The sequence below is a fragment of the Sus scrofa genome, chromosome 5 (genome assembly GCF_000003025.6).
Source record: "Sus scrofa isolate TJ Tabasco breed Duroc chromosome 5, Sscrofa11.1, whole genome shotgun sequence".
NCBI classification, from domain to species: Eukaryota; Metazoa; Chordata; class Mammalia; order Artiodactyla; family Suidae; genus Sus; species Sus scrofa.
In genome coordinates this window covers 81,353,710-81,497,888 of record NC_010447.5, presented here as the reverse complement: position 1 = coordinate 81,497,888, position 144,179 = coordinate 81,353,710, and the positions used below count along the sequence as shown (strand labels likewise).

Genomic DNA, 144,179 nt, shown 5'->3' with positions numbered 1-144,179 from the left:
AAAGCTTCATAGCAACAAAACAAGAGTTGGAACTTTAGTTTAAAAGTTGACAAAGCAACTTCTGGAAAATGTCTCTGGAATCAGAACAGACATGGAATTGGGAAGATAAATAGTTTCCTGGGGTCCCCACAGTTTGTTGGGTATGTGCCTCTGGCCAGTGGATTCTGAGAAACAGCCAGAAGGAAAAGGTGAAGTCACCAGCTGGAGCTACAGAAGCGATAAGGCTCAGGTTCTTAAAACCAGCCCTGAGTCAGAAGGCTGCCCTTACCTCACATCCATGGGTCTCTCCATCCTCGCGTCTCACCACCTCTAATCCCAATGCTGAGTAATTGCCGCATTCGGTTCTCCTAAAACACCCAGCCGGTCTCTCTCGAATGTGACCTCAGTAGCTGGATTCTCTGGGCTCACGTGCTAGGTCTGTTCTTTGTTAGCTGTGTAACCTTGAGCAAGTTATCTGATCTCTCTGTGCCTTTGTTTCCTCATCTACTAAATGGGAATAACAACAGTGGTTGCCTAATAGGGTTGTTCAGAGGCTCTGTGAGCTAATGCATGGCAGGTGTTGAGGACACAGCCTATGACCTCTAGGGACTTGCACATGCTGTTCCTTCAGTCTGGAACATCTTCATGCCACTTGGGTAGGAAAGTGACTTTCACTGACTCTCCTCACCTTGTCTATTCCCATACGAGGCTAGGTTGCATTTCCTGCCTCTGGGTTTCCATAAAGCCTACACTACTATAGAGTATTTTGTCTGCTTGTCTGATTCTCCATTAGACGGAGTTCTCCAGAGTAGGAATTTGGTCTTAGGCCCCTCAGTGTCAGGCACAGTGTCCAGCACAGACTCTTTCCCAAGAGCCTAGCTTTTAAATGAATGCATGATTGAATGAACTATGAATAACTCAGTAAGGACACACATGAAAAGCTAATTTCTTTCTCATATCTTCCGTCTATCTGGAACCTAGTTTGTGTCCATGTCAACCACTCACGCTCCAGCTTCGAGTGAATGAGAGAAAAAAAAAAAAAAAAAGTCCCTTTCTCAAGTAATACCACTTCTAGCTCTCAGAAAATTGTCAGAATTCACTGATTTGGGGGGGAACAAGATATTTTACTGTTCTCTTCCAGAAAGTTTTCATGCCGAATGTATACGTCCACAGTGCCTAATCATGGGACCGGTCCCACCTGGGTTGTGCAGTGTCCAACGTACACGAAGGTGGCGACCCTGACTGTGCTTCCTAAGGCAGGAAGCCAAACCGATATATTTAGGAAGGAGTGTTTAGCCACCTCTAATACTCAGAAATCAGACCATCCTGTGAGCCAGCCACTTGCTCTTCTTCTTAGATGGGTATTTTTTTGTGAAAGACGGCAAGTCTGTCTGATGCCACATAGGGACCCACCACGGCCTTAGTCCTTTTACCCAGTTCATCCATCCTCCTTAGTCATCATTTTTCTGAAACTTCTGTGAGCTTTTCCTCCCAGCCGTGACAGATGCAGTTTTAAAAGGCATAAACCGAAAGCCAAGAGACTTAGGTTTTGTTTCCATCTCTACAGCTGTCCTCAGTTGGGTGGTCCTGGGCAGATCTCTTAACTGATGTGAGTCTCAGTTCCCTCTTTAGAAAATAAATCATAAAATGGTTCAGAGACCACAAGGCTCCCTGCAAAGGTAAAGTGCTATCTCATCATCATCAGCAGCATCATTAATACCTGTGATTGTTGCTAAACAATAATAATAGCATTATTTAGTAATAATAAGAATAACAGTACTACTAATAAATCTAGTCTGAATGCCACGCTTTAAGTTGATTTAAATATTTCACAAATCAGGTGGAAGTGCACATTCATTCAGTGTTAACAGGGATTTGATTATCTGATAGTGATCCTCATCTTAGGACAGAGAGCATTAGCCTAAAAAGAAGTGATGTTTGAAACATACTCATCAGTGAGAAGGAGATGAGGAACATGTGATGCCCCCCATACCGGAAGAGTTTGAAGTGGGGAAGTAGGAAAGCATGAGATGCTTCAAAAGAAGTGGGGAACCTTGTCCTCTCTTGTGTCAAAACCTTGTCTCAAAGTTGGCACAAGGATTGCTCTGAACACGGGATTCAGAGCCCCAGGGTGGTTTCCAATGAGTAACTCACAGTGATACCATGTACTGTAATTTACACACTTGTTATGAACCAAACACTATAGTGACCCCATTGGCCTCAAATAGTCAGGTCTAACTCTGGTTAAGGAAGGGAGGGTCAGGTGGGACTTGTCTAGACAGAACTTTTCTCTTTAAGATAGAAAGTTTCAGATTGTAGTGAAACTGTGGTGGGGTTTGGGATAGTGTTGCAATCTTATAATTAAGATGCTTTGATGTCAAGATATTGGAATGTCAGGACTGAGAACACAGATAATGCAGCCCAACAGCATTCCCCCTGGAGATGAGGAAACTGAGGTAACTTGTCCAAAGCCAAGCATCAAAGCAATGTAAGAGGCAAAATTCCAAGTTCCCCTGAAGCTACAAGTATCAACAAGACAGGTTTCTCCAAATTCCTACACCACAAGGCAGTACCAATAAATGTTCCTGATGGCCGTCTGCAGGCTCCACCAATGGAAGCTTTCTGGAAGCTAATAGCGATTTGTTCCACCACAGGTCCCGAGGGCCACCAATTTCCCCGAGATTTGTCACTACACACATGTAGTACGGTATTATAAAGTGACATGCATGGGGGGGGTGCAGAAAAACAAAGGCAATGGACATGATGTATGATATTGGAAACACTCCTGTGTCATGGTCTCTAGAACGGCTGCCATGGCTGGGACCAGGTACAAAATTCCAAAATTCCAGTGCTGGCCCTCTTGCCCATACCTCATCCTCACTTGTTATTTGGGAGAAGCACATACCACTGATCAGATGTCCCCTCTACTATGTAGGTTTGCACCTGCGCATATAAACAGCTCATCCCACTGCTAAATATGATTTATCATTTGCCAGTGAGGTGGACTGGCAGGTGTGGAAGGTGGAAGAGAGATGGAAGCCATCATTTTCTTCTGGAAGGATCAGCATGTGATACTAAGCACAGGAGGTTTTGTAGTGGTCTCCTGATAACTTACCTGACTCGGGTCTATGGAAGGAACTGGTTTCCAAGCTCTGGACAGTTTCAAAAGTTCTATGGCTATTAGAAGCACAGCTTAAAAGCTAGTGAGAGTCCTCCTGACTCTTGCCCTTTTAGCTTTTCCAATTTTGGCAGGGGAGGGTGTGCTTTTTAGGGCCACACCTGCGGCATATGAAAGTTCCCAGGCTAGGGTTTGAATCAGAGCTGCTGCTGCCAGCCTACACCACAGCCATAGCAATGCAGGATCTGAGCCTTGTCTGCAACCTACACCGCTACTCATAGCAACGCCGGATCCTTAACCCACTGAGCAAGGCCAGGGATCGAGCCCGCAACCTCATGGTTCCTAGTCAGATTCTTAATCCTCTGAGCCACAACAGGAACTGCCTCCATTTATTTTGTAAGTATTTATTTCCCTGTGTTAAACCCCTTTTGTTTGACAAACCTAAGGTGATTTTATTTTCTTGGCTGAATTCTGCCTGTTAAAATGAGCCTATCACTCTCCCTTGCATGATTTTGGAAAAATGACTTGCACATTCTGGGCTTCAGACTCCACTCTATAAGATGGCTGAGTCTCCTTTTAGGGTTAATGTCAGTGAAACTCCGTGAAACTTCAAGTTCTCTTTCATGGGTTTGTGAACATGCAGGGAGGAGGAAGGAGGGGGAGTGTGTCTTTTAAGAATGTATATACATCCTATAGCTGAGGCCGGGTCCTCTGAGCAGCCGCAGAGTTTCTCTGGATGCTCAGGTGTGTCCAGGTGCGCTCTACATGCATGGGTTTGATGGCTGCTGCTTCGTTCTGATCTCGCCTGTAAAGAATAGTGGCTGCATTGTAAGTATCTTACAAAAGCAGAATCCCAAGAAAAGCTTGGGTATCTGCCTGTGTATCTATCTGCCATATTTAGGCAGAGACTTATCTGCCCCTTTCCCCACCAAGTCTCAACTTCCTCTCTCCTCTTCCAGCCTGAATAAGAGAGGCATCCATTGTATTTGGACATTATCCCATTCAAGCTTTTCTTTAGAAAGTCAGGTCCCTCTAGGAGGGTATTTGTGGTGGATGTAACCAACCATTTCAGCCTTTGCGTCAAGGTGGCCACTGCGGTCAGTAGCCTACCTGCCTTCCTTCAGCTTTACGGCTTCAGTGTGGCCCCAGTACTTCTGCCTGTAGACACTGGCACTGCTTTGTCTGAGTGCACTCTCCAAAGCCAAGGAAGGCTGGTCTGCTCACATTCAAGGAAGCCTGGAAGGGCCAGAGAATAAACACCTCTCAGCCAGCAGCCAACAAGATAGTGAGTAAATGCCACACCCTCTTGCTTCCGAGGAGGATAATTTGTAGTGAAGTGACATGTTTCCTGCACCGTTTTTCAGAGTTTTCACATAGGACTAAAGTCCAGTTGTCCATGGTGGTAACGTGCTTGATAATGCATCCTTCACTGGCTGTGTTTTCTTCCAGCCTCTCCTGCCAAAGAAACCACCTGAACTTGAATCCTTGCCTCAGGCTCTGCTTCTGAGGGAACTCAACTGAGGCACCTTGTTTCCTAAATGCCTTGCTTTATGCCGGCTGGTTCTACCCAGGGGACTGAGACAGCAGCCGTTTTCCTAGGTAGACAGGGAGACTATATTCTGGAGTTAGCGCTGAAGGGCAGCCTGTGTCGGGGCAAGATCAAGCAGCATGGAAGCCCTGAGGGACCAAGGAGGAGCCAGTAAGAGCAGGAAGCGGGTTGAAGAACATGGAAGACTCCTTCAGGGTCCTCACCTGGAAAGCTCGGGCAGGTGATGAGGGCTCACAAGTGTCTGTAGTCTTCGTATCTTCATTTTCTTGGGTCCTGGCCCTGGGGATCCAGTGCTTGTGTTGGGCGAGGGACTGTGCTTGGTACTAGAATAGAAAGATGAATAGGGCACAGCCCCTGCCTTTAAGATGCTTCTGGTCAAAATGCTGTCAAAGGAAGCCCCTGCTAGAACCAAGGATACCTCCCATTCAGACGCGCTTGGCTGGATCCTTTGTAAAAAGGTCTTTACTTGGCTCTGGAAGAGGTGGGCTGCACACTATTTTGCTCATTCAAGACAAACAAGCAATAATGTAATGGCAGGAAGCCTCATAAAATGGTTATTTCTATTCCCGGACTGCTCCGGGATTCCATCTAATTTATAAACATTGTTTTATGAAAAATTGAGATCATTCTTGGAAGTGACCAGAGAGAGTGACCTTTGCTTGTTTTGGTGCAGTGTTTGTGTGTGAGTGTGTGCATGGCTGTTGTTGCTAGGGAGGCGGTGGCCAGCCTGGGGTAATGGCTGTCTTTCCGCTCTGCATGTTCCCTTAGTCAGGGAGAGTGTAACGGGCACCCCCTCCACACCCAGTTCTCCCCAGAAAGAAGGCAGTGGAGGCAGCAGCCCATCTGAGTGCCTGGAGAGGCTGACCTCTCACAGCACAGTGAAGGCAGATTCCATCGGTACCTCCAGATGCTTCAGACCCAGATGTCTTTGGGCACCGGCTTTGGCTGGTTTCTGGGAGATTGTTCATCGAACCGTTTTGGGGAGTCAGGCGTCCATCTCTAGGGATTTACCAATACCAAGCTCTGTCTCCAGGGATTTACATCACATTCTGTAACTGGGAGCTGGGAGAAGCTGAGGGTAGTGTGCTTTATGGGGGAGGGACTCCGGTGAAGGGTTTAGGACCGGCTAATCCCAGGGACAATTAAGCCTAGGGAGGAAGAGCACTGAAGGAGGTCACCTTCCAGCTCTGGCACTTAACTGGCTGTGTGGCCGGGGACTCATTGCTTAACCTCTCTGAACCTCAGTTTTCTTAATGTTGGTAGGAATACCTGCCTCGTACTTTATGAACGAATTCAGCAAATGTTTATAAGGCGTGTAAATTACACGGCAGCTTCTGCCAGATACTCGGTTAGGTGTGGACTGTCCCTTCTCAGATGTCTGCCTCTGGATCATCCCCCCCGCTTCAGGTTTCCACTCAAATGTCACCTCAGTCAAGAAGGCTTGCTTTCCTCCCCCTGCTCCAGAAAAAAAAAAAGCAGTCTCTCCTCTCTTTTATTTCCTACGCCCTCCCTATTTCCCTTTTCTTCACAGCACTCATCACTACCAGAAATTCTGTCACAGGTACCTTCTCGTTAACTAGCTTGTTTTTATTTTCTGTCTCCCCTAACGAGAACCTATGTGCCATGTAGGCAAAGACTGCTCTGTTCATTGTTGTATCCCCCGTACCCACAACAACGCCAACCACACAGCGGTGGCTCAACACATGCTAGTTAAATCAGCAGCGATTATGCACTATTATCTCTCCAGGTAGATACCCCAGAATGTGTATTCTGGACTGACTCATTAGTGGGGCAGCCCAGATTAAATCTAAATGTTCAGAAAAAATCCCCCCCCCCAAATTTGCCAATTTCCTTAGGCTGGTAATTAGAAGAATGCCTCTTTCCCTTAACAGCCACAAATGTCATGGTTTTTCTGTAGTGTCATTCTAGCTCCTTCTTCCCAGCAGTCTGCCACCACAGTTTGTTTTAGCCCTGAGGCTGTTTTGGAAGGCAGTCTTTGGACTCTGAGATCATTTTCTTTTTCTTTTTATGGACCAGTGGCACTACAGAGGGGAAGCTTCCTGCAGCTACTCCTCTGAAAGCCTTTGCAGGAGTTTGCCGCGGCTCCACAGCTCCCTGGGGGCTTTGCTGGAGCATCACATCCATGAGGTAATGGATGTGACCCTCTCACAAAGCCAGAGCACATACGAGCTAATTCAGAGAGCAAATTTCGAGAAAGGGTGATGTAATTGGCCCCAGGGGTCCCCGGGTGGAGCCTTGTGGAGAGGACAGCCATTTCACTGGTCTGGCATGGTCTAGCGATGAGTTAGACAAGAGTTGACTGGTAGGAAGACAGAGGCACAAGCAGCAGTGAAAGGTCAGTGTCAGGGAGGCCCGCACTAAGGCCACTGAGGCTTCCTAGAGGGGCTGTGCTGAACCAGAGGTTACAATAAGAAAATGGAAATCCAGAGAGGTGAAGCAGCTTACCCAAGGTCACACAGCTTATTCATGGCAGCATTGGAATTAAATATTTGTTTGCCCTGTTCCGAGCTAGACTGCCCGCAAATTGAAGTCAAGGACTGTGTCTGACTTGCTCATCATGGATTCCTCAGCACCTAGGACAGTGCCTGGTACGCAGCATATTTGGAACATGCCATGCAACGGTACATTCACTGTTTTGAGCTGATGTGTTTAGGGACAAAAAAAAGTCAAGCAGGTGAGAGACCGAAAGGGTGAGTGGCTTATCCCTGAGCCATCCAGCATTTTCATCTGTGCCCCCAGCTCCTTTCCGTCGCAGTCGTCCCTTGGTGTTTTTACCAGCAGGTGCAAGGTTCTTCTTCCAAGAGAGCTTTGAAGTGCTTGATCTAATGTCACAGTTGAGGAAAAAAACCTAAGCATTATCGTTTCTCCATTTTAGGGTTGTTTTAAAAAGTCGGCAGTACACCACCAGGTTGACTAAGTCCAGGTTATCAACTCATTGGAAGCATATTGGCTCAGTGAACTGCCCAGATCCGGTTAGCTAAATAGCTGTGTTCCTGGAAATATAAAGTGGTAGGAAGCATCGTGTGGGACAAAATGCAGATTCCTGGGTTTGAACCTTATGAATGTGTATTTTAGCAAATGTCCCAATGACTCAGATGTGGATGATGTTGGATGAAAAAGCCTTCATGCAGGACTCAAGAGATGAACGTCCTAGTTGGGGACATGCCTCTAGGTGCTATGGGAACTTGTCCAATTCCCTCGGTCTCCGTAGACATGACTCTCTTGTCTGGACAACAAGCATATAATTCAAGGCTTGCAGATGGGCAACTTGGTGAATCAGTATGACAGTCATAAAGGTTAGGCATTGCCATTTCCCCCCACCCCTGAGTTGTAGGTTTTCTTACTCTTTTATGCCTATCAAATCTAGTGAGCATGTTAAAAATGAACCACAATCCACATAAATGCAACTTAAATTAGCTACAGAATAAACTGAAGTTTTTTGGTTGGTATGTTACACTTTGCAGGCATCTAGTTAAATTTTTATTTTATTTTATTTTATTTTATGTTTGTCTTTTTAGGCTGCACCTGCGGCATATGGACGTTCCCAAGCTAGGGGTCCAATTGGAGCTGCAGCTGCTGCAAGGCCTACACCACAGCCACAGCAACACCAGATCCAAGCCGCATCTGCGACCTACTCCATAGCTACCTACAACGCTGGATCCTTAACCCACTGAGCGAAGCCAGGGATTGAACCCGCAACCTCAGGGTTCCTAGTTGGATTCATTAACCACTGAGCCATGACGGGAACTCCCCAACAGAGTATTTTAACAGGCAACAAAACTAGCCAGGAGCTACCTTGAGCGGAACACGAGTAGTAAGTCTCAGAGGTCCTAGGCACTGTCTGTGTTATACTTTGGTATTGCCTGTCTAGCCCTGGCGTTGTTACGCACTATCTTTCAGGAGAAAATTTTTAAGATGACCCAACTCTTACTATTTTATAAATTGTAACTTCCCTGCCTATGAAGCATAGGTCTTGTACATCAAATTGGCTAGTATATCTGAGGTGTACAGTTGGCTCTGGTCTATCGCTTATCCATTTGTGATACAGAACACATATTGGCTAAATCCAAGCCTTAACTTCTCTATTCACTTGCTTAAAAATGCCAGGGCAATTGACTTATAGAGTACAAGTTCTCTAAGCCTGCATTCAGAGCCATCAAAAAATTGTACAAAGAATAGAAGTTCGCATTGTCGTTCAACAGGTTAAGGACCCAGCATAGTCTCTGTGAGGATGCAGGTTCGATCCCTGGCCTCACTCAGTGGGTTAAGGATCTAGCATTGCTGCAAGCTGTGGCATAGGTGGCAGGTGTGGCTCAGATCCTGCATGGCTGCAGCTGTGGTGTAGGCCAGCAGCTGCAGCTCCAATTCATCCTCTGGCCTGGAAACTTTCATAGCTTCAGGAGTGCCATAAAAAGAAAAGGAAAAAAAAAAAATTCATGATGATTTTAGAAACTCTCGTCACAACATATAAAGCCAATATGTATAAATCAATGAAGAGAGAGAGAAGAATGAAAGAAAAGGAGGAAGGAAGGGAAGAGAGAGAGTAAAGGAAGGAGGAAGGAGGGAGGGAGAGAAGGAAGGAAGGAGGAAAGGAAGGACACAAAGAAAAGAAAGAAATGGGATATGTTCACCCAGTTGAGATCTTCTGAGATGTGTCATTTACTCCTGGAAGGGATTATCACTTGAAAAGTCGGGAAAAAGAGGAACACATTTTGTAAATAGATTCTCACCTTGTGGTTTCCTCCCACACGGATACTAGAGTTAATCGTACATGTCTAAGGAGTTCTAGGCACCTTAGTTTCTGAAATATCTGGTCAGTTCTCTGACAGGATTTCTCACTGATAAAGCTTAATGACACCACCAAGCCTCGCCAGCTAGGATCTAAGTTCCAGGAAAGCAGGAACCATTTCTCTCTGGTTTGGTACTGCATCTTCAGGATCTTGCAAAGATAGGCTTGCATATAAGTATTTATCCAACGAATGAACTCCAGTAGCTTTTGCAAATTTATGCTACTACCACGTGGCAACAAAGAATATTGAGTGTATGCCTCCTAGAAAAATCTGAAAATAAACATTACCATGAGAGACAGGTGTGGGATGACTAAATCAGGTTAGCATTTGTTCGGGGGTCCAGAAAGAAATAATGAAAAAAGTACTGATTATTCAGGTTAATTTTTGGTTATGCCATTATATAATTTGTATGTGACTATCACTGCTCATCCTTTAGGCACGAGCTGTGCCACACTATGCCAATTCCACTTCAGTAGCTGCCTGGTACTTGTGCAGATGTTGAACTTGTCCATCAGCATAGAAGGCTGTGTTGGATAGTATTGCTATAGGGAATGTCTTTTGTTTCTATCAAAAAATCTGATGGCCCCATATTTTATTGGAGCAGGTTTAATTATCTGTATCTCAGTTTCTATTTCAAATACCAATGTGGAAGAATGTTTGGAGCCATGATTAATGTATGGCTAGCTGAAATGTTGTCTAATAAAGTGAGCTTTGTAGTATATCAACATATATTATACTTGTTAGAAGCAAAAGGTGAGTTTTTAATAATTCAAAATTGGAGAGTTCCCTTCGTGGCTCAGCAGTTAATGAACCTGACTAGGATCCAGGAGGGTGTGGGTTCGATCCCTGGCCTCACTCAGTGGGTTAAGGGTCTGGCATTGCCGTGAGCTGTGGTGTAGGTGGCAGACGTAGCTCAGATCCCAAGTTGCTGTGGCTGTGGCTGTGGCGTAGGCCGGCAGCTGTAGCTCTGATTAGCTCTGATTTGACCCCTAGCCTGGGAACTTCCGTATGTCTCAGGTGCTGCCCTGAAAAGCAAAAAAAAATTCAAAACTGATTTCTACAAATCCGATAAATCTAACTTTAACATAAAGCTGCAGTATAGATGGTCGTAAATAAAATATCCCATATAATAAAACATTGTTTTGGTTTGACAGTTTATATCCAGTATATTTGATGTTTTCATTGCAGCTATTAGAACTAAGAAAAAGATAGTCTATTTATGAAAGTAGACAATCTATTTATTCAACCACCGTATTAAAATATAAGCAAAAGAACAACTAGTATTTTTAGGACAACCTTAGAAAAGAATTTAAAGTTGTACCTCAAAGTAGAAATAGATATGCTGTATCTCTCACCAATAGTCTTATTCTTTAATTTTTTTTAACCTTTTAAAACCCAGTCTCAATTCTACCTTTTTCTATTTTCACACCACTGGCAGGTTGCCATCCTTTAGAAAAGCATTTCCAAAAAAGAGTACACATATCACTTTAGATGGGACACAGACAATTATTTGTTTTTAAATTTACATATTAGAAAAAAATATAATTATTCCTTCAAAACCATAAATTCTCAGACATTAAGATTTTTCCAAAAAATAATTCATACAAAAGTGTAAGAAAATGTATGGACAATACTGGCTAAATAATGGTAGTGGTATCCTCATGGGAAGAAAAATCATGCACTTAGTATATATGTAAATGACCAAGATTTAGAAAATACTGCTTAAACTAACCACCAGTCCTATCTGGTAGATCATCTAAGTATTGGAAGATGGGTTGACTAAAAGAAAAACAGCACAGCCTAAGAGCTGTGGGTTTCATTTTTATTTGAGAACAATAGCCTGGGAGACAGCCTCTCAGTAGCTCCGAGAGGACTGTCCCCAAGAGATTGGAGGAGAAACCAGAATATATATGATTTTTAGCTAGGGAATACATGCAGTCAGGCACACATCTGGGTAAAAGATTCCTGCTACTCACGAAGAACAGGGGTCTCGGTGAATGATTTTCGAGTGTTTCTGTGTATGAGAAGATGTAAGACTCTGAGTTCATCAAGATTCTTCCTGGGATACACATCTTTCTCTCTAAGGGGACTCTTTCACCAAAGCACAGAGTGCCTCATCCTTTTTTTTTGCCTGAATTCCCTTCCAGGTATACTCTCGGCCTGCGACTGCAGTGGCTAATAACTTAATCTTTGCACAACAGGATGATGGGACACATTTTACAGTTCTCCCTTTTGGTCATACATTCAGCCAAGGTTTTGAAGGCGTTTCACGACCAGTTCGTCCCACGGTGCTAGGAAGGCTAATTGCTAAGTCAAACAAGGTTTGCAGTGAGTGACCTCTCAATGCGCCTTGACTGAGCGGGGCCATGTTGACAGCAGCCATAAAAGTCTCAGGACCACTTGTCTTACTAGTCTGTTATGGTCCAGGAAATGATTCTCCTTTGCTCCTTCTTCCAGTATTTAGAGTTACACTATTATAATCATTTTAATCTTATATAGAACTATATATTTGGCTAACCATTTTGAGTCGCTTAGTCATTATTTTTGTTGGAGACTCAGTTACACATTAGGTAATACAAGAAACAACAATCTTATAAAAACAGGCAGAATACAAGTAATATAGCTAGTAACATTAGTGAGGTCATAAGTAAGAATTTAAGCCAAGAACTTCCATTAGATGTGGTCCAGTATCTCCCCAGTTGTCTGATCCAGTATGTTCTGTACCAACTGCTATTTTAAGGGTAATGATATATTGGCATTTTTTTCATAAGGCATTCAGCCTAATTTCCCAGTGTTATTAGCTTGATTATCTTTAGTATTATTTAATTGTTCCCACCACAAGGGGACCTTTAAACTTAAATAACCCATATAAATCCATCCCATAACTAAAGGAGAGTCCCTCATAGTAAGTAGGTGGTTATGGTTATGGTATGAAATTTAGCTCATTGCTCTGATTGAGCTTGAGTTAGGGAAACTTGTAGGGAAAATTTATGTTATAGCCAGAGTCAGAGCAAGTATACTTGATTGGCCAAGTAAGGGGATCCCATCTAGAATATCAATAGTGGCCCAAACAGAACTGTAACTTATTTCTTCTAAAATTTTTCTAAGAATTACCTAATTGGAACATTGGAGAGGAAAAATCTAAAATCTACCAAGGTAAACAGAAGTACTAGATGTAGGTAATTGACCACTGACCCAACAATTGGATTAATTTTTAGGCGCTGCATAAGATTGTGCCCATGATAGAAAAACATTTGATTCATATGCAAAAAGTCCAGGAATTCAAGAAAATACTGTAAATAATCCTATGGTTCAAGTCCAGCATCTTGGGATAGCTGTCTACTTCTGGCATAGTTGTCATTTCTCCTCTGTTTGAGCATTGTTTTGAGGTGCATTTGAGGTCAGCAGCCCTCTCTATGGAGCAGTTCAGTGCATGGTCCCTTTTTAAGTGAGATGTATAAATCCAAGAATTAGTTTCCTTCAGGGTTTTTATTTTGTTTTGTTACATGTGAGCTACTTAAGAGTACCTGGTGGGGGCCCTTCCGTCTAGGTTGGAGAAAGTCACTTAAATAATGTCTTTTCTGGAGTTCCTGTCATGGCTCAGTGGTTAACCAATCTGATTAGGAACCATGAGGTTGTGGGTTCAATTCCTGGCCTTTCTCAGTGGGTTAAGGATCCAGCGTTGCCATGACCTGTGGTGTAGATCGCAGACGCGGCTCGGGCCCCGTGTTGCTGTGGCTGTGGCATAGGCCGGCGGCTGCAGCTCTGATTCAACCCCTAGCCGGGGAACCTCCATATGCCGTGGGAGCAGCCCCAAAATAAATAAATAATGTCTTTTCTATTATATATATTCTCCTGGTTGTAGGTCATGGGGCATCCAATCTTCATCCAATTTACATTATTTTTAAAAAATGTAGATAAGCTTCAAAAACAAGCTTAGAATGTCCTTTCACTAATTCAGTTTACAATAATGCAGCACAGTTACACGAGCACTTAGGAAGTGAGTCTTAAGCAATAAATACCAAAACTCAAAGACAATTAAAAGACAATTAACATTAGAAATTAATATACACTGAAACATTTTTTTCTCTAAAATTAACCCTCATTTGTACCAGATATAGCCACATTAATTTGTTTGCAAAATAGGTCTGGTTTCAATAAACTTGGTCTGATTATTTACATAAGTATAATTTATCATGTAGGTTCTTTTAAATTGGCTTTGCTGTAACTTTTCATATGGAATGTCAGATTGAACTTTAGAAGGCCTTTCAAGGCCAGGAAAGCCACTCTGGGTACTTGCCATCAGATTTTGCCTGCAATACCTACAAATTTGGGTGAACAAACTCATCCTCTCATCTTGAGGTCCCCCAAATATCTTAAACTTTTTGCATTTGACAAGAAGTGACCTTCCTTACTCACCTTGTAAGGCTGCTTGGAACCCTAAGTAAGATACCAGATTGTTTTTCCAAGGGGCTTTATGGCTCCAAAAGTCCACCTTAGTTCTTTAAAGATGTTTGGTCATATTTGATTTCATGTATATTTGCAAATATACCATCCTAATCAAAGCCATGGTAATATAACCAATGTTTTCAGTGTTTTTCTGAGAACATATTCTTATTGAACTTATGCAAATAACTATATTGCTATCAAAATAAGAATGCTCACTAAAAGTCTCCAATTTTGGAGGGATGAGATATGAAAAGATAAATGTTTCCATTATACTTATAAAGATCTAATTTACCAAATTGTCATAAGCTAAAATTAGCTTAAGGAGAAAGATTTCTTTATATCTGGAAAACAAAGATTAAAAGGCAGTAATATTTCAGACAGAAAGTCATAAAAATTATCATTCGGTCCTATGCAACTCATTCTTGTTGCTCTTCTGTTAGCAGTTTTGCGAATCTGTAACGTTCCCATTAAAATTCTATAATTTCTCACCCAATTCAATGGTATAATCTGAAAGTTATCAGAGACCTGTACTTGTTACAAAAAACTTTCTAAGATTCTTCTAGAAGATGAGGCATTTTATTAAAATAATAACTCCCTATAAATGACAAAAGACTTTCTCAGTGTCTTTCAACTGGTAAGTCAGGTACCTCTTTATCTGCTACAGAATAAGATTTAGGCTTACCAACCAAGATGGGAGATCTGAGAACAGGAGAGACTTACCCAGTCATGTGGACTTGCTGAGGAGGCAGGTGGGCATAAGGGACCCTTGCTGGTACCATGGCTCCAGATCCTCCGACAGTTCAGGATGAGAGAGGTCTGCTCTGGGTCCCTTTATGGTCACCAAAAACTGTCCACTGAAAGAAAAATGCACAACATAAGAGTTGTGGGTTTTGGCTTTATTCAGGACCTTACTGTGGATTATAGCCTGGAAAATAGCTCCTCAGTAATTCTGGGGGAACTGCCCCCTAGAGGCAAGGGAAGAAGCCAGTATATATAGGATTTTCCCTTGGGAATACAGGCAGTCAGGCACATATCTTCGTAAAAAATTACTGCTAGTCACAAGGAACAGATATCTCAGTTAATGTTTTTAGTGCTTTTCTGTATATGGGAAGATGCAAAAATCTAGGATCATTGAATTCGTCCTGAGATGTACATCAGCTGTCTAATGGGTCCTGTTTTTCCAAAGCACAGAGTGCCTCATCCTGTTTTTTGTCCTGAATCCCTTTCAGGGTGCACTATGGGCCAGTAACCGTTGTAGCTAATGACTTGATCCTTATAAAATTGGATGGTGAGCAACTTTTTTTATTTCACAGATGTTTTAACTTGATTCTAAAAAGGCCTTCTGTTGGTCAGAAATACCACTCTTCTTCCAGCCCTAATTCTCCAACATTATTTAGAATCTCAGTTTTATTTTTGGATTCTCATGAAGAGGTGAGCATTTCCTCATTTTGCCAGAACATTCCACACTGTATTTATCCTATAAATAGGAAACTATATTTAGCTTCCCTGCTGAACTCTGTAGCTTCCTAGTTTTACCTCTATACTTTTTTTTTTTCCCCTTCCCGAGAAAAATCAGTTCTGACTGGTAGTTGACATACTTTAAATGCATACTTTAGTCTTGCTTTAGTAGCCTTAGCTTTGAGAACAGACATTAACGTGACAGGAGCCTTCTCATCAAATTGGCATTCAACTGAATGCTAACCATTCAATGACTTTATAATAGGCCCATGGATTTGTATTGAAATTAAATTTTAAAAAGGGATGGCATTTTGTCATCCCATTATGGAAGTACTTCTCACAGTGTGTCCTATTAAACACTAGTCCTCTTTGTCGACCCTAGAAAAGAATTCCAAACCCAGACAAATTTAGGAAATTGCGAGTATTGAATTCCTCCTCTTGAAGTCTCACCTTGCAGACATTATAGGAGGATGGTCACATGTGCAGCTTCTGTAGCTACATGGCCTGTGTTTGAAACTCAGCTACCACTTAGAAGCTCTGTGCCTCTTTGTTCATTTGTAAAGTGGAGAATTGCATCGGTGCCCACTCCTGGGTGGTGGGGAGGATTAACCAGGTCAGTGTAGGTAAAGCATGCACTGCACGTGCCAGGCACACTGTGAGCATGCCCGAGTGTTCATTTTGTACCACAAAACCTGTTAAAGTTTCTGAAAGGTCTTTCAGGCAAGACACCTTTTAGCTTTGCTTAAATCAGTTACCTAACCTTATTTGAAAGGGTGTGGAACCCTGTCTTCAAATACAATTCTTCAGAGTAAATATTTATTGGGTCAGTCATTTGGGAAACACTGCTTGAAAGGCTTATGTTTGAAAGCCAGGAGCCCAGAAAGCCAGTTGTCTCCTTTAAGGTGCTTTTCTACATAAGGATATGCTGCCCCCAGGCGGACAGAAAGGTTTGGGCCAAAAACTTGGAATCTAAAGAGCCAGGCTTGCCACAGGTGCTGTTAAGAGGAAGTGAAACACACAAACAAATGGTTTTCCGGTTAGGACATATTTTAAAATAATTTGGGGAAGAGCTCTTTATTAAAATACTAATATAAAAATAGATATTACCAGGCAGAGGGATGACTAGGAAGTGAGGCTCTAAGTTGCCTCCTGTGAAAAGACATTGTCTTTTCATTGTTATATAACCCGATTGGAGCACGCCAGCCAGGTACAACATAGGTGATCAACAGACACTTGCAGAACAAATGACTGGCTGTATGCTTTTTCTCAAGGAGGGGAGAAAATCCAACTTAGTTGTGTCTCTTCAATCTGATCTTTAGGGAACTCAAGCAACTGCGGCAGATAGAAAATTCCAGATAAAATGGCTTAGAATCCTTTCCCTGAGATAATTCACTACTGACCAAGAAAGGAAAGTAAGCTAATAGCATTTGCACAAAGGTATCAACTAGAACTAAAATTCCAAGGTGCTAAACAGTTAAGCAGCAAATTTAATTTACCAGAATAGCCAACTCTATAGAAATTACAACCCAGAGAGGGTTCTCGTTGTGGCTCAGCAAGTTAAGCATCAGATATAACGTCCTTGAGGATGTGGGCTTGATCCCTGGCTCGCTCAGTGAGTTAAGGATCTGGTGTTACCGCAAGCCTTGTTATAAATGTGGCGTAAGCTGCAGGTGCAGCTCTGATTCGACCCCTAGCCCAGGAACTGCCTGTCCTTTTTCAGTTTCTTTACACCTTTTTCCCACCCTATCTAGTGTATCCAGTCCCAGGACGAAACTCTTCCCAATTTGAGTGTCTCCTCTGTTTCTTGCTAGAACCTGATGGATACCAGGGATCTACCATGGAATCCATCAGGCAATTACTTAGCCTCTCTGGTCTATAGTTTCCTCAGCTGGAAGCTTGGACCAGTGGCTTCACAGAGTTGTGGTGGGGCTTAAATGTGTTCAATGGGTTGGCACATAAAAACCTCAATAAAATTAGGCTATTATTATTATTTTGTTTTTACAGTGAAGTGTGTGTGTGTGATTTAAAATGTTACCTAAGAATTTTCACATACGCCCTTTTCAAAATTAGGAAAAATTCATGTGTGGCCAAGTGTCCCCACTTGGGGCAGGGCAAAGTGGGATCACAGTGGCTCTGGTGCCCTGCCCAGTTGTAGGTAAGTAGCAGATTCTCAGTGGTTATGCCTTGATTCATTTTAAAATCTTAGAGATGGGCTGTGAGCAGCTCTTCTGCCCACTGATGACCTCTACTGCTGAACTTCATGAGAGTGGGTCTTCAGAAGAGCACCCACAGCAGACACTGCCCCTTCTTCTCCGTGGAGCCACACGACCTGCTGGCCATCCTACAGGATAAAAAACATTCCCATGAGGAAAAGACTGCTCTTTCCCGGGAGCGTTATGGAGCCAGGAATACTGTCTGAGTGGCTCGCTTACTCTCTGTAGCCCAAAGCCATAATATCTGCTCTTAAATGCTGTATTCCAGATCTGTGTAGCTCTAGAAGGAAGATGCTAGCTGGAATGCATCCCTGGAACATGGTTCCATTCATTCAGCAAGGATTTTTCCCTCTCGGAGAAGTTACAGCCGTCCTACTGCTGAGGAGTGTCATTCAAGATAGGCAGCATGGCCCAGTGGAAAAAGCATGAGCTACAAAGCCAGAGAGCCCTGAGTTCAGTCCTAATTCAGTAAGTCACCAGTAGGTGATCTTGAGAAAGTTATTCACCCTCCCTGGACCAGAGGAGCCTCATCAACACAGTGGGGGATACTGTCTATTTTTGTAGGATTCTTGTTAGGATTAAGTGAGAAAAGATGTAAAGCACCTCAGTGGTGCCTGGCACACTCGGTAAATAGTGACTACTAGTGGCTGGAACAATAGTCATTTTCCACTTGTTAAGTGCTAATGTCCTTGCCTTTCATGCAGTGACCCCAAAGCAACTCAGAGATCCTCACGCTCCGTTGGAAGGGACCAAAGGATCCAGCTACTTGAGCACCCCCCACACCTCCCCAAACCCTTGCTGGAGAGAACTCTGTAAAGCCAACTGGGCAGAATGTACAGAAGCTTCTGAGCCATCCAGCTGGCTTAGATCTAGACACATAGTATTAGTTTGCATTTACTGAGAGCCACTCTGTGCCAGGCACTGCACTAAGACCTTCATAAGCAATGAAGTCCATTCTAAATTAATCCTCAAAATGATCTGTGTTGTAATTGCCCCCCCCATTTTACAGGTTATGAAACTAAGGTTCAAAGGGTTAAGCGACTTTCTCAAAGGCATATAAGCCCATAGGTGGACTCAGAATTTGACCCAGGCAGCCTGATCTCAGAGCCCCCACTCTTCTATTGTATGGCCTCAATATCTGGCGGGAAGACACAGCAAGGCAGAGCCACATTCCGGGATAGCTATTTGGATTGAACTGATGCGTTCATCAGCGAAGCAAGGCTTAGGGTTAGGGTTCTGGTTGACTTGGGCATGCTGCCTCTACCAGAGATATAAGTATCCTATAGACCAGAGGTTCTCAACCCTGGAAGAATATTATGCTCATTTAGGGAGGTTTTCAAAAAGTACCAATTCCTGGACCTCACTGAAAGATTCTTATTTAACTGCTCTAGGGCAGAGTCTGGGTGTAGAAAAAATTTAAAGCTCCCCAAGTAGTTCGAACGGGCAGCCAGTGTTGAGTGTGGCCTCTCCTTGTTCTTGATGGGCACTTGATGTTGCCTCTTGGTCACAGAGCTTCTTGGAGTCCCTCAGGGATTGGATTTGTTCCTCTTGACATTTTAGTTCAGAATTAATTAGCTGACCCTCATACATTAGGCAATAATACATTGTGTAAATTCTGACTTAGGATACCGCTTTGCATAGAAATCTGAGACTTCCCAAGGAGAACATTTTTCTCTATTACTAAGTGTAGTCAAGTTTCCTCTGGAAAATGGCAACATCCAAATCCTTTCCTACGAATCATGTATTACAAAAAAAAAAAATTGCTTTGAAACATTGCAAGGCAGCCAACATCATTCAGTAAATTACACCATGTAACTGGCTGAGACCTCATGAGACTTGCCCTCTTTGGCTTTATCAAGGGAACAGCCACTTCTCTCTGCAATCCCTTATGGGAATGGATTTCTTCACTTTTCTCTGAAAGGTCAGCTCGCCCCCCCTTTCCTGTATCCCTCATCAAGTGGTGGCAGCTCAACCTTTTGTTATCTTCCTGTGCAGCTCCCTTGGGGATGCGTTTTACTTGCAAATAAGAGATGCCTGCAATTTTAGATAATCTATATTTGAAAAAGAAAAAGAACAGTTTTATTTTGAACAAGGATATTTAGCATGAATTCCATTAGATATCTATGCTGTATTTCCTTTGCTCTTTCTCCCAGGACCCCGTCTTGTTTGGGTTCTCTTCAGTCCCCTGCACAGTCTGAGCGTGTTCAACGTTCCCTTGTGCACACTATTCCGTTTGCTCCTCCAAGTGCATCTTTATTCTCCTCCTTCTGACCTGGAGCCTGGATGCCTGGCCTGGGGATGGGTGTGCATTGATGGCATTAATGGTTCCTGGCCCTGTGGCTTTTGGCCAGTGGTAGAAGAGTGAAGTTGGGCTCTGTATTCTGTGGGCTTTCTCCGTGGCTGAGTAGTTGCAGGTAGACTGTGTTTTTATGAATGGACAAAGATCGTCCTCGATAGCCCTCTCCATCCGATGCTCTGTGCATCTGTTATAATGAAAGCTCCCTGTTTCTCAAGCTGGGGAGCACTAGTGGCTCCCTGTCATTGCTAGCCCCTGGGCACTGCACCAACCCTGGCTGAGTTCCTTCAGCTTTGCCCACAACTTCATGGTCACTTTATTAAACTTCCCTCCTTGGATCCGTTCTAATAATGTCATCTACTTTCTGCTGAGACCATAAGGCATCATGCAATTCCCTTCTTCAATTTCAGGGGCCGGATCTTGCTTGGTCTGATGTAGTCCCAGGATCCCATCTGCTGGTCATCAGTTCAGACACCCAGGATTAAGGCCATCAGAGCATGGTCTTCCCTGAACAAGGCTTTTTGATCCAGGGATGGGCACTTGACTTGAGTAGCCCAATTAGATGGAAGGTGTTTCTTATTCTGCCCAAGCCGCTCTAAGAAAACACTACAGACTGGGTGACTTAGAAATAACAGAAATTTATTTCTCGGCGTTCTGGATGCTGGGAAGTCCAAGATAAAGGCCCCAGAGTTCTGGTGAGAGGGTTCTGGTGAAAGCCCTCTTTTTGGTTCATAGCTGGCCCTTTCCAGTTCTCTCTTCACATAGTGCAAGGGGAGAAGCTATCTCTGGGGTCTCCTGTATGGGAACACTAACCCATTCATGAAGGCGACAGTCTCTGAACCCAAGCACCTCCACGGACCCCACCTCCAGGAACTGTTATCTTTGGCGGTGAGGATTTCAACGTTTGAATTTTGCAGGGACAGACCACTGCTGAAGGGAAGTAACCACGCTGTGAGCATGAGGAATGCCATTGTAAAGACACAGACAGCACACTCAGGGCAGAGCCAGCGCAATGGCATTGGAGCTGTGATTGCCACATTTGGGGACTTAACTGCTGTAATAAATCCCCTTACAGGTTAAGCAAGTTTTAGTCTTTTGGTTTTGTTTTGTAATTTGATGCCACAGCCAATGTGGTTTTAGCAGTATTTCTTTTATTTGTGTAGCAGCCATAGGGCTCAAAGTATCTCCCATTCGTTGTCCCATTTGATTTTCTCAATAGACATGTGAATGATTATAAGTAACAGTAATAGCTAAGTTAATAAAAAATGATAATAGTTATATTCCAGGGATTATTCAGAGCACTTTATCTGTTAATACTGATTTGACTAATGATCAAAACAACTCCATTAGGTAGGTACTATTATTGATCCTATTTATGGTTATTATTAGATGACAGACAGAAGGCACAGGGGTATAAAAACCATGCATCAGGTCGGTCAACCAGCTGGTAAGTGGTAAAGCTGAATCTGAACCCAGGCAGTTGCATCCTAGGGTCAGTGTTCTTTGTCGCTATATTCTACCACACTGTGGCTCAAGGAGGCATGTTTTTATGCCCTTATTTCAAATGAGGAAACTGTGATACAGAGAGCCAAAGAGCCAGTTAGGAGAAGACTGCAGACTCACATTAGATCTAGTGCTGTTTCCAGAATGCCACATATCCCTCCCAGTGACCTTTCCATCCAGGGCTTTTCTAATAATTTATGGAGCAATCAATGCACATAAGAATTCTCCACCCTTCCAAATTGTCCTTGAAGTGGAACTGAGAAAAGACTCCCTCTAGGGGCCACTAAATATAATGCAGCCTATGGATGTAAAGCCTTTATTTCCTACACTCTCTAAAAGAATTTTGTAAAACCATATACTCTGTATATGATTCAAGTTATTATTTTATCATACTTTGCAAAGAATTTAATTCCTGATGTATTAACATATTGACATTTAAAATAAAACTGTAGAGCATACTTCTATAAGTTTCCGATGAAATCCGAATTCCATTGCAATTTGTTATTCCTCATAATCCATTCAAAATATGTGAATAAACATTTTTTTTCCCACTGTACAGCAAGGGGTGAATAAACATTTTAATAGTAGTGCGAAATTTTTATATCTTCCCTTTTAAACAATCCTATTTCCATTATATATTGCACATATAATTTTAACTCCATGCAGTATACTTCATTTCTTATAGTATTTTATTGATCTTTGCAACAAAAATATGAATATAAATTAAAAGCAAATACACTTTTTAAAAAATTTCCTAGGATTATAAGCTCCTAAGGGTTAAACATTTCTTCTGGATTGAATAAAATGTACAAATATTATTGGTACACAATTTAAAAGTAGTTAAAACCCACAAAAGTTCACTTTAATTGGAAATGCATTTATTAAGTAGAAACATGTTTTTTTCTATTCTGTAAAGTTGTAGTGAAGTATAGTTTATTTACAAGGTTGTGATCATTTCTGCTGTACAGCAAAGTGATTTTGTTATACACATACACACATCCATTCTCTTTCAGATTCTTCTCCCACATAGATTATCGAGAAAAGTGGGAATTTTTTTTTTACCTTGATTAGTTCATATAGAATTTACTCATGGCTAGAATTAATCAGGAACAAGTATTGACTGTCTTGGGTATTTTAAAATTTTTCTGTAATCCTAAGCACTGAGAAACCTTACTGACATACACGGGCAAATGAGAATATAAGGTTTATTAGCGCAGTGTCCTTCCGTTATCTGAACACCCTCAGATTATTTGCTGAAAGGATATAGTGATTTATCATCAGAAATTATTTTCACGAACAATCGGACGTTTAATTTCTTCATAGCCCTTATCACGCAAAATAATTACACTCTTTATTTATGTCTTCCCTCCTGCCTCAGGATGCAAACTCCACAGAAGCGGGAAACTTGCTTATCTTCTTTGGAAGCGTGTCTGGCACATAATAGATAATTAACAAATCTCTGTTGGGCAGATAACTAAGGCAGTCTGCTCCCTTGAGGGGAGGCCATCCTAGTGATTCTGTTAGAACAGGCCATGAGGACAGGTTGGATGTAGGTGACCAGGTTCTCCATGAGCCCAGTTATTGAAGCCTCCTCATCCTCCGTGAATAGGGAGAGGTACTCTTTGAGGTGCACTGTTATTTCAGTACGATAGAGAGTCTCCTCCCATCCTCCAGTGGGCAGCAGAGGCAACTCTCTGATTCTGGAACCTTGGCAGCCATCCCCTGTCCTTGCCTCAGTTGATCCTCTTAACCTCTCCCAGTAGGTAGACTGAATGGCCATCCGCGGTGTACTTGAGTAACTTTAGTGTATTTGGTGTGTCCACCAATCTTTGTTCATTTCCCAGCTGTGTAACACTTAGGGGAGAGTATCTAGAAGGCGCCAGTGGTACCTTAATTTATATTTCCATGCCGTCTGAAGGTCTTCAATTTGTACCGTCGTAATTGATTTTTATTCTTACCCGGGCTTTGGGAGGTGGGTGGGACAGATATTTTATCCCTTAATGACGAGGATACTGAGGCCCAGGGAGGTAGAGAAACATGCTCAATATCACATCTTCAGCAGATGGCTGAGTATGGGTTTGAATGCCACTCTAAAAGTGGTAGATTTGAATTGAAATCCAGCCTGCTTTAGCTGTTATTAGGAAAGTGACTTGGCTTCTCTGAACCTCAGTTGTGGAAATTAATGTATTTGTGGCTCTGCCACTCACCAGTACATTGCCTTCCCTGACACAAGAGGCGTTATTATTACCCCCATTTTAAAACTGAAAAAACCCTGAGGCACAGCATAGCAGAATAGCATAGCCTCCAAGAGTGTGGGCTTTGGAGTCAAGCTACCTGAGCTCAAGTCTTGTCTCCTTACTCATTAGCTAAGTGACCTTGGGCCAGTTAAAATACTTGCCCAGCACAGGTAGAAATCACTATGTGTCCACAAATATTATCAGGCAATTTCTCCAGGACCGCAAACAAACAGTAGCAGTGCTATTGTTCAAAGGTAATCAATCTGATCCCAGAAACTCTGCTTTGATCCATGTCACTAGGTTGTCTTTAGAGCCAGAAAGTCAGGAGATAGGAAGGCAGATAGGAAAGAGCAAAAGGAGAGCAATTGGAGTATCAGGGTGTTTTTCTGTAAGGAAAGAGGAAGAATTTCCTTTAGGCACCCTTTCCAAGGATGCCAGTAAGGAATTAAATTGCTCAACCATGCTTCTTTACCACGGCGCTGATGTTTTCGTTAGAAGCAGTACTGTGATAAGATAGGCTGTAAGGCAGTACAGCTTTATTTGGGTTAAATTTCGGACAGAATTCCAGCAGTTCACTCTGATTAAGGTCGCCAGCATGGGGCTTTGGCGATAAGGGGCAGACGTTTCTAGGGCAAATGCCACTGTGCATCCCACCAGCAGCAATGGGGCCTGCATAGTATGGATACTCATTCTATGCTGGGAACTGATCATCTGGCCAACTAAGATATTTACCTGGTGGGCGTGTCTAGTCAGAAGCCACGCTCCTTCTCTGTTCCTGTGTGCTCCTGTTTCAGTGCCACACTGAGAAGCCCACTTTTCCCTCTGGAAAACTGCACCCAGGGAGTCCCTCCTTCCTTTCCAAGATAGAACATTCTTTGTGCCCACATTCTTGGCCTGGAGAAGAGAGATGGTTTGCTTTTTTTCAGCTGGTGTTAGGTGTTGCGTGTGGTCACCTGCTGGGTGAAAATGAATGGGCTCAGCGCTGACCTGTATGTAGCCTTGATGTCTTCCAGCACCTAGCTCTCCTCTTTGCCTGTAGTTCCAACAGCAACACCAGCACCAACAAGCATAACTAACAGGTGCTGAACAATGACTTCATTTGCTTGCTGAAGTCAGTTGTGTGCCCTGTAGAATGTCACCTCCCCTTTCCTCAGTCAGAGGATCGCTGTGCTGCTCGATGTGTATCGTCTCCGTGCAGTGTCCAGATTCTATGAATCCGTTGCCTTCTATGTGGTCCTTTGTGGCTCCTCTACGAGATGTTGTTGTTATTATTATTAATAGTTAAAATGAGGGCTGACATTTCTTAGACACCGTATGCCATTGTGTTGAGTACTTAATATGTATTAGCATATTTAATTGCTAAAATAAAAACCCCGCAAGGTGTGTATATATGGTCATCCTCAGTTTGCAAATGAGGCAAACCACAGTTCAGCAAGATTCAATACATTTGTCAAGATTACACAGCTAGTTGTGAACGACCTGGGATAAAATCCCAGCCTGACTTCAGGCTACCAGCTCTACTGTGTGGAATTGTTCCTTGCAAAGTTCATAAACAAGAGCTCAGTCTACCTTTGTCTGTATTCTGAGGTTAGAGTTTGTGCAGTACATACACTTTGGCCTAAGTCCGTGTTCGTGTTTCCAGTCATATTGATAAGGAAAGGATGATAAGGTTGATAAGAAAGACAAGCCTGTCAGATTCCCACATGACAATGACCTTTGATGGTGTTTATCGTCAGTGCAGAATCCTGCCTGGAGGCTTATATTGGAAATTTGGAGAGTAGAAATTGTAAGTTATGGAATGGATTTCACACCAACAGGGTGATAGTAGTCCATCACCAGGTGGTTGCTGTTGTCAAGATCTCATATGTTCCCTGGAATCCAGGCAACATTAAGAAAGAGAAATGAAGATATCTGAGTTAAGAGAGAGCAGTTACGGAGTTCCCTTGTGGCACAGTGGGTTAAGGATCTGGCATTATCGCGGCAGTGGCTTGGGTCGCTGCTGTGGGGTGGGTTTGATCCTTTGCCCCAGAATTTCCACATGCCATGGGTGTGTCTAAAAATAAGAATAATAAAATCAAATAATTTTTTAAAAGGAGGGAGCAGTTATGTCATAGAATAAGGTTTACGAATGGCAATCATGGAAGCAAATAATGTAGAAGCTTGTATGACCAACATATGCTGCCATCATAATCACCACTGAAACACTATGTCCTTCTGTCTTACTTTGGGTTCTCCCAGAAACAGAACCTGAGAAAAGAATTCTAGTGCAAATATGTATATTTATAAATTGAAAATAGTAAATTAAAAAAGTGAGACAGGAAGAAAAAGGCAATAATTAAAGGCAGTGTCATCAAGCAGCTCTTATTGTGAGCAGTTGAGCTTAGTCTCACTGAGGAAACCCTGGGAGTTTATATGTAATCCGGAAATATATATATAATCCTCTAGAAGGCCGATGGGGGATTATTAATTTCTAGGCACTTTTGTTCTACTATAAGGGCAGTAAGTGTTTTAGAATCCAGATAAAACTTTTAGGAAGAGACGTGCAGGAGCTGGCTGCTGGCAGTCAGCCATCCTGCACTGACGTGGAAAGGACGGGGGTTATGGATGGCCAACTAGATATTTACCTGGTGGGTGTGTCTAGTCAGAAGCCATGCTCCTTCTCTGTTCCTATGTACTCCTACCTCAGTGCCACACTGAGGAAACCCACTGATAGCATCTGAGCAATTTTGTTTTTAGAGGGCAAGAGACATAGAGTAGCTAACAACGCATGGATTCACTTAATTTTCACAGCCACTATATAAAGTAGGTGTTATTACTGTTGTCATTTTGTAGTTAACAAAAAGTACATGGAGGTAACAGAATTGCTTATATGCAAATAGCTGACAAATGGCAAAGCCAGGAATTGAATCCAGGGGTTCCAACTCTAAAACCCATTATCTTGTTCCATCTATTTTTTTTTTTTTTTTTTTTTTTTGTCTTTTTGCTATTTCTTCGGGCCGCTCCTGCGGCATATGGAGGTTCCCAGGCTAGGGGTCTAATCGGAGCTGCAGCCACTGGCCTACCCCAGAGCCACAGCAACTCGGGATCCGAGCTGCGTCTGCAACCTACACCACAGCTCACGGCAACGCCGGATCGTTAACCCACTGAGCAAGTGCAGGGACCGAACCTGAAACCTCATGGTTCCTAGTCGGACTCGTTAACCACTGCGCCACGATGGGAACTCCCATCTTGTTCCATCTAAATAAGCAGTCTGTAAGAGTGCCTCTTGTGGCTCAGGAGATTAAGAACTCTACTAGTAGCCATGAGGATGTGGGTTTGATCCCTGGCTTCAAAGGGGATCCCAGTGTTGCCTAGTTTCCGTGAGCTATGCGGGAGATCACAGATGCAGCTCAGATCCTGTGGTGCTGTGGCTGTGGAGCAGGCCAGCAGCTGTAGCTCCAGTTCAGCCCCTAGCCTGGGAACTTACATATGCTGCAGGTGTGGTCTAAAGAGCAAAAAAGACAAAAAAAACAAAAACAACAGACTGTAGCTTCAGGCTCCTTAATTCTCATTTCCCTAGCTTCATACCTCTTGGCTATGTGTTTTTTTTTTATCCAGAAAAAAAAATCCAAGTTGCTTCTAGCAGGTTTTCATTGCCCCATGATGAGAATTTTTCTAGGCAGTGTTATTGATAATTACTGCTGACACTTAGCCTGCTCCTAAGCTCTTTATAGGCTTATCTTTTCAAACCAATGAGGCATTTACTATAGTACTCCCATCTTACTGATGAGGGAGCACTTACTTACAGGAGCACTGGGTGGTAATAATTTGCTTGGGACCATGTATTCAGTGAATGAGAAAACTGGAAGTTCGGTCTGACTTCAACTCCCTTACTTTTATTTACATGTATTCTTTTTCTCACATTATCCTGCATCATAATTCATCACAAGTGACTATATATAGTTCCCAATGCTATACAGCAGGATCTCATTTCTTATCCACTCCAAATGCAGTAGTTTGCATCTATTAACCCCAGACTCCCAGTCCATCCCATTCCCTTCCCCTCATCCTTGGCAACCACAGTCTGTTCTCCAAGTCCATGAGTTTCTTTTCTGTGGAAAGGTTCCTTTGTGCCATATATTAGATTCCAGATATAAGTGATATCATATGGTATTTGTCTTTCTTTCTAACTTCACGTAGTATGAGAGTCTCTAGTTCCATCCATGTTGCTGCAAATGGCATTAATTTTTATGGCTGAGTAGTATTCCATTATGTATATATGCCACATCTTCTTAATCCATTCACCTGTTGATGGGCCAAACTTTCATTGAAAAAGATACATGCGCTTGTACGTTCATTGCAGCACCATTCAGAATAGCCAAAACATGGAAACAACCTAAATGTCCATCAATTCCCTTACTTGATCACTATGTTCTGCTGTCTTCTTAATTGGAAAGATTTACAAAAACAAAGTTGTTTGTAGACTGGGCCCTTGGGAATTCCAGGAACTACCTTTAACATGAGACAAAGTCAGTGAGCATAGCCAATCCAGGGAAATGGCATCTCTACTCAGTTTTGATTCAGAAAGTATAAATAGGGAAACATGACGATATAACTCTGGGTGAACATTTGTATTTCTGAGCTCTTGATTAAAGTTGTCGCTAGATGGACACTGGACTTAGAAGTGTCACATTCATGTAAGTTTCCAGCTGAGTCAACGTGCTCTTAGCTTTGGGAGCAAGTTTGGATTCTAGACAGTGGATCTTTGTTTCAAAGCACTAAAAGGGAGAGATATATCAGTAGTCAACATCTTCACGTACTTGTTTTTTTCTCGGTGGTCTTTGTTTATTACAGAAAATATTGAAATAAATTAAAAAGAACAGAAAAAGTTGAAATTAATCACATCATTTGTCTTCTCTTAAAACCAGCAGATTCAGGCCCCCATCCCAGCCCCAGTAGGAACCACTCTCAACATTCTGGTGCTCCACAGCCTTTTTTTTTTCCTCTAGGATCATAAAAATATACCTATAGGCTAAATGCATAGATCTATACCATTGACAGCTTTAAAAAAAAAAAAATGTGATCATGCTTTTTTCACTTACCCATACCTCCTAGACTTCCTCAATAGTATTTACAGTTACTTCATTCTACCTTGAGCCCCTGCACAGTATCCCAGTATATAGATTATAATTTATCTAAATAAGCTCTTATTGATGGCCATTTGGCTTGTTTCAAAATATTCGTTAATACAAAACGTGCTACAGAAATCTTTTTTATTTATTTATTTATTTATTTATTTTTGCTGCCAACTTCATGTCTTTTTAGAGCATTTAGCACCTGCCTGAAGGTGTCAGATGGTTGTGACTTTCCGTCCTTGAACCACCCAGATAAAGCAGAACAGAATATTTATTTTTGAGAATCCTAGACTCCCTTCCACAAATACTTCTTTCTTCTGACTCTTGTTTAGATGCCCACAACCAGTAGCAGTCATTTAAATTATAAATCCCTACGGGCAGTAATGTGTCTGCATTCCCATTCTGATACCCAACCAGGAAGAAACCCCAGTGGGCATCGTCCCTCCTCCATCGTCTCTCCTCCCACCCCCACCTCATCATAGGTCCAGCCTTCTCCCCTGGCCGCTGTCTCCTGGACCAGCCCTGAGTCCTTTGGGGGTTCACAGAGCCTTAAACCTTAGAAGGTGTTGCTCAGCAGAACTGAAATATGCCTCCATGCCTCCTGCCACTCACCAGCCACGCACACACCAAAAAAGCTCCAGCTCCTCCAACAACGGCTTTATCTCTGGAAAGCTTCTTCAATCTTGGAGGGACAGGAAGACTTTTTCTCCTCTTCGAGCTCTGCCTCTACACTTAGCATGGAAGCCAGCAGAGAAGACCCATCTGAAGCAGACGGATCTCACTTTCCCTTCTCACCTTCCAGCAAAAGGCAGGAACCCCCAGACCTCAACCCCCAGCCTTCCTCTCAGCTCTTTCTTCAGGACCTGGGGATTGTGGCATCTGGAAAGAGAGGAACTGGGGAGTGTGGAGACTACCCGATTGGGATCCTGAGATGGGAGACCGGGGGTGAAGGAATTCCACATCTGGCCACCCCACCCCGAGAGCTAAGAGGGGCAGGAAACTTGTGTGGAGGGGAAAACAGAGATACTGAGCTTACCGTCCTGGGACATCTCAGCTCCACTGTGCAGAGAGGCTTCTAACACATCTCTCTCCCTTCCCTCACCTAGAAGGGAAGGGGTACCTTGCCAAAGGGGTACTTTGTCCAGCTGCCCTGGGGAGAAAAGCAGGATCACCTTCGCCCTGCTGTCTCCTGGGTCCTGCCGCCGCCTTCTCCCCTCTGTCATCTCCCTGGGTGCTGCCTCTCTGGTGCTGAAGCTGAGCTCCCAGCGCTGCAGACCTCTGTACTTACGGGGCTCCCCTTTCTTGGCTCTCGGCTTTGACTCTTCATAGGGCTCTTAGCTCAAGGCCAGACTCCAGGCTCCCAGAAGTCACCCCGGGGATGGGTGGGGAGGGAGCAGAGCAAGAGGAGGCAGATTCCATTCGGCAGCCACAGTCCTCAGGGTGGAAATGGAACAGCCCGGGGCGAAGGACAGAAGGACCTGGGGTGGCAGCTCTCCGTGGTCCTGGCCGACGCCAATGCGTGGATGTTTAAGGCCAACAGCCGCCCGCCCATATTCTGTTAAAACGGATGAAGGAGTCAGGGCCTGTGGTACCAGAATTGGTTTTAATTAACCCGCTCGCAGTCTGGCTAATTAAAGTCTGAGTGCCCTGTTTCCACACTCCCCTGCCCCCCGCCCCCCAATCGTGTGTCAGTTGCCTGGGCGATCTCAAGGTTTCTTTTCACTTCTCAGGGCTCTCTCCCCGGTGTGAACTGAAAAGGCTTTGACTGTGTTTCTGCTTCCCACCCCCTCATCTTGCCTCCTCCCCATCAGTTCCCCCTCCAGCGGCCTTCTCTGCCCCATCTCTTGGTCTGGGCAGAAAAGCGGGAGTGAGGCAGCTCTAGCCACTTGATGGTTTCCTGCTTTACTCGCGCTCCCCCAGCTGCCAGATTGGTCCTGGAAATCGGAGTCTGGGGTTGGCTTAAAACCCACTGCCCTCGTCTATAGGTCCAGGGGATGCGATTTTAATTTCATCAAGTAGAAACAGGATCTTTGGATGGGTGAGGTTTGAACCGCTTAAAAATGGAGCCTGTGTTTGCGGTTCCATCTGAGCTGAATCTGAGGCAAGGCTGAAATATGGAAAGCACTTCCTTATAGTTTGGAGAACTCCTGGGAGGGAAGAGAAAGGAGGTTAGGAATTGGGGTGGTGCGGAGGTGGAAACATATCAGCTGAACTAATTCCATGCTGAAGGGCCACAGAGGCGGGAGCTGCATAGCCCTCACAGTATAATCATTTTAATGTGCCTGGTCCCAGGCTGAGCAGAAAGTAGACAATCAAATGATTGCTTGTTAAGTTAAACCTGAAAAGTGCAATGAATTGCATTTTTAAGCTTTGTGTTTTGGCTGATTCTCTCTTCCCTCTGTTAAAGTATACAGTCGGTGGCAGATTTTGGAGACATTTATTTTACAGTCTTTTAATGAGTGGAGATGGAGGAATACTCTTAGAGGAACAGGATGCTTTCTTGTAACATCCACGTCGTTGAGAGACTCTTTCCACTTGGCCTTCTATGTTGGCTATACTTCCTCAGTCAGCTTTGGAGCAAAATGTTCAGAGGGAGAAATGGCTTGACCAGAGTACCAACTATTTTTATTTTTAAAATTGATTTCTACTTCCTGCCCTTGGAAAGAACAACAACAACAACAACAACAACAAAAAAAAAAACCCAAAAAACAAATAAACAAAAAAAACCCTGCCAACTCTCACGTCCCAAGGCGACCTTAAAATTGGGCAGCAAAGTGAAGCTGTTTTCTTGTGTTGGTTCCTCCATAAAACAACATAGCTAGAGCAAGATGATTTTCAGGTCAATTTCCTTTATGTTAACAATTTTGTAGAACTGGCACAACATGATAATCCCTGTGGAAAGAAGTGTCATTAGCAGCAGATGACTGCTGGCTCTTTGAGGTTACGATTTAAAACTGTGCTGGAAATCCCATAGCTCCAGCGGGAAAAAGAGAACATGCAGTGGTGAGGGGATATCAGAAATAGGGTGAAAGGAGAGCAAATCTATTGCCTTGAGCTTCAAATAGGAAAATTTCCACCTCCACAGTTATTTTTTTTCAAGATATAATTTAAAATTTGATGTACATCTCATTGTTTTATTGCTCATGACTTTAATGTATACGTATATAGATTTGGACTGTGTTGAAAAGCTGCAGTTCTGTTTTAGTCAAACTCTTTTCTCATGTGTAAACCAGAGATTCTTCACGTAGGGTGCCTCCGCAGCTGTCCATCTTTTTGGGAAAACGGGTCAATTGGGGCCATGTTTCTGGACCAAAACAACCATAATAATAACCAATCTTATGGGAGTTCATTTGTGCTTTATGCCAGCATGACAAACATTTAAAATTGTTAGAATTCAACTGAAAGTGATTGAGAGGTATCTATACACACAACATGCTATTTGATTTTTGTGACAATCTCATAAGGTAGGCATGCCTCTTCCTCATTTTGCAAAGGAAGAAACTGATACTTAGGGAGATTAAGAGTCTGTCCAAGTAGGTTCAACTTGATGGAAAATCTGACATTTGAATTGGGAGTCTTCGGAGCAGTGCTACTGAAAGATGCTACATCTTCTGATCTCAAATAGCATCATGTGGGAGTGCATCACTCACCAAAACAGAGCACCTGTCATCTGTATAAGGCACAAAACACTGGGTGTTATTGCCAAGCAGACCCCGTCACGCTTGTCCATGTTGTCTTTCCTTTACTCAGCCAGATGTGTTAAAAGTCTGTAGTTAGCAGGACAATTGTCAGAGTCATGCCTCTTGACCTTTGTACTAACTTTTTCTTGACTCTTCTCTCTCCTGACTTTTGCTGAGTAAAAGGATGGGCTTCTGGCCTTTCCATCCTCTTCCAAGCCTGTGGTCCCCTTTCTGGGTATGGGTGCTGTCCGAGGTGCTGAGAAACTGTCATGGGAGGCGAGGCTGGTCCAGTCCTCCCTCCCCCTGCTCCAGCCTCAGGCAGGCTCTTGCTCTCTTACCTGGCACTAAGCCTTCATAAAACCGCCGCTTTGTAATCTGAGATTGTCCTCTGCTCGGGCAAGTGATTTTTTTCCCCAAGAGTGACTCTGCAAGGAGCCTCTTGTCCCTCTCTCTTTCCCAAGGACATTCTGGGAATGGAAAGTTTGGAAAAGGGTCGGCTTCCTCCTTCCTTGCTCTGAAATTTATTTATTTATTAAAGTATAGTTGGCTTACAATGTTGTGACAATTTCTACTGTACATAAAAGTGACTCAGTCTCATGTATATGTATGTATGTGTGTATATATATATATATACACACATACATATACATATATATGTATATACACATTCTTTTGAAATTTTAGGGCTATGGACTGTGAAGAGTATCTGGATGCTAGAGGAGCTTGAAAGCCTTCTGAGGCCAACAATTAACCTTTGCTGCTGTTCTAGGCTGATTTTCTACTTCTGGGTGGTGCCAGTGGTTGTAGGCTCTCTAAGAAACAGATTTAAAATGTTCTCCCCCACATATGTTCTCTGTGCCTTTGCTGAAAGAGTCCTTAACTCAGCCCCAGCTCATCTTGTTCAAGGTCTCTTAGAGGTCAAGGGAATGATGTGTGTGTGTGTGTGAGAGAGAGAGAGGGAGAGAAAGAGACTTTTCAAAAAAACTCAAGGGGCCACACTTTTGAAAAGAGAGACATAAGAGAGAAACTCAAAAACACACAAAGGAGTGTACTACATTCCTGATTGCTTCGTTCTAGGCCCAAATTCCACTCTCCCCTGAGAAAACGCACAAGGACTGGTGGCAACCGGCCCTTCGCCGCCACCGTCTCCGTTTGAGAGGTGATCGCAGAAGAGGGCAGGATGCCGCTGACCTTTCTTTGAGAAACTTTAGGAATAAAGGGGGCTCCGAAAGGACTAGACTTAATTTTTATTCTTTATTAGATATTCCCTAATTCCTGATTTGCTTCTGGGAAGAATAAACATGAGCATCCCCAGTATGTGTTGATTTTAATAATCTCCATGAAGGAGCCTGATTTACTTACTCTCTTTGGGCATCACCTGCGTCCTAAGATTGATCTGAGGAAAAATAAGACTGTGGTTCAAGCTAATTGCCATTCATCTTTTATCCATTGAGACAAACCTGAAAATAAGCCGGTATCAAGCTTCCTGCAGAAACACCTCCTTCTTCTGGGAGACTTACGTCCATCTCTCAGAGAAGCTCAGTCTCTTTTTATTTTTCATGCTCTATTACTTAGAGATTGTTGTCATAAAAGGTACAGTGTGTAGGAAACATAGAACAGCCATTGTTAAAGAGTAATCCTGACCACTTATGAATAATCTTTTAGAGGAGAGTTGTTTTTACCTTGCAGGGTGAGAGTCAGTCTTCTCTGCACGTGCTCACCACTCTGAGCTTATTCTTTAAAGGAACTGTGCTCACTACAGATGAGAAGGGAAATTGTGCCTGGAAGCTACTAGCAAAGTGGAAAGATTATAAACGAGGAGAAATTTCAACACAGAAACTACTAGACTCATTTCAAATCTACTATTGTTTATAGTTTTTGAAAATGAACAGGAAAGCTCATAAAAGGCAGTGACCATGTGTGTTCGTGTGTGTGTGTGTGTGTGTGTGTGTGTGTGTGTGTGTGTGTGTGTGTGTGTAGGCGTACAGTCCGCTGGGAAGAGAGCAGTTTTCTCTTTCTTTTGCCAGGTCCATTTTTTAATTAGCCTTTTTATTTTGTCACCTCTGTGGTTTTTTGCAGTTATTAGGCAAGTCACTCATTGCGTTCTGACCATTTCAGCCTCACTGTGGGTAACTGAGATGTTTCATTGATGTGGTTTTGTCCCTTTTATTAAGTGACAAACATTTATTAAGCACTTACATATGTTAGTTGTTGAAGCAGTGTAAATACAACCTATCTAGCCATAATCTAGCCTAAACAAGAGATAATGTCTTTCTTTTAAAAAATCATAAGGGAGTTCCTGTTGTGCCTCAGTGGACTCAGGTTCAATCCCTGGCCTCGCTCAGTAGGTTAAGGATCTGGTGTTGCCTTGAGCTGTGATGTAGATCAAAAGACGTGGCTTGGATCTGGCGCTGACGTGGCTGTGGCTGCCGCGTGGGCCAGCAGTGTAGCTCCCATTCAACCCCTAACCTGTGAACTTGCATATGCCGTGGGTGTGGCCCTAAAAGGACAAAAGCAAACAAAGTCAAATGGCTTAGACTAAGGTGCAAAGTTTTAGTTATTTTAAAAATAAAATTGCAAGTTTATTTGTTTCTCAGGTTTTTTTTTTTTCCCTTGCAAAATAGTTTGTGAGGGACAATCTTCACTATTCCCTGTGATTCAACTCAAAGAAACTTTTAAAGATTGCTGAATACCTACCATGTGCTACATGTTCAGCCTTTCGGAGGTGAAAAAGATAGCCAAGGCTCCTGTTTTTATGAAGCTGATAATTTAGTGGTAGAGTCGCTGAAGCACAACTGAATGACTGAGTTAGAGTTTAGCTTTCTCCTTTTAGAAACCTATTGAATGCTAATACTACACAGTTTTAATATTCTTACATATATTCCTTTTGTTTGGAAGTAGCAAGGTTAGCTGTCATTAAAACATTACTGTTGTTCCTTTTTAAAAAACCTGCTCATTTAATATATATTAAATGGATAATAATACTAACACATGGACATGTACTGAATCCTGTTGCCGTAGCTTTTATATCCAGGTAAAAAGTGCTAAGTACTGAGGAACACATGAAAACTTCAGATACTCTTTTCCATTCAGTATGTAATTTTCTCCTGCCAAAATTACAACCTCAACCTTAGCTTTGACTTTGAGCATACTCATTCATATTCAGTAGAACTAAAAAAAATCCCTATAAAATAAAATATCCAGTCTAAAATACTATATAATACTTCTGTTCCAAAATCAAGAAAGTCTCTAGTTTACATTTAATGTGAAGTAAAGGAACATTCATCAAAATAGTCCTTTTGGGAGTTCCTGTTGTGGTGGCGCAGCAATGAATCCGACTAGTATCCATGAGGATGTGGGCTTGATCCCTGGCCTCTCTCAGTGCGTCGGGGATCCGGCACTGCCATAAGCTGTGGTGCGGGTCACAGATGCTGCTTGCATCCCGAGTCACTGTGGCTGTAGCTCTGATTTGACCCCTAGCCTGGGAACTTGCATATGCCGTGGGTGCGGCCGTAAAAAGAAAAGAAAAACAAAGTCCCTTTGCAGGTGTTTGGGCACTAGAGGAGCACCGAAGGAAAAGTCCACTTCCACTTGTAGAATCAGCGCTTGTCAATGAGCTCTTCAAAGTCATGAGGAAATAGATAAAGACAAGACAATCCCAGCTTCAAAGCAATGAATCTGCAGACACATTTAGACCAAATTACTCTTTGCACCCAGCTGGCATACGAAGGCGAAGGCGGGTTTTATTACTTCCTATTAATGGACTAGGGACAGCTCTTTGAAGACACATGTTAGCATTTGAATTGTATTTCGAGGCTGGAAGGAATCTTTGTTCATCCAGTTTAACTCCTTCATGATTAAAGGAAAACCAAGGCCCAAAGAGGGGATGTGGCTTCTACAAGACGACATAACTGGCAAGCGGCAGAACTGACTGCTGCGAGTCAGGTTTTCTCAAACTCGCTGTACCTAGTAAATGTGGCTGGGCGCAAGAGAATCACCTGGGGCACGTAAAACACAGGTCCCTGTGCCCAACCTCAGATACCCTAGTTGCGTAGAGCCGGGATGGTGCCTGGGATTCGTTGTTGATGATGAGACAGCTGGTCTGAGAATTGCACTTGAAGAAGTACTACAAAAATCCTTTAAGCTTTAACTGTTTTCAAAATAAAATGGTATAGTAGTATGAGCAAAGCTTTTAAGGAGTTTCCACTGTGGCGCAGCGGGTTAAGAACCTGACTAGTATCCATGAGGATGTGGGTTCGATCCCAGGGCTTGCTCAGTGGGTGAAGGATCTGGCATTGCTGCAAGCTGCTGCATAGGTCATGGATGTGGCTGTGGTGTGGGAACTTCCATATGCCTTGGTGCAGCCCTAAAAAGACAAAAAAAAAAAAAAAAAAAAAAAAAAGCAAAGCTTTTGAGACATTGTTATCCTCCCCACTGTCCCTCAGCTATGCCCGTATTCCTGTAAAGTGCACGACCAACAAAAGTCGGTCAACTGCCCAGACTTGGCTCAGATGATCACAATGAGCCCCCACAAAGTGTGGGAAGACTGAGATCCTGATCATTCTTTTTGTCACAAGTTGATCCAGCTAATGTATTTGTAAGGCCATGAGAGGAATATTTCATTCCAAGGAGCACTGGAAACGGCACCATTTTGTAACCAGTTAAGTTTTTTTTAACATAATTAAATTTCCATTTAAAACTGTCTTCCCTTATTCTTGCAAGAGTATTTACTGAGTATCTACCAGCCGGGCTTTTAATGAGCATCCACTGCATATTAAGTGTCTTCAAAATGTCTCCCCAAACAGACCTGACAATCAATCGGAAAATGATAGTGCAAGGTTTGGGAGTCAGGTGGAGAGTTCTATCCCTTTCCACAGCAGTATTTATGATTACAATAAAACTTACAGAAATATTTTGATATTATGCTTTGAACTTTAATATTTATAACTATTTCAATAGGCTCCTGAATGAAAGAAAATCTACACAGGCAAAATAACAAAGCAGTAATTAGAATCACAGTCCCCTGCCATAGAAAATGACCTTTATAGGTTAAGATTTATATTAAGCCCCGAACTTCAATTCCAATAGATTCATTCATGTTTCCCATTCAGTGACCCATATACTCCTTTAGGAATTCTTAGAGCAAATACAGAAGTATTTAGGAAGGTTGAATGAGGCAGGTCCCAAATTTTAATTAAGTCTGATGAAATGTGACAGGTTATTGATTTTTAACTCAATTAAGAGGATGCGATTATCATCTCTAAATCAAAGATGAGCCCCCAAAGATCCACCCTTATATTTTGGAGCTGTATATTAATATGCTGTCATTTCTAATTATTTTGATTTACTTGTTGATCCTCCATCTTGTTCTAAAAAGGATTTAAGGCTGTCATTTCAAATAAAGGTTTGCTTTTCAGATTTTTTCAGATGAAAGAAGTAGCTGGATTTCCATCAATAGCTTCTTAAGCTGACAGATGAGGTTCTGCCCGTGGCTTCACTTTAATTTCTGGAGGGCATTGCAAAGGATTCCAACTTCACCTACAAAGAAAAACAAATGAGCCACTCATATCATGAACACACATCCTTCAAGTGTCCACTATGTATGAAACACGAGAGGCTCGGTAGGGTTCCTGGATGCACGATGGACCACCCCACCCTTCAAGATGCTGACAGCTGAATTTGGGCTGTTAAGGCCTGGGCGACTCCAAGTTGTGGGCAGTGCTAGAGCTCTGACTGTAATTAGCTTACTCTTTCCAGGGGCTGTTTCTCAGGGAAGGAGGTCATAGTTTTCTCCCGCGGGAAATCACTAGCTCTTCTGTTTCTCTTTTATATGCCCATCCATAGATGCTTGCAAGGAGCTAAGCCACAGGACCTAAAAGTGTGGTTCACACAAACCAGAATCACCCTGGGGTCCTATTACGGATGAGCCTTGCTACAAATTCGGTGAATTTAGTCAGGAAACATGACCCAGGACTGCTGATTTTTAAGTAGCTTGCTAAGCAGTTCTGTGCACACTAGGTTTGAGAAGCCATGGTCTAAGCAGATCACTCAGCCTAGGTTGCCAGACCGCCGCACTTGGTACGGTATGATGGAGCTGCTTCCATTCATGCCATGTTCTCACATGCCAGGGGGCCACGGGGACACAGACTCTTCATAGACGTGGAAGAGGCTTTGGAGACAGACCAAGCCTCACCCTTTCCTAGATCCGAGGAAACAAACGTATAGAGAAGCGATGGGGCCTTATGTAAGGTCACATAGCTCCGAGGTCCTTCCGGTTCTTAAATTTGTCATTCTGAGATTTTAAAACATCCCCTATAGACAACAGCTGATAGAGTGATTTTTGCCTCCCCGGAGGCAAAGAGAAAGAGAAAACAGCTATGGCCTAACCCTCCTATCTTACATCGCAGCCTCCAGAGCCCTTTGCCAAGCCTCTCTGGTGAGCAGATCTAGTCCAGCTGAATATCCAAGATGCCATCTGGGGGGGTGAATGAGCCCTGGGCTTTTGCAAAGTGGCTGACTGCAGGAGGCCGTGCCTCATTGGGACTGACTCTAAGGGGCCAGCTCTACGTATTAGAAATGGCCCCAGGCTGCGCAGAGGGGTATTAGATACATGAAGCCCGCCTGCCCTTTTGGCCTTTGCCAGTATTATTTCGGACAAAAACTCCCACTTGGCCGAGAGCTCCTCCCTTTAGGTTTGCAGATGGTTTTGTCCATTCATTCTCTAGCTCTCGAGAACCTCATATCCTTTTTAGGACGAGGACTAAGGGCTGAGGATTTGAAAGCCTGTTGGAGACGGCCGAACCTGCGGAATTCTGCAGTAAACAAATTGGGTGCACATGCAAAAACACAGCCACAAAGAGAGCTTTATCAGTACCTGCACCTGATTTTGCTCCTTAACCTATGTCACCTTCCCTAATAAAAGTCATGTGGGCTAAAGCCTAGGGGCATTTGTTCTGCGAAACAGAGTGCCTCCTGGTCCCCCCCTTTCTGGATGTAAGAGAGTCTTGTGTGTTTTGTTACACCGCGCCTGCCCTCTTCCAGGATCTCCCGTTGCCGTGCAGCGCGGCCGTGGCTGAGTGGTGCCCAACGTGGGGCTGGAGGAGAAGGTCTGCCATGAGTAGGAAAAGGTGAAACTACAGACAGCAGAAACGGTAGGCTTGCACTCGATGGAGTCGAGACTGTGGGTGGCAAGTGGCGCAGGGGGAAAAGAATCTGCCCAGGAACCATGAGGTTGCAGGTTCAATCCCTGGCCTCCCTCAGCGGGTTAAGGATCCGGTGTCCCGTGCTGCTGTGGCCGTGGTGTAGGCTGGCAGCTGTAGCTCTGACTAGACCCCTAGCCTGGGAACTGCCATATGCCACAGGTGCGGCCCTTTCAACCAGGATAACAATGGGGAAGAATCAATCACAAGAAACTAAACCTTATATTCAGTTACTTAATTGTATGATAAAACAGTCAGGGGTTCGGGTAACAGAGTCTAACTGAGATAGAGGAATTGTTAGAAGCCGTGATCAAATATAAGCCTTGGTTTCCAGGCGAGGCTACTGTGGACCCAGAGTGGTGACATTCTGTAGGAGAAAGTTTAAAGTGTGCCCGTCAGCCTGGGGCCTCTCTCTCCGTTTGTTTTTTCCACATGGGATGTTATGTAGTAAGGCCTGTTTTGGAACCCTTGTGGGAGCATACATTTGAATCCAGTCTCTCTTGGAACTGACAGGTTTTACACAGATGTACCTTATTCATGGCTAAAACTTCCAAATGGGAAATACGAGGTCTCTGTTTGGCTTGTTTGTGTTGTGCATGCATGGCATTGCCAAAATTAATTCATGAAAGAGTTCTGCTTAATTGGCTTAAAGGAAATCAAGTGCTTCCATAAATTCTCAAAATACCTAAAGTAAATTAATTTTTGGTTCACGTGAACTGCAAAAAATTCAGTATTTGCTATTATTAGATGTTAATATTAAAGTTTGTTGATCTAATAGAGACAGGCTTTAGAGTCATCAGCATTAAGCATAATACCTTACTGTACCTGGGTTTAATGGAGGAATGTACCTGCATTTTATTAAGAGAAAAGAGCCTGTCTTAGAGCTTGTTGTTTTGAATGGGAAGATGGGGGACAGAGTAATAGGGGTACAGAAAGTGATGGAAGGTTTGTGGGAAGTGGACAATGAGAAAAGAATTTTGTGCATGATTGGGGCTAAGTTTAAAATTTCAGTAAACTAATTTTAAAAGTAAGCTAGTGCAAAATGTGAATTTGGATTCGGTCTCTGTTAAGCTTTTCATAAGTCAGGGCTATGGGAAATCCAAGACGGCTGCTTGGCTCTTCCCGGCTCCCTGGCAATCCCAGTAATGAAAAAGGAATGGTTAGAAAATGTGTTTTCCATTTGGGGAAGACTTTCTACAGCCCTAATTTGGCTATATTTGGTAAAAATGAGGGTAATTTTAAAGAAAAAGTGCTTTGATTCATATTCTAGTTTCACGTATTGAGCTTAGTGTTTACTGTCTAAAATTCACCTCCCAAAGAGTTCTTTGCTGCTATGTTACATTATTATAAACTTTAACTGCATTATTAAGAAAAATAATCTGTGCTTTTTCTGAAGCTGATTGCTGTAATTGTCTCTGGGTGAATATCAGATTCCCAGGATCACCAGGGAACTATATATATATATATATATATATATATACACATTCTGGAAAAGTATCCTTTAAAGGGTTGTCTTCAGCCTAACATGTTTCTTATCAGGAATTAAGGGCCATAGGCACTAAGAGAGTGAAGAAAATTAACTCCTAAATTTATACTTCTCACTTCAGAAGGGCCTCTACATTGGACTGGTCCATAGAGTGACTTCAAACTCACCCTAAAACAAGGCTCTACTAAGAAAAAGACAACTTCCTGGACAAAAAGAAGACAACACCAGAAGTAGGACTACCACCCCAAGATTGTCACACCTGAAGGTATGGTTATTTGTTTTACTTCTGATTTAGCCCGATGGATTTCTCCCCTCCAAGGCTCTTATCATTGATGTTACTCGGTGGGATCCCTCACCTGGCCAGTTAATACCTGCTCTGACCCAGGCCACAAATATGTTTTCTTCTAATGTTACTCAAGATCAGTTAGCAACAAGTGAGACTTTAGCCAAGGGCTCTAACTTTGCCAGGCTATAGTATTTAAATCTAAAGATTCCTTTATGTTGGGAACAATTAAACCATCTAGGGATAACCAACCTAATAGCACTAGGAAATTGGGCTGGATGGACAAAGCTGGTATATAATTTCCCTTAAAGATAAGAAGACTAAGCCAGCTGAACAGGGTGAAAGCTCTTAACTTAAACTCTTGTTTATGACTTTACTAATAGTGCTATATTTTTATTAACTGTTTTCAAAAAATTGCAATTTCTTGCATTGCCAAATTTGTAACTGAGTCTCTGATAAAATGATAAACAGTTCCATATGAGGTCAGTGATCTCTGGATATGGGCAGATGCAACAAGTGGGAATGTTTTCCTGGACCATAGCAGACCAGAAAGATAGGTGGTCCAGAGACTTTTGGCTCCTGTTCATAAGGCCTCATCTAGTAATTACAACACACGGAGTCGCCTATCAGTGAAATCTTTGCCAGATCTAGGAATGTTCCTGCCTAGCACTGTGGGACGAGATGATGATGATACGCCTCCCAAAACTATGGTGGATTTATGACCATGGGGGAGCCCTGTGAACTGAAGTTTGGCACTTGCCATCAGCCTCTACATGGGGTAAAGCATGGGCCACTGTGGCTGCCGGCCCACAGCACCCCCTGAGCAGAGCTCAGCGTGGAGACCAGGAGTGGGGCACTCTGTGCTCTGGGAAAACGGACAGAACAGGCCTTCAGTTAGATTTCAGGTGAGGATTTTTATGAGTCCAAATTCTTGCATCTTCTCCTTTCTAGAAAAACGGAAATCATTTACAGTGGCATCTGCATCGGGCATTAGAGAGAAAAGGCAGAATAGAGTAGGTGTGGGTCAGGCAGCCAAGGTGATGCTAGGAAATATGATGGGAGTGATTTTAGACTAGTCTTTCTATTGCTGAAAACTTAAGGTTTATGTGCCCTGTCAGACTTGATGCCACCAGCTGGTCTCACAGCAGCATCAGCTGGCAGCTCAACCTCACATCTTCAAGGCCTCCTCTTAAAACAACAGACAGGAGACAACATGATAAGGACCGAGAGCTCCTGTTATTTAGGTACTAATACCGCATCAAACATTAAGACCTACTTAGATAAAACCGCACTCCTCCTTCAACAGTACCGGTATCAACCTAAACTCCAAACCTCTGTTGAATCTTATTTTTCTTTTCTTCCCAGTCTCTATAGGAGGAACCTACCATGTCCAGCCACCCAGTACTCGTCGCCCCAGCCAGCAGGAAGGAGCTACAGAAGAGAGCACTGTCGCCCTGTCCCATGTGACCGAAGGCTGGGGTGATAGGTTCCCAGGAGGATGGAGACAGACCCCCGCCCCCCGAATGTGACTGTTCCCCTTGGAGACCTGCTGCGGACATGGTCTGCAGAATCGGAGTGATCCATAGAAACCAGGTGAACGCTCTGCAATCAAAATGTGCTAAGACTGTTCTTATGCAACAAATAAATAACAAAGGGGGAGATGCTGGAGACGGCCGAACCTGCGGAATTCTGCAGTAAACAAATTGGGCACACATGCAAAAGCACAGCCACAAAGAGAGCTTTATCAGTACCTGCACCTGATTTTGCTCCTTAACCTATGTCACCTTCCCTGATAAAAGTCATGTGGGCTAAAGCCTAGGGGCATATGTTCTGCGAAACAGAGTGCCTCCTGGTCCCCCCGATTTCTGGATGTGAGAGAGTCTTGTGTGTTTTGTTACACCGCGCCTGCCCTCTTCCAGGATCTCCCGTTGCCCTGCAGCGCTGGCCAAGGCTACAGCCAACCTGCCATGGCCCTCCACTCAGGTCTAGATGGGCAGCCAGACGAGTGAACAAATACACAATTACCAAAAATATAATAAGTGCTCTGAGAGGGGGCTCTACTGGAAGGCCAGTATGTTAGGGGGACACCTGAGCCAGGCTTCCTAGAAGAGAGCTCTGGGAAGGACTTGAAAGAGGAACTGGGGAGGGTGGGGGGCACTGGTAAGGAGACATTTCAAAAAAGGACTGTGTGGGCAAAGGCCAGGAGCCGGGGGGAAAAAATGGGGACTAAAATTTGGTCAGTGTCAGTGTTGCTAGAGGGGAGTTTGAAGGCCAGAAAGAATTCAGCAGGGAACATAATAACACTGTGCTGTTTTAAGAGCAGCTATTATTATCGCCCCATCATTCAGGAAGAATCAAAAGCCAATAGATGAGCTACCATATGGTCAATGAAGTAGATGGACTCTCTCTCTTAGGGACTGATGGTCCAGGCAGAGCAGGATCCAGTGGACACTTTAGAGGAAAGGGGATAAAAATGCAAAGGAGAAAGAGGAACAAGCAAGTGAGTAGCCAGGATGGGAAGCTGTTCCGATGCTGGGGCGCGGGGTGGACTCTAGGAAGCTCAAAGAAGAAAGGACATTCAGGGAAATTCTGGCCTTTATGCCACGTTTCGTTCTCTCAATAAATCAGTCTCTTCCCCAGAGATACTTTTCTTCATAATTACATATTCATTAAATTTCTTACTGTCCCTCTATTTACGGAAGAATGGCCTCAAAGGGTAGAAGTTACTTACCGTTGATGGAGTCAGCCAGAATCTTAAGCTGCTGGGTGTTGTCCAAGACCTCAATCCTTTGGGTGTATGGGTCATAACGAACTGAGAAGGGCCGAGGAATTGTGGCAGCAAAGTTCCTGAAACCAAAACCAGAGATCTGAGAGGAGGACACAATTTGGGGAAAAAAATAATTTTCGAAGATTTTGCAGTGGCATTTCACTTAGCTATTAGCAGTAAAACCTTACTAGAACAGAGGCTTCGGGACCAGGCTGAGAGGTGAAGTGGAGTTTTAGTGAGGTCCTCTTGGGAACCCTTTCTGTGCGGTAGGTGTGACTGTGTGTGTGTACACACACGCTTATTTAACCATCTCCCTCCAAAACGTCAGAAGCGGCTTACAATAAAAGCCCAGAAGGTAGTAAGGCCAAAATTCTTATAGAGTAAAATCCAGCCAAAGAATGTTACAGAAAAAAAAAAAAAAAAGCTCTGAGATGCTGCACCATCATCACAAAGAGAAGCACAGTTCTCAATAGTTAAAAACCCCATTAATGAAGTTTAACATGGATTGGGCCTCATGTGTACCAAGAACTGCAGCAAGTCCTAACTGTTCTATAGTCTTAGCAGCTGACATCACGAACTTAATTTTCATAAAGACTTAGGAGGAAGGTACCATTGCTATTCCCATGTTATAGATGGGGAAACTGAGGGACATAGGTCATACTGGCTACACACTGTGGAGCTAGGAAAGGACACAGGTAGTCCGGCTCTGGCCTGGGCTCTCCACGGTCCTGCCTTCCAGATGCGTCACTCCCGGGTCTGGGAGGAAGGCGCCCTGAGGGGCTCATGCAAGATGTCAGACCACGTAATTAACAAGATATCCCCACATGGCCTCAAAGATGCGAAGACATCCCAAGGGAGGTTTTTGGGGTGGCTCCTGGTGAGGGCAGGACCCTGGGAAGACAGTTCTAAGGGAGGCTAGAAGGCCATCCAAGTTCAGCAAGAGTAGTGCGGCTTAGCGGCCGGACCCTCGAGTTCCAGAGGCGGACTGCCTGGGCTCCAGTCCTGCAATCTGACGATCACAGCCCTCGTGGCGTGGGCAGGGGTTCCTCTGCACCTCCTTTCTTGATTCTTCCGTAAGACTGGAACAAGCATAGGACTCTGTGAGTGTCAGGGGTGGTCTTTTATTCGTGACTGGGGCCGCACGAAGAATAAAAGGGCAAGTACCTCTCGCCCTCTCTTCTTCTCTGGAAAGAGCTTTCTCAGCCTGGCAGGTGACGTGAACCAGGTAATACAGACCCATGCCTCTGTCTGCTCTTCCTCTTATTCCCAGAGTGCACATCAGTTTTGCTCCGGGGAGCCTACCTCCAGCCCACTGGATGTACATCAGCTGGGCTGTCAATCTCAGGCCCAGCCCGCCTCTGGCCGAAGTGGCTGGGTGACCAAACTCTCTGCTAGAACTTGGATCTTGAAACTGAAAATGGTTGGTGTTGGTTTCTTTCAGGCAGGATGCTCTACCACTATCCCAGAGATGCTCTGGAACCTTGCTCTTTAGAAATTTCTTTGGCTCTGTGGGTCACCTCTCAGCCTATGGGAGTTTTTGTGGGTACTTCTTCTGGGTCCCGGACACTAGCAAAGTAGGTGGGACTTCAAAGACCTGAGGGGCCCAAGTCCTGGAAAGGTCTCCCCTGCTGGCCTGGGACTGATAACTTCCTGGGTTAGGGAGTTGTCTCCAGACGGGCCTGTCCACATGTGATCCCAGTGTGACACAGCGGTTAAAAGTACTGCCTCTGAGCCCCACCACCAGGGTCCAAACCCCAGGCTAGCCACTTACCGGCTCTACGATCCTGGGGGAGTTACTCAATCTTGCTATGCTTCTGCACCCCCATTCATGATGAAATGAGCACTTAGAACAGTGATTGGGGAGTTCCCGTCATGGCGCAGTGGTTAACGAATTCGACTAGGAACCATGAGGTTGCGGGTTCGGTCCCTGCCCTTGCTCAGTGGGTTAACAATCCGGCGTTGCCGTCAGCTGTGGTGTAGGTTGCAGACTCGGCTCGGATCCCACGTTGCTGTGGCTCTGGCGTAGGCCGGTGGCTACAGCTCCGACTGGACCCCTAGCCTGGGAACCTCCATATGCCGTGGGAGCTGCCAAAAAAATAGCAAAAAGACAAAAAAAAAAAAAAAAAGAACAGTGATTGGTACAGAATAGGTATTAGGCATCTTACCTGTTACTATAATGACTTACAATGCATGAATCCACTAAAATCCATAACCCTAAAAAGGTCCCAGGAATGGCAGTGGCATCTTTAGGGGATAGAAGAAGGCTAGGCTCCCAAAACAAAGATCATTTGTTCACTAGCATTTTACCTTTGGTTACCTAAGCCCAGTGTGTTGAAGGCTGACATGCCTAGCTTCACAGATATGCCTTAATGCTTATTATCTATCCCTGATGAGATATAAAAAAAGAAGTGGTAAAAAAAAATGGTATCATGGGTGCCATGTCTAAGTAGACCCTCTGCCTGCCTCACTCCTCCTGGTCAATGGCAGGTTAATGGCAGGGCCATCCTCTCGGAGGGCTGAGGGTCTCAGAGTCCTGGTACCACCCCCATCAGCCTCTTGCTGAACTGCCTGTGAGACGAGTGCATTCACCAATTACTTACTACGTGCCTTCCATCTGTCAAGCACTGTTCCAGGGGCAGGAGAGAGCAGGAAACAGAAAGGACCAAAATCCCTATCCTCATGGCTTCATCATGTAAGACTGGAGACATGAGTAAGTGCTAAGGAGGAAAAGAAATCCCGAAGGGGATAAGGAGTACTGTGGGGACAGGGCTGGGTGGTGGTTTAAATAAGCTGGTTAGAGAAAGACACGTGAAGAAGCTGAAATGTGGGTGAAGACCTGTTGGCAGTGGGGGAGCGAGTTGTACAAGCATCTGGGAGAGTAAAGTGACAAGGGACTTTGCAGGTTAGAAGAGTCCTGGGGCGGATTTGATAGGAGGACCTCTGCGGTACGTAGGACAGTTTAGTGTGTGGCCTTGGTGGCTGCACTGAGCAAGGATCAGGTGGCAGGGCTGTCTGCAGGGGTCGGTGTGTTTAGCCAATAAGCCATGAAATGGGGCCCCATGAGGGAGGAATGTCTCGCGACAGAGGGGAAAGGGACGGGGGTGGGGGACACTGGGGAGATAACCCTGTGTGGTGTACGCTGTTGCTGTGGGCACTGGAGTCCCCTCTCCTGGGTGACCACCCACAGATCAGGGGCGCCAACCACGTCAGGAGGTCCCAAGAGCTGCTGCCCCATCCTGCTCGCCAGCTCACCTCACTTTCTCCTTGGCATCATTGAAACTCTCGGCCACGTAGTACAGGGCTGGAACTCCGTGACTGTGTACTCCTGGACAGCTGTCTTCTCCAGTTCCAGAGTGAGGAGCTTTGGCTCACCTGACAAGCAATACTGCAGGCCCCAAATGGAAAGTTTTCATGGTCAAGTCAGGGCGGGTGGTCCCCACCGCATCCCAGAGGCCGCTTGTGCATCCCCTCCCATGTCATCTTGAGTCCTTCCACACCCCAGCCCAGATGCAGTGTACTCAATCATTCGGCGTAGACCAGATAACCTTCATAGCTCATCTAAAGACAACAGTCCAGATAGAAAGGAGTAATTTGCCCCGGTCGTTTTCACGTAAGGCGGTCCGTGGACATATGGGAGCCAACTGCATTTTCCGGCCTGTGTTTGCATAAATCCTGAAACAGTTCAACCTTGGGCTCAGGAGGCCTTGCAGCCCCGGAGATCTGTGTGTTCAGTTTCCTTTTTTGAATGGTCACACCCACAGCATATGGAAGTTCCCAGGCCAGGATGAATCTGAGCCACATCTGTGGCAAAGCCAGATCCTTTAACCTACTGCACCACAACTGGAACATCTTGTTTTTTCATTTCTATCTCTAACACCCACAGTCCATCTTAGCGGCTAGGAGATCAATCACTTGAGAAGAAGCCCCCAGGTTAAATTTCAAAGTGGGTATAAATGGGTTTCAGTGCCACAAAGATAAAAGAATGGTCTGCTCTACCCACTGCTTTCGAATTCATCCTTGGCTCCTGTTAGGGTCATACCTGTAATTCACCAAAGGATGACAGGAGCCCAGCACCATATGCCTTTATGGAGTCTTCTTGCTTGCAGAGCCCAAACTCCACAGTAAACCAGTAAATCTGAAATGGAAAGTCAAGTTGAGAGCATGTCCCGAGGAAGTTAAAGGCACCAGATGACCCAGGACCAAGGACAGGACTGCCCGAGGTGGGAGTTCATGTAGGCCTGTAGGCCTGAATCAGCTTGACTTGGGGTCACGGTTTTGTGTCCTCCGTCTTACCCTATCCAGTCACCTGTTGAATCAGGAGTTGGCTGAATGCAAGATGTGACGGGAAGCAGTGAAGGAATATTGAGGAAACCCCAAAGGATACCCCCAAGAAGACAAGCAACTGTCTCCAGGACAGGCGCTCTTCCACCTCTTTTGTGGTCTTATCCACAGCATTGACTAGTGTGAGGTGCTCCCCTACGTGGGTGGGGCTTTCCAGACAATCCCGTCATGCTCCCTAGTGAGAGGCAAGGGAATTGGGCCATAACAGAATCAGTGAGGGCCATCCCATCACCTGTGCGGCCGAACCACACTGACTCCATTTTGTCAGCTCCCTCTTAGGCCCGCGGTCCTAACCCCTCTCTTTGCTGCATGACTGACTAGCATTCCTCACAGGGAGCGCGCTCTGACCAGGTAAGTTCCCCACTGACGTTTGCCCTTGCCTTCATCTGATATAAAAACGATATAAAGCCTCATCCGATACAAGCATTTTTCTGACGTAGATGGTCAATGGCCCTCAAGGAATAACGGTCATGAGACCACCCCGGGGGGAGGAAAGAGCCCTGGTTCCACTTGGCCATGCTTCTCCTTTAGCAGTCAGACTCTGCCTTTAGCTTTGGCCATGTGGCAAAATCTCTTGTACCCTTTTTGTGGCAAAGTGTGTCTGTGCATCCTCTGGGTCATGGTGCACCCAACCCTGCCCGCGGGTGTGTCACCCACAGTAAACGTCACAATTGGATTTCACGGAGTTGCCGGCTCCTCTTTTTGGCCTCAAAGCTCCTTCTCAGTTTGGAGGTTATTATTCAACATCCCCACCATCCAGCAATCGGTGTTACAACCCTGTTACTCACTGCCTTTAGCCTCTCCAATAACCAAGTCCTTTTTTTTTTTTTTTTTTTTTTTTTCCCAATAGCTCCCGGTCCACCATGTCCTAGATAACTGGCATGGGAAATATGGTCTTGAAATTCTGGCATCACCCTACTGAATAGGACCGAGAGAAAGCCAAGGCCCAGTTGGCGTCTGGAGAGAGTCACAGGCTTAGACAATTAGGGGTGTGTTTCTGCTTAAGTCTGTTGATTGCCCTGGAGAATGGGAAACATGGGAAGGCTGTCCACACTTAGTCAGTGTGACCTCCTCAAGTGCAGATGAGAAACCTTTCGCCCAGAGAGGTCAAGCAACGTGTTTACAGTGACACAGCAATTCAAAGGCAGAGCAAGGACCCCAAGACTGTTCCCAGCTCGGTATATCAATATTAAGAACTTTTTTTTCAGAAGTTAGGTCAGTGATGAGTACTTTTATCACTGTGACAGCAGGTAACATGATGCTCTGAATTTGAGTTTATTTTTTGCTTATAAGTGAGAGAGTCTGCCAAGCTCTGCGGCCTCCTTCAAAGTTGCTTTTTGCTTCACTACAGCATCGGATGTTCAAAAACTCATGTTCACACAAATTTAACTCTTTAGACCCTCAAGATCCTTGTGATATGCTTTTGAGATGGGCAGAATATAAACAATTGTACCCATTTTTAGATACGAGGAAGCAAAAACCACTTGCCAGGGTCTCAGAGAAGCTGGTCAATGTGAAAGAACCTGGGGTTTGGGGCCTTCGATACATTGAAGTCATGAACTTCTAAATGGATACATCTTAACGATCTATTTGCATTCATTTGCAACCCCTAGTTCTAGATTTTCCCCTAGGGGTTTCTAGGTCTGACCCCTAGTCATAGGGTTTTCTTCGTCATCTTCCAGGCTGACCACATTATAAGGACTGCGGCTCAGAGCGGGGAAGGATGCACTCAGGTTGGAAAGGGGTCTGCAGGAAGGAAAGCTGCTGTGCGGAGCTGCTGCCTCCGTTGCTTCAATGTGTAAAGGTCACCACATCCACCGGGAAGAAGGAAGTGCTGGCTTAGAGGGAAGAGCAACCTTGCGTCTGAGAAAGGAAGGGTCCTGACGCCGGCTCCAGAGCAAAGGCAGAGCGTACATTTTCCACTCCCTCTTGCAAGCTGTGAATCCAGACTACTTCCCACACACGAAAGGGATTCTCAGCGGCTATCATTACAGCCTGTTGGTGTTTTCAAGACCGTGTGTTTAAAATCACATGTAAACATCTGCATGCTGTTGATTTCAAAACTCAAACCATTAAGAAGAAGTCCGAATGTGAAATGTCACTTGTGCGGATGTAACCCAGGGCATCCTGATTTTTTTCCCCCCAAACCGACCTGGCTTTCAGGGAAGGAGCAAAGCTTCAAGACCTGAGGTGCTTCTACTATCCACCAGGGAGAGAGGGAACTTACTGTTGCAAGTTTCTCAATATACTCGTCAGGTGCCCCCAAGAGGCGAGGCCGATTTCCTGTAATGAGAAAGAAAGACAGTCACTGGCACAGCTGGAGTCTGCCCATCTTCAACTTTTACCCTCAGCTCTAGCCTTGTACTTGACCACAAGGAAGGGGATAGGTGGTTAGATGCCTTCAGAAGGGCCCAGGCAGACTCTGATCGTTTTGTCAAGTCTTCCTTGGCCACGCTTCAGAGAATCACAGAGCTCTGGACTGGGAGAAGCCTCCTCCATCACTTGGTCCCTCATGTTCACTTTGCAAATGAGAAAACCAGAGAGAAGAGATGACCTGTTCAAGGTCACACAGTAGGTTGTGTCTAAAGCTTCGTCTTTTGACTTCCACTCAGTGATTATTCTTGCAGAGTTCAAGTGGAGCTTTCCTGGAGCACTAGATGAGACTTAATCATGTACCTTGAAGACATGACAGGAGACTTGCAGAGACGGGCATAACATCTGTCCAAGTATATACCTAGCTGGAGAGTCTGAGATTTCATGGACCGCGTCTCATCATAGCTCCAAATGCAGAATTCCCCTAGTGGTCTCTGTCTCTTTTATAGCACTGACCCAGCCTTATGCTGGACAGAGTGTAATATACACATATATGCATATATGAATGCATATGATGCATATATGAATTAACCTACTATACGCATTAATTCATTCCAGAAGTATTTGCACAGTCCTACTATATTAATTCATTTCAAAAATAGTTGTTGAATGCCTTCTATGTGGCAGGCGGTGTACCAAATTGATAAAGACCCTTGACCTTGTGAATGGTGGGTACAGACGGACAGTAAATAATAAGCATATACATAGATATATTCGAAGGTGATAAGTTCTTTAAGAAAGAAGAAACAAAAAGAGAAAGGGGCAGGGGAATCCCGAGTCCCAGGAAAGCAGGATGGGGTGATTTGTAAATAAGGGTTCAGAATAAGGGGTGAGAAAGTGATATCTGATGGAAGTGAGGTCGTTGACTCTGCCGACTTATGAGGGAAGGTACTGTGTAGACCAGGTGTACAGCTGGTGAAAAAAATCTCTTGAAGGAAGGGCAAGGTCAGTTGGTTCAAATAAGGAAGGACAACACTGTATTAGAGCAGAGTAAGGTGTGGGGGTGGCAGGTGCTATCAAAGAGGGTTCTGGAGCTCAATCACAAAGGACCTTTTTGGCTACTTTAGGGCTTAGGATTTTCCTCTCGGTGAAATGGGGAGCCATGGTGTGGCTTTGCGCGGGGTGCGAGATGGGATGTGTGTCATTAAGGAATCACTCTGGCTGCTGTGTGAGCATTGACTGCGGGGTCAAGGATAGAGAAAGACTAGTTAGGAGGCTACTGCAGTCACCAGCGTGAGAAGTGAGAGAGGAGACAAAGTCGCAGCGGTCGTGATGGGCAATGGGCAAGAATCCACACATAATTTGAAGGTAAAACACATAGAATTTTATGAAAGATTGAGTGTGGGCTCTGCCAGAGAGCTGTCGATTCTGCTTTAGGTTTGAGCAACTGCACAGACAGAATCGCCAAGAACTAACTGATACAGGGCGAGCTGTGGGAGGAGACGGTTTCAGTGGGAGAATTGGGAGTCCAGTTTGGGATGGGAGGAGTGGAGATGCCTAGTGGACCTCCAAGCGGAGATGTGGAGCAGGTGGTTGGATGAGTACGTCTGAGTCTGAGGACTGAAGTGTGGGCTGCAGATAAGCATGTGTTCATCATCAGAGTAGAGACGGTACTTAAAGCCATGAGACTGGGTGAGGTAACAAACGGCAGCAGCACAGAGAGAGAGGAGGATTAAGGACCAGGCCCACTTTGAAGCAAGAGGCTACCTGGTCTTCCTCTCTGTATCCTTCCCTGGACAAGCCCAATACGTGCTGAGAAAATGCCAACAGTGACTTAGCCTGGCTCCACTCTCCTGCCCCTTCCCCATCTCTGCTCCATCCAGCCTGCGCCAAACACGCCACCAGCCTGAGTCTAACAAAAGTCATCGATAGGCCCAAGGTTGACATGGTGCCTGTTCTCATTGTCACCATTCTTCGTGAGCCCAGACCTTGCCTAAAACAAGGGGCCCAACGTGCTCTATCCTCACGCCATCCCGAACTCCGGTGAGACGCAAGTTCTGCGTTTAGATCAAAAAGGAATGTGCTGGGGGAACTTTCAAAATGATTCCCTGCCTTGGAACTGTCCAGGTCCAAGCTGGGACCATGAACACTGAGGACCCAGTAGCTTCTGTCTACAGGACTCAGGTAATGATCCACTCCTCTGTGGGGATCCCCCGAATGGAAATGGCTTGAGGGGGGATGGCCACTTAGCCCCTGACCGGACAGGACAACTTCTGGTTTTAAGAATAAAAAGTTTCCTATTCCCCAAGGAAGAAAACTGATTTTTCTTTGGTCATAGGAACACACCCTGGTTTTAAAGCTATCCCCAGCAATCAATGACATCTTAGCAGTGGGAACCACACTTCTGAAGGTCAGCTGGTCAGCAACAGCCTCAGCCTAGGGTGACACTTCTTCTGCTTTCTGTTTGGTTCACTCTTCATTGAAGAATGGAAGGAAGTTATTTCTTTCAGCCGAGGGAAAATGCTTATGAAATTCACACACAGTCCCATCACTCAGAAATTCATCCTTGGCCCAGCTGAGCTCATGGGGCATCCCTTTGAGCCTCATTCCTCCTCGTGAGGAAGAAGCCTATCCGAAAGGTCTTTGTGTGATTGATCCACAGCTGTGGTGACTGAGGCACAGAGTGGCCTGGCAACTTGCCTCAGGCCACACAGCTGCATCATTCAGCTCTCCCCCGATCTCAGCTACCCACCTGTGGTTTGGGACGGCCTCTCAGTGCCAGGAGAGAGTTAGTAGGATTTTTTCACTCATCCAAAAAAGCATGTCTGAGCCCACTCACCACTGTGATAGATGAAACAAAGGCTAGCCTGTTGCTCTGATGACGGTGGCAAGGCAACTGGCTTGTAATTTTTTGCCAACTCTGAGTCAGGCTGTTGGCACTGGATTCTTAGCAAATGCCATCTCAATTAAAGCACATACAAAAAGGACTGCCTGGCAAGGTAGAAAGTGCCAAAGGCCCTAAAGAGAAGGGGAAAGCGGCTGGGAGAACTTGAAAGAAGGTACGGTTGCTTCTGCGTGGGGATCAGAAGTAACCAGGGATGAAGAAGCTCTTAAAACTACACACGTGAGAATAGCTGAGTGGGTAACACATACAGTCCAGAGGATGACTGGTTCCCAGTTCCATTCTGTGGTCCCTGAGATGAATAATTAGCCAGCTCCACGAGACCACATACCCATCTATGATGGGATCACAGAACCGTACCTGGTTTCCAGCCTTGCAGACGACAGGAGGACCCCTCCACAGACCGAATTTACTTGAGCAATGCCAGGTCTCAGCCCGACAACTAGAAGGCTCAAGAGATCAGTTCCTCACCTGGGAAAACTGGGCAAAGCTGCGATCTGAAAACAAGGGTACATGTCCCAACAGCTCATGGCAGATGTCACTGAAAAACAGAAAGCACAGAGCTTAGAGGGGAGGAGGGTGTAAGCCATGCAGACTCAGGCTTTCTGTGCAGAGAATGGGTGGGGAAGAGAAAGCAACTCTTGCCTTCTTATAACCTTATGCCTAAGAATAAGTGCTGTGTCGAGCCTGGGTCGGTCGTGACAAGGTACAAGAGAAGAGGAAGAAGGGGAGGGAGAAGTAAGGACGGGGCAGAGCACAGCAGCCAAGGGGTCTTAGGCGTATGCCCAGCAGGATGCAGAACCAAGAGCCAGTGTCCTTAGGGACATTATCCAGGCCCCAGAGCAAACTGTGGCTCACAAACACCTCCCATCCCAAATCCTCTCCTTGGTGTTGACATGCTGGGCAGATAAAACACGCTCAGTCACTCCTCTTGGGAACTAAATAATAACAATAACGACGGTGATGGTGGTAATAATGATGACGCTTCTCTCTTTTTCCGGAGGGGCAGCCATTGGGCAGAGAAGAAAACCTGCATTTATTGAACACTTGATGTGCCAGGTTATGAAGAACAGGCCTTTTTTTTTTATTTATTGGAATGAACTTTGCGGGCAGGGAAAGATCATTTGGGATGTCCTGCTGACTTTTTCTAGAAGTTGCTTAAGTGCTGTCTGGCTAAGAAGAGATCTAAGTGCAAAGGTAAGAAGCACCTGCCCAGTCCTCCTCTACTCCGGCCGAGCCCGATCCAGGCCGAGAGACAGCGGAGTCATCTAGGTGCGGATTCAGGAGGTGGGGGGCTGGCCTGGCCATCCCTTGCTCCTGTTCCCACTGGACGCTCCTTAGCGCTGACTTCTACAGTCTCTTGGGGATTGGAACGTGACCGCTCATTCTTTCATTCAGAGGAGATCTGAACCTTTGATCCACAAGATGCCTCAATCTCCATTCAGTACCATCTATTTGGACCGGGCAAATCCCCAGGCGAGATGAATTTCTCTCACCGTGCTGTCATCAAACAGTCCAGGCAACTGGTGCTGTGGACCAGCCCACAATGAACCCAAGCCTTGTTCCCGGAGCAGGGAGCGACAGTGCTCGCTGTGGCGGGCGGCTGGTAGCAGGACGACAGTACTCACGGTTCAGGTGTATACATGGGCTTGGACGCGTGTCTGATGTACTGAGTGCAGTGGAAGACTCGGAAAGCCAGGCCACCCAGGAAATCCCGAGACGAAAGCAGGCCGGCCACAGGTCGGAGGCGGAAACCGGTGCAAGCTGGAAGCAAAGGAGAAAAAGCTCAGAGCCCATGGCAGAGGGCCTGCGGGGCCTGCGGACCCTGAGGCAGGGCAGTGCTACCCTCAAGGGCCCGGGAGCCTGGATGCTGAGGCCAGGTAATCTGGCTTCAAATCCAAGCCCCAGGACTTGCTCGCCGGGCAATTTGAGTCAATTCACTTCCCTGGGCTTCAGTGTCGTCATGTGCAAAATGGGACAGGTACTTCGTAGGAGAATCAGAAGAGCTAATCAATATAACGTACGTAGCGCAGAGTCCCGGCCATGGGAAACCGCTGATGAATGTAGCTTTCGTTATTGTTTGTCAGGGTGGAACCCTGCTTCCCTCCTTCTCACGTTTTCAGAGTGGGGAGGGAATTTTCACGCCGCCGCCCAGGAGGGAAGAGTATGAAGGGAGCACTGCTAGCTTCTCACATGGTTCACACAGTACAAGCCACGAGCAACAGTGACTTCTCCCGTTGCAGCATTTGAGACGAGGAAAGGAACATTCTCAACTGGACCCTTCCTGCCCTTGGTCTTTCTTCGCTGCCCAGACAGGAGCACAGCCCGGTCTGCTCTTGACCAGGCGATGGACTACGCTGTGCCAGTGAGTGGGTAAGCAAGTTTACCTAGGCCAGGGGTAAAATCTTAAGAAGCCCGTTTTGGCTACACATCTATACCACCTGTTCTAAGGAGCTTTTATCAGTAATAAATTTGATCGCCCCTCTCTGATTCCTATATGTCTCTCCATTTGTTTCAAACTTGGGAGGAGAAGAGTAATGGCAGTGACCATGATAATAACAGCTAAGATGACACCATATTTGTGAGACCCAGTTCTAAGCACTTTGCATAAACGAATTAATCTGCATCATAATGCTAGGAAGTAGATGCTCTTAATTATCTCTATTTTACAGACGGGGGAGCTGAGACATACAGACGTTAAGGCTCTTGCCCAAGGTCAAAGCTACCAGCAGTCTGGCTTTAGAGTCTGTTTCCTTAATCACTACTCTATACCTCCCCAACTGCTAGTATTACTGTTTTTTCTTCTCCTTGTTGGCCATAGCCACATGGGGAATTAGCAAAAGAATGTTTTTAAGACCCCCTTGTCCCTCCACTTAATATGCCCTAGACCTTCAAGCTGAAGTTCATTCTGCTTGGGCTGCTGTTCCTCTCTTTATCTGAGAAGTCAAGACGGAAGGAATTCAGAAGGTCCCCAGCCCAGTCTATCCCGATACCACGTCCCTCCCTGGCTTCTTGCCCCTGAGCTGTCCATGTCATCTCGGCAGAGTTCAGAGGCACAGAACACGCCACTTATATAAGCCCGTGATCTGTCTCCCCACTTCCCCTCATCTTACCGGGCACACAGTAGATGCTGAATAGGCATTAGTTGACTGTTTATTTTGGTTTTGCTGAATTAACACCTCTTGGGAAAAGGAAAACACTTATTTCCCCTGGAAATGATGGGCGGGTCAACCCAATCATGTAATTTTTTTAGCCACTGAGTTACTCTGGTTCCAGTTCTGCCCCAGTTTAATGAGTCCCTACCATTCACAGTGTGTAGCACTTTGCTTTCACGTTCAGTATCTTATTTCTTTCTCAGAATTGCCCTATGAGAAAGGCTAAAAGGCTAACAGTCCCCACTTGACAGATGGCAAAACTGCAGTTGGTTCTCCCAACTAGAGAGGGTCAAGACAAGATTCGTACCAGGTGCACAGACTCAGACCTCAGGTCTCTTGGCACAAACAGCACATTTCTTACACAAACACACCCTGCAGCCAGCTCGTAGCACAGCAGGAGCTGCAGGGAGAACCCAGACTTGTTAGTCACTTTGGGCTTTGAGTATAAAAAATAAAGTACTTTTCAGGAGTTTCCGTTGTGGCTCAGTGGTTAACGAATCTGACTAGGAACCATGAGGTTGCAGGTTCAATCCCTGGACTTGCTCAGTGGCTTAAGGATCTGGTGTTGCCATGACCTGTGGTGTAGGTTGCAGACGTGGCTCGGATCCCGCATTGCTGTGGCTGTGGCGTAGGCTGGCAGCTACAGCTCCGATTCGACCCCTAGCCTGGGAACCTCCATATGCCACGGGAGCGGCCCAAGAAATGGCAAAAAGACAAAACATAAAAAAAATAAAAAATAAAGTACTTTTCAGGATCATGGAAATGGCAAAATCCACAGCTAATGCCTTTTCTTGGATGGCGGTAGACTAACCGTGGGGGCCTGAGGGGAGGCAGAGCCCAGCAGTGAAACAGTGAAATTCTGGTTTTCCTGGGAGAATCCGTCTTCCTGCATCAGCACAAACGCACTCACGCGCACCTTGGCCTCAATTTACTTTCTTCCCTTTACCCTGTGCCCCCCCCCTGCCCCCCCGGCCCTCAACCTTTTGACCCAGATGTGGACTCACACTGCAGAAACTGAGAAACTTCTTCCAGCTGGGGAATATTATCTTCGCAGAAACCACAGTACTTTTCCAGAAGTGGGAAAATGTGATTGTACTCGTAGCAGGCGTGGGTTTGATACAAGGACTTCAGGTTCTTGAACACCGTCCCCCACGTTTTCTTCTCTTCCTCTGTGTACTCCACTCGGGGGATGGGCTGCCCACTAGGATACAGACAGGAAACACTTGTCTGCGGCAGGGTCCGTGCAGACGAGAGGGTGAAGGAGCCTCCGCAGGAGATGGGGCCAGAGTCTGAGAGCCACCAGCCCCAGACAACAGTGGATTTCATAAGTTATGCGAAAGAGGAAAATTCCACTTCTTGGTATAGGAGTCACGTGATGTGGTTAAGCAAGAATACAAGCTCTCACCTCACTCAGAGCACCAGGGAATTCCTCTCATTTTGGAAAATCACTTGGCTTTTCTTTTCTTTCTCTCTCTCTCTCTCTTTCTTACCTTTCTTTCATGGCCAGACCTGCAGCATATGGAAGTTCCCAGGCTAGGGATTGAACCCACACCTCTGCAGTGACCCAAGCCGCTGCAGTGGGATTCTTAACCCACTGCTCCACCACAGGAACTCCTCACTTGGCTTTTCTGCTCTCCTATTTCCTATTCTTTACCCAGTATGGGAATTCACTTACCTTCAAGGGCCTGTAACATAAATATGTCAAGTAGCAGGTATAGATTAGAGGAGGGTGGGGGCTGGGAAAAGTGAAGAATGCATCCCCTTTCTAAACAAAGGCATCCAAGTTCAAATAAAACAATACAGAGTTTTGTGTTGTCAATGAAAGCACTTCTAACTATGGGCTAAAGTGCATTTCCTATGTGCACCATGAGTTTCAAATCCCTTGTTTAGTGGGCATGTACTTGCTGGATTTGATGTCTCTGCCCTTAAGAAGTTATAAAGGTATTTAAATGCATGGTAGGTCTAAGATCCAGATCCATTTACCTGGCATCTCCGGCTATGGCAGAACAAAACTACGGGCAGCTTGTTAAAGTACATGTGTTGGACCTGCCCCCAGATCTTGAACCTGTCGGGGCGGGGGGTGGGGGGGAGAGCCGAAGCATCTAGATCCTAATAAGCTCTCAGGTGACACGCTATAATCTGAGAGTCATTAGTTCGAAAGTTCCTTTTGAAAACCATCGAAAGTTCCTTTTGAAAACCATCTAAGAGGGAGCTGTGTTCTGAACAGCAAAAACAAATGAAAAGCAAACAGAGCCTGAGTTCAAAGACCAGTGACCGCTCTCTGGGCTGCAGGCCTGTTTCCTAACAGGGTACACAGTGTCTGGGACAGGGCGAGGCTGTTTACCTTAGAATCATGGATCATCTTCAGGACCTCAGGGAACTAGGTCCCTCTTGCCCTTTCAGAGTTGTAGCTCTTCCAAGGACATTAAGGCAAAGTCATTGTTATGTTCCACGAAAAGATGGGCAGGGATCGGGGGAAAAAGACCAATTTTTTGCTGAAGAACTGAAAGCAAGACAAGCTTAGAAGCTTCTGTGATGGTGTAGGGACTGTGAAAAGATGGTCAGGACAGCCCTTGCCTAGAGATGCACCACTGGTTCAGGACGAAGGGCTGATGCAAGAAAAGAAGAGGCTCAGAGTTCTCATCGTGGCTCTGGTTAACAAATCCGACTAGGAACCATGAGGTTGCAGGTTCGATCCCTGGCCTTGCTCAGTGGGTTAACGATCCGGTGTTGCTGAGAGCTGTGGTGTAGGTCACAGACATGGCTCAGATCCCGCATTGCTTGGCTCTGGTGTAGGCCGGCGGCTACAGCTCCAATTAGACCCCTAGCCTGGGAGCCTCCATATGCCGCGGGAGTGGCCCTAGAAAAGGCAAAAAAAAAAAAAAAAGAGGCTTTGGAAACTGACAGAGATGGGTTCACTGCTTCACTCTACCACTGCCTCGCTGAATGGCTTTGGGCAACTTAGTGAACCTCTCTGAACTTAGTCTGTATAGCCCTTATGCTAATAACAAGTAACACTGGAGGGTGTGGAGGAGAGTTAAGTGAAAGGCTATGTATAAAGTACCTAACACTGGTGCTGACAAATAATACCACTGGATAATTGGTAATTACCATTACAATGGATTCCTGTTCTGAAGAGAAAGGTATTTGCTATTTCTGCAACAAATTTTCAGGAGAATAATATTCTGGGCACCCAGACGTCCCCCTGGTTGACATTCGCTCTGCCAGGGGTTCAGTATTCATTCTGGTTCTTTCAGTAAAGCACCCTTCTCTCTTCTGAGTCTGGAGGTTCAGGTATGGGGAGATGCCACCTTCCTGCCTTCAGAGATGGGCACATGACCAGGCCTGGCCAATTCGAGTGCCTCACTTCCTTGGCCACAATAACTGGCTGAGAGATGGGCCCATGTCCTAATCTGAGCCAATGAGACTCAGAGAGAGAACTTTTGATGATTCTGTTGAAAAAAGACAGAACCTCTGGTGGGTTGGCAGTGCTGGGCTCATCTCCAAGAGACATGAGGCCAGTTCCTGAGAGTAAGGCCACTACTGGGGACACCAGAGTCAGGAGGGAGAGAGAATGTGATGCTGGGTCCCAAGCCACCTGTGCTGCAACTACTCCACTTTTCACTTATTGGAGTCTATAAAATCCCCACTTTTTGTTTGAGCTGACTTGCAGCTGAAAAATACAAATTCCTATAATCCATTAGTGTATACTTACATAAAAGTTTAAAGCCCACCCCTCACCCCAGGAACAATCAAAAGCTGCTGCAGCTGCCTTCCAAGTGGTTCCAGACACAACGCCCAGCTCCATCTCTGACTTAGTACTTTTCATCTTCACTAACTTGCGGTCTCTTAGATCCATGCATTCACTCACTTAACAAATATTTATTAAACACGCACAGTGCTCTGGCAATGCAGCCCTGAACAAAACTGTCAAAAGTCCTTTGCAATGGAGTGTTATTCAGCAGTAAAAAGGAGGAACTCCTGCCACATGCAAAGACATGAATGAGGATATTCTACTAAGTGAAATAAGCCAGTTACAGAAGGACAGGTAGTGTGTGATTCCACTTACATGAGGTTTGTAAAAGAATCAAGGACACAGAAGCAGAATTGAATGGAAGTTCCAGAGGCGGGGGGGGGGGAGACATAAGGGTGTGATTCAGCAGGTATAAAGTTTCAGTTATGCTAGATGATTCCTTTCTAGAGGTTGGATGGACAATACTGTGTCAACAGTCACTGTTACTGTACAGTATGCTCATACATCGGCTAGGAAACTAGATCTCCTGTTAAGCATTTTTACTGCATAAAAAAGAAACATCCCTGCCCTCTTGGAGCCTATGTTTTTAGTGGGGGGAGGGGGCAGAAAAGCTGCACAATTCTGTTAGATGGTAAGCGTGAGGGAGGAAAAGAAGGGCAACGTATGGGGAACGTTAGGCTGCGGTTTTGATCTTACGTGGGACACTGGAGAAGACCTGGCTGAGAAGATGCCATGTGACTAAAGACCCAAGGAGGTGAGGCTTCCCTGTGGAGCCCTCCTCTCACCTACACACACCTGTCTGAGGTTCTGCCTCAGCTGCCCCGCAGATTCAGCCAGTCAGCACTCAGCCTTACAGTCTGGGGAGGGAGGCTGTGGGCTTTACATAGCTGCCGGAGCAGCTCATCCCAACTTAGACATCGATGGCCCAGGGGCAGGAGACTAGAATCTGAGTGGTGACTCTTGCAGCTTCCAGGCAGTGGGAGACCTGGGGCAAGTTCCTGTCACTCTCTGATAATATACATCATACACATATGATAATATATATCATACATATATTCTAAACAAGGATAATCAAACCTACCTTATGATGTTGCAGTGATCATCAATGTGTAAAATGCTGCCTAGACATAGTAAATTCTTCAGAATTTGGTTTTACACACACACACACACACACACACACACACACACACCAATTTCCATGGTCTACTTAGGAATTATTACCCTTGGCACATTTTCTTCCATCTTCTCTTTCCACCAAGAGACCTGAAGTTCTTCAAGATCCTCAGTCTTTGAATATATTGTCAATTATTTTTATCAAACCATGATCTCATTAAGTAAAATACATGATGATATTTTGTGAAGACTATCCATTTGGCCCAAAATGAGTTACCATTAAAGCCATTGGGATCCTTCTTTTTTTTTAAAAAAAAAATGTGTTAAGGAGAAGACCCTGTTTTGAATTATTCCACTTACCAAACATGGCATTCAAGGTACTCCAGAACCTGGTATAACTTTCCTTTTTCAGTTTTATTTTACCCCAAGCCCCCACACATGTAATTATTACCAAGACAAATAATTTGGTGCCCCCCAAATACAACAGCAATTTGTCAGTGCCTCTCCAACCTCATATGTTAAGACTGCTGTTAAATATTCTTAGGGAGGAGAGTCAGAGCATGGCATGGGGATGGGCAGAGAAGGGGGTGGCTAAGAGTAGCAGGGTTGAACTGCTTCCCTACTGTCTAGAGTAATGAGCTCTGGCCCCAAAACACACACAGCTCAAAACAAAAGTCCTGTTTCTAGCCAAACCCACCCTCTCATTCATGATCCACATTCTCTTCGTTGGTAAACTCTTGCTCAGTCTTCAATTCTCAGTCTGTTGCTTCTTCCCAGCCTATTCCCCCAGTCTGCATTCAAATTCTAATGATACAGCCTCATGACACCCACATTTTGATTTTAGTAATACTTATTGCATTTACTGTCCTTTTTGTCATTGCCTGTCTTTCTCCACAATCCCTCAGAGGACATGGACTCTGCTGGTCTAGCTCTTGGCGTTGGGTCCTAGAACACAGTAGGCACCTTTTATCAACAGATCCCGTGATGCTATGACTCAATAGGCAGGAGTTTGATCCCCATGTGGGATGATGAGTGGGAAGGTGCTCGAGATTGGAAAGTGGGACCTTTGGTAGGAAGGATGGCAGAGCCCGAGGAAGAAGGCCAAAGGTGAGTCCTGAAAGGCATCACAGTTTCTGGGTAGGAGGAAAGAGGCTGGAGGAGATTGAGAAGACGCCTCAGAAAGGAAGAGGGAAACCAGCAGGGAGTGGAATAGACTCGATTCTCCTTATTTGCAGCAGTTCTGATCCACGAAGTTACCATGATCTCTGAGTGAGTGAACACGAAATCGTTCTCCTTAGCAAAATACAGACTCTTTGCAACTCATAGTACCGAGCCTTCCTTGTGTGTGCTTCTGCCTAAAGATACCCTGTTGAATATAGATGGTTGATTCATTCCCACTGAACCCACAGCCAATAGCACTGCAGCTCAGGCCCAAAGGAAGTGCATTATCACCCATGTTCTCCATTAGGTACGTCAGAGCCATGCTGCACTTGGGAACACCAGACAGTGCTTCAGAGATCCACCGGAGGGCCATTTTAAACAGCAAAATTACCAATAAAAAGAACCCCAAAATTCAACAAACGTGGCTCGAAAGAGACTGCAAAAAGAACACTTGTTGACAGTCAAGAAGCGGCACCAAGTAGGCAGTGTTGCCTTATTAGACCTCAGCTTATGCATGAGGGGGACTCCAGTCCTTCCCTGCTCTGAGCATGTCTGGGAACAAGTGAGAAAGTGCCCCCAAGCTTGGGGAAGGGAGAGGGTCTCAAATAAATTTAAGCAAGTCATCCTCAAATAATGAGAGTCAACTGTACCAGACACCAAGCGAAAAGACAACTGCAAAGAAGGAAGGGATAGTAAATAGCATCAGAAGCTCAAAAGAGTGAGCTGAGGTCAGAAATAGGCTTTGAATTGGAAGACAAGTTCAGTCCCTAATGAGTCATGACCTTACGTACACCCCTTAACCATCTGGGATTCATCTATACAAGGTGGAAAAGACCTCTGGTATTCCTCGCAGTACCAGCCATCTACAGATAGTTTTCCAGAACTGCTTTAACGTATCTGATGACCATCCAGAATAGTGAGGCATTCCACCAATTCCACACTTCTCCATCAGCTGAAACATTTCTATGGAAAAGAGCTTGAGGGGGACTAGTTTCTCACCTCAAATCCCAAGAAGGAGTGAGTTTAGCTCATGAGCAGCTCCTGGCTTATATGGAGAAGACAGGTCCCCAGACACTCCGGGAACTGGTTGAGAATGCCTCTGCAGTTCAACAAGCCTGAGGGCAACACCAGACCACGCCACCTACAAATCCTATGACTTTGGCAGGTGACTGAACCATGTTAAGCTTTAGTTTTCCCACCTGAAAAATGGGGAATTGGGATTAAGACGGAAGGAAATAACACGAACGAAGCATTTAGTGAAGCCCAAGGTAGAGCGAGGGGCTCATGAATGCGACCCGTTATAACTGACTGTCTGAAGAGGACGCTTGTCAGTCCCTGGATGGATGGTGTCCACCTGACTGCACTGGGGCCACCGTGGGGATGGAGGAGAGAGGCCATCTTCCTCTGTGTCTCCTGCTCGCCACAAACCAAGGTCCAGGGGGGCCTGGATCTGACTAAGGTCAGCACTGTTCTGGGTCCTCCCATTGCTAGGAGTCACTCAGAGAAGGGCGTTTTCTCATTTTCTCCGGAAGTCCTTCCCTTTGGAAGGTAGGTCTTTACTGGGTGTCCAGAGCCTTAGCTTCTCCTTTACCTCCCCTGGACTCTCTCCAGCCATGCAAGTACCAGCAGCTTGGGGTTCTGAATATCTTGACGGTTTGTTCTCATGCCCGTCTTCTGTCCCACCCTAAGCTCAGAAACGGAGCTCAGGTCCCCTAAGTTTCTCAAGGTAGAAGTATTTCTGTGCTTCCTGAGGACTCAGAGTAGCAAAACAGTTCTCGTCCCTTTAAATAACATATTTGATATTTGCTTGTTCCTTTGGATCACATTTGGTAGAGGAGGAGCGGAGAACCCCAGAGAGAAAAATGGTAACTCTTCCTAAAATTGCCCTTTGCATCTGGGTCAGATCAGATAAAAGCAGAACCTGGAGGCTTGGCTCTAGTGAGTCACTGGTCCAGTAAAGCAGCCACTCCTACTTGAATGTAAACGATTCTCTTTTTCCTTCTTCCCGGTTTCATGACCAGAGGCTGTTTTATTTAAGGCCTTTTAGAGTTACTTCAGACATCACTGCATAATTACACAACAAAGCTGGGAAGAGAGCTGGGCCCTGGCGCAGTGGATAATTTGTTTTGTCTAGCGGCAATTCTTTAATGTGTGTTATTGAAGGGAGGGTTTAAACACATATGTGGATGCGCGCGCATGCGCACATATGCACAACACGCACACACAGGTAAGGATTCTCTAAGATGATGGTATTTCCCAACCTTGGGCAAGGGAGAGGCAGGCAAGGCTGGGTCTGCTCCCGACCCCCAACCCCCCACAAGTAAACTTACTGTCGATAGTTGTAGGCAATGTCAGCAAAGTACTTCCGTCTTGTTCGGTACACAGGATCTTTAAAACCCTAGGAAGAAGAGGGACACTTGATGTCTCCAGGCTTTGGTGTATCTATGCACGACTTGAATGAGGGCCCTGGAGCTCTGACAGTACATCTCTCTGTCCCCTGATTCTCCTTTGAAAATAAAGTCTCAGTTAACCCGAGTGTAAGCTCCCCCACCAGGTATTAAGAATGACACATTATGGAGTTCCCGTCGTGGCGCAGTGGTTAACGAATCCGACTAGGAACCATGAGGTTGCGGGTTCGGTCCCTGCCCTTGCTCAGTGGGTTAAGGATCCGGCGTTGCCGTGAGCTGTGGTGTAGGTTGCAGACGCGGCTCGGATCCCGCGTTGCTGTGGCTCTGGCGTAGGCCGGTGGCTGCAGCTCCGATTCGACCCCTAGCCTGGGAACCTCCATATGCCGCGGGAGCGGCCCAAGAAATAGCAACAACAACAACAAAAAGACAAAAGACAAAAAAAAAAAAAAAAAAAGAATGACACATTATTAGCATCATGTTCAATTCAGTGTGAACCTCTTGGGGCTCCAGAATGCAAACGGTGCCCAGGTTTTAAAGACATCTCATCTACAGCATTTCTCACCTGTAAACTTGCTAAGTTAGGCAGAAACTGTCTGTGAAGAAGATACACACGAGTCACTAAATTCCTGACCAATAATATGTGTCCGGCACTGCCTCCTAACTTCTTGATAGGCAGACAGGTACAATTGCTATTGCAAGTGTTAAAAAAAAAATATATAGATACCCTTTATTGAGTGTCTATTATGTGCCCGTCTATGTGTGAGAAGAACTTATTTTATTTATTTATAATTTTCACAACAAATGTGAAAGGTAGACTGCTAGGAGTATCCCTTTCTTTGCAGAATAAACAGCGGCTCAGAGTAGTGGAGTCAAGCAAAGATGAAGCCAGGATTTGAATCGCCCAGTTTCAGGCTCCTCTCACTTCACTTTAGCAAATGTCAGCCTTTACAACTTGACAGGGGCTCAACTAACTGAGATTCTGCCTCAGTACATAAAAAGGATGATGACAATTTCTCCTTGAGGCTGACTTGCAGGCAGCCTTTCCCCAACAATGTGGAAGCAGTGAAAAGAGGCCAGATGTGTCTTTCAGTGTTGCGGGGCTGGAATGGGGGGAAGTCACATCCCTGAGTTGGAGATGATCACAATTGGATAAAAGGACATTTTCTTTATGTGTTCTTCTTGGAGTTTTACTGTTTCAGGTCTTATATTTAAGTCTTTCATGCATTTCAGGTTCATTGTTGTGAGTGGTGTAAGAAAGGGATCTAATTTCCTTCTTTTAAAATGTGAATGTCCAGTTTTCCCAACACCATTTATTGAAGAGACTATGTTTTCCCCATTGATATTCTCTGCTCCCTTGTCAAATACTAGTTGACTGTATGTACATGAGCTTACTTCTAGGTCCATTGGTTCATCTGTCTGTTTTTAATGCCAGTATCATACTGTTTTGACTACTATAGCTTTGTAATAGAGTTTGAAATCAGGATGTGTGATTCTCCCAGCTTTTTTCTTCTTTCTCAGGATTGCTCCTTGATGTTGGTTTATGGAATGAGTTTTGGCAATGATGTCAAAGGCCCAAGTGAGAAAAGCAAAAGGAAGTAAGTACATCCAACAAAAAAAGCTTCTGCACAGCAAAAGAAACAATGAATAGGATGAAAGGCAGCCTATAAAATATTTGCAAACCATACATCAGATAAAGGGTTAATACCCAAAATATATATGGAACTCACCACTCAATAGAAAAAAAGTCAAATCATCTAATTTAAAAATAGGCAGAGGATCTGAACAGGCATTTTTCCCAAAGAAGATATACAAATAGCCAACAGGTACAGGAAAAGATGCTCAGTATCACTAACCATCAGTAAAATGCAAATCAAAATCACAATGAGCTGTCACCTCGCACCTGTTAGAATAGCTGATCTTGAAAAGACAAGAGGTAAGTATTAGCGAGAATGTGCAGGAAAGGAAACCTCTGGGCACCACTGGTGGGAACGTCAGTTGGTACAGCTAACTTGGCAAATGGTATGGAGGGTCCTCAAAAAAGTAAAAACAGATCTACCCTATGATTCAGCAATCCCATCTGTAGGTATATATCCAAAGGAAATAAAATCACTCTCTTGGAGAGGGATCTGCTCTTCCATGTTCACTGCAGCCTTGTTCAAACAGTCAAGACACAGAAACAACCTAAGTGTTCACTGGCAGATAGACGGATAAAGAAAACGCCGTCTATACATACAGTGGAGTATTATTCGTCCATAAAAGGTAAGGAAACCCTTCTGACCACATAGGGGGGACCTTGAGAGCATTTTACCAAGTGAAATAAGTCAGACAGAAAAAGTCAAAGGCTGTTTTGGCCAGATAATACGAAGCCAAACTCATGGACAGAGAGGACATTGCTGGTTACCAGAGAATGGGACTGGGAGAGACGGGGATGTGTCGGTTAAAGGGTCAAACTTCTAGGTAGACGATGAGTAGGTTCTGGGGATCTAATGCACAAGATTACAGTTAACGGTGCTGTTTCATAGACTTGAAAGTCGCGAAGAGAGTAGGTCTTAAATGTTTGCATCAAAGACAGAAACGGTAAGTAGCTGAAGCGACAGATGTTTATCATGCTATCATTTCTCAACATATACATGTATCAAATCGGCACCTCAGACGTATGCAACGGTATGTGTCCATTATATTCCAATAAAGCTAAAAACGTCATGATCCAAAAAATGGATCGTAATCTGAATTTCAGTAAGACAAAATAAATGTAGTAGAACTTGCTTTGTTCCCCGCAAGCAATAACGGATAAGCTGGGTAAGCCATGCCATCCATCCCCTTACCCTGCAATTTCTCTGCCCCACCATCCCTCCAAACGAAGGCATTAATGGATTGAAAACAAAGGCTGATGTCATGGAGGGTCCTGTTTAAAGACTCTTTTAAAAGGATAAGTACTTCCTGACTTTCAGACTTGGGGTTTTTTTGTTTTTGTTTTTGTTTTTTAAGTCAAGCTCTATTAGTAATTCCAAAGAACCAGGGGTTCACGTGTATCACGTAATTTTACCTGAGAAGCCCTAGCCCAGAGCCTGGCATACAGAAAGAATGACAAGCGCTCCCTGAAAGAGGGAAGGAAGCAAAGAATAAGGGGCAGGGAGGGATAAACAGAGGGAGGCAGCAGGGAGGGAGGCGTTCCCTGTTTTGTTTCCTAGGATATGTTTTGAGAAACAGAGAAATCCATATGTTTCACACTGGAAAAGTAAAATTACCCTGCATCTTTCCTTCCAAAACTAAATCCCAGGTAAATTAAGTGATTATTCGGTTTAGAAAAGAGCCCACGACACGATTATTACAAAGGATAACTGCAGTATTTTCCCTCGAGCACTGAATGGTTTTGAAGCATTCATTCCAGATAGGAAAGTTCGGGAATCGGAAAACTGAAAACTCCTGCTGGGCTCAGCTCTACCGGGTGAAGATAAATTGCTGTGGGATGATGAGGCCAGAAAATGGGACATTTTGATTTCTAAGCAGCACGACCACACCCATGGAGGACTCTGGCTGCTGAGCTCAATGAACACATCTCCATACTTAGGGCTTAATATACAACGTTAATGGGTTTTTTTTGGGGGGGCGGTGTTTGTTTGTTTGTCTTTTAGGGCCATACCCACAGCACATGGAGGCTCCCAGGCTAGGGGTTCAATCGGAACCACAGCCACTAGCCTACACCACAGCCACAGCCACGCCAGACCCAAGGCCCGTCTGCGACCTACACCACAGCTCACGGCAACGCTGGATGCTCAACCCACTGAGCAAGGGCAGGGATCAAACTTGCAACCTCATGGATCCTAGTTGGGTTCAGCAACTGCTGAGCCATGACAGGAACTCCCTAGAAAGTTAATGTTTGTCCTGCGTATAAAGACTTTGGCACTGCCAGGTGCCTTGGAGAAAACCTCTTTTTATATTGCAATCTAGACACGAAGAAAGTGGAGCTCACAAAGCCATTTGCCCAGGGGCCCTGAACGACAGAACCAACACCTCCACCTGGGCTGTGTGGTCCTCCCCAGGTGGTGAGTTGAGGGTTGAGACCGGTAACCAGGGAGACAAATGAACAATTCTTTTAACCAGTGGCTTTCCACCTCATTATGCTGCCTCTAGCAGTGGGATGCTCATGATAGCTTCTCTTCTCCATGTGGCTCTTTATCGTTCAGCCTCAGTGTACTTTGTCTAGGTAGTTTAAAGTTTTTTTTCCAGCCATAAAAAAAAGCTTAATCTAAAATTTTAGGAGTTCCTGTTGTGGCTCAGCAGTTAACGAACCCAACTAGCATCCAGGAGGATGCGGGTTCGATCCCTGGCTTCACTCAGTGGGTTAAGGATCCAGAGTTGCCATGAGCCGTGGTGTAGGTCACAGATGCGGCTTGGATCGTGCGTTGCGGGACCGTGCATTGCTGTGGCTGTGGCTACAGCGGCTACAGCTCCAACTGGACCCCTAGCCTGGGAACCTCCATATGCCTCGGCTGCAGCCCTAAAAAGACAAAAAGACACACACAAAAATTGTAGGAGTTCTCTGGTGGCCTAGCAGTTAAGGATCCACAGTTGTCACTGCCACGGCTCCGGTTACTACTGTGGCATGGGTTTGATCCCTGGCCCAGGAACGTCTGCGTGCCACAGGCGAGGCCAAAAAATAAAAAAAATAAGATAAAATGTACATCCAGTAGCTATCAACTATGTCAGAGGGATTATATAAATCATTTAAGAATGAAATGATGGAATAAATATATCAAAATCCAACAAACGGCAGGAAAATTGGAGCTCTTTTATTCTTCTATACCACTTATGCTTTTGATTTTTCTACCGTGAGTGTGGATTTCTTTTACAACTTGAAACAAAGTAAAATAATATTAAAAATCCATCTTAACTCACTAGGGAAGTGATGGCAGTTTCATATATGGAGCTACCTCAACACACCCCTATATAATATACTACACAGATTTTCTCTGTGGGAAGGTTTCTAACCCTGGCCCTCTACAGTGCAGGGTTTCAAAGAAGCTCATCATCAGCCTGCAAAGGAGCCCTGCCCACCAGACTGCCCAGACTTTTGCTCTCAGTTACCAGTGAAAGAGATCGGCAGCCTTGGAGTTGTCTCTCCGGGCTTTGCCCTGGTATCCTTCGGGTTGCCAGGTGACCCCAGGGCTTCAGCAGCCAACGAAACTCACTCTGAATGAAGTTACGCTTGCTGATGACTAATCGTCCTGTCTCAATTTAGACTAATAGCAGCAATTTCAGTAGCACTGCATGTAATTTATTTATAATCGCCCTGTCTCAATTAAGCTAATAGCAGCAATTTTGGTTGCACTGCATGTAACCAAGTATGTTTTGACAGGAAAATCTATTGCTGGTGACTGAGTGGGGAGGGGGAGGGGGATGAGAGGAGAAGTGGTGGGAGGAAGTGGAGAGAATTCTACTGGATGCAAAGGTGCAACATCACACCCGCGGTCCACACACAATCACTTTTCATCTCAGCATTTCTGTTACCTGGGGTGTGGACACGAGTGATTTTGATTCAGTGGGGATTTGGGGGAGGCAGCAACTATACAGAAAAGCCTTCTGAGTATTCTTCCAGCCTGAGATCGTTAAGTTATCGTGTCTTGATCTCATGCCTGGAATTAAAGCTCAGAAGTGCTGTCTTTAGACTAGAGAGAAGAACAGGGGGCTTACAGTTGGACGGGCTGGGATGGATTGCTGACCCATTTGGCCATGAGCAGCATGGCCTGATGTTGGTCCCTTCACCTCCCAGAGCCTTAGTTTCTTCATCAGTAAAATGAAACTAGCAATGGTAGCCACCTCACGGTCTCGGATGGATGTGGTTAGATAACATAAGCAGGGCATCAAGTAGAATTCTGCCTACAAAGGAGACACTCAAGAAATGATGCATTTGTGCAAAATGGTGAGAAATCCAAAAGCTGAGAGGTCTGACTCAGAATAATAAAAGGATATTCTCTGGAATGGTTCACTAAGTTCCATCACCAATCCCTGGGCTTTAAAAAATTTTTTTTGTCTTTTTTTGGGCTGCACCTGTGGCATATATAAGTTCCCAGGCTAGGGGTTCAACTGGAGCTGCAGATGCTGGCCTACAACACAGCCACAGCAACACCAGAGCTGAGCCACATCTGTGACCTATGCTGAAGTTTGTGGCAATGCCAGATCCTTAACCCACTGAGTGAGGCCAGGGGTCGAACCCACATCCTCATGGATACTAGTCAGATTTTCACCCCGCTGAGCCACAACTGGAACTCCTCTCTGGGCTTTTTAAATAGCATCTGTCAAATTCTTGCCTTGCTATTTATATTTCATCTGGAGCAATAATGAGAGGTTTTTTGCATTCTGTGAGCCCCACACCAACTGGAGGAAGGATGGTACACAGGAGACAAGAAGTTCAAAGTAGTATTTTTTAAAGTAACTGCCATCTGTAGACACTCACCAAAGATGTGCAACTCAGTAGACAAGGACAGCGCTGACCTTGCCCCTCCCCTCACCCATTCTGTGTTGCCATGGTCACCCCCTACCAGTAAGGCCAAGAAGACTGTCTTGGAAAAGATTAAGATCCTTGGTGGCTCCAGAGAGTTCCTGTCGTGGCGCAGTGGTTAACGAATCCGACTAGGAACCATGAGGTTGTGGGTTCGGTCCCTGCCCTTGCTCAGTGGGTTAAGGATCCGGCGTTGCCATGAGCTGTGGTGTAGGTCGCAGGCGCGGCTCGGATCCGGCATTGCTGTGGCTCTGGCATAGGCCTGTGGCTACAGCTCCGATTAGACTCCTAGCCTGGGAACCTCCATATGCTGCAGGAGCGGCCCAAGAAATAGCAAAAAGACAAAAAAAAAAAAAAAGATCCTTGGTGGCTCCAGCCAGTAACCTGGGAATTCACTGGGTACATCTCTCCTTTCCACATTCAGCAATCAATTTTTGTCCATTTTTTCCTGCCAAACATCTTGAGTCTGTCCTTTTTACTTTAATCTCATTGCTACGCCTTCATTGAGGCCCCAGTCACTTCTTTCCCAGCTTCTATGTCTGCTTTCCAAGTGGCCTGTCTTTGTCTCGTCCCCACACCCCCTCCCTCCCTTCAGCCCAAGGAGACTTAAACTAGACAAATCTATTCTCTCCCCTCCTTCCAAACTTTCAATGGTTTCTCATCACTTTTAGGATAAAGTCCAAAATCCCTAATATAGACCACGAGGCTCCATCTGATCTGGCCCTGCCTATGTTTCCAACTCTGTGCTGAACCACAATTGCCCAACACGGTGTTTATCTGCAAATTTGTCCATCTGGTCTAATGTGACTTCTCTAAACACACCATGCTTTTTCCCAGGTTCAGCATGGTTCCCACATGCTGTTCCCTCTGACTGGAACACTTCCACACTCTCCTGGACCAATAAGCTATTATTTGGTCTTTCTAACTTGGTTCCAACTGCATTTTTAGAAACCTACCTTGGCTTTTCTGAAGGTTATTGGTTTCCCTCTGCAATAGACTCCCTCAGCGACCTGAGTGTTTCTCCTTTCAGACAATCATTACATACTGGTTAATAATTATTAAACTCGGGAATCTGTTTATCTTATTTATCACTGGATTTTCAGTGCAAAGCAGACTCAGCATACTCCTGAGTAGATGCTTTTAAGAAAAATTATGCAAAACTTAGGCAAAAAAACTGTGTGTCTTTTGAAAGTCCAATGAGATTACTGTTTAACAAGCCTACTGTACGCTATCTAGGGGCGGGAATATTTGTTTGATGTGCAATTTACTACTTCATAAGGTCTGAAGTCTTCAAAGGTAGATGTGGACTTATAGAAGAGTTGCAAAATATTTATTTTATGATCAGGCTGCAAATGTTTCTGTCCAACAGAAAACACTCATGGTTATGGCTTGATTGTTTCATTGGACCTATATCATGGGAACCCATCTTTGCAATCTCATTCCAGCATCCTAGTCTTCAATGACCATAACTATTTCGGTCTCTTGCATCTTCCTTTGCAACGTCTTTGACATCTTGTTGCTGCCCTTACTATGGAGGCAACAGACCTTTGACAGATGTTTACTGGCTACCTTTATGACGGTTGGTTTTGGCTTTAATTTAAAAATTGTGCTTTGACAGAGCAGCAGAGGGAAGTATAAGAAGTCTTTGATGACTCAACTGGCTAATGATCCTTAGAACAGACCTTGACAGGGGCCTCAGATGGAGAAGGTTGGATGGACAAAGGAAGAGGCAAGGAGAGAAGTACTGGAAAGACAGCCTTCCTCTTGGGGAAGAACAAGGGTCTTTGGGGAGAGTGGGGAATCTCAATGTCTACGCCTTGAAAGGCTGAAAAGCATTTATGAGATTTAGATAAAGATAAAGACGTAGAAACAGGCCCTGAAAAGCAGCTGCACTGGTTAATGTGTTCTCCACCAGAAAGCCTCCCCTAGTGCAGATCTGCTTGGACCCAGCTCAGGTGCCAGGGAAATTGGAAGAGGGAGCTCTGGGGTTGGGGTCTTGGCAGCAGAGGCTGGCAGTGCTCCCCAAGATCTGCCCCTGCTGGCCTTCAGAGAACATTGCTAAACCACTGTTCCCAGTCTCTCCGGAACATAGGCGTGGCCCTGTGACCGAATTACAGTCAGAGGAATTTGAGGGAAGGGATGCATCGCCATCAATCCCAGACCATAAAAACCTCTCCCGAGCACTGCTCACTCTCTCTCCATCCTTGTCTGGCAGCATGGAGACGGCTCCCAGGATCTGGATGAGGGGCTACCACTGGATGGAAGGAGAGTTGGTCTCTGTAAGACTGTGTGGAGCAATTTCCCTAATGACCTACCCTGGAAATAAACTTTTCTTGGGTTCGCCCATAGAGAGGGGGCTGCTGTCAGACAAGCACAGAGCCCGCTCTGGTTACTAGAGGGCTCACCCCAGATCTCCCTTTTTCCAGAAGTCGTCCCTAACTATTCCAATCCACGGAGACCTTAGAACTGACAGCATCTGCTATCTGACTTATTAAACATGGTGCTTAATCACACGCTTTTTTTTTTTAATGGCCACACCCACAACATATGGAAGTTCCTGGGCCAGGGACTGGGCCAGGAGCCACACCTGTGGCAGCGCTGGATCCTTTAACCCGCTGCCTTGGGCTGGAGATTAAATGTACCCCTCTGCAGCCCCAGCCGTTGCAATTGTGTTCTTTTTCTTTTTTTTTTTTTCCCTAGGTCCGCACCCACGGTGTATGAAATTTCCCAGGCTAGGAGTCGAATCAGAGCTACAGCTGCCGGCCTACACCACAGCCACAGCAAGTGGGATCCGAGCCACAGTTACGATCTACACCGCAGCTCACAGCAACGCCAGCTCCCCGACTCACTGAGCCAGGCCAGGGATCAAATCCCGATCCTCATGGATACTAGCAGGATTTGTTTCCATTGCGCCACAACGGGAACTTCCTGCAATTGTATTCTTAACCCACCGCGTCACAGCAGGAACTCCAATCATGTACTTTTTATATACTACAATTTAACCAAATATTATGATGAAACACTACCATTCAAGATAATGTTGCTAGGTACTCCATTAAAAAATGGATTTCAGGAGTTCCTATTGTGGCTCAGCAGTTATAAACCTGACTAGGATCCATAAAAATGCAGGTTTGATCCCTGCTCTTACTCAGTGGGTTAAGGATCCAGCGTTGCCATGAACTGTGGTGTCAGTCGCAGACACGGCTCAGATCCCAAGTTGCTGTGGCTGTGGCGTAGGCCAGCAGCTGCGACTCTGATTTGACCCTTAACCAGGGAACTTCCATATGCCACAGATGTGGCCCTAAAAAGACAGAAAAATAAAGGGGGGGTGGGTTGGTTCCATGGGTAAATAAATTTTAAGGATCGTTAGGTTGAATGGGTATTTTTTTTTTAAGGGATTTTTCAGCGCCTCTCATGAGATAACGGGACTTGTATGTGCTTAAAATGAGCTTCTAGAATACAGCAGATCTCCCTTTGATGGTGAGATTTTTTGTTTTTCAAAGACTGCAGTTTGAGGATCAGGCACAGGACCCTTCACTTGAATAAGTCCTATGAGGTTGTGAATTTACTGGGATCTGATGCTCTGTGTTCATAATTTTAAACACAGTGCACACAGTTCTACAGCATCAGTGTGAAAAGCTTAGCCTGGGGAAGAAGGCGCTGGAAGGCTTTAGGGAAGCCAAGATACATGCCTGGGCCTTAAAAGATGAATCGAGCTTTGCCAGCAGGGAAAGAGGTGAGAGGAGATGACACGCACAGGAGCACAGAGGCTGGGAAATGGTCAGGGAGAGAATGTGCTGGAAATGAGAATCCAACAGACCCATTTGGATTGGGGCTGCCAGGCTGTGTCCCAGCCCCCTCTGGCCACCTTTGGGAAGACCAGATGTCCTCCCTCTACCCCATCACTGAAGGCCTGGAGGGCAGGGACCAGGTCTTACTAGTCATTTCAACCGTCTCTCCTTTACACGGCCGGAAACAGACACAGTTCCCATCCACAATTTCTCCTCCGCAAATGAGAAAATTCACCCCTCCCAGGAGATGGTTATAACATTCACATCTTGAGAATGAGGGTAAAATCCAAGACATGAAATCAACCCAAATGTCCACTGACAGATGATTGGATTAGGAAGATGTGGCGTATATACACAATGGAATATTGCTCGGCCATAAAAAAGAACAAACGAATGCCATTTGCAGCAACAGGGATGGAACTAGAGACTCTCATCCTGAGTGAAGTAAGTCAGAAAGAGAAAGACAATCACCATATGCTATCACTTATATCTGGAATCTAACATATGGCACAAAGGAACCTTTCTACAGAAAAGAAAATCATGGACTTGGAGAATAGACTTGTGGTTGCCAAGGGAGAAGGGGAGGGAGTGGGAGGGACTGGGAGCTTGGGGTAAATAGATGCAGACTGTTGCCTTGGGAATAGATTAGCAATGGGATCCTGCTGTGTAGCACTGGGAACTCTGCCTAGTCACTTATGATGGGACATTTAATGTGAGAAAAAAGAATGTATGCATGTATGTTTACAGGGTCACCATGCTGTGCAGTAGAAAAATATATATATACAAATAAATGATAAAAAAATAAAAAATAAAAGAACGAGGGTAAAGCTTTTAGCACAGTCCCTGGCATCCAGTCTGTGGTCAGTGCCGAAATATCAGCTACAAATGTCATTTGCTGAACAAATGTTTGTGGAAGGAAGAAAGGAAGGAGGAAAGGTGAGAGCCTGGCAGGTCAGCATGCCCGTCTCACGTGTCGCTTCACCACGGCTCAGAGGCCCTTTACCCTGTGTTTTGGGAACGGTCCTTGCTTGGCTGCACTTCTCCAAGAGGCTGTTTGCGAGGCCCCCAAAGTGAGCTGCTGGGTCAAGTGTCAGCGCGTGCTGCCAAGGGCAGGGGTCGGGGAGGCTCAGCCTGGACGCCAGGGACAGGGAGGAACAGAGGGTCCTTTCGGGAAGAACAGCCGAGCCGCTCCCCACATGGAGGCCAGGCCCCGTGGGGCCGGCGAGGCTGCGCGAAGCCCCCTGGAGGGTGTGCTCTGTCCTTGGCCCGTCCGTTCCCGGGACCTGATGAGAAGCCACAGGAACAGAGAGAGCCTGGCCTCCGAGGCAGGGGGACCGTGTACCTGATAAAGTGTGTTTTTAGGATAAAATCTACGATGCGGGAGGCCAGGGAGTCAAAGATGTGGGCTGGGTCTAGAAAGAGAACGAATTCCAGGGAGTTTTAAGAGCAGCCCCGACTGCCCCTGAGGAGCCACGAGGATAAAGAGAGGAACAGGCCGTATCCATAGCCTGGCCTCTTCTGCCACCACTCCCAGCGAGCCGGGAATGCGGCCAGCAGAAGGGACAGGCGTCAGGGCAGGAGGATGGAGGTGGGCGAGAGGAGAAAACACCCGGATAGGCCGGGCCCAGGGACTGGGTCAAGGCCAGCCGGACAGCTTTGCGGACGAACCGTATCTTGGGAGATGCTTTGCTTTCCCCCTGGGCGGATGGCAAAGAGGCCCAGACCCAGACTTGTCCACAGGGATAGGGAGATTCTGGAAGGGCTCCTGTCACTCAGGCCAGGGGAGTGGGCTGCATTCTACCCAGGAAAGGGGGGGGGGCAGGGATCCAAAGGCTCCAACTCGACCTTGAGTTTCGGGAGGGGGGCATTTATATAACAGATACCAGGAGCCTAAAGGACAGTGACTATCCTTGGATTAAGTCATTTCACAAGCAAGCATCAGAGAAGCTAAGCTACACGGAGGTCACACAGAGATGCAGAGGCAAGAAGATTCCCTGCGGAATTATCATCATAGTGAAAGACCAAAAACCCCATACAAGCTCACCATTGGGGGCTGGTTAGTAAGTTATGACACTGCGATTAAAAATATACATTCGCGGAATTCCCGCTGTGGCTCAGAGAAAACGAACCCAACTAGTATCCATGTGGGCTCCCTCGCTGGCCTTGCTCAGTTGGTTAAGGATCCGGCGTTGTCACGAACTGTGGTGTTGGTCACAGACACGGTATCTTGGATCTGGCGTTGTTGTGGCATAGGCTGGCAGGTACAGCTCCCATTCGACCCCTAACCTGGGAACCTCCAGATGCTGCAGGTGCAGCCCTAAAAATATATATATATATAAAAAAGGAGGAGGGAATTCATTCTTTGCTTCAGTTTATAAAATACTTTCTCATGGTAAAAAACAAACAAACAAACAAACAAAAAACAAGCAGAATGGTACCAAGGGAAAAAAGAGAAATAATGGAGATTATAGGCGATCTTCATTTTCTTCCTCAGGCTTTTCTGTATTTTCAAGTTATTCTAAGGGCTTTACTATTTGAATTGATAAACTACGGAATTTGAATTGGAACGAGCAACAGTTGCTGATATTTTAAAAGGCCAGCCTACCCCAGAACTGGCTCCCTCTTCGTCTCTGTGAAAGGGCCTGAATTTCTGCCCTTTGTCTTTTCTCCGTACAGACGGAGGTCAGAGGCCAAGCAGGCCAAATCTAGCCTGAGACCTTGGAGAAGTCATTCCTCTTGTTGGGCCTCCACCACTCTGTAAAGTGGGAGCATCTGTTCTGCCTCCTGAGAGAAGCCTTCCTGCAAATTCTCAACTTGCTCACCTGGAAAGACCGCAGAGATGGGAGGAAGAAACAGACTCCCCCCCAGGAAGTGCAGGGACTCCCACTGGGTTGCAGTAACCCTGGGAAGGAAAACAGCTTCCAAGTCATTTGAAGACTGAGGAGCCCTTTGTCTGGGCAGAGAATGAGACAGCCAACCTAAGGCGGCACCTCTCACCTCCAGGCTGCTCCTCCTTGGAGCCCCCCCGCCCTGGAGAAAGGGAGTAAGATCTCCCGAGCTTGGTCCTCCACTTAGAAAAGGTAGGGACACAGGACACAGTCGCAGTTCTCTGTCGGGTACATCAGACCCTTTAAAGTCGGCCCACAACCCACCCGATCTCATCTCCTGACACTTTCGCCCTCACGCCTAACACCAGCCAGGCATCCCCCAGATATCCCGGACTCTGAGCCTTGGCATGTGCTGTTCCCCTCGGCGCAGAAAGCCTCTCGTTCCTTATTCGACCAGCATCTTGTTCTCAGTTTTTGAAATCCAGTTCCGGTGTCACCACTCCCCACAGCACAGCCCCCCTGCCCCGGCAGCGCTGTCAGCAGTTTAGTATTTCCCGAACACTTGATTTAAACCTCTGTCGTTGGACCAAATCAAAAACAAAGATGATTTACACACATGTGTGTGTGTGGATACATACCACTTACACACCTACGTGGCACGTAAACAGTAGTTTCTGGATGGTGATCTCTAGCCGCCTCGTCCATAGTAACCGCGGTAATGATGACGGCAGCGTCATCTACGTGGGCACTCAATGCATGTGTGTTGTACAGGCGGACAGACAAAGACACCATGCCCCCGAGGGAGAGGGGGTGGTGGGGGGGAACCCACAGGACCGGATCAGAGGGGCCGTGCACTCACAGGGTGATCTGCATCCAGTTCCGCTCCGTAGCTGAGAATCTGATTGGCAAATCTGTCCAGCTCTTGAATGGTTTTGGGGAACCAGGGCACTGCAACACAGAAAGGGCAAAGTCCTGAGCAGAGATTGGTGGGATGCGGCCCAAGGCCTCACCAGGATCAGAAGCAGGGGATCAGCCCTAGGGACGCAAATCCACGGTGGCAGCAAGTGGGGTCCCAGATGACCCCCCCAAAACACGACCGCCCAAAAGTTAAATCTCATTTTCCTTGGGAACTAATTTTATTTATTGATTTGCTTATTCAGCTTTACCGAAGTATATCTGACCAGTAACATTTTAACATGTTTTAAGCATATCTCATGGTGATGGGATAGACACACACACATGGTGAAAGGATTCTCCCCATCCAGGTAATTAACTCGTCCATCGCCTAACAGATTTGTCTTTTGGTGGTGGTGGGGGGGATGGTCCCACTCTCTTCGCAAATTTCAATGATATAATACAGTGCTATCAACTCCAGTCGCCAGGCTTTCCATTAGATCCTTAGACCTTATTCATCTGCATCCTTTGACCAGCCCTTCCTATTTCCACCTTCCCCAGCTCCTGGCAACCAGTTATCTACTTTGTCTGTTTCTATGAGTAGAATATCCAAAAATTAAGTTTTTGAATATTCCACATAAAAGTGACACTGTGCAGTATTCTTTTTTCCCCCCTGTCTAGCTTATTTCACTTAACACCCTGGGAGTTCCCATTGTGGCTCAGTGGGTTAAGAACCAGACATAGTGTCCATGAAGATACAGGTTTGATCCTTGGCCTCAGTTAAGGATCTGGAGTTGCCACAAGCTGTGGCTTAGATCACAGATGCAGCTCTGGTTCAACCCGTGGCCTGGGAACTTCCATATGTGACAGGTGTGGCCATTAAAAGCAAACAGACAGAATAACCACATTCCCAAACATCTTCTCTTTCCTGGGGATTGTCTCTGAATTATCACAAAATTCATCTCCCTTCCATCTATCATGGTATGGTGGAATGGGTTTTGACAGTTTTCTTTAGTGGCAGAGTCTTTTGTGTAATATATATTCCAGAATATAAATGAGATAAAGCCAGAGCTGAGCTATTATAAGCAAGGGGAAGCTCAGGAACCCCATCTCATGACCCCGTCTGCTATCTCGTGTCTCTTCCGAGGGCTCCCAGGCACCTCAGCACAAGACCAGGCAGCAGCACTCGAATCCCCGTGGCCTTCGGGACAGAATTCACGCTAGGAGTGGAATCATCCCAGGAATGAACAGAAACTGGGACATTCTGGGCTATAAGGTCCAAAGAATTAGGAACTGGGAGTGCACTGTAATTCTAAGGTCATGCAAGGAAAGGAGGGAGAAAGGTTTAGGGAGAAAAGATGCTGAACTTGCAACCAGGCAAGTCTGGCTTAGAACACAGGCTCCAGCTGCCTACTTGTTTTCTCAGTGTCTCAGTCCCAACTCTGTAAAAAGAGAATGATAACAACAACAACAGGAAAATAGCAAACATGAAGGCTTTGCCATGTGCCAGGCACTGTGCTTAGCATTTTTGGTGGACTCCCTCCTTCAATCTGGGGGTTTCTGGGAGGCGTAAATGAGAATGTAGGCAAAGGGTGCAGCCTGGTTTCTGGCCCATAAAATGTAGCTTTCCATCTCTCATGTGTTTCGGATTCTGGCCCTGCGCAGGTTGGGCAGGAAAGAACATGCATGCCACCTAGTGGCAAGACTTAGGAACTGCCACCCGTGGTCCATACAGAAGAGCATCAGACAAGAATGAGCAGCCTTCCACCAAAACAAGCCGCTTACCTGCGAAGCAGTAATAAGGTCCATTTAGAGCCTGTTTCCATAGATCCGTGATGCTACGCTCTCTACTGCCTTTGTTAATAATAAATACTAACACTGATATCATTCCCAGTACTATAGCTAGTATTCGTACTATTCATGGTACTATTGGTTTCCCCATATTGTAAGAACACTGAGGTACAGAGCGGTTAAGTGGCAAACACAAGTACACACACTGCTAGGAAACAGCAGATTCGGGATTCAAATTTGGGCCTAGCTGACTCCCTGCTCTCAGGTTTGGACCACAAATCATCCTGCCAGCTGTAGGGGTCGGGGGAGAGCACGGCGGTTAAGGGGACTGGTTCTGTTCTGCAGTTTCCTACCTGGAGGTTTCCAGGCCCCTAAGCCCAGCGCCCCTCTCAAGATGGGCTCCCCACAATAGCCGTAAGAGTAATAATTCCGGCTAATGCTTATATGGCGTTTGCTGTGTGCCAGGCACCGTCCTAAACACTCCACATCCACTACCTCACCCGGTTCTCATGACAGCCCCATGAAGATGGTGTCATTATGACCCCATTTTACAGAAGAGGAAACTGAGAACGGGGAGGGGAAGTCTCTTCATAGACCCCCGTGGCCCAAAACGCTAGACTTTGGAGTCGAGGGTGACTCAGCACCATGATTGCTCACCTAACAGGGATCCCGATGTCCCACTTTGTCACCCAAATTCTCCCCAAGCTTCTTTCTCCCTGAATCCAGTGCTTTGTCTTGCACAGCGGAGCTCTACTGTTGGCCCTGAAAATGGGGTCGAGTCCCTACCCAAGTGTGGAAGGGCCTGAGAAAGGGCATCCTTTGGTTCTGCGGGCAGCCTCAGGGTCTCCTCTGAGCCCCTCCCTGTTTCTCTGGATCAGTGCCACCTTGTCACCTCATGTTCAAAGCATCCCATCCCCACCCATTCAGTCTCTCTTTTGCCTGAGACTTATCCGTAATTCCGGCAACAACAGCTGCTCCCAGAGATGGGCGAGCCAGCCCTTTCCTGCTGCACCACCTTGCGACCTGGGGACCCTTAGTCTTGGCAAAAGAGTTTCCACAAACATGTCCTGAGCACGTCCTACTCCTGAGCACTGGACATGGAGGGGGGACCTGGGGGAGTCTTCGCTCCGATGGCGCCTACATTCCAGGGATGACGACTGGGAATAAGCCAGGAATAAATGCCAAGAGATAACAACGCCGGGAAGTTCCTGAGAAAGAAGAAAGCCGTACAAGGAGAGTATGGGGATACTCTTTTATATAACATCCTGTGGCTCCAGACCCCAGGGTCCTGGAGACTGGACACTACCTTGCCATGACTCAAGGGGACTGGACTAGCCCAGATCTGGTTCCGGATGTGTCTCAGGGAGAGGCAGTCTAGCCATGGGTAAGGGCCTGGACAACAGAGCCAGACAGCCTAGGCTTAATGCTGTCTCTGGGAGTTCCCACTGTGGCTTAGCGGTAATGAAGCTGACTAGTAACTGTGAGGATGTGGGTTCGATTCCTGGCCTTGCTCCAAGGGTTAAGGATCTGGTGTTGCCTCCTGCTGTGGTGCAATTCACAGAGATGGCTTGGATCTGGCATTGCTGTGGCTGTGATGTAGCCCGGCAGCTGCAGCTCTGATTCAACCCCGAGCCTATGGAAGTTCCCAGACGCCCTGAGTGTGGCCCTAAAACAAACAAACAAACAACTGGTCTCTGCACTTAACTCTGCTGCACCCAGGACAAATTATTAAACCTCTTTGTGCCTCAGTCTTCCTCTCAGTAAAGTGGGGGTAATAATTACAGGAATAAACTGAAAAGAGTCAATGTGTGTGATTCATGAAGAGAGAGACTGGTACATAGTAAATACAGTCTTATGTTGGAAACATTGTGGAGTTCGGTTCCAGACCACTGCAATAAATAGAAGAGCACAATAAAGCAAGTCACAAAAATTCTTGGGTTTCCCAGTACATATGAAAATCATGTTTACACTATACTGTAGTCTATTAAGTGTGCAGTGGTATTATGTCTGAAAAAACAATGTACCTGCCTTAGTTTAAAAATATTGCTAAAAAATGCTAACCATCATCTGAGCCTTCAGCAAGCTGTAGTCACATCACTGATCTCAGATCACCGTACAAATATAATCACGACACAGATTTCAAATCCAGTCTTTCGGTTGCCACAGGTGAAACCACTGGGGGGAGGGAGGAATTGGGAGGGTGGGAATAACACACTCAAGCTCCGACATAAAACAGATGATTAATGAGAACCTACGGAACAGCACAGGAAAACCTACTCAATAGACTGGAATAACCTATACAGGAAAAAGAAAGGCTATGCTTATACGACTGATTCGCTTTGCTATACACCGGGAACTCATATAACATTGTAAGTCAACTATACTCCAATATTATTAATTTAAAAAAAAAAACTGATGCAGAAATTCTAATTCTAAAAAAGAAGTATCATCATGAAAAAGTTTGAAATATTGGGGGAATTACCAACACGGGACACGGAGACACGAAGTGAGCCAATGCTGTTGGCAAAACGGCGCCGATGGACTTGCCCGACACCGGGCTGCCGCAAACCTTCCCGTGTGCAAAACCCACAAAATCTTCGAAGCACAATAAAGCGAAGCACATAAATGAGGGATGCCTGTATACCGTGACTGTTCGGCATCGAGCTCCAGGGATTTTTTTTTTTTTCTTTTTACTCTGCTTGTAACTCAACAGGGTGCAAAGGGCAGAGTAGAAAATCTTTCTGCAAAGCTAGAAAGTCTGCCCCTTAGTCCGCTGCAGAACTGAGTATTTTATCTCTCAGAGCCGTAGCGTCTATACCTCGAAACAAGCTGAACAATCTTTCTACGGTATTGCATCATCGTGTAAATTAAATGCTGTAGGAAACGGGGCCATTCTTAGCACGGTGACCGGCCCACAGTAAATGCTGATTAGGTGTTACCCATTAGGATGGGAAAGGGTTTGACGATGATGAAGAAGAAGGAGGAGGAGAGGAAAGAGGAAGAAAGACAAGCAGGAAGGAGGGGGGAGGAGGAAAGAAGGGAGACGGGAGTCGGAAGCGCCTTCTCAGTTCGGCTCTGATGTTAAGAGAGTTTCTGATCTTGGGCCTCGTTCCTCCCTGTATAACATGGACTGGATTCATTTGCTGCTGCAAACCCTTTTGGGTTTTGTATTCCAGCTGTGGAGAGGGCTGAGGTTGGTCGGAGGACACATAAAAATAACTTCCAGCCTGTCCATACGTCACCCTCGCTTGTTTCTAGAAGTATGGCCACTGCATTTCTTCAGCTCCCCAAGATGCACGGCCCACCACTGACTGCCCTTTCTCCTCTCACCCAAGAAAGAGGAAGCCTTGTGGATTCCACCTTGGTTCAGCGCTGGGCGTGCTGGCCGGCTCCCAACACCAGAGGGCAGCAGAACCAACGTATGTGCAGCTTTGGCTGACTTTTTCTCGCTTCCAAAGGCAAAACACTACATCACTGGGCCACAGGGCTTGAGACAGACTTCTTGGTGGGGAAAAAGAGAGAGAGAGAGAATAGACCCTTCGAGAGGGTTTCAAGGACTCAAAGTATTCGAGTCGTGGTGAAAAGAAGACCCAGGTCGAGCAGCTCAGCAGCCCCAGGACCTCGTCACAGACACTATCGGGGACCCCGCCAGGCTGTGGGGCGCCTACCCCTGTCATCATTCAGAAAAGGCCCAGAATACAGCATGCTGGAGAAGTGGCCAGGCTTGGTGACTAGGCACATAGATTCTGGAGCCAGCCTGCCTGGGTTCAAGTCTCATCTCTGCCACTTTGAGACTTTGTGCAAATTACTTAACCTCTTTGCTCCCCAGTTTCCTATCTGTAAAACAGCTATAATAACAGGATGTTCTTTAGAGGATGTGAGGATTCAATGAGCTAATTCGGAGTTCCCGTCGTGGCTCAGTGGTTAATGAATCCAACTAGGAACCATGAGATTGTGGGTTCGATCCCTGGCCTCACTCAGTGGGTTAAGGATCCGGTGTTGCCATGAGCTGTGGTGTAGGTTGCAGACAGGGCTCCGATCTGGCATTGCTGTGGCTCTGGTGTAGGCCAGCAGCCTTAGCTCGGATTAGACCCCTAGCCTGGGAACCTTCATATGCCGCAGGTGCGGCCCTAAAAAGACAAAAAATAAATAAAAAATGAATGTGCTAGTTCATAAACAGGACATTGCTTGGCACATAGCAGGTGCTGTATGAGTATTTGGTATCATTATCACTCTCGATTTCATTCTAAGTTGATATTGTCACCACTCTCACCATCATTACGAAGGCTGAGAACTAAGGCATGATGGGCCTGGTACACACTTTCTCCAGGCAGCAGCTCAGTCCTATCTTTGAATTGATTCCCCTGGCCCCTCCCCAGACCTCCCGTGAGGTTAAGGCGTCACCTCTGGCTTCTCATCTGTGGAATGGGTGCGCCAGCCAAGGCCTCACCTGCTCCTCGGTTTGGATGTGAAGCTACTGACGCACAGTAGGTAGACCAGCGACATCCTTCCGCTTGAACTCCCCCAAACAAAAACAAAAACACACAGAGACACTTGGGTGGTTACGTAAGGCCACACAGGCCCGGGTGGCAGGGGACAGACAGAGTTCACGCTTGTGTCCCCATCCTCAACACCTGGGCTCTTCCAATGTTTCCAGCCCCCCCAAGTAATCACTCTCTCCCTCCCCCCTTTAAAGTTACATTGTTTTTTTGAGAGCGTCAGATGCAGCAGATGCTTTGCTAATAAGCACTTGGCTTCCAGGGTTGTTTTCATTCTCAGAGCTATCCTAGCAGGTAAGCATGATCATTTCTCCTTGACTGAGGAGCAAATGGGGGCTCTGAGAGATGAAGTGGCTTGTCCGAGAGCAGCGAGCTGGCCGGGCCCAGAGAACTCTGCAGCGGGCGAGTTTCACCGCTGCGCCAGGCCAGCTTAGAACGGGGTGCAAGTGGCGGGGAGGGTGCCTTTAGGTTTCTGTTCTCCCACCTGGAGAGGGGAGGACGTGACAGCCTCACACAGGAATTTAAAGGGGCTTGAAGAACATCCCTAGAACAGCCCTGGGTCCCCCTTACCTTCCATCCCGAGCCCCCCTGGCTTTAGGGGCAGTAACTTTTTAACACCTAAGTTCCCGGCGCCTCAAAGACACCTCCACACCTCCTTTTTCTTCTTCGGTGCTGGCCGCAGGCCTCTCCTCTCCCACCCCGTCTCACTCACAAAGCTGGGACTAGAGACTGACCCCCGCGACCCAGGCCTCCGTTTTGAAAAGTTAAATCAGATTAGCTCATTAATGACCTTTGCAAATACCTCCGAGGTGGGCTGGCCTCTGTGCGCCCCTCCACGGCCTCGTGGGCTGCTAGGCTCCCAGTTAATGAATGACTCGGGCAGGCTGGTGCAACAGAGGGGCTCTGTGAAGCCAGAGGCACCCAGGGAGGGAGGCAGATCGTTAATAAATATTGATTTGGCTCCAAGGGAAGCAGCCCTCGGGAGAGCTGGCCCCGGACACCCACGTCGTGGTCTCATTAAGTCGGGGTCAACTGCTCAGCCCCGGAGGCTACGAGGCGGCCGGCTCAGGGATACTCTTGAACCAACCCCCCCCACCCCCATCCCGGCCTGGCTGGAGCCCGCTTCCCGGCCAGCAGGTCAGAGCAGGCCCCTTAAATTTATAGCAGTTCAAGGTGCAGGCCGAGTCGCCTGCACCCGACATTCACCAGCCCCAGCGAGGACCCATGCTTGCCCAGACTTCTGCCTCCAGCCTGTCTCAGGGAGAGCAATAAATCCTCTGCTCCCTGGGCCCAAAATAGATGGGGGTTTTCACTCCCTCTTCCCAGGCTCCTGGATGTCTCCTCCGAGGCAGTGGCCTCTAGCCCAGAAGAGAAGCCTTTGCTGTGCGGATCACAGCAGCTCCACCGAAGGAAAGGGGGTGACGAGCCCGCATCCTGCAGGATGGAGACTTTGGAGGGCCGGGGTTTTCCTGTTAAGGAGTTTCCATTTTCTTTTTCTTTTTTCTTTTTTTTTTTTTTTTCCCTCTCTTTTTAGGGCCGTACCTGCAGCATAGGGAAGTTCCTATGGGGCTGATTCGGAGCTGCGGCTGCCAGTCTATGCCACAGCCACAGCCACGCTGGCTCCAGGCTGCATCTGTGACCTATGGCAACGCCGATCCTTAACTGTTTGAGGCCAGGAACTGAACTCACAGCCTCATGGACACAAGGCGGGTTCTTAACCCACTGACCACAATGGGAACTCCCTTCCATTTTCTTTCTGAAGAAGGAATGCCTTTCAGGAAGGTCTTGGCAAGAATAGGGGACCCAAATGCTGGCTGATGGTGCCAAGCCAGGCCCTTCCTCCTGGATGGAGCAGGGGGGTGGCGTGTACAGGGCCCGCTTGTATCACTGACATGCCAGGCAGAGCATGTGATCTCTCTGGGCATGTGTCAAAATGAGAATGAGAGCCAGATGAGTGAAAGGAACCCAAGAGGAAGTAAAGCGTGCAAAGGTGTCGAAATGACTAAATGGTTGGAAGAAGTGAAAGAGCGAATAAAGGAAAGGGTATTTAATGGCCAATCTAAATTGGAACTATCCTCCCAAGAGCCTTTGTACAATGTCCCTTCTCTTATAAACATGTCTATTGGCAGAGCGCCCACTATGTCCTCAAATATGGAATTCTGTTTTCTGAGCGCTCACATGGCACTGAGATCTGATTATGGTCACTTCACAGCTGGACTTATGGTCAACCTACACTGGATCAAACAGAATGCTTCTACAGCCTCTTCCACGTAAGGTCTGTCTCCCTCCAGGAGACCCTCCCTGGCCCTAATGCCCACCCCTTCCCCACCATGCCCCCAGGCTGGGTTGGTAGCTGGTAGATAGAGAGATGAAACAAACAAACAAAGAGCCTTTCTGGTCCCCTCAGGAAATGCACCTGGACTAGCAGTCTCGACTCGCTGCTTGCACCCCGAGACCCATCTAATCATCAACTTGAACAAAATCTCGTCAATGTCCAATTGCTCGTGGAAAATAACTTCAAGCAGATAAATTTCGCCAAAGGTGAGGCTCCTATACCTCTGTCTAGCCAAGACATTTTGTCCATATGCTTCTCCTGGCTGCGTCTGCCTCCGTGTAGGAATTTTCCGTGCCCACCGCGCCCCCCCAGATGTCGTAATGTCATGCCCAAGACTCAAAAGGAAAGGTAAAAGGATTAGTAGATGGATCGATGGAAGATATTAATGCTCTTTCATGTTGGGTTGAAGAAGGATTTGAGTTCATCAGGAGAGAAGGGAGCAGGAGAATAGACCTCAAGTATTCAAAAGACTCTCTGGATTAAAATCCTATTAAACTCCCATCAGCTTCTCCAGGAGGCATTTGAGAAGGTTGGGGTTTCTTTAACATGTCACCATAATTAGGCTTCCCTTAAGCTGTTTTGGGTGGGGAACTTTAGCAATTAAGAAACTGAAAACTTTCATTTCCTAGCACCCACATGGCCTTTTGAGTGGCTTAGAAATGCGAGTGGAAAGTGGTTTAGCCTAATTGATTTGAGGGGTTCAGATCTCCTCCTTCAACCTGCTGTCAGACTCGCCCCTGAGATCTGAGCCCCTCGATAAAAAGGGAGTTTTGTTGAGTGAAAGAATCAAAGGCTCAGGTCTACACTGACGCTTTTCTTCTTCTAATCATTCTCCCAAGGAGTTTGACGCGAAGGCCAGCTCTGCAAAGGACGGCCGTATCCCCTAGAAAGATCTGTTTCTGGGCCCAGACTCCTGTTTCCAAACCTCCCCCCTCCAGAAGCCCAAAGGGCTCCTCGCTCTCAGCAGGGACAAGCCTGGGCTGTGTCAGCATCACTGCATCCAGCTCGGCCACATAGACATGAAGGTCAGAAAACTGTCAGAGAGGGGCAGCCAGGATGGGATGAGGTGAACAACCAGCTGAAGAAATAAGGATCCCCAGACACATGTTGTTTTTAAGCATCAGCCCAGGCAGGGCAGGCTTTTCCTTCCCAGGTAAAACGTCGGCCCTGCCATTGTGAGCCCCGCTGGGAATTCAACCAGTGCAATATTCGACGGCTGGTGACCCCGCACTGATGATGCGGTACCTCTGACAGAACGCTGGCCTCCTGGCTTTCACGTTTGCTGTGTCCTCAGAGTTAAAAGGTGGAGAAGAGGCCACACCCCACCAGCCTTGTCTCTGTCGCGGCACCTGCCTGCTTCTGCATTTGCCGGGCTGTCCCATCACCCTTATCAGCCTGTGAGCTCCTTAAGGGCAGGCCGCGCTGACCTGCCCTCCCTCCAGCTCCAAGTATCGTGCCTGGCACAGAGCAGTGCTCTGTACCTGCTTGCCCACAACTGCAGAGAATTCACTCTGTGCCTTAAGGCAACTCACAGCCTCTGGTTTTTATGGTGAAAAATGACGGAGTCTGTCGGGCTACGTGACCTCTGAGGTCATTTTCCAATTCCCAGCATCTCTGAAAACGTAGTTGTGTGCAAGCTGGTTTTTCATGGTTCTTATGCTCAGGTCATTCTTTATAATAACAATGATGATAATGATAAGAACAGAGAACTTCCACGAAGCCCTTAAACAGACTCTGTGTGGTTCTCAAGGCTCCCCTGGGGCTATTCCATTAATCCTGTGAGGCAGAGACTCTTCCCTCCCATTTGATACAGCGGGAAACTGTGAAGGCCAGTAAGTTGCCCTGTCATAGAAGGGGTGCGTCCTGGTTCCGGAGCCTGGGCGCCTCACTGTTCTCCTACATTTCTTTCCGAGACTCCAGCTCGGGCTGCCAGCCCTTCAGCTGATCTGTACACATCGTCTCTGCCTCCCCAAGGGGCCCCCCTGCCTGCCTGTCATTTGCTTTGATTTCCTACCACAGGGCCCCAGCTGGCCGGCCTCCACCTGCTCTGAGCAGAGGCAGAGCTGGTCCCAGGATCCGGCAGGCCCTTTGCCCTGAGGGCCTGGGGCTCCTGCCGGGAGCAGGTGGCCGGAAAAGCCAGAGAAGACAGTTATCAGGGAAGCAGCTCACTGGGGAGGTGGAAGGGGAAGGAAGGCAGATGGGGTTAATCTGAAGAGGAATTCCAAGTGCCTTCCCCGCCTGTCCTAACTCCCGCCTGTGACTAGGGCCCACGTGCACGGCTGTCCACCCTCTGCTAGGGCAGAAGCTCAGGATGGACTGCCTTGTCTTGGTGATAGCCACAAGAGGACCAGGGCAGGAAAAGAAGAGATCGCGTGGGTAGGCCTCTTGTAGGAAGGAGTCTTCTAGAACATGTTTCAGTGGCCTGTGCGAAGAGGTGGGTCTTGGCAGTGGGATGGACTGGGAATCTGGGGTTAATAGACGCAAATGATTGCCTTTGGAATGGAGAAGCCATGAGATGCTGCTGTACAGCACTGGGAACTATATCTAGAGAAAGACTATATGTGAGAAAAACAATGTATACATGTATGTGTGACTGGGTCACTTTGCTGTACAGTAGAAGATTGACAGAACACTGGAAACCAGCTATAATGGAAAAAAATAAAAATCACTTAAAAATAAAAATAGAAAACATCTCTACCTATTAACATCCGATTTACAGCTACAGAGCCTGAAATTCTCTTGGCCTAAAGTCTTCAGTGTTTTGGCAAAAACAAACAAACAACCCCAACCTTTTGGTTTTACAGTAGGAAAAAAAAAAAAAAAGTTTGGTAGTTTAGGGAAAAAATAATTCATCTCAGTACTCACATACCTAAGTATTTATCCAAATGAACTGAAAACTTGGGTCCCATGTGGTACAGCTACACAATGGAACATTGTTTAGTGATTTAAAAAAAAAAAAGAGCTATTGAAGTTTATGCAATATATTTTGCCCTGCTTTATGAGATTGTAATTGCAGTGAGATTGCTACTAGGCATAGTCAATTAAAACACACCAGACTTATCAGAATAAAGCATTTGGGGAAATAGAAAAAAAGAGTTATGGGGGCACAAAAAGGCATTGAGGAACCTTGCTAAGTGGGGAGAAAAAAAAGTGGAAAAAGGATATATACTCTATGATTCCAGCTGTATGACATTCTGGACAAGTCAAAATCATGGAGACAACAAAACGATGAATGGTTGCCAGGGGCAGGTGTCCAGAAAGAGGGAGGAACAAATGGAGCACAGGGCACTTTGAGAGCACTGAAACCACTCTGCGTGAGGTTTCGCAATAGGTATGTGACCTTATGCATTTGTCAAAACCAACAGAACGATTCCATGCAAAGCGCAATCCCTAATGTAAACTATGGCTCATCAATTTAATGGCCACTATCTACCATCACTTATCCAGCCAGGCACTGCTCCAAGCACCAGCTATGCAAGATCTCATTGCATCCTCACAAGAGCCCTCTGAAAAACTGAAGTCAGAGCAGTGAACGAGACTTGTCAGGGGTCTCAAAGCCAGCAAGTGGGAAAAGGAGGACTTGAACTGAAGCATGGCCAACCACCACCGCCCCCCGCCGTCCCCACACACTTGGAATGGCGACGCTCTCGTTCCCTTTTTCCCTCCAGGGCCCACCAAGAGACAGCATCTCAGCAGAGAAAGGGGCAGAACAAGTCAACAACTGCTCCATGGGGTCATTCGCTCACAAGGATTTGCTGAGCGTTTGAGCCCTGTGCTAACTCCATGAACATTACACAGGTAAAGACTCTCCCTGCCCTGAAGGAGCTCGCCATCGAGTAGAAGAGGTGCTTATGAAGACAAGGAATTCCCAGGAACGAGGAGCACAGGAGTCTCCAGTTCCAAACTGGTGGGTCCTGAGATGGACCTGGGGACAGCCCACTGGATGAAATGGAGATAACTAAAGAATCTGTCCTGAAACTACTTATATAAGAAGGCATCTTTAGGAGTACCCGTCGTGGCGCAGTGGTTAACGAATCCGACTAGGAACCACAGGGTTGTGGGTTCGATCCCTGGCCTTGCTCAGTGGGTTAAGGATCTGGCATTGTCTTGAGCTGTGGTATAGGTTGCAGATGCGGCTTGGATCCTGTGTTGCTGTTGCTGTGGCTGTGGTGTAGGCCGGTCGCTACAGCTCCTGTTAGACCCCTAGCCTGGGAACCTCCATATGCCGTGGGAGCAGCCCTAGAAAAGGCAAAAAGACAAAAAAAAAAAAAAAAAAAAAAAAAAAAGAAAAGAAGAAGGCACCTTTAGACACCCAAATCATCCTACCTCTAGAGACTGGGAAATAGCGTGATATTCCACGAATGAAAAACAAATAAACATTGCAGCCACCCCAAAACAACTCATATAAGAAATAGCTGTCTTGAGGAAAGGCGGGCAAGAATGAACATTTATTAAAGGTCCAAATACGCAAGGCAGCCTTCTGGGTTCCTAATCTACATCCTCTCACTTAAGCCTGGTCCTCCAAGGTACGTGAGTTTTTGGCCACTGTGCTACGCTGCAGGGTCACATGTGTGGCACATTCCTGTCTCTTACCTGTGTCTTTCTTCTTGTCCCGGGAGAGCTCGTGCACGGTGGCGCCAATGTCATGTCTCAAGATCTTGATGATGTCTGACAGAGTAGGCATGCTGCCTTTATCCAGGTGGGTGAAAAACTCATACTCATCTTTCTTTAAACGCGAAGGTCGGGATTCAATGTGAGTCAGGTTTATACCATTCTCCTAGAAAAGAGAAGGAGAAGCAGGGGGTGTGAAGGGGACAACTGTGGCACTGACACAAACCAAACACATGGAGCCAGAGCAGTGGAAAATGAATCTGACTAGCAGCCATGAGGATGCAGCTTCGACCCCTGGCCTCAATCAGTGGGTTATGGACCTGGCGTTGCTGTGGCTGTGGTGCAGGCTGGCAGCTACAGCTCCAGTTCGACCCCTAGCCTGGGAACCTCCATATGCCGCAAGTGCGGCTAAAAAAATTAAAATAAAAATAAATTTTAAAAAAAGAGTAGAAGTCTTCGATGTTGCAAAAGTTGTTTACCTTTTCTTCTGCAAAGCCAAGTAACAAATGGCAAGAGGTGGGGGAAACAGTTCAAATACCACAGAATTTAATCACGCCCAGGACAGCACACAGAAGATTTCAGTTTGGTTTGAGTGTCTAAGACAGCGACTGCCAAAAATATTTACATAGGAAAACTTCTTTTTCTGAATGACCTCTCATAGAATCTCAACAAATAATACCTCAACAAATAAATTATATAGAAGCAACATTGTTCTACTTGAATAGAGTCCACAGGAGTCAGACATATTGGATTTAAATCAAAGTTCTTAATTATATTGGCTATGAGACCTTAGAAAATGTACTTTCGTGATTCTGTCAGCTTCTCCATCTGTTAATTTGGTGGTCCTCATGGTACCTGCTTCATAAATTTGTAGGAAACACTGCTTGAGATAACAGACACACACTACCAGGAACACAGTAAATGCTCGGTGAAGATTATTCAGGAGTTCCCGTCGTGGCTCAGCGGTTAACGAATCCGACTAGGAACCACGAGGTTGCAGGTTCGATCCCTGGCCTTGCTCAGTGGGTTAAGGATCTGGTGTTGCCATGAGCTGTGGTATAGGTCGCAGACATGGCTTGGATCCTGTGTTGCTGTGGCTGTGGTGTAGGCCTGCGTCTACAGCTCTGATTAGACCCCTAGCCTGGGAACCTCCATATGCCATAGGATCGGCCCTAGAAATGGCAAAAAGACAAAAAAAAAAAAAAAAAAAAAAAAAAAGACAAAAAAAAAAGATTATTCAGTATAATTGCCATTCATATTTTTATAGAATTATTTTCCATTCAAGTTATCAAACAAATGTATATACAGTATCTAGCAGACACTGATGGCTCTTCTAGGTGGCCAGGACACATCCGTGAACAAAACAAAGATATTTTCCTTCATAAAATTTACATTCAAGTTGTGGGGAGACAAATAACAAACATAAAAGATTATTGATTTATGGATTATTTTGTAATGTTTGCAGTGGTCAAGGCTACAAGGCAGAGCAGGGTGAAGCGGACAAACAGCCCTGGGATGCAGCGGGGCAGGGTGCAGTACTTCACAGAGCAGACGCATGAGGCCTCACTCAGGAGGGAAGGTTCACTTACAGGCCGCTTTCATTAAATGCCACAAAAACAATAATCATTTACTACAGCTACTCAACGTCAGTGTCTTTGGCTGATGATACTTTACCTGTGATGGGGTTTGTCATAAAAACAGGAGCCATTGACTTGAATTGTTCCTCACGTTTGAATGTGTGATCACCATTTGCTACTTACTCAAAAGTCTGATGTCACTGACAGAACTGTTGGTTCTTTGTGAAGAGAACCAAGGAGTAGCCTCTACATTAAAATAAAAAAGGGGGAGTTCCCGTCGTGGCGCAGTGGTTAACGAATCCGACTAGGAACCATGAGGTTGCGGGTTCGGTCCCTACCCTTGCTCAGTGGGTTAACGATCCGGCGTTGCCGTGAGCTGTGGTGTAGGTTGCAGACGCGGCTCGGATCCCGCGTTGCTGTGGCTCTGGCGTAGGCCGGTGGCTACAGCTCCGATTCAACCCCTAGCCTGGGAACCTCCATATGCCGTGGGAGCGGCCCAAGAAATAGCTAAAAAAAAAAAAAAAAAAAATTAAAAAGGGGGGCTACTACCCCCAAACAATGAAACGGACAAAATGTACTCAGAAAAAAAATGTTGAACTTGAATAACTGTAATTTCACAGAAATGAAATTCGTCAACCTTGGAGAAGTGGATCTTGCAAAAGATCAAGAAGAGGATCTTTTTCCTTGAGGGTTCGTGACAGGGGGTTCAAGAGTACAAGGGTTTTTTCAATAATAATCCCTTTCTGCATCTGGATGTCACTTTACAGTTTAGAATTCTTTGCTCTGACCTTCCCAAGAATCCTCCGAGGAGGTGAAGAAAGATGTAAAAAAAATGGAATCAGAGAAGGAGACGCTTTGTTAAAGTGGCTGGAGAGGGAGGCCTGTTTAATCTCAAGAGTTGTCCACTGCCAAGGGGATAGTGAGAAACTGAAATCATCAGCTTTGATCGTTGTCATTACTATTATTCTAAGTACGAGATGTGAAAACCTCTGGGTATAGTCAATGCAACAATAAGCAACCCCAGACGGGCACCCTTCCTGCTCTTTTTTCCTTATAAATCTGGGGGGCCCATGATGGAGCCATTATTTATGGGCACTAGCTGCAGGGAACTCAGGTAACCCACGGTGGGGCCCCAACTACGAGAGAGAGAGGGAGGAGGGAAGGCCAGAGATAGAGCAATTGCTCTAAAGATTTCTTTGCAAACAGAGGTGACTTCTTAAACAAAGCAAAGCTCAATGTCACCCTTCTTGGCTCAGGATGAAAAAGCATGGTTAAGTTTCACCTGCTATTTACCCAAGTTGAAACTTCACTGAAGAGATGACCCAATTCCTGACTTGTGTACAGCAGAGAAAACAGCAAAGCCAAGAGTTACCACACCTGGGCGTGCGTGCGTGTGTGCTGGGGAGAAGGAGTGATGCAGGAGGCGGGGAGGCGGGTAGAGTGGACACAAGGCTAGAAGACCAACCATAGGCTGTTTGGGGTCCTCACCCCCGTCCCCACCCTTAGATCAGCACTTCCTGCAGGAAGCCTCTCACTTTGAGAACAGCCACAAAGCAACGTATGCCCCTGACTCAGGTTTTATAATTCTGGAGACCTCCCTCATGAGAAAATTGTTTACCAGAATTTGTAAGCTAATTAAATTTCCCCTAAGAGGGGAACGGTACTGGAGCGAAGTCACCCAGTGGAGATTCACAACCATTACAAAGAAAGCAACAACGGCAAGAACGTGGATCAAATAAAGCGCCAGGAAGCTCTCCAAGATGTATCGAGAGTGATGGTTTGTCTCTCTGTATTTATTTATTTACTTATTGTCTTTTTAGGCCACACCCCCACCACATGGAGGCTCCCAGGCTAAGGGTCGAATCAGAGCTGTAGCCGCCAGACACAGGATCCGAGCCACATCTGCGACCTGCACCACACAGCTCAGGGCAATGCCAGATCCTTAACCCACTGAGCGAGGCCAGGGATCCTGTCCTCACGGATGCCAGTCAGATTCATTTCCGTTGTGCCACGACAGGAACTCCTCATGAGTAATGATTTATTTTTTCCATTTGCAATGATTTTTATTTTTTCCATTATATCTGGTTTACAGTGTTCTGTCAATTTTCTACTGTACAGCAAGGTGACCCAGTCACACATACACATATACATTCTTTTTTCTCCCATTATCACGCTCCCTCATAAGTGACTAGACATAGGTCCCAGTGCTAAAGAGCAGGATCTCATTGCTTATCCATTAAAGGCCATAGTTTGCATCTAATGAGTGATGATTTTTAGATGATGGGCCTGGGGGATGTGTATCTGACTTCTTTCTATTTCCTTTTTTTAATCATACTTCAATGGTTCTACAAACATTTATTACTTGTATGATGAAATTTTAACTTTCTCTCTTAAAAGATAGCCACTGAGAGAAACACTTATGATGGATACAGGTATGTGCTTACTAAAACATGTCTTGAAATATTATGGCCAGGCCAAGAAAAAGAAGGCTAGAATAAAATGCATCAGGGTGGGTTATGCCAAGATTATGCGCACCTTCTCAGTAATTGGGAAAGTCTTATAAGAGTATCCATGTAATGAAAATTAAAATATATCTTTTAAATGTGAGTGAAATATAGCTTGGCATGCAATCTCCTTAGTGGAGTTTTTCCAGTTTATCAGTGTGGATCCTTGAATACCAATAATTTCAGTTGCTAAGACAGGTTTTAGCAATGAACCTCCAAACCGGATTATGATCCTAGTTACCTTTTAGTGAGTGAATTTTTATTTTATTTATTTATTTTGCCTTTTCTAGGGCTGATCCTGTGGCACATGGAGAGTCCCAGGCTAGGGGTCTAATCGGAGCTGTAGCCGCCGGCCTACACCACAGCCACAGCAACTCGAGATCCGAGCTGCATCTGGGACCTACACCAGAGCTCACAGCAACGCTGGATCCTTATCCCACTGAGCGAGGCCAGGGATCGAACCCACAACCTCATGGTTCCTAGTCGGTGTCATTAACCACTGAGCCATGACAGGAACTCCTGAATTTTTATTTTTAAACAAGGGCTCTCTGCAGGTTTACAAACCGACCCATACATACCGTCCACTCTCTTTGGGGAAGCAACAACGAAAGAAGAACTCTTTCTGCTACTTCACCTGGACATCTTGGCAGAGGCAAGAAAGGTTTAGCTGTTGCCTTAGGGGAAACTCAAATGAAGTTATGTCCTGGCCTGACTCAGAGCTTTCTGGAGGCAACGTCAAAGACATTCACAAAGGATGTACCACATGGTTGGTCTCGCATCAACAAACAAGAGCCTTTTAATAACCAATCCAATCCTATACCTTCTTCAGCCCAGCTCTGCCCTAGGTGCTGGGCTACAACAGCGAGCAAAGCAGGAGACATCCCCACCCTCCTGGAGCTTACTTTCTTGAGGGAGGAGACAAACAAGAACTATAATAAGTAGGAGTTCCCCTCGTGGCTCAGTGGAAACAAATCCGACTGGAACCATGAGGTTGCAGGTTCGATCCCTGGCCTTGCTCAGTGGGTTAAGGATCAGGCGTTGCGGTGAGCTGTGGTGTAGGTCGCAGATGTGGCTCGGATGCCACATTGCTGTGGCTGTGGCATAGGCCGGCGGCTACAGCTCTGATTGGACCCCTAGCCTGGGATCCTCCATATGCCATGGAAGTAGCCCTAGAAATGGTAAAAAGACAAAAACAAACAAACAAACAAACAAACCTATGATAAGTAATTAAAATATATAGTCTTTAGAAGGAAGAGAGAAAAATAAACAGCAAAGAGGGATAGCACATTCCAGGGGTTCACTGGCAGTGCTATTTTAAACAGTGGGGTCCCAGGGCCTCAAAAATAAACAGGTGACATGTAAGCATAGACCTGAAGTCAGTGAGGGAACAAGTTATGAGGGAAATGGGAAGTGCAAGGGTCCTGGGGTCAGATATTGCACAATATGGTTGAGGACCATCAGTGAGGCCCACATGACTGGGGCAGAGGGAGCAGGGGACAGCGGACAATAGGGCCTAAGGCAGAGAAGTTACCAAGAACGACCTACTGGTCATTATCTCAACTTTGGTTTTTACTTGGAGTGATATTAGGAAGCCATGAGAGCTAACAGGGCCGAGAGAGACATCCTTTGATTCATGTTTGTTTGTTTTTTTTTTTCTTTTTTAGGGCCACACCTGCAGCGTATGGAAGTTTCCAGGCTAGCGATCGAACCAGAGCTACAGCTGCCAGTCCACAGCAATGCTGCATCTGCAACCTACACCACAAGTCATGGTAACGCTGGATCCTTAACTCACTGAGTGAGGCCAGGGATTGAACCCGCATCCTCATGGATACCAGGTGGGTTCTTTTTTTTTTTTTTTTTTTTTTTTTTTTGCCTTTTTGTTATCTCTTGGGCCGCTCCCGCGGCATATGGAGGTTCCCAGGCTAGGGGTCTAATCAGAGCTGTAGCCACCGGTCTACGCCAGAGCCACAGCAACGCGGGATCCGAGCCGCGTCTGCAACCTACGCCACAGCTCACGGCAACACCGGATCATTAACCCACTGAGCAAGGGCAGGGACCAAACCCGCAACCTCATGGTTCCTAGTCGGATTTGCTAACCACTGCGCCACTACGGGAACTCCCCAAGTGGGTTCTTAACCCACTGAGCCACAATGGGAAATCCTTACTCATATTTTTCCTTTTTTTTTTTTTGTCTTTTGAGGGCCACACCCTCAGCATTGGAGGTTCCCAGGCTAGGGGTCCAATTGGAGCTACAGCTGCCACCTTACACCACAGCCACAGCAACACCAGATCAAAGCCGCATCTGCAACCTATACCACAGCTCACAGCAACACCAGATCCTTAAGCCACAGAGCAAGGCCAGGGATCAAACCCACAACCTCATGGTTCCTAGTCAGATTCGTTTCCACAGAGCCACGATGGGAACTCCTCATTTTTTTTTTTTTTTTTTAAGGAGCACTCTGGCAGCTGATTTAAGAATAAACCATAGTGGAGCAAAGGCAGCAGTCTGGGGACTATCACAATATTGGGAGTGAGACATGGTAGTTCCAAAAACAGGGGAGTCTCAGGGAGGTATAGGCAGGGCTTCCTGTATATTTTACTGATCTCCTCTTGTTAGAAGGCCAGCCACAGCCCTGGTTGACCAAGTGTCTGGAAATTAAACCCACTGGGCTTAACAGGAAGCCAAAAACATTCAAGAAAGCAGGAACGGGACAAGGAAATTCCAGAAGGAGCTCAAGAATATCCCCCCTCTACCTTTCGGGAGAGCTCTCGGGCAGATTCAAGCTGCCCTTTCAGCAGGATTGACCCCCCAGAGATCATCTGCCGGGATCCCACGCTTGCTGTCTCTGCAAGTGTCTCGGTGGTCATCTCCTGGCCTGTTCTTCCCTCAGTCTCGCCCCTCTTGGCTCGACTATTTCTTCCCACCCCGCCCTCCCTGTGGCTGGGATTGTGACCAACTCAGAAGAGACCCCTTCCTGGAGGAGAGCCGGGCGCGCAGCTTAATCTAGACTCTTTTCGAGGCTTTGGGGAAGCTCCTTCCTCAGAGCCTTCGTGTCCAAGGTTCTCTTTTCTTGCCACAGGAGCGATAAGATCGGAACGGCCCAGGGGCCTGTTTCAGTCCATAGAGAGCAACCACAACGCCTGTGCCATCAACGGGCCCGGCACTCAGTCTACATTTTCACGATGTGGGATCTCACTTCGAGATGAAAGATTAAAACATCCGCTCTGTGCTACTGGTTTTCAAACATGCTCAGCTCCGAACCGTTCAGTAGCTAAAAACAGGGCCAGCTTTCCATCTGAGGGTCTTCCGTTCAATAACGAGATCATCAAAGCGGCACCAGATGTTTAGCGCAGCACCGTGTGCATGGACAAACGACGGAAGCAAGCTAAATGGATTCATAGCCCAACAGGTAAGGAAGCATAGTCACATGATGGAAGATAGACAGGGGAAGGAGCAAGAACAAATGCAAAAATCTCAAAAACAATGTTCAAAAGAAAACTGCAGATGGACAATTACAATATGATTTAATTGTATGACGATGAAAACCATCCATAAATCCTAATGGATACTGGTAGATAAGAAAGTCTAAAAAGATGCATAAGAATAATATATATCAAATTCAGATGAACAGCTACCTCTGGGGGGGAGGTGCATGGGGAGGGGGTACCCGGGAACTTGAGTCATTTCTATTATGATTTATTTCTTATGCAGGGGGTGAGTTACAGGGGCATTCTTTAGAGCATTATCTACATTTGGGGGGGGGTAAATAGGATGGAGAAGTCATCTGGGTTGTTAAGAACTCTTTCCCCCAGTGGAACTCAATGCTCTTCTTATTTTGATTAAAGATGGAACATTCCCTGTAAACGTTTTACTGCCACGACTGCGCTGGACCTGAGGCCAAAGGGGCCAAAGCAACCCTTGGGATTCAGCCTTGATCCTGTCCTGCCATCGCCCATTCCAGGGGTCACAGGCGGGATCTGAAAGTCCAACCTGGAGAGGAACAAACATCTCTTACCTGCCCGGATGTCCCCCTACAGCCCCGCCTCTGTCCCCGGAACCTGAGGTCTGTAGGTGGTAAAGGATCAAGGAGCCCGTGACTTGACCACTTGTTTATTCTCCCCTCGCAGGTGGTTTGTCTCTTCCTTCCGGAATTAGCTTCCCCTTCCTCTCCCCAGGCTCACCCTTTAGGTTTCAGCTGACACACTGATGACGGCAAGGAACCTCCCTCGACCAATTTTGCCCCAAGCCTGGGATAAGCATGCTCATGGAACATTGAGGTCCTCCAAGTTCTAGAAGGGTGGAGAATGACTGCCTGGGTCATCCCAGTCTCCTCAGCACCTACACAGGGTCTGACAACCGTCGGCACTCAGAGAACGGTAATGGAAGGCCTAAGTGAGGAAGCCTGAGCTCCTTGGCTCTCGGGTGAGGGTCATCTGGGAAGAGGTTGAACATAGGAAGTAATGGGACAAGTACAGACTATATTTGTCACATTAGCGTATAAACAAATACAGAGATTTGTTTCCAAAAGACCGGTCTACGGAGACAATGGAGGGTGAACCCAGAAGCGATTTTTGACTCCAAGGGTCTAGCCTTGGGCGGCGCGCTTAGTCTGAACCTGAGTGTCTCCATCAGTTCCGTGATGATAACTGAGCACACCCATGTGCTTGAGCGCTCTGTGCATCTGCCTGTTTGCTTGGACCCTTCCCCAGGGAATACCCGGGAAAATGATTAGTGGCGTGCTGGCAGAGGAAGGGAGACCTCTTCTTTGCAACGTCGCCGAGGAGCTTGCTTCTAATTTTATAGCCCATTACTAAGCCACTTGCAGTAATGACTCTCGGGAGACTCTTTTTCTAAGAAGGCGTGGCACGCGAGCTTGTAGAGGCTTAAATGATAGAGAACTATGGAAAATGCATACAGAATGGAGAGATCCGTCTCCTGAGGACAGCGTGGGATGTTTGCAGGTGAACAAGGAACGGGTTGGGTATGTGCCGATGTGTTTGGCTCCAACTCACTAAAACATCTGCTTCATTATCCACACCACCCATCCAGCCCATGTACATCCTGCACCTCCGTATCTCTATTATACGTATCAAGCCTCTTGCGCGGCCTTCTGATGTTGTTATCAGCTGAGGTCTAACAGGTCACGAGCCCCTGGGGAGGCAGCATCACTAATGGGTAATGACTTTAATGTTAATCGTCTCAGGAAGAGACAGTCCTGCTCATTAAAGCGTGGAGGTGACTCTAGGTGTACTTAACAAGCGACTCACAGGGAGCTGGTCATTCTCCCCTATGGAATGTTTCTCCCTCCACCGCCAATCTGGGAGAAGCTGGAATGGATTTGTATCTTTTGTCTCTAGTAAGGAAAGGTACGTTTATTTACACCCTTTTTTTTTTTTTTGGCTTTGATTTTGCCCTGCCTTTTACTAGCTGTCTGGATAGGAATAATGCTTGAAATCGTGCCTTCAACACGGCTGAGGACCCTTCTACAGCAGAGATGCTTGCTGCGTAAGTGATTTGCTCCCTGTAATTTCCACACTTGGCCTTTTTGCCTTTGAAGTAATAAAAGATAAGCAGTGTGTTTCTTCTGTGACGGCCCTTCAAATATTTGAATGAAGCTATTGTTTTCTCATCCCATCGTCCCTCTTCAAGCCAATTAACCCTAATCCTTTCACTATTTTTCATAGAGCTAAGAATTTAAGAGTCCCTGGTGTCCCATGATTCTCCAAAATTACAGTGCATAGAAATAATGAGAGCAAACATTTATTGAACCCTTAGTAGGTGCCAGACGCTCTTATAAGTACTTTGTATCTATTATTTTCCTTTTCCCAGCAGCCCTATAAAACAAGCTTATCATTACCTTCATTTTTAAAATGAGGAAACTAAGCTACCAAGAGGTAAAATAACTTTTTTTTTTTTTTGGCTTTTTGTGAATGCCGCACCCACAGCACATGGAAGTTCCCAGGCTAGGGGTCTAATCAGAGCTGTAGCCGCTGGCCTATGCCAGAGCCCCAGCAACCTCAGATCCGAGCCACATCTGTGATCACAGCTCACAGCAACGCCGGGTCCTTAACCCACTGAGCGAGGCCAGGGATCAAACCTGCAACCTCATGGTTCCTAGTTGGATTCGTTTCCTCTGCGCCACGATGGGAACTCCCTACCTTCATTTTTAAAATGAGGAAACTAAGCCACCAAGAAGTGAAATAACTTTTTTTTTTTTTTTTTGTCTTTTTGTGAATGCCACACCTGCAGCATATGGAGGTTCCCAGGCTGGGGGTCTAATCAGAGCTGTAGCAGCCGGCCTATGCCACAGCCACAGCAACGCTGGATCCGAGCCACATCTGTGACCTACACCACAGCTCATGGCAACGCCAGACCCTTAACCCACTGAGCAAGGCCAGGGATCAAACCCATAACCTCATGGTTCCTAGTTGGATTCGTTAACCACTGAGCCATGACAGGAACTCCTGAAATAACTTTCCTAAGGTGACCCAGCTCAGAGGTGGTACAACTGGGCTCTCAACCCAGTTTGGTTTTAAACAATCCGCTCTTAATCCCAATGCTGTTCTACTCCTCAGGGTCCCAACCTCGGTTGTAACTGATAATCCGGAGCTCAGAACTCTAACACAGCATAAATCCAGTGGAACACTAGTGCCTGCAAAATGTTAATAGGTCCTTTGTGAACAGGTCCCATGGCCAAAAACATCTGGGAAATGCTGAGTAAGATAACACTGAATAAGTTTCCACCCTGCGGGGCTTCTCATAGCCTTTACCCTGTGGACAGGTATGAGGGCTCTCCAAAATCCAGACACAGAATTTTCCAGCCATATTTATCTTTGGAAATCTCTTTCACTAAAACACCTACTAATATGCAGCACTCAACAGAGTATTATTTAGGAAACTGCCTTAAAGTGTAGCTCAGATTCTTCCTTTTTTTTTTTTTTTTTGTGGCTTATGACCTTTGATTTCATTTTATATGGTCTCGAAGTTTAAGGGCCACCATGCGATTTAAAGGTTCTGTCTGTATGTTCATCTAATACCTACTTCTCCATCTCTTTCTCAAAGATGTCACCAAAGACGTCAGTTACACAAATACGCTGTGGCCACCACAGGCCCCTGCTTCTCCTAAGCTGTTCCGCTTTTCTTTAAGGGCCCCGCCCTGACTCTTGGTCAATGCCATTTGCTTTACATGTTCACAAAATATACTAAGTAATTCATTCTAGATATTTTACTTTTTTGGAAAAAATATTTTAAAACATCAAGGCTCTGGGCTGTCTCTAGGCTTCTCTCATCTTTCTCTGCACATGCTCAGAGATTCCTGATAGGTTTCATAGGTCACAAGTGGAAGAGGTAAAGGAACAGACATCACATGAGCATTTTTGTGGGCCCAGAGGCCTGCCATGCATTGACATGCACATAAAATCTCAAGGCTCCAGGAAGAGATGGTTCATTGGCCCCATTTTATAGACGAGTAAACAAAGGCACGCAGGTTAACCTGTCCAAGTCAATGAACTCTGGGACTCAACACTCACATACAGCCTACGCTCCTTGGGTGGATTTCATCTAGTTCTGGCAACTTAGTTACGTGTGGCTTATTCATTAGGTTGAAAACATCCTGTTAATTAAATATTATTTAATTTATTAACTCTGCCTTGGGTCTGATATTTGAAAAGGAACATGCTGATGAACTGTATAATACAGAAGCTAAAATGTGACACAGGAGCTTTTTACAGGTGTCTTCTTTCTCAGGACCAGTGTGTCATTCAGAAAGCCCTCTGTCTCTCTTTTCTGCACTCATTTCTTGCTCTCACTCAGGCAGACGTTTTCTCCCTCCTTTTGCATGCCAAGTTTTTTTTTTTCACGGACTTTATTTTTTAGATCAATTTTAGCTTTACAGAAAAATTGAGAGCACAGTACAGAGAATTCTCATCTACTCTGCATCCCGTTTCTCCTAATATTAATATCGTGCATTAGTATGGAACACACATTACAAGTGATGAACAAAGGCTGGTACATTATCACACACTAAAGACTATGCTTTATTTGAACGTCTCTGGTTTATATCTAATGTCCTTTTTCTGCTCTACACTGCCACTCAGGGTCCTGAATTATATTTAGTTGCCATCTCCCTTTAGGCTCCTTTTGACTGTGACAACATCTTGGACGCTTCTTGTTCTTGACGACCTTAGCAGTTTTGAAGAGTACGGGTGAAGCATTTTGTGTATGTCCCTCGATTGGAATTTGTCTGATGTTTTTCTCGCGGTTAGACTGAGGGTAAGGGTTTGGGGGAGGAAGACCCAGACGTAAAGGGCCATTTCATCAAGTCACACTGCATGGCCCACACCCAAGGAGTAGGGAGTTACACTCTGTTTCTTTGACTCCAGAGTATCTACTAAAATTATTTGGCATTCTTCTGCCTGGAAGATGTGTCTCTTGTCCATCTACTTATGTATTTAGTCATTAGACAGAATTTTATCAAAGTACTAGGGGTATGGAGTTCCTGTCGTGGCTCAGCGGTAACAAACCCAACTGGCATCCATGAGGATACGGGTTCAATCCCTGGCCTCACTCCGTGGGTGAAGCCTCTAGCATTGCTGTGAGCTGTGGTGTGGGCCAGCAGCTACAGGTCTGATTCGACCCCTAGCGTGGGAACCTCCATATGCCATGGGTGTAGCCCTAAAAAGACCAAAAAATAAAAATTAAAGAAGTACTAGGGGTAAAAATTAATTGGTTCAAAAATATTCCTTTGTCTTCTTCTTCTTTTTTTTTTTTTTTTGTCTTTTTAGGGCTGCACGCATAGCATATGAAAGTTCCCAGGCCAGGGTTTGCATTGGAGCTATAGCTGCCAGCTTATGTCATAGCCACAGCAACGTGGGATCTGCAACCTATGCCAGGTTCTTAACCCACTAAGCAAGGCCAGGGATTGAACCCACATCCTCGTGGATACTAGTCAAGTTCTTAACTCGCTGAGCCTCAATGGGAACTTCATAAAATATTCCTTCTTAAATTCCAGGGAAAACGTGTTTTTGAAAAGTCAAATTTCCTTAGCTCATATTTAAATTTAATTTCAATTCTTAATCGAATGCTTATTATACATTAAAACTGAGTCTGTAGAGGATATAAAGATGACTCCCACAAGGTTCCCTGCCTGAAAAAACTATCCTCCGGGTCAGAGAAACCTGTATGCATTTAACAAGGCAAATATGTACTATAGTTAAGAGTAAAAAGTGCTTTGGGAACACAGTAGAGTCGACCCCTAGTGTCCACGGAGGACTGGCTCCAGGACCTCTTGGATACCAAAATCCACAGATGCTCAAGGCCCTTATATAACATGGTGATAGTACAACGAATACAGTTATCCCTCTGTAGTATCTGTGGGTTCCACACCCGTGGATTTAAGCGGTCATAGATTGACATTTTGGTTGAATCTAAGGGATGTGGGACCCGCAGATATGGAGGGTTGACTGCAATTAATTCAAGGAGAGTTTGATAAAAGAACTGTGAGTCCAGGGCTGGCCTCCTGCATGTGCAACCAGTGATTCTGAATGAGCCTCATTACAACATGGAGAAACCTTCGTTCAGAGAATGAAAGACATACCCAAGGTCACACAGGTGGTTCAGGTAAGAGCCTATGCTGCAAATCAAGTCTTCCAGTTCCAGATCCTATGTTCTTGACACTGCATCCAACTAGAAGGTAACACAGAAGTCTGCTAGGCAGAGATGAAGAAAGCACTCACCTCAAATAAACGCAAGACTTTGGCCAGCGCACCAACTTCTTCTTTGAGTGAGAAGATCAGTGATATGGAACCATCTTGACTGGAGCTGTCTTCAATATAGCTTGTTTCCTGTAGGATTAAATTCACTTGAGTGAAATGTTTTCCATAGCTCAGCAACTCATTCCTGTGAAACCTCCAAGGAAGAGGTGAGCATGAGCTTTCTCTTCCAGTTAAGCCTCGGAATACAATGAGCTACATGGAGTACACACGGATGTACATGTGAGATGGAAAGATGAGTAAAGCAAGGAAGTGAAATATTCACTGATGCTCCCAGATCAGATTTCAATTTCAGAAAGATTTAATTATTCACTGATGTCACTAGTCATGCTATAGCTTTACTGCCGTTCAGTGAGCACCTACCAAGCACCAGGGCTCCGGGAGAAACAAAGATGAATAAGAGAATGCCCCATGCATCAGGGGCTCAAAATTCAACTAAACAGACATATGCAACAAATGAGATAACTAGGAAAATATCTTAGAGGTGGCATATTATGATCCAGTAAGTGTCCCAGGAAAACACTGAGAAATACAGGATAAAAAACACTAAAAATAGAAAACACACATATTTGTGTCCAAAGACATGGGTTGGAATCCTCTCTTTTGCCTTTAAAATCTGACTAATGTATAATAGTCATGCCAAGCCATGTCAAAACAGTATTTGTGTGATGAAAGAAAGAAAAAGAAAAAAATAGTTTAAATATCATATTAAAAGAAGTATATAAAATGATGGCAATACTAAAAATACACACGAATGACTTCTTGGTCTTTGGCAAAGATCTCACAGGAGCGTTAACTTGTTCTCATATGCTGGAATCAGAGATACCAATTGTGGAAAAAGTCACAAAATACGTAAGAACACAGAAATAACCTACTGGAAGATGGATGTTTTAAAATAGCAAGGACTATCAAGGATCTAGCACTTTTTACATGCATGTGACAGCAAATTAAGGTGGAATTAGGGTTGGCATTCCAGATAGAATTTTCCAAAATGTTTTATTTTTTCTCCCCGCTGTATATTCATTTTTATTTTTCCATTATAGCTGGTTTACAGTGGTCCGTTAATTTTCTACTGTACAGCATGGTGACTCAGTCACACATACATATATACATTCACATAAAGTTAAGTGTTAAATTAAGTTTTGCAATAATACATAAATTTCCATGCATACTTTCAAATAAACAGCATGTACCTAAAACTGGGAAGAAAAACCCATGCAGAACAATTACTCTCTTGTAAGCAAGTTCATGAAATTAGTGGAATAGATGTTATATCATCTCGATGAGATGGATGTGTTGGACAGACTCTTGGTGACTTGGCACAAAAAGCCCTGCACGAACGCCAATGACTCTTAGGATGAAATTCTTTTAATTCAGAAACTTCAGATTTTCCCAGAACCTCCCTTGAAAGAGAGCTGTGGGGGAAGAATCAGAAATATCAGCAAGTGTGATTAGAGGGATCCTCAGAGAAATTGGAAGCTTTGTTATATATATATTGCTATGTATTGATAGATGGTTATATGTCCCTATACAGACAATGACATTATCCTTCTAAACGTGTTTTTAATCTACCATCTATCAAAAGCTGCTGTTAACCTCCCAGGCATTATAATAAGCACTTGATTTGGATTATCTCATATAATTTTGATAACAACCTAGAAAGAAGGTTTGAATATCTTCCAAGCGCCTCCCTTCTACTGATGACAAAATTAAGGCTCAGAGATGTTCAAGGACCTTGTCCAGAGTTGCATGGTGAGCCGCTGGATCCCAGCATGCTATCCACGAATCACAGCCTCTTGCCGACTCCACTCTACTTCCCTCCCTGGTAAACCCTGCCAGAGACACGCAGACCGTCTCCGACGTCAGTCTTCTTCCGAGGAGAGAACACTGAACCCTTGGTTCTTTCCAGTTTCCCTGAAGTGACAAACGATTTCCATTTCTAGTTCATCTGGCAACACTCTCGTCTCCTGTTGGCCTCCAAGAAAGACAGCATATTCCTGATACACTCAATGGATGTCACTGATGGCTGGGGCAATTCAGACTTGAACGCACGGTGCTTGAAACCCTGTCAACCACCACCTGCCCGCTGGTGTGTGTCCAGCCTGAACTTTGCCAGAAATGACTCTTAGGGTCTTCTTTTGCCACCGCCACCACAATCCAGCTCCTTGTGATCTGCAGAGATTGGGCCCTTCCAGCAGAATTTTGCTCATGTCCTTCTACTCAGAATTCTTTAGGGGCTCCCCATGGCCAACAGGATAAAATACCTCCTTCTGATTTTCAAAAGTCGCCTTGGGACCTCCCCTTCTGAGGCTCACCCACAGGGACCTCCCCTCCAGAAAACTCCTTTCCCCCTTGCCCTTTCAACTCCTCTTTAGAGGCAATGCACCGCATCCCTTCCCCTCCCCCTTTCAAATACACCTCCCTTCCTCAATAGCCCGCCTGGCTCTCCCTTCTCTTGGAAAACCTCCATACTCCTCAGCCAAGGTGAGCAACCCCTCCTCGATCCATGCCTCCCATTTGGCTTCTGATGCCCCCATGAGACTAATTATTGACTCACAGAGCTAGTCCTGTCTTCTGAGTTCATCTAGTTCCACTGTCTCATTTTTCAGACGGGGCCAAGCAGTGTGATTCACCTGAGATCACACAAGTAGTACCTGGGAAGTTAAGAACTCAGGCTCCTATTCGTTCCATGCAACTCCCTCTGCTAGGAATACAGTGTCCATATTAAAGGCTCTGTTTCTGGCAAAGTAAGGGCTGTCCTCTGGTCCCATCACCAGATGCTTATGTAATACCACTCCGAACAGGCTGCGTCTTATCACCCATGCCTGTGCCCTTTCACTCCCTCCATTCTTCCCATGCAGTTTCTAGAGCTTGGGTTCTCAGAAGTTGTTCCTGGGGTCTCCACTTCAAAATCACCTGCGGAGGCCTTGTTTGCATTCAGACTCCTGGGCCTCAGCCAAACCTATGAAATCAGAATGTCTGGGCTAGGATCTTAGAATCTGCATTTTCAAAACCATGGCAGAGGACTCTTTGGCGTGGAAGATTTTGAAATCACCAATAAATATATAGGCTATTTTTAAAAATTCGGACTTTTCTCAAATGTCTGAAAATTCACATTTACCACATCATAAGGCATTACTCTTTACTGTTCATAGTATTGAAATAGGACCTGCCATTGACTGAGTACCCACTATATGCCAGGCACCATACATGGTACTTTTTTTTTTTTTTTTGTCTTTTTTGTCTTTTTAGGGCTACATCCACAGCATATGGAGGTTCCCAGGCTAGGGGTCCCAATGGAGCTGTAGCAGCCACCCTGTGTCACAGCCACAGCAATGCCAGATCCAAGCCATGTTTGCAACCTATACCACAGTTCATGGCAACACTAGATCCTAACCCAACCCATTGAGCGAGGGATTGAACCCCTGTCCTCATGGATGCTACTCAGGTTCATTAACTGCTGAGCCACCGAACCAATATTTGGTACTTTTTACAATTAACCAACCTCACAGCTGTCCCCATAAGGTGGATGCTGTTATTTTGTAAATGAGGTAACAGACTCAGCAAGATTAAGTGGCTTTTCTGAAGACATCCAGCTAATGAGTTGCAGAGGCTGCATGTGAACCCCGGTCCAACAACTCCAAAATCCTTAATTTGCCTCCCAGTCCCCCCTTTTCAAAGCTTGAGGGACTTGAAATGAAAGGAAGCTTGGAATTTTGTGGAAGAGTGTGGCCTGGGATGGATTCTGATTCTAACGTTACGTGGATCAGCATGGGATCTTGGGCAAAGCTCTTCTGGAATATGTTTCTATTGGCTCATAATCTATACCTTATTGGCTTCTAACAGACATAGGAGTTGACTTAGAAACACATGTACACCCGAGATGGGTAACGGTAGAGAAAAGCAGCTCAGAAACTGCATAAGAAGAAAGAGGGCAGGAGGAAAAGCACTTCACTCGCAACCGGGAAGGAAAGACTTCTGAACACTGAGCAGTACATTTAGCAAGAGAAGCACGTTCTCTGTGGTTGTGTCTAACAAACACCTTCGGTTATCTCTGGGAGAGAGCAGCTTTCACAATCACAAGCAATTCTCATCCGCAAGGATAGTCCAGGGCACTGACTTTACCTCTTAGTGCTTTGGGGGTCATGGGAGGAGGTGTGTATTTACCTGTATGATTATACATACACACATCTACAGTGTAAGACACCCTAAAACAAGGTGTAGACATCCTGCCATGGGCACACTAGGCCTTTATATTACAGAATTTATCTACAGGAGCAAGCAGTGTGGTAGAGGAACGCACAGGGTGTTGGAATTAGATCTGAGTCTGAACACTGGCTTTGCGCCATTCAGAACTGGGATTTATGAGTTCCCTTCTTCTTCTGTTCTATTTTTCCTTAAAACACTTATCTCTACATGAAATTACATGTTTGTTTGGTTCATTTTTCATGGTCTGTCTCTTTCACAAGAATGTACGTTTCACTAAGGCAGAAACTCTACTGTGCCTGGCACATAGCAAGTGCCTTCATTTCTCAGGGCTCCCCAACCAGATCACTAGCCCTAACCTCCGAGGGGTGAGTTGGGGTGCGGGGGTGCCTACGGCCAGCAGCACAGAGGTTAAATGATGGCACAGCTGGGATCTCTTCTGGATCTGTCTGATGCCCTCCTCAACGTGAAGTTTTCTTGCTCCCAAGCAGTACATACCATTTTCAAAGGAAGCCTTTCTCTTGGGACTCCAAAAAAAGAGTTAGTCCAAAGTTCTGCCGTCTCTAGTAAAACATCAAGCATCCTCTCCCCTCCAGCCTCCCTGTTCTTCAAATTGTTCTCACTAATCCTACAGGTGACAGAAATCTGTAGGTTCCTGTTACCTCCCAGAGCTGGACTTTAAGGCTGCACCCAAGAATCTGGGAGTGTGATTGGTCAATTAAAGAATGTATATTGCAACTGTTCACCTCCAGGGAAGGGCGACAAATACCAGAGAATGGAATACACTCTAGACATTATTCCTGCCCCATTTAGGGTTCTTTACATGCCAAGCCCAAGACTAACTCTTCTTTGTGGTTGTTTCTTATTTATTTATTTATTGCATACATAAGGGTTTTTTCAGAGCTTTTTTTATTATAGTTGATTTACAGTGTTCTGTCAATGTCTGCTGTACAGCAAAGTGACCCAGTTACACACACACACACATTCTTTTTCTCATTCATATCTTCCATCGCGCTCCATCACAAGTGATTGGATATAGTTCCCAGTGCTACACAGCAGGACCTCATTGCTTATCTACTCCAAAAGCTATAGTTTGCATCTACTAACTTTTGCGCATTTTTCCGTTTAATTTTCTCCTTCCCCAGGTCTGAGTTAGTCTGAGACCTCTTCTTATTTTCTCCCAAGGGTGAAAAAAAAGATAATTTCTCACAATTTTGCCATTTTGATACCTGGCTCAGCACACGTATAAACATGACAGAAGAGCAGTTCTGGACGGACCCGAACTCCCAGTCCAGATCCTTAAGGGCCCTTGCAGAGAAGAAAAAGACAACAGAGACGGTGCCTTGTCCAAAGATACACAGCACATCTGTGGCAGCTCTGGGAACCAGATCCCCACGTCCTTAGCAATACTCTTTCCCTGAACGCCAACCAGGACAGAGGGCCTGCCAATGGGAAACCTCTGTGGAGCACACGTGTAATCTATCGACCTCCTGGCCGCTCTCATCATCTTCAAACGAATTCAGACTCGGTGGCTTGTTTAAGGGAGTAAGAAACACCGACATTCCTCAGCCCTCTCTCCTCGGGGGCCAAGCGCCCCTCCCTGCTCAGCGCAGGCACACCCCGGCTCACCTGTCCCCAGTCGCTGAGTTTGCGGCCCCCGCCTCCGTTCTCCAGGACCGCCGCTGACATGCTGGCTCCCAGCTGAGGGCAGCCTCTAGCTCTGGGGCGGCCGTCGCAGGCACGTCTGTAAACAGCACGCGGGGCTGAGGTTTCCAAGCCGGCCTTTAGAGGGGAGAAGAGAGGTTCCGAGGTGTCTCCAGCCCTCCTAGCCGCCGCAGGAACGCCCCGAGGGCACCGTGTCCTGACGCTGGGGGCTTAAGGTCGCCGGAACCCAGACCGCCCCCAGGGGGAGGGGGAGAGGGAGGGGCCTGGAGGGCGCGGCGCAGAGGCCTGACTTGGCTGCCCGCCTGGGGTGGAGGAAAGCCAGCGAGAGCCAGCGCAGGGCCACCTGTGCCCTGGCCCTTAGACAGGTTTGGCACGTTGAGGACTCCGAAGTCCGGGCACGGGGTCTCTGCAACTGAAGTAAACCTGCTGCAGCCTGATGGTAACAAGTCTAAGAATCAGAGTCAGGATCTCAATTGGGATTGGGGAGGTGGGGGGTGGGTTGCCGTTTTTATTAACCACAAAGCGAACTGCTTTTCTTTGACTTCAGAAAACTGCATAGAGGTGACAGCACAGCTGCTCAGGAGCAAAGGCACCACCTGGGCTGCCGTGCAGCCACATGTCCCCAAGCTGTTTATGTCCCTGCCAGAAGCACCCAAAAGGGGATGGGAGAGCTACCTTGGCAGGATGTGTTAAGAATGTGGATAAGACAAAGAAATGAGGTCATGCATTTAACACGGAGTACAGTTCTTGCCATGTAGTTGAATACTCAATAACTAGAAGATCCTGCTTAGAAGTGGCAACAAGAAATGCTTATTGAGGTGCCGAGTGGTATTTTAGGCACTGGGGATACAGCAGTGGATGAAGTGGAGGGCGCCTGCATCATTGCTGCCATTCTGGGAGGGAGACAGAAAAATCAACAAATAAGTTTAGGCACTGCTAACCCTTCTGAAGAATATAAAACAGGGGATGGGCCAGTGGACAGGAAGGTGTCATTCACCCTCATTCTTCAGATCCAGAAACAGATAAGGCATCCAGCAGGAAGAACAAAACAGAAAAGAACACTGTAAAGTCAAAAGTTCAGAAAGGATGTGAAAAAATCAGAGGCATCAGGACTTTGAGTTCCTGCCTAATATTTAGCCAGGTGAGGGTACCAGGTTGAGAGATAACAAGCCAGTAATAGAGCTTGCTAGAAATCCACCTCCTCCCCTCCCATGATTCTTTGACGGAATGACCAAGAACCTGCCAAAAAAGAGAAAAAACAAAACAAAACAAAACAAAAAAAAACAAGCTCAGATTTGGGATTCAAAACAAACTGATTAACTCCTCATTCCACCACTGATTAATTTTGGTCACGTCCATGTCTCAGTTTCTTTGCCTTTAAAATGGGGTTTTAGGAGTTCCGTAGAGACACAGTGGAAATGAATCCGATTAGGAACCATGAGGTTTCGGGTTCAATCCCTGGCCTTGCTCAGAGGGTTAAGGATCCAGCGTTGCTGTGAGCTGTGGTTAGGTTGCAGACACGGCTCGGATCTGGCATTGCTCTGGCTGTGGCACAGGCTGGTGGCTACAGCTCCAATTGGACCTCTAGCCTGGGAACCTCCTATGCTGCGTGTGTGGCCCTAAAAAGGCAAAAAGACAAAAAAAAAAGGTATTAAAAATAAATAAATAAATAAATAAATAAATAAATAAATAAATAAAATGGGGTTTTAGGGGTTGTTGTTTAGGATTCTTTGAGCCCATATGAAGTACCAGGTTTTCTCTGGCTGCTAAGAGTACAGACATAAGCATAATTCCTGTCTAAAAGGAGTCCTTGGGTGTGTGCTTTGTAGCACCTATGGTAAGTTAGGAGATTGCTGCTGTTGAGCACGGCAGGGCAAGGCCTTGTCTTCCACCCTCAGGAGAATCTGTATCCTTTATCTGACTCGTGTTTTTCTAGCGTGGTAGACATGAAATGCAGAGTTTTCCTCCACCCCAGGATTGCCTTACAAACTTCCCTTCATCTCTTGCTGCTCTGGCATACCAAGGGGAGCAATGAATGTGACGGCACCTGTTCTACTGCTGTGTAACAGGCATGCAGTCAACGCATGCAATGAATAAAAGCAAGCCATAACAGCAACTTACTTACATGTGCCGTGTACCCTGTGTGTTAGACACTGCCAAGCTGTCCACATGCATGATTTCATTTCTTCCCCTTAAAACCTTGAACTATGTATTCCTACTTTATAAGGAAACTGAGGCTCAGAAAGTTTAGATAAGCAGTTCAAAGTCAAACTGCATTTCACCCAGTTCCAAGGCACTGGCTCTTAAATACGCTTCCTCCCCCCGCCTTTTTTTGGTCTTTTGTCTTTTTAGGGCCACACCTGTGGCATATGGAGGGTCCCAGGCTAGGGGTTGAATCTGAGCTGGCCTACGCCACAGCCACAGCAACACAGGATCTGAGCTGCCACATCTGCAACCCACACCACAGCTGACAGCCATGCAGGATCCTTAACCCATTGAGCGCGGCCAGGGACTGAACCTGTGTCTTCATGGATACTAGTCGGGTTTGTTAACCACTGGGCCATGATGGGCACTCCCTCTTCCTTCCCTTTCGAAAAGAACAACAACAGTGACTGTTAGGACAACCAAACAATAGCACTTCTGTTGTCTCTTCACATCCACTCAAAATTGAATTCTTCATTTTTTTTCACATACAAATGCCGCGGGTCTGTGTTGGGAGGAGAGTGCAATTAGTTGTCTGCAACTTCAGAGAAAAACACTTCACAGCTTCTTTAAAACATTATTCTGGCAAAAAGGGAAAATTTATCCATGCAATAACAAAAACTCAGGGTGATTTTTGTAGATGATTTTTAAACTATCATTTTAATTGAGATGGAATGCAATGCATTATGTTTATGAACAAGGGTGGTGCCAGGTCCTGAGAAAATTGGTGTGGAAGGAACATCCAAGAATTCAGCCGCCGGTAGACCACTGAGATACTGAGAATGGCTGGGAAGAGATGGGCACCGTGTCGCAAGATGTGCCCTTGTGTACCAGGTAAACTTAGAGCTGACCTTCACTGATTTGGAAATTGAATATTTCCCAATCACTGTAGGTTTATCAATCCCTTTTCGTTTAACCTTACAGGGATACAGTTGAGTTAATCATAATCTCTGAGTTCACGGTAAATAATCAAAACTTCAAGGACCCTCTCTTGTTTTATTTATTCCTTCCCTACTGCCAGTCCCTTCCCCCAAAGGCCACATCCTTAGTGTGCTTTAAGATTTAGCCTTGGATTTATTCAATGCAGGGAAATATTGGGGTATGTATTTTTCATGGATAGGAGTGATATCATAGTGTACATTCACAATAGCATGTAAATGTTCTACAGATTCCGTAGCTGCTTTTTCCTTTCTGCTGTGTTCTTTGGTTGTAGCCATGCTGCTGAACATTCTTGTTCTTTGCTCTTTGAACTGGTGCAGACTATCCCACAGTGTGTATCCACCACATTTCTCCGTTCCCCTGGGCTAGCTCTGATTTTCCACCACTCCAAACGACACTGTGATAAGCATCCTCCTTGTTGCTTCATATACCGAAGTGAGAATTTTTCTGGGATAGATGGATGGGATCCTGAATCACAAGGAACATGCATTCTTAATTTCACAAAGTACTGCCAGGATGCCCCCTCTGAATGCCTTGTACTAGTCCACACTCTCACCAGCAGGGCAAAAGAGTTCCCGTTGCTGGGCAGCCTCGATAGTTGGCATTTTCCAAGTGTCCAATTCTTTGCAGTCTGTTCAGTGAGACAAGGCATGTTCTTGCTGTTTTTAATTCACACCCCTCTTCTGACAAGGGAGTTTGAGCATCTCTTTCTACATTGGGTCAGTTAAGACTTCCCAGGCTGTGAAGAGTTCGTTATCAAACACTTTGCCTATTTTTCTGTTAGGATTCCTATTTTTTGTGTGGATTTGCAGGAATAATTTGTATGATTTAGGTATCAGCCCTGTGCCTTTCTCAAGCCACTGATGATACCATCTCCTAATCCGTCACTCTCAGTTGACTGTCAACTGATGTTTTTCCTTGAGAAAAAAATACATAATTCCAATACAATAAAAATTCATCCTAAAATTTTTTTTCTGGTTTATGCTCTTGGGGCCTTTTTAAAAGAAATCCTTTCTCATCCCTAAGTTACTAAGATATCCTCTTCTTTCTTCTGTCTTTCTTATAGTTTTATCTTTCACATTTAGACCATTAATCTTTCTGTATCTCTTGTATATGGAACATGGTAATAACCCAGTGTTTTTCTTCTCTCTTTGTCCATATCTGAGTCCGTTTTTCAATAATATGTGCAAAGACTTTTCCCTACTTTTTTGCCAGAGTTTTTTGAGTGGATGAAAGAATCTCTTCTCAGAGAGGAGTAGCAGAGACATGCCTTTGACTTCTGGGACCACACGAACAGTTTTTTTACATTGCCATTTATAAGCCCAAACCCAGTCTTTCTCTGAAGCGTAATTTTATTCCATTGGTTTATTCCATAATGTCTCCTCTGGTGTCATTATTATCCTACATTCATTATTGCAACATGGTTCGGTAGTATATCTTAATATCTGGGTTGTCAAGTCTTGCTTTTATTTTTGCCCGAAGTTTCTCTATTCACGCACAACTTATTCTTCCATTTTCCAGCTGAAACTTTGATTGGTTTAACTCTGAATGTATTGGATCATCCGAGGACAGTTGTGTTAAACAATAGTAGTGAGTAGACATGCATCCTAGGTCCCAATTTGCTATGAATGCAGACAAAGTTTATCCGTCAATAACATGCTTGAGGAGTTCCCGTTGTGGTGCAGCGGAAGCAAATCCAACTAGTATCCATGAGGAGGTGGGTTCAATCCTTGGCCTCGCTCAATGGGTTAAGGATCCAGCGTTGCCGTGAGCTGGGGTGTAGGTTGCAGTTGCGGCTCAGATCTGGCATTGCTGTGGCTGTGGCATAGGCCAGGAGTGACAGCTCAGATTTGACCCCTAGCCTGGGAACTTGCATATGCCATGGGTGTCGCCCTAAAAAGCAAATACACACACACACACACAGAGAGAGAGAGAGAGAGAGAAGAGTGAGCTTGATATAGGTTTTTGATGTTATAGGAATCATCAGATTTATGAAATCCTCTCTGCCCCTTGTGTGCTGAAACTTGTTTTTATTTTAAATAGTTCAATTTAACAAATGCTTCTTCTGCATCTACTGAGAAAATTATGTGACGTATTCCTTTAAGTCTATTAATGTGGTGAATCACATTGGTAGATCTTTGTAGACATTACACTCTTCTTACATACTAGGGAAACCTTCTTTTTTGATAATATATTAATTTTTACACACTATTAGATATGGTTAACTTATATTTTATGTAACGTGTTCCCATCTCTGTTTGTTAGTGAAATGGAACTGCAATTTTATGACTTGTACCACTACTATCTTATTTTGAAATCAGTATTATAGTAGCCTTGGAGTTGCTGTTATGGCTCAGTGCTAACAAACCCCACTAGTATCCATGAGGATGCAGGTTCGATCCTTGGCCTAGCTCATTGAGTTAAGGATCCGGCACTACTGTGAGCTGCAGTGTAGGCTGTAGACAAGGCTCAGATCTCACGTTGCTGTGGCTCTGGCGAGCAGCTACAGCTCTGATTTGACACCCTGGCCTGGGAACTTCCCTATGCCATGGGTACAGCCCTAAAAAATAAAACAAAACAAAACAAAACACAAAGATTATAGTGGCCTTACATAAGGAGTTGTACAACTTTCCCTGTTTTTATCATTTCTGGAACAATCTATAGAAAATGGAAATTATTTGTTTCTTGAAGATTTGGTAGAACCTCCTATAAATATACTGGCCCTGAAATTTTTGGAGGCAAGAAAAGTAGGAGACTATATTTTAATTTATTTAACTATTATTGGCATATTTATGTTTTCTCCTTATTTTATATTTTTCCAGAAATTAATTCATTCTGTCAAGGTCTCAATAAAATTAACCTATTACTGTTCATAATATTCTTTTCTTATTTTTTGAAGTTCTATTGTGTCTATGTTTATGTTTCCTTTATCAGTTTGTATTTTGTTTTTTTGAGGCTTCTCTCATCCTGCCAGATGTTTATCCATTAAGAGTCAGCATTTCATAAGACTGCTCTTCCCTAATGTTTGGGTTGTTGTCTATTTTATTGCTTCTCCCCACTTTTCTTATTACGTCTTTGTTTAAGCTTGCTTTGTTGGCCTTTTCCCAACTTCTGGAGTAGAACACTTAGCTCATTTGTCTTCAACCTTCTTTGTTTCCTGATAAATGCGTTTTAAATGAAGTATCTCTTGAGTACTGCTGTAGTTGGGTCTCATTAATACAATAGTGTTTTTAATTATTGTTTGGTTCTAAGCTTTGAATATAATTTTCTCAATAATCCAAGAGTTATTAGTAGTCTGTTATTTAAATTCAAGGTATTTGAGATATTTTTAGCTTTCCTTCTTTTTATTGTCTTTTGTCTTTTTTTTTTTTTAGGGCCGCACCTGCGGCATATGGAGGTTCCCAGGCTAGGGGTCGAATCAGAGCTATAGCTGCCAGCCTACACCACAGCCACAGCAATGCAGGATGCGAGCCACGTCTGTGACCTACGCCACAGCTCAGGGCAACGCCAGATCCTTAACCCACTGAGCAAGGCCAGGGATCGAACCCGCAATCTCATGGTTCCTAGTCGGATTCGTTTCCGCCGCACCACGATGGGAATTCCTAGCTTTCCTTTTTTTTAAATGTTTAACTGTTACATAGTGGTTAGAGAACCCAGTATTTATGATTCTGATTCTTTGGAGTTTATTGATGCTTTTTTGGTGGCCTAGCACATGTGGTCAATTTTTGTAAATGTTTAAGCATGCTAGCAAAGAATAGGTATTCTTTATTTCTTGGCTATAGATGGATAGATATAGATATTTTAACATTCTCATTTCAGAAATTAATAGATCAGACCAAAAAAAGAGAACATAAACATACATTCAAACATTTATATATAAATGACATGCATGTGCACATCCCTATTTTGTACTTTGATCACTTCTGCCTTCTTGTTAGTCAGTTTAACTCACTTATACTTATTAAAACAGCTTTTACGTTCAGACCTATTTCTGCCATTTTATTTCATATTTTCCATTTCTCATACTTTCTACTTATTTCCTTTTCTCCTTTTATACCTTTCAGTGGAAGAACAGCTCCAGGTTTCTTCTTATGATTAAAAAGTTATCCCTTCTTTTTTTATTTCTTGGCTGGTTTGCTGTGGCCCGATATGTTTGTGTCCCCTGCCCCATAATCCATAGGTTGAAGCCTAATCCCCAGTGGGATGGTATTTGGAACTGAGGGCTTTGGGAGGTAATTAGGTCCTAAGCATGGAGCCCTTATGAGTGCGGTTAGTGCCTTTACAAAAAGAGACACAAAAGCGCTTGCTTCTTGTCTCTCTCTTTTCCACTGTGTGTGATACAACAAGAGATGGCCATCTGAAAGCCAGGAAGGGGGCGCTCACCCAACAGTGGACCTGCGGGCACCTTGATCTTGGACTTCCCAGCCTCCAAAACTGAGAGGAAAAAAAAAGTTTGCTCTTTTAGCCACCAGGTCTATGGTATATATGTTTATAGCAGCCCAAATGGACTAAGATACTGGTTATCTCTAAGCTGCTATTGATTTTTTTCCAGTTAGCTGTAATTTCTAATTTCAGTTATCACTCGTGTAGATGAAACATCCAAAAGCACAAGCATAGATACTGAAAATTCTCCCACACGTCCATATTCTTCAGGCACCTGAGTCTCTTCCCCAGACAACCAATGTTACTATTCTCTTCCAGAGACTTTGCAGCAAATGTGAGTTTGTGTTTGTGTGTGTGTGTGTGTGTGTGTGTGTGTGTGTGTGTGTGTGTGTGTATTCCTTTTTGTCCTTTCAAACAGCCCAGCGTGCATGGTTCTGCACCTTGCCATTCTGAACTTTTAACTTAATAATGCATCTTTTTTTTTTTTTTTTTTTTTTTTTTGCTATTTCTTGGGCCGCTCCCTCGGCATATGGAGGTTCCCAGGCTAGGGGTCGAATCGGAGCTGTAGCCATCAGCCTACGCCAGAGCCATAGCAACTCGGGATCCGAGCTTCGCCTGCAACCTGAACCACAGCTCACGGCAGCACCGGATCCTTAACCCACTGAGCAAGAGCAGGGACCGATCCCGCAACCTCATGGTTCCTAGTCGGATTCGTTAACCACTGTGCCACGACGGGAACTCCCAATAATGTATCTTAAGAACACACTGTACTACCTGAATCTTCTTCATTCTTTTGTTTGTTTGTTTGGTCTTTCTTTTTTTGGATTCGCCTGCAGCATGGGGGAGTTCCTGGGCCAGATTAGAACCTGCAGCACAGCACTGACAATGCCAGATCCTTAATCACTAGGCCACCAGGGAACTCCCCTCATTCTTCTTTCTTAAAATACTTTTCCTGTTGTACTTCTTTGTCTGGATTATCATAATTTAATTAGTCCTCATTAGTTAGTAAACATTGTTACTCTTTGCGATCTTTTGCTATTACAAATAATGCCGGGATGAATAACCGTGTTTGTGCATCATTTCACACCTATGTTAGACTATGTCTGTACGGGCGTTCCCATTGTGGCTCAGCAGATTAAGAAACTGACATCGTGTCTGTGCAGATGCATGTTTGATCCCTGGCCTTGCTCAGTAATCGCAAGCGAGTGATCCAGTGAGTTAATGATCCGGTGTTGCTGCAAGCTGAGGGGTAGGTCCCAGATGCAGCTCAGATCTGGTGTTGCTGTGGCTGTGGTGTAGGCCTATAACTGCAGCCTTCATTTGACCCCTAGCCAGGGAACTTCCATATGCTGCAGGTACAGATGTTAAAAAAAATATATATGTGTGTGTGTGTGTGTGTGTGTATGAAAAAATACTGTAAGTGGAATTTCTGGCTCAAAGGATATGGACATTTGTCATTTCAATAGACACTGACAAATTATCCTCCAAAGAGGTGACCATATCATTTACCATCCAAACTGGAAGATTTTATAATGAAAAGAGTGCTAGTGATAATTACATTGACACAAGTATAAATTGGGACTATCCCAGGCAGATTGTTGCGTGTAGTTTTGCAATCCAAATGGCTTCTACCAATTGCTACACAACCAGGAAAATGTGAGTGTCTATTTCCCTATAATTTTTTCAACCCACTCTGAGGTTTGCTTACCTCAGTCCTGACAAATACTGACAAGTGGGTTCAGATGCACAGAAAGACCAGTGATCCCCTGAGTAAATCAAACAAATCTGCTGAGTTGGGATTCACAGCAGAAAGGTCATCCTTGTTATCTGGGGACAAGTGGGCTATAACCCTCAGCAAGCGTACACACACGTGCATGGTAACAGCTGAGTGAAGGAAAGCTCCACCAGGCCTTATGGAAGCTCAGCACTTCCCCCTTCACACCCTCATGACCAGGAGACTGAAGCAGGTCTGGACAGAGCCCTGCCTGGATCGAACCGAACTCATTAACCTCAACCATGCATTGCATAAGCTGATGAAGGATGCAGCATGAAACCTAGAACCAACTTCCCACTTACCAATCTCGTCACGTGACTATAAACCACTGGAGCCAAGAACATTTATGAATTTATTGCTCTGAGAGCAGAACCAATGTTAGAGGCCCAGACATGTAGCTTTTAGACCAGCCCTGAGGCCTCCTCGGCCCTTATCAAATTTTAAAATCCTTGCCAATCTGGAGGGAAAAACCCACCTCATTATAGTTTTAATTGGAATATCTCTTATCTTGAGCAAGGTTCCTGTTTACTCTTCTGTGAATTATTGATGCCTTGGGTTAGCCCACTGCGCTTTATGTTTTAAACCCCCAGGCAGGTCAAAGGCCTGGGCTTTATCCCTAAACCCTGCCCCCAGCCACAGACACACTGCACCATGGATGATACCTGTTCTTCATGGAAGCATCTATAGTTATAAACTGGTATTGCTGTTCTCTGGTACAAACATAAATTGTCCGATTTCTGTTATCTCTCTAATGGGGAATTTTATATTTCGCTTGGAGATTTCCCACTGGGGGCTTTTTTTTTTCCTTTTTAGGACCATATCTGTGGGATATTGAAGTTCCCAGGCGAGACGTGGAATTGGAGTTGCAGCAGTCAGCATAGACCACAGCCACCACAACACCAGATTGGAGCCACAGCTTCAATTTACGATCCTTAACCCACTGAGTAAGGCCAGGGATTGAACCAGCATCCTCACAGACACTATGTCAGGTTGTTAACCCTCTGAGCCACAACGGGAACTCCCAACCACTGGGGTCCAGCGGATAGCCTCTGACTTAGAGAGGTTCATCCTGCAATATACTGTCTCTTTGGAGTCATCTCACCATGCAGCCTCGTTAAGAAAAAAGCATATCTTTGTCCTGCCAATGGTGTAGTCCAATTTGCTTTTCCTATGGTCATCCATCCATGTTCAACATTCGGATAAGCTAGATAGTTTCTTGCCTTTTTTTTTTTTTTTTTTTTGTCTTTTTTGCCATTTCTTGGGCTGCTCCCGCAGCATATGGAGGTTCCCAGGCTAGGGGTCGAATTGGAGCTATAGCTCCTGGCCTATACCAGAGCCACAGCAACACGGGATCCGAGCCGCGTCTGCAACCTACACCACAGCTCACGGCAACGCCGGATCCTTAACCCACTGAGCAAGGCCAGGGATCGAACCTACAACCTCATGGTTCCTAGTCGGATTCGTTAACCACTGAGCCACAAACGGGAACTCCCAGTTTCTTGCCTTTTATACAAGACTTAGGCACAGTGCCTGCACCCCCCAAGTTCCAGAGGACACAGGCCAAGCTCTCTGATAGTTCTTTTCACCTCCCTCACTTCATATAAGGTGAAGGGGAAAGGTGTCTGGAAAGAAAGGAGAAATATGACAGCACACTAAGCAACGGAAAGAAACATGTCACAGCATACTGCCATCTCTCTCTGATAGAATTCTCTAGTCCAGCCATTTGTGTTAAGTCTCCCAGACTCCCCTTATAAAGCCTTGAAATAAATTTTGAGCTGAAGGCTGCAAAATGTGCTTCATCATCTCTTAGAAGATCCTTATAGAGCCTCAGACCCCAAACAACTATCACAAAACAATCCCTTTTAACATACAACTAGAGTAGTAACAAAACCTATGAGTTTCAAAAAAAATTGAGATATTCCTTTATTTATTTGTTTATCTATTTATTCATTTTTAGGGCTGCACCCACTGCAAATGGAAGTTTCCAGGCTAGGGGTTGAATTAGAGCTACAGCTGCCAGCCCCAATATAGCCACAGCAACTCCAGATCCGAGCCGCATCTGCGACCCACACCACAGCTCACCGCAACGCCAGATCCTTAACCCACTGAGTGAGGTCGAGGATCGAACCCACATCCTCATAGATACTCGTCAGATTCATTTCCGCTGCCCCACAATGGGAACTCCGAAATAGTCCTTTAAATGTGAAAGCAGGGCCATGCATTTATGGAGAACTTAGAGAAGGGAATGTTGGGAGGTAATTTCCCTGGTGTTTCTGCATGTCTTGGACTAGCTTTCCAAGGGTATTTACACAGCCAACAACCTTGGAGGGGAGCGAGCATCTTCCTCCGGGTCAAAGGGCATATTTGTTCCCTGATCAGCATAACAGTTAGAGAACCTCTCTGTCCCCAAAGACATCCCATGATAATAAAGTCCATCTCCTTTTCCTAGAGAAAATTTTCTTATGTTCCAGGGTAAAGATAATGCTTCTCTTTGGAGATGAGGATGGGAACACTGTCATCAACCCCTAAATAAGATCAGAGATTCCTAAGCTCAGTGTCCCTCAGCTGTGATACAGACCCAGGGCGTGCTCAGTATCCCCCCAGACTCACTCTGCATTGATGCCCACGGACCTGAGGGACAAGGGGAGCCACTGTAAACATGAAACTCAAGTTGCCTATTGTGCTTTGAGCAACTAACTGCCTACATTCATTTGGGCTGTTATTTCCTTATGGGCTAATTTCTTGGCGGTTTGGCCTGTCAGCCTAGTAGCTACACTGATATCTGGGAACTGCTTAACCCACTTGATGGAGGAGAAACAAAGATGTGCTACGTATGGCCAGTTGCCCCATTTCCTTTCTCTATCAGGAAATAAATGTCCTGATGTTAGCCCATTGCTTCTCAGAAGAAAAGCTGCATTTCCGAGACTTCCTTATTGCTAGATGTAACTATAGGTCTAATATTGAACCAAGGAAATGCAAAGAGAAGTAGTGTGTGCCAACATCTAAGAGTTAAAAGAAGCACGCATGCCCTTCTCCTTTTTTTTTTTTTTTTTTTTTTTTTTTTTGTCTTTTTGTCTTTTTAGGGCTGCACTCATGGCATATGGAGGTTCCCAGGCTAGGGTGTGAATCAGAGCTCTAGCTGCCAGCCTACACCACAGCCACAGCAACACCAGATCTGAGCCGCATTTGCGACCTACACCACAGCTCACGGCAATGCGGGATCCTTAACCCACTGAGTGAGGCCAGGGATCGAACCCGCAACCTCATGGTTCCTTGTTGGATTCATTTCTGCTGCTCCATGACAGGAACTCCACTTCTCCTTTTATTTTCTCCTTCTTGCAGGTTGGAATGAAGAAATTCTAGCTGGAGATGGAGCAGCTGTATTGGATTATGAGGCAAAGGTAGGAATGGGAGCCATGCTTTTCAGAGCAAATAGAGAAGGATCAGAGTTCCTGCTTCAGTGCAGTGGGCTAAGGATACAGCATTGTCCATTTTGATCCCTGGCCTGGGAACTTCCATATGCTGCAGGCATGGCCAAAAAAAGAAAAGAAAAGAAAGAGAGAGAGAAAGATCAAAGGATCAAGACAGAAAAGAGCCTGGTTCTTGACACCATGGACCATCATGCCAGCACCTTGGACTGATGACTTAAGACTTTGATATAAGAAAAAAATTAACTTCTTATTTTGTTTAAACCCATGTTATTTTGAAATTTCTGCCACTCACAGCCAAATCTACTTCTAACAACCTAAGCGATGTGGGAATGATATTTAATATGGATTTATCTGTCCAAGAACTACTCTTTTCTCATCAGAATTTAAAGAACAGTGATGGGTATTGTTGGAAAAATTTAGGAACCCCCCCACCCGCGCCCTGCAGTCAGCTAACCGTGAACCTGTTAAGAACCTCATTTGGGGGGGGGGGGCAGCCTTTTTTAGTGTAATTTCTCCCATACAGACAACCTAGAAATCTGACAATCACTATCAGTCAGTGACATAAACTATGATTAATGCATAAAGTGGTTTTCATCAAAATAAAATTTAAAGCAGGCTATTCCAGGAATTCTTTTTTTTTTTCCCCTTGTCTTTTTGCCATTTCTTGGGCCGCTCCCGCGGCATATGGAGGTTCCCAGGCTAGGGGTCCAGTCAGAGCTGTAGCTGCCGGCCTACGCCAGAGCCACAGCAACTCGGGATCCGAGCCATGTCTGCAACCTACACCACAGCTCACGGCAACGCGGCAATGCCAGATCGTTAACCCACTGAGCAAGGGCAGGGACCGAACCTGCAACCTCATGGTTCCTAGTCAGATTCGTTAACCACTGTGCCACGACGGGAACTCCTATTCTGGGAATTCTAACAGAACTTAGGCATTCCTTTGGGTTATAATAAAATCAATTGGTAAACCAAGTGCACTTGATCAAAAGTTTATTAAATAAGTATATTTAATATGTATGTGCTATATATATAACAATATATAAATATATGTTCATGTTTATATATTATATACAACATGTATATCATGGAGCCATTACATTCGCATCCCTTCTTGGCAACATCAGAGTAAAGTCACCAAGTGTTGGAGTTCCCTTCGTGGCGCAGCAGTTAAGGAACCTGACTAGGATCCATGATGATGTGTGTTCGATTCCTGGCCTTGCTCAGTGGGTTAAGGATCCAGTGTTGCCGTGGGTTGTGGTGTAGGTCGCAGACTTGGCTCAGATCCCGAGTTGCTGTGGCTGTGGTGTAGGCCGGGGGGGCTATAGCTCCTATTCGACCCTTAGCCTGGGAACTTCCATATGCTGTGGGTGTGGCCCTAAAAAAATAGGTCACCAAGGATTGTCATTCATATGCTCATTCATTAAACTAATATTTGTTGAGTATATCCTATGTGTCAGGCACTGTTCTAGACCCTGATGAGCAGGACAGTGAATGTTTTCATTGATTTTACATTCTGTCAGGGGACATGACTGGTAAACAGGTAGGAATAAGACAAAGCAAGATATACTCTGTATTGATAAAGGCCAAGATGAAATAAAGTGTTTGAAAAAAGGTATCATAAAGGAGGTAAACTATTTTGAAGAGGCTAACTTAAGCTGGATGCACAAGGGAGACCTATTCAACAAGGTCCTATCTGAACTGAGAACTGGATTATGAGAAGGTTCCACGCCAAATGCGAAGATCTGAGAGAAGAGGGTTCCCACTGGAGGGCATATCTGCACAAGATCTCTAGAATAATGAGCATGTGGCCTTTTTTGAAGAACAGACAGAGAGGCCAGTCGTGGCTGAAGTAGAGAGTGGGCAGGAGCAGTTCATGTGCTTATAACCAGTAAAGTACTAATGCCAGTTCATACTTGGACTTGAGAGAGACGATTGTTCAGTTTTGTGAGTCTTCTGCCAAACACATCCCTGATTAAAAACTAAATTGTAGGACTTCCCGTCGTGGCTCGGCGGTAACGAACCCAACTAGTATCCATGAGGACTCGGGTTCGATCTCTAGCCTCCCTCAGCGGGTTGAAGATCTGGCGTTGCTGTGGCTGTGGCATAGGTCAGCAGCTATAGCTCTGATTCGACCCCTAGCCTGGGAACTTCCATATGTCATGGGTGTGGCCCTAAAAAGACAAATAAAAAAAAAAAAGAAAGAAATTATGTAAACTTCAAATTACATAAATTATCAAAACAAAGGTAACAGATCCTCAAGATTTCATTATTTCACAATTATTTTACCAAATAATGTATTATTTACACTGTTAAGGTTATTTATGACCATTTTACCTGCGTGGTAGAAATTCTACATAATTACATAGGCAACTGCACATCTCACCTTCATGATCACACCGGTAGCTTGAAATCTACCATAGTGGAAATATGGCAAACACCATGAAAATCAGCATGCACTACAAATCAGGGGCAAAGTCAGTGGGTCGTTAAACATTTACCACCATCCTACTGAGTAATAGCCATGGCAGCAAGCCGCAGGGAGGGCAGGATCCAAGTCAGACGCCTCAGAGGCAGGACACCAGTGTCACTCAGGCGTTGACACTTTGGGGACAGAGTAGGCTCAGCTACTGGTCAACAGAGCAATGACATCAAATCCAAGCAGATTAGCGTAAGATTCAGTCTGGGAAAAATCCAAGGTCAAAGCCAGGGGAAGCTCGCAACAGTGAGGCTTCTAAGTAAGGGTTGGTTTTCAATTGGTCAACCCAAAAGCCTTCTCTGACGCATGCCCTCCTGTTGGGAATGGGCACCCCTCCTTGGCTCAGAGAGCATCTTGACCTTTCTTCCATGACTAAACTAATCATCTCTCTTATTGTCTTGTTGTCACTATTCTGTCTCCTTCTTCTAGATTAAAAGCTCTCAGACTAGGGACCAAAAGGAAGAGTGGGAAGAAACAGAGCTTAGGAAAGGAGGTTGCAGAGAGGCGCAGCAGAGGAGTTGGGGGGAGGATGGAAAGCTTAGATCCAAGGTGGAGCTGTTCTGGGTGCAGACAAGACTCAAGATGTAGCCTCAAAAGGGGCAAGCCAAAGGGGAGTGGAGGTTAAATTGCTGGAGTCTCAAAAGTCAAGGAAGCAAGAGGCTCTGTGCTGAGTAGGTTGTTCTCATGGCCCTTTTCTTCCCATTACAAATTTCTCACAATTCTTCAGGGCCAGCATCAAAGACTGTCTCTGAAAGAATTTAACAGTCCTCTCCACCCCCTTCAGAAATCAGTAGGACCCCTCTTTACCCAAATAAAATATACTTATGGGACCAGGGTAACTTCTTTATCAGCAGAGATTAATTCTCCATAGCTCTGAAAAAATGTAGGCAGTGTCTTATCACCTGGAATACATCTAGAATGCTAGTTAGTACAAAAGGACTATTCCAAAGCTTCTTAAAAAGGCCAACTGGCCAGATTAGGACTTGGTGGGTCTGGGATGAAGCTTCATAACCTAAACATTAACAGGCACCTCATTTATTTCTAATGGGGGTATTGTGTGGATGTGATCCAGACAGCAGTGGTGCTCTGTGTGGTTGAACTGAATTGTATGAGGTAGAACTAGCGGTATCAACTTGTAATGAATGGATTGCAATGCAAGATTTTCACTCAATCCTTTCTGTAGTTCAAGAAATGGCCAGCAGGTGGCAAGCGACTCACACAACCCATCCAGGAGGGACTTGAAGCTTCCCTGGACCCCAAATCCCAGATCAAAACCTGCTCAGGCAGTCAAGGAGGAACCTGCTTCCCAAGCAAAGCCGCCTATAGCCAGAGTGGTGAGTTTCTTCTTTCTGTATGTGAATCCCGATGAGCCAGTTGCCCATCTCTTACTCTGGTCCCCAGGGCTGCAGTTATGCTGACCCCATCATTCAGTCTTCCGGCTACTAGGAGCCATAATCCTGGCACTAGATGGACTGGTCTCCAACATGAAGCTGTGAGTGAGGTCATGTACCTGCCAAAGGCTCTTGCAGTAAAGATCTGCAAAAGATGTTTGGTCAAAGAGGGAAGCCCTGGCCAACAGGGAGTCCTGTGGACATGCCTATGTTGCCGGTGTAGTCAGAACTGAAGGGAAGGCATTTTATTTAGTTCTCTCATTTTGTAGATGGACAATAGTCTTAGAAGAGAGTGAGCAATTTTCCCAAAGGCACAGAACAAGGAAGTTCCAGAACCTGAAGTCTGTCATGACTGCAAATGGCTCGCCTTTTCACTGCACTTTACACTATAGGAGTTAAAGGTGTACGTGTGTGTTTACTTCACTAGTGTCCGCTCATGAACTGTCACACGGGAGAAGCTGGGGGTGGACCATCTGCTAGAGGAAGAGGGGCTGGATGTGTTGGCATCAGTAAGTCCACTTTTTTACCTAGATTGTATATTTCTTTAGATAAGGGAGCGTGGGAGTCCACACTAACGGAGCATGAGGGAAAAGGATTCTCCATTGTCGGGGTGGGGGGGTTTGTTTTGGGTTTTGTTTGTTTGTTTGTTTGTTTGCATTTTAGGCCCACACCCACAGCATATGGAAGTTCCCAGGCTAGGGGTTGAATCAGAGCTGCAGCTGCGGCCTATGCCACAGCAACTGAAGATCCAAACAGCATCTGCAACCTACACCACAGCTCGCTGCAAGGTGGGATCCTTAATCCACTGAGTGGAGCCAGGGATCGAACCCAAATCCTCATGGATGCTAATTGGGTTTGTAACTGCTGAGCCATAACGGGAACTCCTGTTTTTTGGTTTTGGGGTTTGTTTGGTTGGTTGGTTTTTTTTTTTTTTTACTGTGTTTTAATTTAAGAGCTTCTTGTCCTATACCCGTCCTTTTGTGTTTACTAAACTAGAAGCTCATTGAAGGCAAACTGTTCTATTTCTCTCTGATTATGTTCAGTAGTTATTTGATGAATCAGTGAGCATATCAACCTGGATCATTTTGGAGGATCGAAGTAGTATTTTCTAACATCTTAGATAATAGCACATACCTCCTGTGATGTATTTCAGGATGCTTAGGTTTATTTAACAAACCCATATACAGTGTTTGTTACATGCAGTGAGTGCCTGGCACTGTTCTCAGCATTTTGCAAGTACTAATTCATTTAATTGTGGGTTTTGTTGCTGTTTATTTAAGGTTCCCCACCAATAAATAACCCTACATCAGAAATCACCCTCTCCCTCCCCTTCCTCCCCTCAAAGAGAGCAAATACTAGGTCTAGGGAAAGTGGTGGAGGAAAGGGTTTACGGACTAACCACGACGTTCCCAGTTTCCCAGGTAGACTCTGGACCCCGGCAGCGGTTGCTTCCTTGCTAACCTGGTGCAGAGCAAACTTTCCCCTCGGCGGCGGGCGCAGCCAGCGGCCAGGTCCACGCAGAAGTGCAGACGGCTAGCAGCCGCCGGCTGATTTACAGGCCAGAGCATTCCCGGGCCGCGCCGCAAGGAGTCGGGCTGAGCTCGGACTTCGGGGAGGTGATGATGGACACAGGACACGTGGCCACACAATGGGGACACACGACTGACCTCAGTCACTTCGGCAAACTGCCCCTGTTTTCTGGAGGCAGCGGGAGCGTTTCAGGAGCTCCAGCTCCAGGGCCCCGGGCGCCTGAGTTCCTCGCCCCAGCAGGTAGCGCCCCTCGCCCGCCGGTTGAGCGCAGAAGGCACCCAGGGGCGTGCTGGGCCCCGGGAACTCTCAGGGACCTCTGACCCCGAGTCTCAAAGTCCTTTCCCGAGGAATGGAGCCATGGTGCGTTCCATCCTTTGTAAAGAAAGACACACGAACCGTCTCCGCTGGGCGCTGAGACTGGCCGGCTCGCACTGGGAGTGAACTTGCCCGGCAGGTCAGACGCAGGCACCCGCGGATTTTGCGATGTCACCCAGCGGCCGGGAGGGGTGAAGACAGAGGAAGGGTCAAAGCGGGTGGAGTGCGTGTGTGCTGTGTGTGGGGTGGAAGGTGGGGGGATGTGAGGAGCGGGAATCCGGGGAACGGGGGCCTGGAGATGCCTGAATTTGAGAAGCAGCAGCCAAGTTAGGGAAAAAATAAACCGGGCTTTTTTCCCCCCTTCCCCGCTATATGCAAACTGTCACTTCGGGTTAGAGAGAGCCCTTATCTGGCTCATTAGCATGAGCTGTGGCTAACGCGCTTAAACCCTCTAATTATTTATTATGCCGTCACGGAGCGGGTCGCCACCCCGGGGCGGACTTGGGCACCCGGACGCAGCGCGCAGTCAGGCTGTGCGCTCCCGAGGACGCACCTTCCGCGCCAGGGCCCCGCGGGGCGCTGCTCCACGAGGCCGCGTTGCAGCGTCCTTGGGGTGCATCAGAAACGTCCTCTCCCCAAAACTCACCCGCAGGGAGGTGGTGGGGCCCTCAGCTCTCGTCTACTCTCCTGTCCGATCCTCTCTCTAGCCTACCGAAGGTGGAGCCACGGGGCACAGGATTTTTGCAAAAATGCAAGATGAACAAGGAGCTGGGAACTTGGGCTGGGTGGTGTGTCTGGTCGGGTGCACCTTTTAGAAGGACCTGGGGGAGACTCCAAAGGTTGTGGGAGTCCTTCTTCCAACTCTCCTCCCTACCCTCGCCTCCCAACGCCCCACTCCCCGCGGAGTTTGAAAAGAGTTCAGAAAGTTGGGGGAGAACGGGGCGCTGGGCTGACAGCCGGCCCCTCACAACCGTGATCCTATTCAGAAAACAGTTTCAAAATAAGTTAACCTCTGTAGGGTGTTTTTTTTTTTTTTCCCTCCCCTCTAATTGTGCCCCCTTCCCCCTCCCTCTCTCCATTCGCGTCTGTTTTATGTTCCTCTGCGTTGTGCCAACTATTTTATCTTTATTCCTTCTCTTTCTCTCTGGCCATTCATTCCTTTTGTTGTGTGTGTGGCTTCTCGGGCTGATGTGCAGCTCGTTACCACCCACTGCACGCTGGCTCCTGTAGCTGAGGTGTTTCTATACAAACTGGAGCGTCCAGTTGTCATATTAATTATTACACCGAGTAATGACTGAAATGGTCAAAATAAGGGGAGAGTCGAGAGCGCTTTCTCTTGCTGCTCAAAGATTCAGCAAAGAAGCCTTGCGACAAAGCACTAATTGGTCCCCAGAAACACTCCGACAAGGCATGGAAGATAGGTTTCATAGAACCCAGCGACTGTGAAGGGGGAAAGCGCTGAATGGACCCCACGCTCCTTTTCTAAACTCTCTTGCTGAGCAAAAAATGGACCTCTGTTTGAATACTGCCCTGAGCCTTGAATACTATACCCAGCAGAGAAAAAAATGCGCCATTTATTGTAAGTTTTTTTTTTTTCTTCTCCAGCTATTCATAGGTTCTCTGTGAAGAATCAGCTGGTTTTGTTTACCCTGAAAGACCTTTACTTTATTTCCTTTCTTGGAGGAGGTGGGGAAGGGGGGGGGGAAGGAGAGCCCTGTGCCTAGACGGAGAGGAGCTGGCCTACTGTAACAAAATAGGGTGTAACAAATCCTACAGAAGTTTAGAATGTATTGGTTCTTTGGAGCGCTATATAGATTAACGACTTTCTTTATGCTGCCCCGAGGAAGGTATTTAATCATAATGTAAATGGGGCTTTAGAAAAAATAAAGACTTAGCAGCAGTTACTTCTCCTTATTTGAAGAACTTCAAAAGGATTTTGTGAGGGTGGCTGCAAATGACCCCCTCCCCCTCTCCCTCCCCTCCCCTCCCTAACCAAAAAGCCACAAGAAAATAATAGTTTGTGCTTTTTTGTTTTGTTTTGTTTTTCCAGCTCCCCCCACCCCACCCCACCCCACCCCCCGCCTTTGTAAAGCGTATTGAAAAAGCAAATAGATTGGTTTGAAGCCTGGATTCCTTAATGCAGGTGCAGGCCTGGCTGCTGGGACTGAGGAGCACAGCCAAATCCCCCCACCCCAACAGCCCATCCCTGGCTGGTCAGATCAACCCAGGCTGGGCAGCAGCCCTTCTGAAGTTAGCTGGGGAAGGGTGTACTTGGAGACAGCAGAGGTCACAGCAATGAACTCCTTTTCCCCGGGTAGGGCAGCGTCAAGCGTAGGCTTGGAGCAGTAGACGCACTGGGACAGGGACCCTGTGTTATAGCTCCTGGACATGTGGTATCTGCGGTGAATTCCCTGCACACTCGTTTTTCTCGAACCTCCGCTTTATGGGGCTTAGCGCTCACCAACACTGAAGGTTGTACCCAGAAATCGGGTCAAGCCAACTCGAAGGCCTGTGTTCCCCTTTGTGCTCTCTGTACCCCTTATTCAGCATCCGCTATAAATAAAATTTTGTAAAGGGATTCATTCCATAGGAAACCTAGTTTTGCTTTTAATATGAAAGCCCCTCCCTCTGAAGAAAAAGCACGGAGGCACTTTTATAAAGAGACGAGGCCCATCTCCTTGCCACACGAGAAGGTGCATAGTTACAGAGCATGAGGGGAGTGTGGGAGCAGAGGGGGCCTGGCCTTCAACTCTGAGTAGAGAGAAATGGCAGGAGACCGGGTCACCAGTGCTTCAGATCTTCGGGGCGGCTGCTTCCTCTCCATCACTAGGAAAGGCAGGTCCCCACGAAGATCCTAGTGTTGAATGCAGATAAGTTTTAAACTAAGGTGTGGTCCAGCTCCAGGAGTCTCTAACATAGAGGCGGGGTCCAAAGGCAGAAATTAAGGCCTTTTTTGTATTGGAGGAGAAAGAGGAACCTCGCCATTTTCTGGGATGTCTCTATTCTGGGTATACACACTGGGGCGGGGGGGGGGCGGTGGTCAGTGTCCTGTCTCCCCATCAGAGGAATGGCAATCTCTGATATGTGTGGAGGGATTTGCAAAGTGAATTCACAAACAGTATCAGATTTAATTCTCCTGACAGTCTTGACAGAGAAGCAAAGGGACTGTCACTGCTCCCGACATGGAGGAAAGTACTGAACACGCCTTTTGTAAGGTGTTTTCTTCGTCCTCCACTTGTAGAGAAATGGGACCTTGAATGTCCCAGTCAGGTAAGGCCTGGTCAGGTCAATGTGCTCAGAGGCAGGTCCACTGGGTGTCAAGGAAGCCACAGAGAGCTGGAGGTCAGAGCCACTGGCTCTGCTAGAGACCTTTTCCATGCCAGCCATGAACTTGTCTGTATCTGATCTGACTTGGTACTATTTATGTTAAAAACAACAACAACAACCATTCCTCAAGAAGGGCAGGGATTACCCTCTCCTGGCTGCTCGGACAGTGGGACAGGGTGGCTTTGGATCAACAATGGCTGGAGCAATTAGCACAGTGTGGTTCTAGAAAGAGAGCTATGCAGCCTCTTCCCATAAACACCTTCCCAGATGGGCTGTGTGGGCAGTGCCTTCTTCCTTGTTTCAGAAAGGCTATTCCTATTCCTCTCCGTCTATGTGACCTAGTTCTGAGGTCTAGAATCACATGCATTTCTTTGAACTTGGAAGACCCTGGGCAGTAGGTGCTATAATCACAGGCATGCTGTTGAGGAAACCAAGTGCAGCGTGTAGGCTATTTGCTCAGCATCACAGCTCTTCGGTCACAAAGTCTGAGTACCAAATCAGGTCCATCTGCTTTACCCCCACCCCCACCCCCCAGTCTGGGAGAGTATGTGGCAGCTCTCTTAGGTGTATAATGGCATGTGTTGGGGGGGGAGGTCAAATCTAGGTCACAGAATTGAGGCTCTTGATCCTCCGTCCTTTACTCCAAATTGGTGAAACGTCCAGAAAGGCAACTTTAGCGGAAGAGCATCTTAAACTTTCCATGATAGTGAGTGCACAGTCCCTAAGGGCAGAGGCCAAGCCCCTTAAAAAAAGATTCTAGACTGTTCTACCTTAGAGGTGGAGAAGGTGGAGAGGATGGTGATGGGCAGGGAGGATCCTTTGTGTTTACTTGAGCCAGAGGGAGCGAAAGCGTTGGTTCTTGGAGAGTCTGCAAAGCATGTAAGGAAGGAAGCAGGCTGAGGATGTGGCAGTGGGGAGGGTGAGGACGGGATTTTGGCTCAGGGCTGGCACGGGAAGAATAGGGACAAATGTTCCCTGGCTTGGGCCGGAAGGATCCCAGCGCCCGCTGTCTTTTCTCCTGGGCGGAGGCCAATGCACAGGGCCACGACAATGCACAGCCTCACTAGTTGGCGCTTCTATTGGAGTGCCCATGGCATGGCGTGTGTGTGTGTGTGTGTGTGTGTGTGTGTGTGTGTGTGTGTGTGTGTGGTTGTGTGGTTGGGAGTATGCTTTGGCCTTGAAGTCGCTGATAATGAGGATCTCTGTGCCCCCCCGAGAAGCAAACCAAGGACATACGCGGGCTATGGGCAGATTTTCCCCGCACCTAGTTACGCCTTGAAATGAGCAGGAGGATGCTTGTCCCATGGTTGGGAAACTGAGGGCTGCAGCCGTTAAGGTTAATGCAAAATGAATGGTGGTAGAGCCAGAAGTGTGGGCCTTGTCAGGTGTGGAATAAGATCGAGTCTGAATTGGAAAGAAGCTCAGGGCACATGATACAACCTGATGTGAAAGAAAAGGCACTTAGATGTGTCCATACTGGCCGCCTGCCCTGTGCCCCCTCCCCCAGCCTCTGACTGTTTTGCTAAAGACACCTCGGTTGGGCCAGAGGAGGCCTTTCCTAGATGCCTCCTAGCTGCCTGGAACCCAGGGCTCACAGCAGCGGCAAGTGGGTGGCAGGATGGGCCTGAACGGCCCTCCTCTTCTGCCAGGTGCTCCAAGGCTTCCTTCTGTTGGAAAGTGCATGGTGCTCCCCCACTGCTTTAGGCCTCAAGGCCTCCTATATTTCCTGGAAGAGGAGACAGATCTAATCTGGGGCTGCTCAGCTCCTCCCTGGGGTGGGGGTGGGAGGAGAGACCAGAGGTGTACATCCCAAGGAGTTCAGCCCTGTCCTGTGGGGTTGGCAGGCCGCAGGTCACGTGGGGAAGGGGGCTGTGTGCTTAGGGAGGTTTACAGAACTGATCTCGGTTGGCACCCTTCAGTCCTATGCTTGCCAAAACCACCTGTTTTCAAAGAAGATACTGAGGCAGAGAAGAGGGGAGATTTGCCTGGGGAGCCCCCTCTTACTGCTATCACCAGCACCACTGCACTCAGAGTCAGTCACATATACCAAAGGGGGCTCCCTGGGTCACCCCAGCAATCTTTTAGAAAGTCCTCTCTCCCCAGAGGGAAGTTGAATGAGAAGCAATTAGCCTGATAATTTCCCGCAGGCATCCTTGCACCCAGGTCTCTCACCAAAACTGCTTATTTCTAGTGGACACACCAACCGGACGGTAACCCTCTGCTTCTATCTATGCAGACTCGAGATGCGATGTGCGCCAGCCTTCTTCCTCTGCCTCCGCCAGAGCCGTACAGAGGTGGGACCGGCTGCTCCGTCCTTCTCCCCCACAGCACCGCGTCCCAAGGAGAGTCCGAAGCTGGACCAGGCTCGGCCAGAGAGCGCCAGGGCCCAGGGCCCAGGAAGGGCGCCTGGGTGGGCGCTGTCCAAGAGGCCGAGCGAAGCTGCAAGCGCCTCCTCCTCCCTCGCGGCGCCAGCACGCGGCCCCGCCGGGCTCGGCTCCCAGTCGCCTGCCATCGGCCTGCCGGGCACACGCCTGGGGCGGATGGAGGCTGCGCCAAGGCCGCCGAGGTGCCTGCGGCGGTGTCTAACAACCCGCACCCCCCAAAGCTCCACCACCCTCCCATCTTTTTTCTCACATCAGCCCCGGGAAGACCCGAAAGCGCTCCCCTTGGTATTCACCCCCCTAAGCGGGTCTGGAAAGAATGTATCCTTGCCACACACACCTCTCTACAGCCAGGATCACAACGAATTCGCAACGCAATCGCTTCCCTTCCTCTCGACCTCCTCCACACTTGGTCACTTATAGGGAGCATCTCCTAGTTTTTAACACCTGGGTGGGACATCAGGCCATCTAACCCAAACTCCTTCTGTTACAGAGGAGGAAACTGAGGCTCGGAGAGGATGACGCTTGCCAAGAACCACAGAGCTAGTGAGAGGATGTGCTGGGACTAGAACCCAGGTCTTATCGTACTTAGTTCCACGGGGGTTCTCTCCACCTTTCTGAATTTCATTAGCACATTTACTTCCGCTCTCCAGAACATCGAAAACCCCCAAGAGAGAGGCAATGGGGGAGAAGAAAAGAGAGAAAATGGAGCCCCACGGTTCCCAGCCTCCACACCGCCCCGTGTCACTTTTTCTGCGCAAACCCTTCCCAGTGCTTTTCTTCAAGTTCTCAGGAGAATCCCGGGTCCCTTCACCCCAAACCTTTCCAACCGTACACCCCCAATTTCCAGAGTTATTCGCCCCTCCAGCGACGCTGGCCCCCCTTTCTAGAACCACCCCCGGCTGCAGCCCGCCCTGAGCGCGCCGCCTGTTTATTCAGCCGGGAGTCCGGCACGCGCCAGGCGCACGCACTGCAACAACAAACCCGGCTGAATGGGGAGTTTGCAAGGAACGGGCGCAGGGAACGGGCGGGGGAAGGGAGAGGAGGAGGGGGAGTTTAGGGAGTGGGTGGGAGGAGGAGGTAAGGGAGGGGGAGTGGGGGCTGCAGCCGCTCGCCGCAGCAGCGGGGAGTGGGGGGCGAGGCGGGGCCAGGGCTGCGCGTGGGGCTGGGTGTCCCATTGAAAAGGCGGCCGCACTCCGGCCGTCCGCACTCTCTCACTTCTGGCCAGGGAACGTGGAAGGCGCACCGACCAGGAGCCGGCCAGGGAGGGCAAGGGAAAGAAGGAAATTAGAAAGAAAGAGGGTTAACAAAATAATACAAACAGCGCGAGCCGCGGCTGGAGAGACCGAGACCCGGCGCAAGAGAGCGCAGCCCTAGGGGCAGTGGGACAGAAGACTCAGCAGAGCGCGCTCACCACTGACTTTTGCTTCTTCTGCGTTTTGGTTTTTTTGGTTTTGTTTTGTTTGTTTTTTTTTTTTAAACAAGAAGGCGCTAGCGGCAGCCACACACGCGAGCGCCACGCGAGGCTCCCGAAGCCAACCCGCGAAGGGAGGAGGGGAGGGAGGAGGAGTGGAGGGAGGAGGAAAAGCATTTGCACCTTCTTTGCTCCCACCCTAAGAAGTCTCCCGAGGATTTTGTATTTTTGCAACTTCCCTCCGGGCTCCCTCTCCATCTCTCCCCTTGTCTGCCACTCCGTTCGTGCCCCCCTCCCCCTCCCCCCTGTCCTGTCTGTGTCCCCTCGCGCGCCCTGCGCCTCGCGTCCCCGCTCGCTCCCATCCCGCGACTCCTTGGCCGTCGCCGCGCATGGAGAGCTCTGCCAAGATGGAGAGCGGCGGCGGCGCCGGCCAGCAGCCCCAGCCGCAGCCCCAGCAGCCTTTCCTGCCGCCCGCAGCCTGCTTCTTTGCCACGGCCGCCGCGGCGGCTGCGGCGGCTGCGGCCGCGGCGGCGCAGAGCGCTCAGCAGCCGCCGCCGCAGGCGCCGCAGGCGCCGCAGCTTAGCCCCGCGGGCGACGGCCAGCCCTCAGGGGGCGGTCACAAGTCAGGGCCCAAGCAAGTCAAGCGACAGCGCTCGTCCTCGCCCGAACTGATGCGCTGCAAACGCCGGCTCAACTTCAGCGGCTTCGGCTACAGCCTGCCGCAGCAGCAGCCGGCCGCCGTGGCGCGCCGCAACGAGCGCGAGCGCAACCGCGTCAAGCTGGTCAACCTGGGCTTCGCCACCCTGCGGGAGCACGTCCCCAACGGCGCGGCCAACAAGAAGATGAGCAAGGTGGAGACGCTGCGCTCGGCGGTCGAGTACATCCGCGCGCTGCAGCAGCTGCTGGATGAGCATGACGCGGTGAGCGCCGCCTTCCAGGCGGGCGTCCTGTCGCCCACCATCTCCCCCAACTACTCCAACGACATGAACTCCATGGCCGGCTCGCCGGTCTCATCCTACTCGTCGGACGAGGGCTCTTACGACCCGCTCAGCCCAGAGGAACAAGAACTGCTCGACTTCACCAACTGGTTCTGAGGGGCTCGGCCTGGTCAGGCCCTGGTGCGAATGGACTTTGGAAGCGGGTAGGTTGCACTTTGGAGTGAACAGGGGATGGGGGTGGGGTGTGGGGGGGTGGTTGTTCCTGCCTTCATCCTTTTTCTTCTGGAGGAGGGGGACTGTCTCCACGGAGACGAGGGAGGGGGCTGGATCTAAAGGATTGGTTAAAGTTTGTCGGTTTCAAATCCTGGTGTGTTAGTTTCAGTCTTGGCTACTGAGAGTGGCTTTGCCCAGGTCTCCAAAGACCAGAGGGTAGAGGTGAGGTGGGGACATGGTGGGGACATGCTGGGGACCCGAGTACTAGGACTTGTCAAAAGAGGCACTCTACCTTGACAGATCTTCCCCTAATCCTCCATTTCCTCCCAGCACCAGCCTCCGGGTTCACAACTAACGGCTCCTGCTCTTCTTACCGTTATAGGGCCATCGCACAACCTGCATCTTTAGTGCTTTCTCGTCAGCGATGTTGGGAGAAAAGCAGAAAAAAGAAGAGAAGAAGAAAGCAAACAAATTCCAGGCAACCAACCTCTATGCCAACTAAGCGTCACATGCGAAGCAAGGCTCTGGCAAAACAAGGATGCGCTCAGAACAGTATCTCTGCACTCCAACCATTCACGGAGATAGAAAGAGTGACTAGGGCCTGAGTCAATGCACAAAACGCCACTTGTGTGCAAAACTAGTGGGCTCCTGGCAGAAAGGAGCAGCACACGCCCTCTAGGAACTCCCACCCACCACTAACAGGCAGAGCTGACCTTCCTGCCCTCCCTGAAAGCGCAGTTCATAGCCCTCTAGAAATGGGTTGGTGTCTTTCGTCTCTGTTTGCCCCCACCCTGATAAGCTTTGGACACTTTTCTTCAGTGAAATTGTGCTATACTCAGTCCTTTAAAGCCCCAATTGGTGGGGGGGGGTCCCCAAGCTCCACTCCCTCACACCACCTTTTCTACCATTTTCATCATAGAATGCTTCCAATCTTTTGTGAATTTTTTTTATTATAAGAAGAATCTATTTGTATCTATCCTAACCAGTTTGGGGATATATTAAGATATTTTTGTACATAAGAGAGAGAGAAAAATTTATAGAGTTTTGTACAAATGGTTTAAAATGTGTATATCTTGATACTTTAACATGTAATGCTATTACCTCTGCATATTTTAGATGTGTAGTTCACCTGACAACTGCCATGTTCCCTATGTGGTTTTGTAAAGACCTGTCCTCATAGGTGAGATCAAAAGGCCACCAGATGTACTTCAGCACCAATGTGTCTTACTTTATAGAAACTTTGTTAATGTATTAATGACATTATTAAATACTGTTCAAGAAGAACAAAGTTTATGCAGCTACTGTCCAAACGCAAAGTGGCAGCCAGTTGGTTTTGATGGGTTGCCTTTTGGGAAATTTCTATCACTGCCCCCCCTTTTTTTCTTACTGTTTTATTACAAACTTACAAAAAAAAAACCCATGTATAACCCTGTTTTATACAAACTAGTTTCGTAATAAAACTTTTTTCTTTTTTTACAAATGAAAATAATCAGCGGTCTCCAAGTTTTCTTTGACGCCACTGCCTTTGTCCAAGTTTTATCAAAATGCCAAAAGAAAGGGAAGGGGGAGGAAAGGGTGGTGTGAAACACGCTAAGTGGCAGAAATGACAAAGATAAGTGCTATGACCAGTCCTACTTGAGGTGACTTTATGATGAATGTACAGGGAAAAGATATATATATATATATATATATATATATATATATATAGAGAGAGAGAGAGAGAGAGAGAGAGAGAGAGATTCCCTCACCTTTATGCCACAAATGTACACATATACCTAAAGAATAGGCAGTGATTAGTGGCTGCATCATCTTTTGATAAAATGACTGTACATTGAAAAAAAATCCCCCCAAAGTAAGCTGGAAAGAGGGGGTCCTCCCCCTACTTTCTAACCCTTACCCCCTTTCTGAGTTCCTCACCGTGACACCGTGCAAGGGCTGGATGAGGTAATGGACACTGGGGGGCTTGGGGGTGGGGTGCGAGGAAGGATGGTGGTACTGAGGTTGGGCTTGGGGAAAGTAGCCCTCTCCACACTTCCAGGGGTGGGTGTGTGGTGTGTTCTTCTTTCCCTGGCAGGCATGCATCTTCTACTCCCCCCCCCCCCGCACACATTTTCCACATTGGTTTTAAGAAAAAGGCACGTATGATATGAGTTCCTTACAGGAGTGAGATTTAAATAAATAGAAGCCTTAGAAATGTGTGGTCGCTTTGAGACACTGGCCTATCTAAGCTTGTGACTCTATCCGAATGCCGTGAGCTGCGTGTAAAAGTACCCAATTACCAAGATTCAAAAAGAAATTGGTGGGTTTTTGGCTGGCTTGCTTCTTGTCAGTTAGCAAGGACGTGATCAGAATCCTACTCCGCCTCTTGCCTGGCTCCTCGCTCGCCGCCTGCATTACTTGCAGATTCAGTTAGCGTGTCTCCAGCCAAGCGGAAAGCCGAGCGCAAAATGCATCTTACAAAACCCAACAAAGAGCGGGGAGCCAGCACGTCTTCCAGAGTTAAAAATCTAGTCTGTGTTGGTACATCTATACCATTTAGTGGCACAGAATAATCATTTTTTAAAGCCGCGATGCGCGGAGCACGCCACAGCGTCTGATGTCATTTTGCTAAATGACCCTCTATAGAATGCACATGGAGGCTCCGGTCCCTTTCAAAGAGATGAGCGTAATTAAGGGGGAAAAAAATCAGTAAATTCCTCATCGCCATAAATAATCGGACTTTCTGCCAGCAGTGGGCCAATTTAGAGCTTACTTGAAGGAAGTAATGCTTTTGTGATGCCTGCTTTATTTTTATCTTCTCCTTTGGAGGACCAGAGCTGGGTCCCCCCACCTCCATCCATTTCTGTTGCTTTTAATTTAGCTCCTTTGCAAGTTTCCAGATAAGGTAGGCAAAGAAAGTGTAGCAAGTCATTTATGGCTATGAATATAACATTAGGATAATGTTTCAGCCTCTACAAAGGGGATTTCTCCCCCCCTTCTCCTTGTGAAGACAGGTGTTCTTTTACTCACTTCTGAATGGGAAATATCCAGTCTCGTTAAACTCGGGGCAAAGTTAGCCGTTGTTTGCCACAATGCGGAGGCAAACTCTAAAAATTCACAAAAACACACACAATTTTGCCGAAGCTAGGAAAGGGCAAAGCGGGGATTGGGCAAAATCTCATTACATCTGCTCTAATCGCTTAGCAACACAAAGCCGGGGCTTGTGCGGCGAAGGGAAGCCATTCACTGCGCTCTGACAGGCCGCATTCAGCCAGCATTAGTCAGCTCCATAAATCACCGCTGCCCATTGGCTGCGCGGCGGGCTTTGGAGCGGCCCTAGGCTGTCAGCGAAATACAAAATGTAGACCCCGGCGGCGGCTAGCAATCGCGGCCTTCCCCCGGCCTAGCCAACCCACCCCCCCTTTTTTTTGGTGGTGGTGGTGGGGGGGGGGAGACGGGGGTACTGAGGAAGAAAACTGCCTTGACTTTATTGACTGAGAAATCTTACCTATTAAAAAAAAAAAAATGGCCTGGAGACCACCAAGTTAAGTCTGAAGACGCCTGAAATTGACCAGGAGGAGCGCAGCGTGCAAGAGAAAAAAAAAAAAAAAAAAAAAAAAAACAGATCCGCCGCTGGCTGTGAAACTGTTGAATGCGGGTATTATCAGAGGTCGGGCAGGACCTATGGGACGCATATCTCAGGTCCCCACACAGGCTTTCAAGTTTTAAATTGAGAGTTGGAGGATGTGCGGGGGGGGGGGGGAACGGACGTGGGGGAAATACCTATCTTAAGTTTATATCATAGGGGGCCCCCCAAAGAAGAGGGAAGAAATCAGTCTGCTTTCTGCAGAGAGCATCAAAGACTAGGACCAAGATGTAGTAAGGAAGAGAGACTAAATGTGCATTTCCACTTCACTGCTCTTGCAGGGCTGAGGCTGTCAGAGCAGAGAATCCACACCCCCATTCCTCCTAAACTTCAGTATTCTTGTTTGAAGTATAGGATTGATGGTACCCAGAACAGTAAAAGGAGACCACGGCCTTGTGGGGGGTGAGGACAAGCTATATGTCAGTATGAGCAGAGCCTGCTATCCTTGTCTCTCATGTTCATGGCACTGGTCAGTGGATGCATCTAAATCACAGCCTAGATTTGAGGCTTACCCACAAAACCACATAAAAAGAGATCTGGGAGTAGGTGAGGAGTTGAGGTAGGCTTTCCTGGGAAGCCCAGGTCCCCCTACCTCCAACCCCACCTCCTCTGAAAAGTTTTCCCGATCACTCTTTATTATTCAGATCATCCTCCACCAGCCATCACTCTGTATCTATTACTCAGTTTCTCCTTCTTGGCGTCTCTTACTACATTAAAAGAAATCTGCATTTGTGTTTGTTTATATAATTGCTATCAATTACCCCTACTAGATGGTCAGCTCCATGAGGACAGAGACCTTACTTGTAAAGCTCCCTGGAATCTTTCCACCTCCTGCCCTCTGCTGCATCTCAGACGCTGTTTCTGTGGACATCCTCAATGCGCGCTCTTGCGCTCTGGCTTCCTGTTGGGTTTGGCCACTAGGAGGCATCAATAGGAGTTTGTGAGTTAGGACGGGAGGTAGTTCAGGTCATTTTCTACTCCTGCTCCTCCTCATCTTTGCTTTGGCAGTGGCTCTGCTCCTTGGTACCAGGCCACAGCTCTTGTCAGGAAACGTCTCTCCATGGCAAGAGCTCTTGCTGAGAAGACGCAAACATTTCCCCCTCTGTTTCCTGCAACCCAGAGGTGGTAAGGAGCCCTCTCCTTGCTAGTCTCTGGGTGCTGCATCCTTTGGTTCCCTTAGTTTCACCCACATCCGACTCTTCATGAAACTCCTTTCATTTGCCTTTTCAGTGTGCCACTGGCTTCCTCTGACCCTGGCTGGTACTCAGGCTATCCCCTCACAGGGTCTCAGAGATAGACTCATTTTGTGTAAGATTTTCAGGGACTTATCGGACTGTCAGTAAGAAACCTCCTAGGGCTGAGGTGAACTTAACTCTGTTCAAAACCAAACTCTGGAAGATCACTTCATCTTTTGGAGCTAGAAATGATTTATTGGAAAGTTTGCCAAAATAAAAAAAAAAAGTCAGTTACAGTTTTCTCTTCTGGAAAATGAGGATGGCAGCTTCCCTTGCCTACGTCACCGGAACAGCAGCTTTCTTCTACTCTTTAGAAGTAGGGCTTTCGAGCTGTCCATGACT

General features: G+C 46.1%; 2 protein-coding genes across 2 annotated transcripts; one reads left to right on the top strand and one right to left on the bottom strand.

Annotated features, from left to right (window-relative positions):
- Positions 37,320–112,488, bottom strand: PAH (phenylalanine hydroxylase). Its single transcript, XM_021092656.1, is given in 15 exon segments — positions 37,320–37,945; positions 44,107–44,222; positions 47,395–47,440; positions 47,443–47,527; positions 48,182–48,277; positions 50,711–50,751; positions 50,754–50,766; positions 54,170–54,239; positions 55,327–55,462; positions 57,858–58,054; positions 65,212–65,279; positions 79,270–79,358; positions 92,523–92,706; positions 106,357–106,464; positions 112,228–112,488. Coding segments are annotated over 15 exon segments (1,353 nt in total). The 5' UTR covers positions 112,288–112,488; the 3' UTR covers positions 37,320–37,901.
- Positions 137,554–140,458, top strand: ASCL1 (achaete-scute family bHLH transcription factor 1). Its single transcript, XM_021092654.1, has 2 exons — positions 137,554–138,967; positions 139,360–140,458. The coding sequence occupies exon 1, from the start codon at positions 138,216–138,218 to the stop codon at positions 138,918–138,920; it is 705 nt and encodes a 234-aa protein (XP_020948313.1). The 5' UTR covers positions 137,554–138,215; the 3' UTR covers positions 138,921–138,967; positions 139,360–140,458.

What these genes read in the sequence shown, in the direction of transcription:
- ASCL1 (XM_021092654.1), top strand. Translation starts at nt 138,216, where the DNA reads ATGGAGAGCTCTGCCAAGATGGAGAGCGGCGGCGGCGCCGGCCAGCAG.